Source organism: Cheilinus undulatus, linkage group 13, assembly GCF_018320785.1.
Source record: "Cheilinus undulatus linkage group 13, ASM1832078v1, whole genome shotgun sequence".
Classification (NCBI taxonomy): domain Eukaryota; kingdom Metazoa; phylum Chordata; class Actinopteri; order Labriformes; family Labridae; genus Cheilinus; species Cheilinus undulatus.
This window is the reverse complement of record NC_054877.1, coordinates 43,178,798-43,321,823: the sequence shown is the minus strand read 5'-3', so window position 1 is coordinate 43,321,823 and position 143,026 is coordinate 43,178,798. Positions and strand designations below refer to the sequence as shown.

Here is a 143,026-nt window from a genome sequence, read left to right as displayed (position 1 = left end):
GCTCTATTTGTGCCATTAGTCAAAGCTGTTCCTGTCTGCAGAGACACAGAGGGACACATCACAGGCTCTCTGTCTCTCTTTCTCTCCATTATGAGCTTTTCAGGCCGTCTCCTGATATGATGGATAGCATTAGACACTAACAATTATAAATGGTTTAAAAATGTATAAAAAGACGTTCAGTATCAGAGTTGCTGTTGTGGATTTCATCTATAAAGTCCCAGGTAAGTCTTTCAAGCTTCAGAGCTACAAAGGCATGGATGGTGTCACTGAAATGTTAAACCAGCAGGCTGCAAGAGGGGAGAAAAGTAAGAGGCAACTATTTATGATTCAAAAGTTATTTAACTTGTCTCTTCTCATCGTATACGACAATATTGGTCTGTCTTCAATCAGGGCAGTTAGAGGAAAATCACAGAGTTCTTGAAGATGTTAAAGAGGGCTGACACTGCAAGAGATTGACCTAACACCCAGTGACCTTGACCTCTGACCTACAGAAGAGTTTATCCATGTGTGGAGGTAAACATGGGCAACGTCCAAAGAAAATGCACGTTTGAGATACTGCATTCACAAGCAAGGGATGAACACAAGCCCCATGACCTTTGACCTTTGATTGCATGTGTAAAAGATGCTTTAGTGAACATGTGTGTAAAGTGAGACACTCTGTAGATATTACAGTCACAACCAGTCAGGACTCCATACAGTCATGTTGGAATAGAAACATTTTAGTTTGCACCATAAAGGATTTGAGTAAATGCCACTAACAACAGAAACCCTGAGTTTGAATCAAACATTTGAATCTTTTGGCAGCCCTCGTTCTAATCATCAGAGTTTGTGGTTCTTTCTGTTGTAGTGATGAGCTCAGTCTGTTCTCACATTCACACCTGTTTATGTGCTGCAGAGCTGTCAATCATCCGATCCATCAGAGGCGTCATCAGCGTGCAGCAGTGGTTGATGGGAGTTTAAGAGCTCCGTCTGATTGTCCTGGTTCGTCCTCACTTCTCGTCAGCTTCACCAGAGGAAACACAGAATGATTCTCCTGTCAGCTGTGGCTCTGTGCTGTGTGTGCTCAGGTCGGTGTTTTCAGCCAATCAGGAGCCGGCAAACTTCACATTAAAATAAGCCGCTGCATCATTGCCAGTTGAAATTAGTTTATCTGATAAAATGACAGCTTTATAAAGTTACCTCACTGAGCTGTTTAAAAGTCTGTGTCTAACCTCCATCTGTCTGTGTGTCCACAGCTCTGGTTACCACGGCAGCAAAGCTCCAACAGCCCCCTTTATCACTGACCAGGAACGTTGGAGAAGAAGTCTCCATCAGCTGTGAAGGCTTCAGCGAGTGTTATGACAATCGTGTGCTCTGGCTCCAGAAAACAGGCACAAAAACAACCAGAGTGATTCTGCAGATTGATAGAGGGGATGGTGCCATAAGTAAAAGTTCTTATAATCATCCTCAGAAAAATGATTTCACAGCTGTGAGGAAACAAAACAGTGTTGACCTGCAGATCCAGAGGGTTAAACTCTCTCATTCAGCCTCCTACTACTGCGCCTGTTATAAACGAGTCACCCACAGTGAGAAATGATCCCAGCAGGCTGAACAAAAACCAGCAGATGAACAGAGAGAGCAGGAAACCACAGCGATGAGTCGTCTGTTTCACCTCCTTCACAAACAAAATCAACTGAGAGATTTATTTTCACTGGTGTCAGGGTTTATTATTCTTCTCAGTTTTTCTGTAATGTTCATTTTGTTCAGTGAGTGGATTCAAAGGAGAAACATGATGAGAGTGTTTCTGTGCAGTGGTTGTGAGTCACACTGAGCAGGAGAAAGGAGAGAAGTCTGGCTGCAGACTGTTCATCTCTGATGACCACTCTCACAGACCGTTCATCTGAGACGCTGTATATTTAGACTTTTTCTTTTCCACATTCAACTTTATTCATAAACAAAGTATGGCAGTCACATTCATGAAATAACCACATTGCCAGTGTTGGGTAGTGTTACCTCTGAAACTAACTCTTTAGATTAATGTGTTAGAAACTGAGGAAAGTAATTTGTTATGTTCCTGCATTACCGTCTTTTAAAATAACATATTATTTTACTTTTGCATTACTAAATATTAAAACATTTTAACAACTCGTTCCACATGTCAGCTGTACAAACAACATAATGAAATTGAATGTGTAGACTAGTGTTACTCAACCAAACAGCCAAACTGTTGAAAAATGCCTTTGCAAGAGCCACAGTCTAAATGGTGAAAAGTGGCAAAATTGGTTTAAAGTGTCAATAAAAATAATTGGCAAAAACTGGTTGAAAAAAAGGGCAAAATAGGCATGCAAAGAACAAGTGAAAAGTGGCAAAAATGGGTGCAAAGTCACAAAATATTGTGTTACAGGTGGTCAAAAAGCATAAAAATTGGCAAAAAGTGGCTAAAAGAAGTGGTAACAATGGGCTAAAAACTGCAGAAATTTATTAAAAATGACAAAAATGTAAAAACAGGAGCATCAATTACAACAAAGGCAATGGAAATATACAGATTAAAAAATAAAGGTTGGCAATTAAGCCTGACCATTAAAACCTACTGCAAAAGTGTGGGAAACAAACTGATTAATGTGACTTGCAGTGGATCATTTCTGAGGTCAAAGTTTTCATTTTTAAGGTTTTCTGGGCAATAATATTTCAAATAAGACACAAAAGAGCCAAAAATCATTACAAAAGAGCCACATGTGGCTCAAGAGCCATGCAATGAGTATCAGTGGTGTAGACTCTGCTGTGATTGTACTGCCTAGTTTACGGCCCTTATTCTGTAACTCTGCAGCCTGATAACACCACTAGCAGATATGAAAACCTTTATAGCTCTTTAACATGCTCACAATCTGACAACAACCTGAGCAGAGACATACAGAATCACACAAACACTGATCATAAGTGGAACGGCTGTATCTACAGCTGATTCACTGAAAACAAAACATGAGTTTCTATACTGACGTTCCACCAGGATACTGATCTTACCCGTTTCATCCAAAAATCCAACATAATGGTGATAATTCTACAGTGTTACTCTGTCCTCTCTACCAGCACTAGCTCAATAAACTAGCAACATGTGTGTACTGGCACAGCTGTGCTTACCCTCTACTGGCACACAGCTACGTGCCAACATGCATACAGGAGAGAAAGAAGGACAAACAGAGCAGATGCTTTAGGATTTGGGGCCCCTTGAAAAAGAGATGATCCATCTCAAGGGGCTATTCCATCAATAAATAAATTTACTCTAAATTTACTTCACATTATGTTACTCATTACAAAAAAGTTATCTGAGTACTTTACCAGATTTCTTTATAGCACATTGACCTTGAAACTGCACATTGCAACATTTCATGAATAAAACAGAGGAAAAGGCCTGAGGTCTAAGCTGGGATTAAATGATGTGTAGACCTGTTTGAGTAGTAGTAGCAGAATGAGATTGACCATGTACTATGACATCTGCTTCTGGTCGCAACCTTGAAATTGCAGCTAAGGTGCCTCATGATGGTTGACTAGTTGAATCAGATTGGATGTCTTGAGGATCCAGACACTGCACAGATTTATGCTTCTGGGCTCGAGGCCACTCTTGAAACACCAGATGCCCCTCGAGATTCTCGAGGAGGGGTCTAATTTCTGAAGAAACCATTGATATCATTGAGGCGAGTCACAGGGCAAGACTTGATGGCAAAACTGAACTCTGCAGGAGAATGAGGCATGAGGCTGCAAGGGCAGTCTTGAGAGATGTGAAGGCCAGGGTTCAGGACCTGTTTGAGAAAGTAGAGGGCCAACTAGGCACAAGTAATGCCTGCCCAACTTACAAGCCGTACAGAGATTCAAGGCAGCTCCATCCTCTCCACGTTGCTCTGCAGGAAAGGTGGGGAAAGATATCAAGGACTGATGGTCTGACTACCTTGAGGAGTTGTATCAGAAAGATCTTTCCAGTCGTGAGCTCCAAATGGATGCCACAGATGCAGCGGTTGTGGACCCACCTGTAAGCTGTCATCCACCAACTGTGGAGGAGACTCGACAGGCAGTGAACAAGCTGTAGGCTGGGAGAGCACCAGGTGGATCCTGGCTGAGACGCTCACGGTGGTTGGTGAAACCTCCCTCCTGTGGTTAGATGCTCTCATCTGCTACATATGGAGAACAAGCATCATCCCTACCATCTGGAAGAGTTACATTTTTGTTTCAATCTGGAAGGGAAAGGGTGATGTACAAAAGTGTAACAACTCCAGGGGAAGTACACTTCTCTCATTGGCAAGGTCTTTGCAGTGACACTGCTAAACAGGATCAGTGGTCCTCTAGCAGCCTAAACAGTTGAGCTTACACCTAACAGGTCTACGGTAGACCTCATCCTGGCAGGGTGCTCACCGAGTGCCTTTGGAAATTCAGTAGAGAGTTGTTTACAGCCTATGTTGACACCCAGTAGGTGTTTGAGTCAATTCTGAAGAAACACTAGACTCTTGTGTCCTACAAAGAGGATCAGTGCTCAGACAAGAAATCCTTCATCCTTTACTATTCAATTCAACCACAGATCAATGGGTTGCAAGAAACCAGCACTTGCCAGGGTTGTCAAGTGGGAACCCTCCTTTGTCTGTGTTTTGTCGGTGAGTAGAGATGCCCTCTGGAGGATTCTGGAGTAGAGGACTGCATTGGGTCCCACCTGGTTCCACGGGACCCTACGCAAATCTTGCAGGAGCGGGCGGTTTGAACTTTGCTGCGGACGGGAACGGGCGGCTAAAAAAAAAACTGCAGGATCAGGATGTAGCCTAGTGACAGGATGACGGAGTCAAGAAATGATGTAGAAAAAAGCTCAAACAAGGTCTTTACAATAGAAAAAGAAAACGAGGAAAGTCTGACAAGTTTTGTTTCTGCAGACAATCTCTGATTGAAGAGCAGATTAATATCTGCTGAATACTTAATGACATGCCAAGGAAAGTTTCATAATTAATTATTTCAACAGAAAAAGCAGGTTTTTGTGTTGTTAAAGTTTAGTATTGTTTATGCTGAGTGGCTAAATGAGCTGTCCTTGGTGCTAAAATGCGGCAGATTGACTGACAGCTGTCGCTCAGAGAGAGAGTGAAGGAGAAAGATGCTCTCTGTCAATGGGCGATTGTACATGCTTTTCTGCAGCTGATTCTTTATTTAATCATTTAGATTAATTGGTTGTTTGTAATGGTCAGAAATTCAGCAGGAGTGGGATAAAGAAAGCAATCTCGCGCAGGGCTCTATTCTGGAGCTCTGGTATCCCTCTTGTGCTTGTCAGGCTGATGTTTCCCCTGTAGTCTGGTATAGAGAGTGCTGTGAAGTGTGGTGGCTACATCTCTGATTTCTTTCCAGTTGATTCTGGGGTGTGGCAGGCTTGCATATTATCCCCTATGCTTTTCTGTACCTGTGTGGACAGGAAAATGGTAACAGGGGTGGTGAGCTGTGGAGCCTCATTTGGTAATGTCCAGATCACTGATCTGGACTTTGCTGATGATGCTGTGATCCTCACAGAGACTGTAGATGTCCTTGTGGGGGCTCTGAACTTGCTGAGTGAAGATGGTGGAGTGTTGGGAATGCAGATCTCCAAGACCAGGACTCCATGGGAAACAGCCCTTTTCAAGTCCAGCGACACATTCTCAGTTGGACTGAGGTCTGGACTTTGACCCAGCCACTCCAGAAATTTCACCTTGTTGTCTTTAAACCATTTCTGTTCAGCTTTTGTTGTATGCTTCAGGTCTTGCTGGGAATAAATCGTCTCCCACGCCGTAGTTCTTTTAAAGTCTGAATAAGATATTCCTACAGGACTTTACTATGTTTCGAGTCTCCACATGCCTTTTGGTGAACTCTAGTCCCGATTTAATCTGAGTTTTCTTCTCTTTGCCACTCTCCCATAAAGCTTTGACTGGTGAAGAACCAGGGCAGCCGTTGTCTGCAGAGTCTCTCCCATCTCAGCTGATAAAGCCTGGAACTCCTTCAGAGTAGTCAGAGGTCCCTTGGTGGTCTCTCTCACTAGTCTCCTTCTTGCACAGTCACTCAGTTTGTAAGGACGGTCTGATCTAGACAGATTTACACATTTGCCATGATCATTCTATTTTTAAATGAAATATTTAACTGAACTCTGGGGGATATTCAGTGCCTCAGATTTTTGTTTTGTATCCATCCCCTGACTTATACTTTTCAATCACCTTTTCTCTGAGTTGCTTGGAGTGTTCTTTTGTCTTTATGGTGTAATGGTATCCAGAATTGCTGATGAACCAGTGGCTGGACCTTCCAGACACAGGTGTCTTTATACTGCAATGACTTGAGACACATTCAAAGCACTCAGGTGATCCTCATTTCACTCATTATGAGACTACAGGTGGAGTCAAAATTATTGTTACCCTTCTGTTAAAAAAAGAAAAACCCACAATGGTCCATGAAATAACTTGAAACTGACAAAAGTTATAATAAATATAAATTGACAGAAATTAACTCATGAAAAATGAGACATCGCTGTTGAATTGTTGTTCAACTGGATCAGTTGTGTTCTGGGTCATTATCCTGTTGGAGGACCCATGACCTGTGACTGAGACCAAGCTTTCTGACACTGGCAGCACATCTGGCTCCAGAATGCCTCGATAGTTTTAAGATTTCATTGTACCCTGCACAGATTCCGGACACCCTGTGCCAGATGCAGCAAAGCAGACCCACAACATAACTGAGCCTCCTCTCTTCAGTTTGTCATCAATTTTCCTCTTGCAGCCATTTCCTGGGAGGTTGGCTACAGTCCTGTGGACCTTAAACTTCTGAATAACATGGTCAGCTGTAGTCACAGGAACATCTAGCGGCTTGGAGATGGTCTTATAGCCTCTACCTTTAACATGCTTGTCTAACATTGTCTTTCTGATCTCCTGGGACAACTGTCTCCTTAGCTTTCTTTGCTCCATGTTCAGTGTGATACACAATTCAAGCAATGTCTGATTTCAGTAAATCTTTATTATCACTTTTGTCAGTTTCAAGTTATATCAGTGAACATTGTGGGTTTTTCTTTCCCTAACAGAAGGGTACCAACGATTTGGTCCACGTGTGTACTAGAACCAGTTGACTGGACCTCTTTTGGATTTGGTCAGTCACTTTAAAGGGGGTGAAGATTTATGCAGTCACTTAATTTATATCACATAATTTTATTTAATTGACATTACTTCATAGAGATTGAATCTCGCTTTGGTCTGAGAGAGCTCTTTGTCCTGTTTTTTAATCAAAAGGCCAAATTCTACTGATCATGATTGATTTTTAAAATCAGTAAAAGGGTAAAACATCCAGGGGTGTGGATCCTTTTTATAGTCACTGTAATCCTTCAGATTTAAACTTAATGCCAACATTTAAACATAAATCAGATTTTTCTATCAAGATGCTAGACATGACCAAAAATATCTGAATGAGTCTTTACACTAGTCTATTCCTGCCTCCTTCAGCTCCAGTTTAAACTTTGTGAACTAAAGAAATGGATCAACAGACATCACAACATTAAAAAAGTCAAACTACAATAAAGAGAAGAGGCTTTTATACTGAAATGAACATCAAAGAAGCATGCTGGAGCTGAAATCTGATCCTGAAGCATAAAATGCATTGTTCACCAGGAGCGAGGTTTTTGTCACGGAGTTTTTCACTGTGGGAGTATGGAACTACGACAGCTACTACCTGATCTTTGGCTCAGGAACCAGACTGTTTGTTTCTGGTAAGAATGAACTTTTATTTCCTTCAGTTGTCTAAAATGTGACTCTAGGAGCTTTTTCTTTCTCTGTTGAACACAGTAAATGGTTTTTTTCTTTTGATAAGAGGAGATTGTTCCAGACGTGCAGCTGTAGAGACAAAGGAAAGATTCATGTCCTCTAAAAATATGTTTAAAACTCAGGCAGACAGGTAAAAATATCAATATTTAAATAAAACGTGTAAATGTAATTTTAGTTCTTGAAAAAAACGGTAAATTCATATTTATCTGACACGCCGTATTCAGACGTCTTCTTGGTGAAGTGTTTTCCTTTGTTGCTGTGCTAGACAAACAAAGTTCTAGTTTTAAATGGAGCAACAGTCATACACTAAAAATCTGTTTCTTCAATGTTTTACATTTAAAAGACTGTTTCAAGATAAATCTTTGAAGTATAGATGCATATCATCATATCTGACATTTATAAATGTTTAATGACATAAAATATGAAATAACTGTTGTAGTTTCTGCTGTTTATAGCTCTGATCATCAAATATGATATTGTTAAATAAGCCTAATAGTACACAATTTTGTTAAATGTATTCCAAATTATAAAATGTGTCCTTGTAAGTCAGCATGTAATTATTACTCATTTTCAATTACTTACCCAGGGATTGATTATATTATTTACTTGTCTAATTAGAATAAATAAATGTTGATTGATCGTGTGTAGCTTTTGCTTAGCCAACATGATTTTTGCAAATACAGAAAAAATAAAAAACTGAAAAATCAAATTACAGTGAATAATATGTGTGAGAACCATTTGCAAAAACTCTTTAATTTCAGCTCAGGTTCCTCCCATTTCTCTCAATCTTTGCTGAGATGTTTCTTCACCGTAATTAGAGTCTACCCAAGGCTGTAGCCAGCTCAGAGGTCACCCAGGTCTGGACCTCTGCCATTGTTTTGCAAAATAAGACTGCAAAGGTTGGTACCAAATGGATGTATATATAGTTTGATGGCTTTTACTTTGAAAAGACTCATTCAGATATGTCATCATGTCACCACAGAGAGAGACAGGAATAATAAATAAAGACATTTTTCAGAGACGGAACTCGTTCGCGCGAAGACATGCAGTGAAATGACTGGAAAAAAAGACAAAAACACACCGACCATGGACTGGTGCTGCTGCTGTTGTTACAATATCACCTAAAAGAAATTATTATCATTCAAACTAACAAACTATGTTTGGAAGTAAATCACTGGTCAGGTATATCAAAGAGGAGTCACTCTAAATGACGATGTCATTAGTCTCTACAGTGTTCTTTACACTCTTTTACAGAGAGAGCAAATCAATCCAGAACTGATGTGTTTATTTTCATCCAATCTCTATGTGTAAACACAGTCCCTCCAACATCCTCTTGTGATCATGCTATTAAATTGCTATTGCTATTAAAAGAATAATCAAACACAACAAAATATTAGAGAGACATCTGCCTATCCTGCTCCTGCGAGCACAGCGGCCTCCTTAATTCTCAAATGGAGGAAGTTTAGCGGGACTAGGACTCTTCAAAGAGCTGGCAGCCCGGCCAAACTGAGCGATCAGAGGAGAAGGACTTTAGTAAGAGAGGAGACCAAAAGGGGGAACCATCAGTACAGCAAAATTGTTTCTATAGCAATGAAATAACTAGAATGGCCGTCTGAGGCTGCAGACTCATGCCTAAGCAGCGCCTCTGAGGAACTCACACTCCCATTGATTACTATGGTGTTCAAAATTTCGAAGTCCGAGAAAAACTGAACGGGTGTGCAGATCATCACCAAAATCTAATCGATTTTTCCCTGTCACTATCCCAACATTCCCTGAAAGTTTGGTGAAGATCTGACTTTCTGTTCTTGAGTTATCTTGTACACATTCAAACAAAGAAAGAAAGAAAGATACGGAACCCTTTACATAACCCCCTGCTGATTTCATCGACGTGGGTAACTAATATTTTCTTATAAACACTCACTCCAAGTGATCTAAATAAATGATTGAAACTATTTTTATGTTTTTCTATTCTAAAGCCAATCCGGTGGTTCAGCCTGAGGTGAGCATCTACCCTGCAGCATCCAGATCCCCACTGGAGGAGAAGCGCTTGCTGTGCGTGTCCTCGGCCATGTTTCCTCCTCTGGTCAGGTTCTCCTGGAGGAGACGACAAAAGAAGAGCGGACGTTCAGAGAACCTGCCCTCTTCTGATGAACGGCAGCTCAGAGAGTCTGGATGTACGGCCTCCATCTTAGCGGTGGATCAGAGAGAGAGCGACTCGTATGAATACAGCTGCTCCGTGCAGCACGAGGGAGGGGAAAAAGTGAAGACTCTGGCTCCAACAGGTGACGAAGGCTGGGAGACTCTGGGCAGTTCTGAAGGCTCATTTATGCTCCCTGTATGGATGGAGATAGATCTTTGATTGATGTAGAGTACCGACTGAAGGCTTTGTCCAGATCAGTACCAACATAGAGCATAAATGAGCCTTTACTCTGCTTCATTTAATGATTCTGTCAAAGAGAGAAACAAACTGATGACTGACGCGGTTTTACTTTTTCTGTTACAGAATTTCCAACGTCTCTAGAACCTCCAACATCTCCTCCAACATCTCCTCCAACATCTCCTCCAACATCTCCTCCAACATCCTCTCCTCCGTCACCTTCACCATCACTTTCACCAGCTCCTCCATCTCCATCACTTCCTCCATCCCCGTCTCCGTCTGTGTCTCCGTCTGTGTCTGTGTACAAGCTGAGGCTGCTCCTGCTGCTCTACACGCTGCTGATAGTGAAGAGTCTGGTCTACTGCTGTGGACTCTTCCTGATGACCGTCCTCAGGAACAAGAGACCGTCCACAGACTGCAGACAGGCTGGGTGACTGTAACCATCATCATCTCATCAGTTCATCTCATTGACTACTAATACTTATTGTCAATGATGACTTTATCTAATTAGAAGTAGTCTGACAACATTTAGTGGAAACATTTTACAACAAGGTTCACAAAACTTGGTACAGCTAACAGGAAACCAGTGATTAACTCCTCGCTGTGATGCTCAACTTTAGAGCAACAAACACAAAAATACATTTTAACACTTATTGAAAAAGTGTACAGGAAGACATTTAGATAAATAATAAAATATTAAAGCAGTATCAAACAGGTCATAAAAGATGAGTGAAAATAAATAAATTGATAAGTTCATTGTGTGTATTTTCCAGCAGGTTGTTCCTCTTCAACAGTGTTGATGTAAAGTTGTACGCCGATGATTCTCTTGTTTAAAACTGTAAAAATAAAAATGTTACACAGCAGCTTCATCAGAGGATGAACACTGAATGTTCACAATAATAGCCTGTGTTTCTATTATTTTATTTTATTTTATAGATCATGTTTGCTTTGGTTTCAGGTGTGATGTAAAATGTACTGTTTTTCTGCTTTTATTGAAACCATGTGTAAATATTTCTATACAGAATCAGAAACAGCAAAATAAAATGATTAAAGAAATTATTTTAAAAATGTAATATTATGAAGTAACATAGCTGCACTTTAGAATTAAATTTCTAATTTTAATTTTATTTGAAAAAATGAAGAAAAGCAACAATAAATATATATTTTAATGTTTATTTAGATACATGTTTAAGTGTCATCCTTTCAAAATAAAAGTCTGTTATAAAGTTAATGAGGGTAATGATAAAATCTGTGTAAATGTCATCTTACTCCTTTTCAAACATGTACCATTCATTTCATATTGGATAAGCTGATAGTGTGAATAGGTTTACTTTATTATTGTTTTGAATGAGTTTTTATGATCATTTTCATGACTCCAATATTTGGCTGAAATAAAGATGAATTTCAAAGTATCAGAGCAGACTGAAGGTGTTTGTCTCAGCTCAGAGCTCATCATTAAACAGTTTCTCTAAGAGGTTTAAAACTGAAGATCAAACCTGAGAAAGAAGTCAGAACAAACTCAACTTCCTGTTGATTCAAAGGCTGTAACTGTCACTGTGTGATGAAGGAGAAAAACCTCAGGTAACGGTGAGGAGGAGTCAGAGAGAGGAAACCACAGAGCTGCTGCAGACCACACGTGATGCTGAGAGTTTAATAAGTCCTAATAACCAAGCACAACATTAACAGGCCTGCTGAAGACATGATTTTATATACAGAATGATCATTATTTCAGCTGCACCGAGGACACAGAGGGCTGGAGTTAACCCTAGCTGTCATTGGATGAGAGGTGGGGTACAACATGGACTGTCACCAGCCAATCACAGGGCTTTCATGTAGAGATAAACAACCAGGCACTCTCACACCTATGGGCAATTTAGAGTCATGAGTTAACCCAACCTGGAGTACTCAGAGAGAAGTCATGCATGCACAGGGAGAAGATGCAAACTCTGTAGAGAAAGACCCTGTCCAACCAGGACTGGAACATTCCTGCTGTGAGGCAGCAGCACTAACCACTTGAGCACCATGCAGCCCTCAATGAGGGCCAGGGAGAGGAAAAGACGTGTTTGGAGCAGTTAGCTGTGCAGACACTTGAGGGCAGCAGAGGGAAGGTTGTCATCTACACTGAACACAACGTGGTACTGTTATATAAACCAGTGGTTCTCAACTTGTGGGTCGGGACCCAAGAGTGGGTCACTAAGCCATTTTTATTGGGTCACGGATGCGTGCCTGGGAAGAAAAATTGTGCCAAATCGTCTATGAGACTCTATAACATGCATGTTTTGTCCTGTTTCATTGTTTTGTTAACCCCTTTGTACTGTCTAAAGCCCAAGCTCTACTATTTTTTATTAAATCTGATTGAACCAAAAACAATTTCCAACATTTGGGTTGCAATTCTTCTTCAGGAGTTGATAGTGGTTCCAGTGACTCAACCAGTTGAAAACCACTGATAGAGTCTTTAATATGAGGAGGAACTGCAGCAAAAATCTTAAGAATATTTGAATTATACTGTTAATCAGATTAAACCAGAACTACTGCCTGGTGTTTGTACATTGCTGTGAAGTTTCCATTTACAGTGTAACCTCAGTAGTGGGTCGAGAAGTCTGTGGTGTTTTCTGTGGTAGAAATGTTATAACTAAGGGCTGACCATGAGGCCTGGAGAATTTTTACCTTTGACCATCAGAATCTAATCTGTTCACTCCTGACTGATAGTGAACATTTGTGCAAAGTTTGAACTAAATCACTCAAAACATTCAGGAGATATTGCATTCACAAGTGAGGGATGTACACAAGCTTTGACCTTCAAAATCTAATCAGTTCTTTCTGAACCCTTCAAGCCCTGAGCTGATTTATAACCATTCTGTCTCTCCTGGACTTTTTGTCTTTAAAAGCTTAAACACATCAACCCTGTGATGCACAGTCAAGCTCTAAACATCCTTGTTTTCAGGACAGCTGGGCTTTAAGAATATGTGTGCTGCAGTAATGACCATGAATTAAAGAAAAGTTCTGGGACTGTAAAGACAAAAGAAAAAGCTTAACGGAAATTAAAGCTGAAAGAGTTTTGAGTGTCACACAGAAAACAAAAATGATAAAGACTTTTTAAACAGTCTTGTTCTTCTTTGTATTGGCTCTATTTGTGCCATTACTCAAAGCTGTTCCTGTCTGCAGAGACACAGAGGGACACATCACAGGCTCTCTGTCTCTCTTTCTCTCCATTATGAGCTTTTCAGGTCGTCTCCTGATATGATGGATAGCATTAGCCACTAGCGGCAGAAACAGTTATAAATGGTTTAAAAATGTATAAAAAGACGTTCAGTATCAGAGTTATTGTTGTGGATTTCATCTATAAAGTCCCAGGTAAGTCTTTCAATCAATCAATCAATCAATCAAACTTTATTTATAAAGCGCTTTTCATACATGACATGTAACTCAAAGTGCTGTACATGGACAAATTAAAAACATTCCCTCAAACCCACCCACCCCCACCTTTTGCGTAATATAGACAATTAGAGTCATTCCCTCACACCCACACACCCGCAACCACCCTACAGACAACAGTTACATGTGCACCCACTTACACCCACTCACACACACTGTTTCACAAACACACACAAAAATAGTGGACATTAGGCTGAGTACAAGAGGCTGAGTACAGATGAACCAGTTGAGAGCTCCAGGCTGGCTAGAAAAGCCTCCATAAGAGCTACAAAGGCATGGATGGTGTCACTGAAACGTTAAACCAGCAGGCTGCAAGAGGGGAGAAAAGTGGCAACGATTTATGGTTCAAAAGTTATTTAACTTGTCTCTTCTCATCGTATACAACAATATTGGTCTGTCTTCAATCAGGGCAGTTAGAGGAAAATCACAGAGTTCTTGAAGATGTTAAAGAGGGCCGACACTGCAAGAGATTGACCTAACACCCAGTGACCTTGACCTTTGACCTACAGAAGAGTTCATCTATGTGTGGAGGTAAACGTGGGCAACGTTCAAAGAAAATGCACGTTTGAGATACTGCATTCACAAGCAAGGGATGAACACAAGCCCCATGACCTTTGACCTTTGATTGCATGTGTAAAAGATGCTTTAGTGAACATGTGTGTAAAGTGAGACACTCTGTAGATATTACAGTCACAACCAGTCAGGACTCCATACAGTCATGTTGGAATAGAAACATTTTAGTTTGCACCATAAAGGATTTGAGTAAATGCCACTAACAACAGAAATCCTGAGTTTGAATCAAACATTTGAATCTTTTGGCAGCCCTCGTTCTAATCATCAGAGTTTGTGGTTCTTTCTGTTGTAGTGATGAGCTCAGTCTGTTCTCACATTCACACCTGTTTATGTGCTGCAGAGCTGTCAATCATCCTCAGAGGCCTCATCAGCGTGCAGCAGTGGCTGATGGGAGTTTAAGAGCTCCGTCTGATCGTCCTGGTTCGTCCTCACTTCTCGTCAGCTTCACCAGAGGAAACACAGAATGATTCTCCTGTCTGCTGTGGCTCTGTGCTGTGTGTGCTCAGGTCTGTGTTTTCAGCCAATCAGGAGCCGGCCAACTTCACATTAAAATAAGCCGCTTCATCATTGCCAGTTGTATTTAGTTTATCTGATAAAATGACAGCCTTATAAAGTTACTTCACTGAGCTGTTTAAAAGTCTGTGTCTAACCTCCATCTGTCTGTGTGTCTACAGCTCTGGTTACCACAGCAGCAAAGCTCCAACAGCCCCCTTTATCACTGACCAGGAACGTTGGAGAAGAAGTCTCCATCAGCTGTGAAGGCTTCAGCGAGTGTTCTGACAATCGTGTGCTCTGGCTCCAGAAAACAGGCACAAAAACAACCAGAGTGATTCTGCAGATTGATAGAGGGGATGGTGCCATAAGTAAAAGTTCTTATAATCATCCTCAGAAAAATGATTTCACAGCTGTGAGGAAACAAAACAGTGTTGACCTGCAGATCCAGAGGGTTAAACGCTCTCATTCAGCCTCCTACTACTGCGCCTGTTGGAAATATGTCAGCCACAGTGAGAAATGATCCCAGCAGGCTGAACAAAAACCAGCAGATGAACAGAGAGAGCAGGAAACCACAGTGATGAGTCGTCTGTTTCACCTCCTTCACAAACAAAATCAACTGAGAGAATTATTTTCACTGGTGTCAGGGTTTATTATTCTTCTCAGTTTTTCTGTAATGTTCATTTTGTTCAATGAGTGGATTCAAAGGAGAAACATGATGAGAGTGTTTCTGTGCAGTGGTTGTGAGTCACACTGAGCAGGAGAAAGGAGAGAAGTCTGGCTGCAGACTGTTCATCTCTGATGACCACTCTCACAGACCGTTCATCTGAGACGCTGTATATTTAGACTTTTTCTTTTTCACATTCAACTTTGTTGATAAACAAAGTATGGCAAACACATTCATGAAATAACCACATTACCAGTGTTGGGTAGTGTTACCTCTGAAACTAACTCTTTAGATTAATGTGTTAAAAACTGAGGAAAGTAATTTGTTATGTTCCTGCATTACCGTCTTTTAAAATAACATATTATTTTACTTTTGCATTACTAAATATTAAAACATTTTAACAACTCGTTCCACATGTCAGCTGTACAAACAACATAATGAAATTGAATGTGTAGACTAGTGTTACTCAACCAAACAGCCAAACTGTTGAAAAATGCCTTTGCAAGAGCCACAGTCTAAATGGTGAAAAGTGGCAAAATTGGTTTAAAGTGTCAATAAAAATAATTGGCAAAAACTGGTTGAAAAAAAGGGCAAAATAGGCATGCAAAAAACAAGTGAAAAGTGGCAAAAATGGTTGCAAAGTCACAAAATATTGTGTTACAGGTGGTCAAAAAGCATAAAAATTGGCAAAAAGTGGCTAATAGAAGTGGTAACAATGGGCTAAAAACTGCAGAAATTTATTAAAAATGACAAAAATGTAAAAACAGGAGCATCAGTTAGCAAAAGCAAAAGAAATATACAGATTAAAAAATAAAGGTTGGCAATTAAGTCTGACCATTAAAACCTACTGCGAAAGTGTGGGAAACAAACTGATTAATGTGACTTGCAGTGGATCATTTCTGAGGTCAAAGTTTTCATTTTTAAGGTTTTCTGGGCAATAATATTTCAAATAAGACATAAAAGAGCCAAAAGTCATTACAAAAGAGCCACATGTGGCTCAAGAGCCATGCAATGAGTATCAGTGGTGTAGACTCTGCTGTGATTGTACTGCCTAGTTTACGGCCCTTATTCTGTAACTCTGCAGCCTGATAACACCACTAGCAGATATGAAAACCTTTATAGCTCTTTAACATGCTCACAATCTGACAACAACCTGAGCAGAGACATACAGAATCACACAAACACTGATCATAAGTGGAAGAGCTGTACAGCTGATTCAATGAAAACAAATCATGAGTTTCTATACTGACGTTCCACCAGGATACTGATCTTACCCGTTTCATCCAAAAATCCAACATAATGGTGATAATTCTACAGTGTTACTCTGTCCTCTCTACCAGCACTAGCTCAATAAACTAGCAACATGTGTGTACTGGCACAGCTGTGCTTACCCTCTACTGGCACACAGCTACGTGCCAACATGCATACAGGCGAGAAAGAAGGACAAACAGAGCAGATGCTTTAGGATTTGGGGCCCCCTTGAAAACGAGATGGTCCATCTCAAGGGGCTATTCCATCAATAAATAAATTTACTCTAAATTTACTTCACATTATGTTACTCATTACAAAAAAGTAATCTGAGTACTCTACCAGATTTTTTTATAACACATTGACCTTGAAACTGCACATTGCAACATTTAATGAATAAAACAGAGGAAAAGGCCTGAGGTCTAAGCTGGGATTAAATGATGTGTAGACCTGTTTGAGTAGTAGTAGCAGAATGAGATTGACCATGTACTATGACATCTGCTTCTGGTCGCAACCCTGAAATTGCGGCTAAGGTGCCTCATGATGGTTGACTAGTTGAATCAGATTGGATGCCTTGAGGATCCAGACACTGCACAGATTTATGCGTCTGGGCTCGAGGCCACTCTTGAAACACCAGATGCCCCTCGAGATTCTCGAGGAGGGGTCTAATTTCTGAGGAAACCATTGATATCACTGAGGCGAGTCACAGGGCAAGACTTGATGGCAAAACTGAACTCTGCAGGAGAGTGAGGCATGAGGCTGCAAGGGCAGTCTTGAGAGATGTGAAGGCCAGGGTTCAGGACCTGTTTGAGAAAGTAGAGGGCCAACTAGGCACAAGTAATGCCTGCCCAACTTACAAGCCGTACAGAGATTCAAGGCAGCTCCATCCTCTCCACGTTGCTCTGCAGGAAAGGCGGGGAAAGATATCTAGGACTGATGGTCTGACTACCTTGAGGAGTTGTATCAGAAAGATCTTTCCAGTCATGAGCTCCAAATGGATGCCACAGATGCAGCGGTTGTGGACCCACCTGTAAGCTGTCATCCACCAACTGTGGAGGAGACTCGACAGGCAGTGAACAAGCTGTAGGCTGGGAGAGCACCAGGTGGATCCTGGCTGAGATGCTCACGGTGGTTGGTGAAACCTCCCTCCTGTGGTTAGATGCTCTCATCTGCTACATATGGAGAACAAGCATCATCCCTACCATCTGGAAGAGTTACATTTTTGTTTCAATCTGGAAGGGAAAGGGTGATGTACAAAAGTGTAACAACTCCAGGGGAAGTACACTTCTCTCAGTGGCAAGGTCTTTGCAGTGACACTGCTAAACAGGATCAGTGGTCCTCTAGCAGCCTAAACAGTTGAGCTTACACCTAAAAGGTCTACGGTAGACCTCATCCTGGCAGAGTGCTCACCGAGCGCCTTTGGAAATTCAGTAGAGAGTTGTTTACAGCCTATGTTGACTCCCAGAAGGTGTTTGAGTCAATTCTGAAGAAACACTAGACTCTTGTGTCCTACAAAGAGGATCAGTGCTCAGACAAGAAATCCTTCATCCTTTACTATTCAATTCAACCACAGATCAATGGGTACGTAGAAACCAGCACTTGCCAGGGTTGTCAAGTGGGAGCCCTCCTTTGTCTGTGTTTTGTCGGCGAGTAGAGATGCCCTCTGGAGGATTCTGGAGTAGAGGACTGCATTGGGTCCCACCGGGTTCCACGGGACCCTACGCAAATCTTGCAGGAGCGGGCGGTTTGAACTTTGCTGCGGACGGGAACAGGCAGCTAAAAAAAAACTGCAGGATCAGGATGTAGCATAGCGACAGGATGACGGAGTCAAGAAATGATGTAGAAAAGAAGCCCAAACAAGGTCTTTACAACAGAAAAAGAAAACAAGGAAAGTCTGACAAGTTTTGATTCTGCAGACAATCTCTGATTGAAGAGCAGATTAATATCTGCTGAATACTCAATGACATGCCAAGGACAGTTTCATAATTAATTATTTCAACAGAAAAAGCAGGTTTTTGTGTTGTTAAAGTTTAGTATTGTTTATGCTGAGACTGGCTAAATGAGCTGTCCTTGGTGCTAAAACGCGGCAGATTAACTGACAGCTGTCGCTCAGAGAGAGAGTGAGGGAGAGAGATGCTCTCTGTCAATGGGTGATTGTACATGCTTCTCTTCAGCTGATTCTTTATTTAATCCTTTAGATTAATAGGTTGTTTGCAGTCACATGATCTTCTTGGCCTGATTTTGCACAAGGCACTATTATTCGTTTTTGATGTATTCTGTGACACTTTTGTTTCCTCTACCACTGGAACAACACCTGGTCTGCGTTATGGGACCTGAAGATTTACAAATTAGGCACTGCCCATCTCTCGGGACGGTTGAAGACACAAAATCAATGCATCTCTATTATTGTGCGGGCATGAATTCTCATGGTTTTGCGGGAGCGGACGGGAGTGTTACACACACGTTGCAGTTGCGCACAGTAATGGTCAAAAATTCAGCAGGAATGGGCAGGAGCGGGATAAAGAAAACAACCTCACGCAGGGCTCTATTCTGGAGCTCTGGTATCCCACTTGTGCTTGTCAGGCTGATGTTTCCCCTGTAGTCTGGTACAGAGAGTGCTGTGAAGTGTGGTGGCTCCATCTCTGATTTCTTTCCAGTTGATTCTGGGGTGTGGCAGGCTTGCGTATTATCCCCTATGCTTTTCTGTACCTGTGTGGACAGGAAAATGGTAACAGGGGCGGTGAGCTGTGGAGCCTCATTTGGCGATGTCCAGATCACTGATCTGGACTTTGCTGATGATGCTGTGATCCTCACAGAGACTATAGATGTCCTTGTGGGGGCTCTGAACTTGCTGAGTGAAGATGGTGCAGTGTTGGGAATGCACATCTCCAAGACCAGGACTCCATGGGAAACAGCCCTTTTCAAGTCCAGCGACAAATTCTCAGTTGGACTTCTCAAAAGTCTGGACTTTGACCCAGCCACTCCAGAAATTTCACCTTGTTGTCTTTAAACCATTTCTGTTCAGCTTTTGTTGTATGCTTCAGGTCTTGCTGGGAATAAATCGTCTCTCACGCCGTAGTTCTCTTAAAGTCTGAATAAGATTGTCCTACAGGACTTTACTATGTTTCGTCACATTCATTTTAGTCTCTACCTTTACAAGCCTTCCAGGGTGAGCTGCCAAGATGAATACCCACAGCATGATGCTGCCACCACTGTACTTCACAGTGGGGCAGGTTTGTGGTGATGTACAGGGTTTGGTGTCCATTAAACAAAGCGTTTTGACTAACTGCCAAAAAGCACCAATTTGGTCTCATCAGACCAAAGAACTTTCTTTCACTTGACCATGGAGTCTCCACATGCCTTTTGGTGAACTGTAGTCCAGATTTAATCTGAGTATTCTTCTCTTTGCCACTCTCCCATAAAGTTTTGACTGGTGAAGAACCAGGGCAGCCGTTGTCTGCAGAGTCTCTCCCATCTCAGCTGATAAAGCCTGGAACTCCTTCAGAGTAGTCACAGGTCCCTTGGTGGTCTCTCTCACTAGTCTCCTTCTTGCACAGTCACTCAGTTTGTGAGGACGGTCTGATCTAGACAGATTTACACATTTGCCATGATCATTCCATTTCTAAATGAAATATTTAACTGAACTCTGGGGGATATTCAGTGCCTCAGATTTTTGTTTTGTATCCATCCCCTGACTTATACTTTTCAATCACCTTTTCTCTGAGTTGCTTGGAGTGTTCCTTTGTCTTTATGGTGTAATGGTATCCAGAATTGCTGATGAACCAGTGACTGGACCTTCCAGACACAGGTGTCTTTATACTGCAATGACTTGAGACACATTCAAAGCACTCAGGTGATCCTCATTTCACTCATTATGAGACTACAGGTGGAGTCAAAATTATTGTTACCCTTCTGTTAAAAAAAGAAAAACCCACAATGGTCCATGAAATAACTTGAAACTGACAAAAGTAATAATAAATATAAATTGACAGAAATTAACTCATGAAAATCAGACATTGCTGTTGAATTGTTGTTCAACTGGATCAGTTGTGTTCTGGGTCATTATCCTGTTGGAGGACCCTTGACCTGTGACTGAGCCCAAGCTTTCTGACACTGGCAGCACATCTGGCTCCACAATGCCTCAATAGTTTTAAGATTTCATTGTACCCTGCACAGATTCCGGACACCCTGTGCCAGATGCAGCAAAGCAGACCCACAACATAACTGAGCCTCCTCTCTTCAGTTTGTCATCAATTTTCCTCTTGCAGCCATTTCCTGGGAAGTTGGCTACAGCCCTGTGGACCTTAAACTTCTGAATAACATGGTCAGCTGTAGTCACAGGAACATCTAGCGGCTTGGAGATGGTCTTATAGCCTTTACCTTTAACATGCTTGTCTACCATTGTCTTTCTGATCTCCTGGGACAACTGTCTCCTTAGCTTTCTGTGCTCCATGTTCAGTGTGGTACACAATTCAAGCAATGTCTGATTTCAGTAAATCTTTGTTTATTATCACTTTTGTCAGTTTCAAGTTATATCAGTGAACATTGTGGGTTTTTCTTTCCTTAACAGAAGGGTACCAACGATTTGGTCCACGTGTGTACTAGAACCAGTTGACTGGACCTCTTTTGGATTTGGTCAGTCACTTTAAAGGGGGTGAAGATTTATGCAGTCACTTAATTTATATCACATATTTTTATTTAACTGACATTACTTCATAGAGATTGAATCTCGCTTTGGTCTGAGAGAGCTCTTTGTCCCATTTTTTAATCAAAAGGCCAAATTCTACTGATCATGATTGATTTTTAAAATCAGTACAAGGGTAAAACATCCAGGGGTGTGGATCCTTTTTATAGTCACTGTAATCCTTCAGATTTAAACTTAATGCCAACATTTAAACATAAATCAGATTTTTCTATCAAGATGCTAGACATGACCAAAAATATCTGAATGAGTCTTTACACTAGTCTATTCCTGCCTCCTTCAGCTCCAGTTTAAACTTTGTGAACTAAAGAAATGGATCAACAGACATCACGACATTAAAAAAGTCAAACTACAATAAAGAGAAAAGACTTTTATACTGAAATGAACATCAAAGAAGCATGCTGGAGCTGAAATCTGATCCTGAAGCATAAAATGCATTGTTCACCAGGAGCGAGGTTTTTGTCACGGAGTTTTTCACTGTGGGAGTATGGAACTACGACAGCTACTACCTGATCTTTGGCTCAGGAACCAGACTGTTTGTTTCTGGTAAGAATGAACTTTTATTTCCTTCAGTTGTCTAAAATGTGACTCTAGAAGCTTTTTCTTTCTCTGTTGAACACAGTAAGTGTTTTTTTTTTTTTTCTGTTGATAAGAGGAGATTGTTCCAGACGTGCAGCTGTAGAGACAAAGGAAAGATTCATGTCCTCTAAAAAGATGTTTAAAACTCAGGCAGACAGGTAAAAATATCAATATTTAAATAAAACGTGTAAATGTAATTTTAGTTCTTGAAAAAAACGGTAAATTCATATTTATCTGACACGCCGTATTCAGACGTCTTCTTGGTGAAGTGTTTTCCTTTGTTGCTGTGCTAGACAAACAAAGTTCTAGTTTTAAATGGAGCAACAGTCATACACTAAAAATCTGTTTCTTCAATGTTTTACATTTAAAAGACTGTTTCAAGATAAATCTTTGAAGTATAGATGCATATCATCATATCTGACATTTATAAATGTTTAATGACATAAAATATGAAATAACTGTTGTAGTTTCTGCTGTTTATAGCTCTGATCATCAAATATGATATTGTTAAATAAGCCTAATAGTACACAATTTTGTTAAATGTATTCCAAATTATAAAATGTGTCCTTGTAAGTCAGCATGTAATTATTACTCATTTTCAATTACTTACCCAGGGATTGATTATATTATTTACTTGTCTAATTAGAATAAATAAATGTTGATTGATCTTGTGTAGCTTTTGCTTAGCCAACATGATTTTTGCAAATACAGAAAAAATAAAAAACTGAAAAATCAAATTACAGTGAATAATATGTGTGAGAACCATTTGCAAAAACTCTTTAATTTCAGCTCAGGTTCCTCCCATTTCTCTCAATCTTTGCTGAGATGTTTCTTCACCGTAATTAGAGTCTACCCAAGGCTGTAGCCAGCTCAGAGGTCACCCAGGTCTGGACCTCTGCCATTGTTTTGCAAAATAAGACTGCAAAGGTTGGTACCAAATGGATGTATATATAGTTTGATGGCTTTTACTTTGAAAAGACTCATTCAGATATGTCATCATGTCACCACAGAGAGAGACAGGAATAATAAATAAAGACATTTTTCAGAGACGGAACTCGTTCGCGCGAAGACATGCAGTGAAATGACTGGAAAAAAAGACAAAAACACACCGACCATGGACTGGTGCTGCTGCTGTTGTTACAATATCACCTAAAAGAAATTATTATCATTCAAACTAACAAACTATGTTTGGAAGTAAATCACTGGTCAGGTATATCAAAGAGGAGTCGCTCTAAATGACGATGTCATTAGTCTCTACAGTGTTCTTTACACTCTTTTACAGAGAGAGCAAATCAATCCAGAACTGATGTGTTTATTTTCATCCAATCTCTATGTGTAAACACAGTCCCTCCAACATCCTCTTGTGATCATGCTATTAAATTGCTATTGCTATTAAAAGAATAATCAAACACAACAAAATATTAGAGAGACATCTGCCTATCCTGCTCCTGCGAGCACAGCGGCCTCCTTAATTCTCAAACGGAGGAAGTTTAGCGGGACTAGGACTCTTCAAAGAGCTGGCAGCCCGGCCAAACTGAGCGATCAGAGGAGAAGGACTTTAGTAAGAGAGGAGACCAAAAGGGGGAACCATCAGTACAGCAAAATTGTTTCTATAGCAATGAAATAACTAGAATGGCCGTCTGAGGCTGCAGACTCATGCCTAAGCAGCGCCTCTGAGGAACTCACACTCCCATTGATTACTATGGTGTTCAAAATTTCGAAGTCCGAGAAAAACTGAACGGGTGTGCAGATCATCACCAAAATCTAATCGATTTTTCCCTGTCACTATCCCAACATTCCCTGAAAGTTTGGTGAAGATCTGACTTTCTGTTCTTGAGTTATCTTGTACACATTCAAACAAAGAAAGAAAGAAAGATACGGAACCCTTTACATAACCCCCTGCTGATTTCATCGACGTGGGTAACTAATATTTTCTTATAAACACTCACTCCAAGTGATCTAAATAAATGATTGAAACTATTTTTATGTTTTTCTATTCTAAAGCCAATCCGGTGGTTCAGCCTGAGGTGAGCATCTACCCTGCAGCATCCAGATCCCCTCTGGAGGAGAAGCGCTTGCTGTGCGTGTCCTCGGCCATGTTTCCTCCTCTGGTCAGGTTCTCCTGGAGGAGACGACAAAAGAAGAGCGGACGTTCAGAGAACCTGCCCTCTTCTGATGAACGGCAGCTCAGAGAGTCTGGATGTACGGCCTCCATCTTAGCGGTGGATCAGAGAGAGAGCGACTCGTATGAATACAGCTGCTCCGTGCAGCACGAGGGAGGGGAAAAAGTGACAACTCTGGCTCCAACAGGTGATGAAGGCTGGGAGACTCTGGGCAGTTCTGAAGGCTCATTTATGCTCCCTGTATGGATGGAGATAGATCTTTGATTGATGTAGAGTACTGACTGAAGGCTTTGTCCATATCAGTACCAACATAGAGCATAAATGAGCCTTTACTCTGCTTCATTTAATGATTCTGTCAAAGAGAGAAACAAACTGATGACTGACGCGGTTTTACTTTTTCTGTTACAGAATTTCCAACGTTTCTAGAACCTTCAACATCACTGCCAACATCTCCTCCAACATCCTCTCCACCGTCACCTTCACCATCACTTTCACCAGCTCCTCCATCTCCATCACTTCCTCCATCCCCGTCTCCGTCTGTGTCTGTGTACAAGCTGAGGCTGCTCCTGCTGCTCTACACGCTGCTGATAGTGAAGAGTCTGGTCTACTGCTGTGGACTCTTCCTGATGACCGTCCTCAGGAACAAGAGACTGTCCACAGACTGCAGACAGGCTGGGTGACTGTAACCATCATCATCTCATCAGTTCATCTCATTGACTACTAATACTTATTGTCAATGATGACTTTATCTAATTAGAAGTAGTCTGACAACATTTAGTGGAAACATTTTACAAGGTTCACAAAATTTGGTACAGCTAACAGGAAACCAGTGATTAACTCCTCGGTGTGATGCTCAACTTTAGAGCAACAAACACAAAAAAACATTTTAACACTTATTGAAAAAGTGTACAGGGAGATATTTAGATAAATAATAAAATATTAAAGCAGTATCAAACAGGTCATAAAAGATGAGAAAAATAAATAAATTGATAAGTTCATTGTGTGTATTTTCCAGCAGGTTGTTCCTCTTCAACAGTGTTGATGTAAAGTTGTACGCCGATGATTCTCTTGTTTAAAACTGTAAAAATAAAAATGTTACACAGCAGCTTCATCAGAGGAGATGAACACTGAATGTTCACAATAATAGCCTGTGTTTCTATTATTTTATTTTATTTTATTTTATTTTATTTTATAGATCATGTTTGCTTTGGTTTCAGGTGTGATGTAAAATGTACTGTTTTTCTGCTTTTATTGAAACCATGTGTAAATATTTCTATACAGAATCAGAAACAGCAAAATAAAATGATTATTATGGTCATTTAAATGACTCCAATATCTGGCTGAAATAAAGATGAATTTCAAAGTATCAGAGCAGACTGAAGGTGTTTGTCTCAGCTCAGAGCTCATCATTAAACAGTTTCTCTAAGAGGTTTAAAACTGAAGATCAAACCTGAGAAAGAAGTCAGAACAAACTCAACTTCCTGTTGATTCAAAGGCTGTAACTGTCACTGTGTGATGAAGGAGAAAAACCTCAGGTAACGGTGAGGAGGAGTCAGAGAGAGGAAACCACAGAGCTGCTGCAGACCACACGTGATGCTGAGAGTTTAATAAGTCCTAATAACCAAGCACAACATTAACAGGCCTGCTGAAGACATGATTTTATATACAGAATGATCATTATTTCAGCTGCACTCCACACCTGATCAGTTTAAAGACAGAATCAGACAAATATGTTTGTTTTATACATCACATGTGGAGGCAATTAGGAGTTAGCAATTAACCCAACCATCATGTTTTTGAAGTGTAGGAGGAAGCTGGAGTACTCAGAGAGAAGTCATGCATGCACAGGGAGAAGATGCAAACTCTGTAGAGAAAGACCCTGTCCAACCAGGACTGGAACATTCCTGCTGTGAGGCAGCAGCACTAACCACTTGAGCACCATGCAGCCCTCAATGAGGGCCAGGGAGAGGAAAAGATGTGTTTGGAGCAGTTAGCTGTGCAGACACTTGAGGGCAGCAGAGGGAAGGTTGATCAGAGAATGTCAACTGCTGCTGTACTTTCATGATTCCCTACACCATCCACTGTCCTGTCTTCTCCAAATAAAGGCAACAAGCCCTAAAATAAATATTTAAAAATATGAAATAACAACTTAAAATAATGATATACTATACATCAGGGGTCATCAAGTTCATTTGCACAAGGGCTGGATTTAGTCTTGACAGAGATTCTGGGGGCCAGACTTTCAAATAAACAAAAAATTAAATCAATATTTTGGTCTGATTAACATATTATTGTATCAGTATTAGTATTTTTTTCAAAACGCAGACATTTGTAGGCATTGCCAGTGAGATCTATCCCTGTTATCTATAACACAGCACAAGGAGAAAGTCCTGACTACAGAACTGGCCGGGCCCCTGAAAATCCCAGTGAATGGGGCCCTACACAGTTGTGATTTAGAGCCAATATTAAATGACACTTTTAACCCCTTTGTGATTCTTGTTGCCTCTTTAACCCAATTTTTCCATTCTTTAACTCTTTTAAACCACTTTTCCTGCATGTTTTATCCCCTTTGTGCCACTCTTTCATCAGTTCTTGTCCCGTCTCCTCTATTTTTGCCACTTTTCACCCATTTTGCCACTCTTAAACCCCTTTTAGCCACTTTCCTGTCAATTATTGCCCCTATGTTTCACTCTTTAACCCATTTTCACATCTTTGCCAGGTTATTTTTGCTATATTCCTGCAACTTTTACCCCATTTTGATACGTTTTGCCCCTTTTTGCCTCATTAACCAATTTCTGTCATTCTTTAACTCTTTTAAAACACCTTTCCTGCATGTTTTATCTCCTTTGTGACACTATTTAATCATTTCTGCCACTTTCCTTCTATTTTTGCCACTTTTTAACCCCTTTTCATTACTTTTTTAGACTCCTTTTTGGCATTTAGCCATTTTTGATACTTGTTGAACCTTTTTTCCTCTTTCACCATGTCACCAGGACTCCATACATGCCAGTCAAGTTCTTCCAAACCATGTCTTTATAGTCCTTGCTTTGAGCACTGAGGCACAGTCATGTTGGAATAGAAACATTTTAGTTTGCACCATAAAGGATTTGAGTAAATGCCACTAACAACAGAAATCCTGAGTTTGAATCAAACATTTGAATCTTTTGGCAGCCCTCGTTCTAATCATCAGAGTTTGTGGTTCTTTCTGTTGTAGTGATGAGCTCAGTCTGTTCTCACATTCACACCTGTTTATGTGCTGCAGAGCTGTCAATCATCCTCAGAGGCCTCATCAGCGTGCAGCAGTGGCTGATGGGAGTTTAAGAGCTCCGTCTGATCGTCCTGGTTCGTCCTCACTTCTCGTCAGCTTCACCAGAGGAAACACAGAATGAGTCTCCTGTCAGCTGTGGCTCTGTGCTGTGTGTGCTCAGGTCGGTGTTTTCAGCCAATCAGGAGCCGGCAAACTTGACATTAAAATAAGCCGCTGCAGCATTATAAGTTGAAATTAGTTTATCTGATAATATTACAGCTTTATAAAGTTACCTCACTGAGCTGTTTAAAAGTCTGTGTCTAACCTCCATCTGTCTGTGTGTCTACAGCTCTGGTTACCATGGCAGCAGATCTCCAACAGCCCCGTTTATCACTGACCAGGAACGTTGGAGAAAAAGTCCCCATTACCTGTCAAGGCTTCAGTCAGTGTTCTAATAATTATGTGTTCTGGCTCCAGAAAACAGACACCAAAACAATCAGAGTGATTCTGTGGATTAATAGGGAGAGTGGTGCCATAAATAAAGATTATTATAATCATCCTCAGAAAAATGATTTCACAGCTGTGAGCAAACAAAACCGCGTTGACCTGCAGATCCAGAGCGTTAAACTCTCTCATTCAGCCTCCTACTACTGCACCTGTTGGAAAGCAGCACCCACAGTGAGAAATGATCCCAGCAGGCTGAACAAAAACCAGCAGATGAACAGAGAGAGCAGGAAACCACAGTGATGAGTCGTCTGTTTCCCCTCCTTTAAAAACAAAATGAACTGAGAGATTTATTTTCACTGGTGTTAGGGTTTATATATATATATTTTTTTTTTTTTTCAGTATTTCTGTAATGTTCATTTTGTTCAGTGAGTGGATTTAAAGGAGAAACATGATGAGAGTGTTTCTGTGCAGTGGTTGTGAGTCACACTGAGCAGGAGAAAGGAGAGAAGTCTGGCTGCAGACTGTTCATCTCTGATGACCACTCTCACAGACCGTTCATCTGAGACGCTGTATATTTAGACTTTTTCTTTTTCAACTTTATTCATAAACAAAGTATGGCAGACACATTCATAGAATAACCACATTGCCAGTGTTGGGTAGCGTTACCTCTGAAACTAACTCATTAGATTAATGTGTTAAAAACTGAGGAAAGTAATTTGTTATGTTCCTGCATTACCGTCTTTTAAAATAAGACGTTATTGTACTTTTGCATTACTAAATATTGAAATACTTTAACAACTCGTTCCACATGTCAGTTGTACAAACAACATAATGAAATTGAATGTGTAGATTAGTGTTACTCAACCAAAGAGCCAAACTGTTGAAAAATGCCTTTGCAGAAGCCACAATCTAAATAGTGAAAAATGGCAAAAATGGGTTTAAAGTGGCAATAAAAATAAGTAAGAAGTGGCAAAAATGACCAAAATGCGGCAAAAAATTCACCAAAACTGGGTAAAAAGGGGCATAAAGCTATGCAATGAACAAAAGTAAGTGAAAGTGGCAAAAATTGTTGCAAAGTCACAAATAATTGAGTTAAAGGTGGTCAAAAAGCATCAAAAAGTGGCTAAAAGAAGTGGTAAAAATGGGCTTAAAGCAGCAGAAATTGATCAAAAGTGGCAACAATGTAAAAAAAGGAGCAACAAATTGCAGATAAGGGCAATGGAAATATACAGATAAAAATAAAGGTTGGCAATTAAGTCTGACCATTAAAACCTACTATATAAGTGTGGGAAACAAACTGATTAATGTGACTTGCAGTGGTTCATTTCTGAGGTCAAAGTTTTCATTTTTAAAGTTTTCTGGGCAATAATATTTCAAATAAGACATAAAAGAGCCACAAATCATTACAAAAGAGCCACGCCTTGACTATCACTGGTGGAGACTCTACTGTGATTGTACTGCCTAGTTTACGGCCCACATTCTGTAACTCTGCAGCCTGATAACACCACTAGCAGACATGAAAACCTTTACATCTCTTTAATATGCTCACAATCTGATAGCAACCTGAGCAGAGGCGTACAGATTCACACAATCGCTGTGTGTACTAACAGCACGGGATTGGAGCAGCTGCACAGCTGATTCGGTGAAAACAAACAAATCATTTATTTTAAAGGATTCATTAAAATCCATGCAGTCTTGTCTTTTGAGCTTTTTATTCCAGCTCTGCTAACTTGGCACACCAGATGGATTTCTTTTACACATCCATCTCGAAAACCACTCATAGACAGTGTTTGGGAAAGGGCAGAGCATTTGAAAATAACCCGGAGGGTGATTGGATGACCGTTCTGTCTGTCACATCTTTACGGGCCAATCAGAGCAACAAAACACGTGACGTAGCCGCTACCAAGCTGCACCACTACCACAGAAGTAAACTCCATCGATAACTGCATTACACGAATCATGGCGACTGTAGACATGTCAGTACATGACTTTTGTTATTTTAGACAATAAAACAACTCGCTGCTGTTCTTTGTTCTTCTTTAAACAAAGAAATGTCATCAAGTTCTGATAAGTTCTGGTTAGCAAAGTGCTTTAGCAGCATCCATGCTAACCACTTCTGCCATAATTGCACTGGCCTCTTGCTGCTCCTTGCTTTCGTCTCGACTCCGCTGCGCCCAAAAGTACTGCCCCTCGATGCTGATTTGTCGTGTCACTTTCTAACCGGGCCCAAACAGTTCAGATGGTAGCTGAAGATGGATTCGCCAGTGAGATGAACGAAACGGGCAAATCCATCTGCTTTGCAAGATTATGGCTCTGCAGCACGTCCTTCAGGACGTTTTGAACGAGTTGGACAGTGTGCCTTTGACGCAAATCTTTGTGCAGTGCACAGCCACCTATGGTGTCATCATTTAAAGTAAATTTGCTCACAGTTATATTTTGCTGTAGATATACATATATAATTTTGTCTATACTAGATTTCTGCACAGTTAAGTCAGAGCCAAATGACACCGTTCAAACATGCATTTGAAGTGTATATCTAGTGGCTTTTTTAAAAACACAGAATAAGCGCACAGTAACAGATGCACTGTTGGTTGGTGTCTTTAGTGGTTTTAGTTGTTAAAAATGTGTTTTACGGTATGAGTTATGAGGGACTTGCATGGACCTGAACACTGTGGCTGGTGTGTATGCAGTGTTCATGGAAAATGTCAGGGAACTGAGCTTTGGTTTTTGTGTAGTCTACTGATGCACATTATTTGTGTCTGCAGAAAAATTAAGGAATGATTATTTTGTTTGATTCACGTGTGTAAAGTTGAGAACATTTCTGGTATTGCAATGTAAACAGCATTTCAAAGATATTAAGGTGGCAAACGATTGCGTTTTGTTTTGGCAGTATCTGAAGTTGTCACCTTAATTGAATGAAGGCGTGCAAGCACCTGCATACAAACAGTAATGCATGCACGTTTCCCTTGCAGCACCCCTCAGCAGAAACATTTTCTTGTGCCCATGCCATCCAGGGGTGTGGATAATTTTTATGGGCACTGTAATCCTTCAGACTTAAACTTAATGATAACATCAAAACATATATCTTATTTTTCTTTAATTAAAGTAGACATGTACAAATAGCATGGAAATCACTGATGACCAGACAAATGAAATTGTAAAACTGAGTCAGTTATCAGATTCATCTCAAAGGACAAGATTTTCAGTATGAACAGTGGTGGACTAGCAATCTGGCATACCGAGGATTTTACCGATGGGCCGATGCACTTTGGGGCCGGTATGATTTATGTATTTATTTCCACTGAGCACCAGCACCATAGAGAACTGGCAGAGGCTCATTGGTTGTTTTATAATGACAGTTTACTGACCCAATCACATGTCCTAAAGGTCCATTTACACCCCTCCCTCCCCACTTTGCTCAGGCTTGAAAGTGAAAGTGTTTGGAGAAAGCTAAACTTAAGCACTCGTGATGGGAAGTTTTGCTCTTTTCAGAGAGCCGGCTCTTTCAACTCCCGAACGGCTCTTTATTTAGGATCTTTTGTAGGCCTATATTTTATCTTAACTTTGCAAAAAATAATGGTTAGTGTGTTGAAAACCCTTTTGCATACAGTGTTTTTATGAGAAGCCTTATAATTGCCTAATTTTGTGCATTTATTCTGTTACAAAACCATTGTTACTTTTGTTAAATATTTTAATCAAACTTTTTTATTGCTCAAATTAACAAAAAAACTGCAAACAAATCCATGGAACAAAACCAGAACCAAACTCAAGCAAACAGTATAAATGTCCTCAATGCAGGTTAGCATTCAGAAAAATCAGATGCCTCAGCTTGGATGGGCTGATCCGATTTTTTCTCTCTGTGAGTATCTGCCTGGTTAGATTTTGCGGTAACTCATTGGGGTAGGTGTATACTTTAATTAATTAGCTTCCTGGGGTTAGGTTTAGCATTGAAATTCCACTGGTTAGGGTTAGAATTAATGCAGAATGGATGTAGACGCATTTGCACATTTGCACTACAAATCAGGTTTCCGTGAAAGATCAGGTAGCGACACCCCCTCTCTGTTCTCACATAGCCTAATGGTATAATCCTTTATCCTCACATGTGATTGTCTGCATGGCCGCCATGCTGGCCAATCAAAACAAAGTTCTGACCAGAACTGGGGCTGAGCACTGTGAGAGCTAAGCAGCGTAAGGAAACAAAACTGGGAGCCGGCTCATCTGATTCACTACAAAGAATCGGCTCTCAGAGCCACAGCTTTTGAGCATGACCCAACACTATTAAGCACAAAAACAGTCAGGCAGATCTGTAAATACACATCAAATCATCACAAAAAAAATTCAGTCAGGATTTTAATAGCTCTACATATAAAGGTCGGCAAAGCAGTTGTGTCTACATTTATGTAACAGGGCCAAAATGCACCTCTGTAGATCAGTATTGTTTGTTATGATTACACAAAATGACCTGGCATTTAACCGTTCTGTATCAGCCTGAGAAAAACTCCTTAATCCATGATGCACTATGTTGTTGTTTTGAAGCCCCTCCTCCCTTTGTTTTCTTCTTCGTTGGTCATTTGTATATATTCTTTTTGCCCCCTCCCCTCTCTCCTTCTGAATGAATCCCTGTTGGAGAGGTGGGTGTCCTTTTTTTTGTCCAAGTTTGTATCTATTTCCATCCTTAAGTTCAACATTACATCTTGTACATAATTTTAGTCCTTATATATTTCCCACTGTTTACATGTTTATATCATTTAAATTTCTTGTATAATTACTTTTATGGAGGTCTGGATGTTCGTATGCTGTGCACGGCAGGTTGGGCTAGCTCACATGCAAACTGTACACAGCCAGCTTATGTGCATGTTGTTTCAAGCTAACATTGTGTACTGTATTTTTGGTTTGTGTAGGATCTGGAGCAGGCTGGGCAACTTACTGGAGTTTCTGTGTCTTATTGTATTTGCCAGAAATTAAACGTGATTAATGGGAGAATCCAGAGTCGCAGTCTCCTTCCCATCATCACAAACACAATGCAGATATTTCCACTGGTTACATTTACACCATTCAACCTGTTGTATGAGGCTGGTTTAAGCAAAAAATGCCAGTGCTGAATTTTCCTCCCAGTCTAGCACTGAGTTAACCTTGCAAAGCAGATAGAAACACCTGTTTCCTTGTTTCTCACTGGCAAATCCATCTTGCAAAGCTCCCGTTTGGGCTCAGTTGGAAAGTGACAGAAACAATCAGCAATGAGGGGCAGTACTTTAGGCACGGCGGAGTCGTGACGTTAGCAAGCAGCAACAAGAGGCTGGTTAGATTATGGTGGAAGACATTAGCATGGATGCTGCTAAAGCGCCAGTTTTATCGGAATTTGACAACATTTCTTCGTTGAGAGAGGAACAAAGAACAGCAGCGAGTTGTTTTCTTTTCAAAAATGACAAAAGATGTGTACTGACATGTCCACAGATGCCATGGTTCGCATTATTCCTCGGTAGCTGCACACGTGCACCTCAGTCGCGGCTACGTCACGTTTTGTTGCTCTGATTGGCCCATAAAGATGTGACAGACAGAACGTTCATCCAATCACCCTCCGAGTATTTTTTTTTTTTTTCCAAATCCTCTGCCTTTTCCCAAACACTTAGTATTGAAGGTCAGATGGATGTGTAAAACAAATCGATCTGTTGTGTCAGGTTAGCACTGAGTATGACTCTTTATATTAATCTGTGAACTAAAGAAATGGATCAACAGACATCACAACATTAAAAAAGTCAAACTACAATAAAGAGAAGAGACTTTTATACTGAAATGAACATCAAAGAAGCATGCTGGAGCTGAAATCTGATCCTGAAGCATAAAATGCATTGTTCACCAGGAGCAAGGTTTTTGTCACGGAGTTTTTCACTGTGTGAGGAGGGATCTACCTGATCTTTGGCTCAGGGACCAAACTGTTTGTTTCTGGTAAGAATGAACTTTTATTTCCTTCAGTTGTCTAAAATGTGACTCTAGAAGCTTTTTCTTTCTCTGTTGAACACAGTAAATGTTTTTTTTCTTTTGATAAGAGGAGATTGTTCCAGACGTGCAGCTGCAGAGACAAAGTACAGATTCATGTCAACTGAAAAGATGTTTAAAACTCAGGATACAAATAAAGTTATATTCTCTACAGAGTTTAAAATAAATAAAAATCTGTAGCAGAAAAGTTACAGCCAGCCAGTATTTGGTCTTCTCTGAAAATCAGTTAAAACCAGTCTAGTTTCAATAATAATTCTGACATTAAATTTTATTTTTAGGAAATAAATACAAATAATTTTTTGCTAAACATAAAACATCTTAAACCTGTAGAAATGGTACTACAATGATTGTTTTTATGTGTTTTATTTGGGGCAGTGCATTTCAAGTTTACAAGCAGTTAAAATTATCAATATTGAAATAAAACTTTTACATGTAATTTCAGTTCTTGACAAATAACAACAGTTTGATGTGCCATATTCAAATGCACTTTACACTTTGCTAGATAAATAAAGTTTTTTTTTTTTTTTATTAATGGAGCAGCAGTCATACTCTGTTAAAAGACTGTTTAAAGATAAATCTTATTCAGCCCCAAAAAACATGGATAAGAAAAATTCTTTGAGGACTAGACTCATACTGTCAGATCTGACATTTATAAACATTGACAAAACAATGACCAAAAAATAAATAAATAAATAAAAAAAATAACATATGAAAAAATGTTGTAGTTTTGCTGTTTATAGCCCTGGTAATCAAATATAATATTTTCAAATAAACCTCATAGTACACAATTTTGTGTCCTTACAGGTGAAAATATAATTAAAAATTATTTTAAATGGATTAATAAGCAATTGATTGTATTATTTATTGGTATGATTAATATAAATAAATGTTTATTGATCATATGTAGTGTTTACTTAGACAACATGATAACATACATTCAGAATGTTTTCAGAACTTCTTCCCTTTTTCAATTTTGTTATGTTCAAAAAAAAAAAAAATCCATTAATCTACACTGTAAACTAGTGGTTCTTAACTGCTCTAGCCTATGGACCCACCAATATCTTTGATGACAAATCGCGACAACAAATCATGTCAATGCACATTTAAATAAATACAAATATTGAACTTAAAATCTTGGATGGAACAGAACTTATGACAGGAACAAGAGACAGGACAAAATTCACATTTTACACCCCGCTTTCCCCATAGTAACGTATAAATTTTAGCCGATTTTCCAGAGATCTTCAGAAATTACTTAATAACATAGGAGAAGCAGCTTCTTAATTACAATAAAATGAGATAAATATGTTGTAATATCAGTAAAACATATAAATGTATCCATTATTACAATGAAACACAGTAAAATAAACAGTACAGTTGCATGTTCTTCATAGACTTTTGCCACCATTTTTTCCAGACACACATTCGCGACCCACTGAAGAATGCCCCGAGACCCACTTTTGGGTCCCGACCCACCAGTTGAGAAACACTCCTCTAAACCCCATCATGACAGAGTGAAAACAGAAATTTTGGCAATTTTTCCAAATTTAGTAAAAATTAAAAATCTGAAATATCACATTACACTGAATACACGTAAGTGTTCAAACCCTTGGCAAAAACCCTTTAATTTCAGTTCAGGCTCCTCCCATTTCTCTTAATATTTGCTGAGATGTTTCCAAACCTAAACTGGAGTCCATCCGAGGCCTGAGCCAGCTCTGAGGTCACCAAGGTCTGGACCTCCGCCATTTTTTCCAAAGTAAGACCGCAAAAGTTGGTGCCAAATGGATGTATATTTTGATGGCTTTTATTTTGAACAGACTCATTCAAATATGTCATTAAGTAAAATCCTGAACTTTATCATAATAGTGTGTACATATCTGTGTTATATTTTAATGAGACAGCGCCATGGAGCGCATTTAGCAGGAGTTTTGCTACAGGCCAAGTGGGACATCAGCAGCATTGCACTTAGATCACCAACACCACAATGACAGAGAGAGACAGGAATAAAAAAAAATTTAAATACAATTTTCAAAATGAGAACTCGTTCATGTGAAGACATGCAGCGAAACGCACGCATGTGGACTTATGACAAGATAGGGTGTGACTCAGAGACTAGAAATAAAGAAAGAAACGTACTGACCATACACTGGTGCTACTGCTGTTGTTACAATTTCACCTAAAAGAAATTATTATCACTCAAACTAAGATGTCTGATAATCAGTCACTGGTCAGTTAGAGCTGAGAGGAGTCACTCTGAATGGCGTTAAAGCTACTTCCTGCTACATTTATAAATATTTAATCAATTAATAAATTTGAGCATTCATGATTTTGTACTGTTAGCATTAACATCAGCTCAGACTGAAACAGACTACAAACTTCACAGCAGAAGTTCAAACAGACGGGAGTCAAGATTCTGCTCAGCAAGGAGACATTTATTTAACACAGAGATAAGGAGGACGGATATTATCAGCCAATATTCACATCACAGCTGTTTATATGAGACGGTATCAGTCTGTCATTAGTCTCTACAGTGTTCTTTACACTCTTTTACAGAAAGAGCAAATCAATCCAGAACTGATGTGTTTATTTTCACCCAATGGCTACGTGTAAACACAGTCCCTCCAACATCCTCATGTGATCGCGCTCTTGGTATTAAAAGAATAATCAAACACTACTAAATATTAGAGAGACATCTGCCTATCCTGCTCCTGCGAGCACAGTGGCCTCCTTAATTCTCAAACGGAGGAAGTTTAGCTCGACTAGGACTCTTCAAAGAGCTGGCAGCCCGGCCAAACTGAGCGATCAGAGGAGAAGGACTTTAGTAAGAGAGGAGACCAAAACAGGGAACCTTCAGTGCAGCAAAATTGTTTCTATAGCAATAAAATAACTAATGTACTCTTATAAATACTCAATCCAAGTAATCTAAGTAAATGATTCAAATTATTTTTTCATGTTGTTTTATTCTAAAGCAAATCCAGTGGTTCAGCCCGCGGTGAGCATCTACCCTGCAGCATCCAGATCCCCGCTGGAGGAGAAGCGCTCCTTGCTGTGCGTGTCCTCGGCCATGTTTCCTCCTCTGGTCAGATTTTTCTGGAGCAGACGACCAAAGAAGAGCGGACGTTCAGAGAACCTGCCCTCCTCTGATGGACAGCAGCTCAGAGAGTCTGGATGTATGGCCTCCATATTAGCGGTGGATCAGAGAGAGAGCGACTCGTATGAATACAGCTGCTCTGTGCAGCACGAAACAGGGGAAAAAGAGAAGACTCTGGCTCCAACAGGTGATGAAGGCTGGGAGACTCTGGGCAGTTCTGAAGGCTCATTTATGCTCCCTGTATGGATGGAGATAGATCTTTGATTGATGTAGAGTAACGACTGAAGGCTTTGTCCATATCAGTACCAACATAGAGCATAAATGAGCCTTTACTCTGCTTCATTTAATGATTCTGTCAAACAGAGAAACAAACTGATGACTGACACAGTTTTACTTTCTCTTACAGAATTTCCTACGTTTCCAGAACCGTCAACATCACTGCCAACATCTCCAACATCCTCTCCACCGTCACCTTCACCATCACTTTCACCAGCTCCTCCATCTCCATCACTTCCTCCATCCCCGTCTCCGTCTGTGTCTGTGTACAAGCTGAGGCTGCTCCTGCTGCTCTACACGCTGCTGATAGTGAAGAGTCTGGTCTACTGCTGTGGACTCTTCCTGATGACCGTCCTCAGGAACAAGAGACCGTCCACAGACTGCAGACAGGCTGGGTGACTGTAACCATCATCATCTCATCAGTTCATCTCATTGATCATTATCCTTTTATTTTTTATTGTTGATATTAAGATAAAAAAAATATATACAGCAACACCGTATTAAATAAATCATAAAAAATGAGAAAAAAAAAGGTAAATTGATAAGTTCATCTTGTGTATTTTCCAGCAGGTTGTTCCTCTTCAACAGTGTTGATGTAAAGTTTTACGCCGATGATTCTCTTGTTTAAAACTGTAAAAATGAAAATGTTACACAGCAGCTTCATCAGAGGAGATGAATGTTTGGAATAATAAACTGTGTTTTTCTCTTATTTTATTTTATTTAAGAGATTATGTTTGCTTTGGTTTCAGGTGTGATGTCAAATGTACTGCTTTTCTGCTTTTATTGAAACCATGTGTAAATATTTCTATACAGAATCAAGAACTGATTATAGAAGTTATTTTGAAAATGTGATTTTATGAAGTAACATATCAGTAATTTAGAACACACTTTTTATAAAAATGAACATATATTTTTATGTGTGTTAAAATGCATGTTTATGTGTCACCCTTTCAAAATAAAGGTATGTTGTAAAGTAAATAAGGGGAAGGATTTTTTAATCAGATATTGTGAATGGATTTACTTAATTGTTTTAATTTATGCTGCTTTTTTTTTGTCATTTTTTTTTCTTTGGTGTTTTGGTTACAGGATTGAAATAAAGATTTCAATCAATCAGGTCTGCATAGATTAGTCATAGTTCTTTGAATTTTATAAACAGTAGAAATATGAAGTATGCTTCTCTAAAGATCAGACAGTCAGATTTACCTTTATAACTGTAACTGTACTTAAACAGACAACTCTGAAACTTATGACTTACTTTCTTTTTTCTAACCAATGATATCCTGATCACCAAGCTAAAAGAGAAAAGTTCATGCAGATTTTTTTCTGATTTTTTAATCATTGAATGTGATAAACCACATATTCCTTAAATATAATATATTTCATGTAGTACATATAATTTATACTATATACACCGTATCATTGTCACATTTTTAGCAGGCCTGTTAATGTTGTCGTTGGTTTTTAGGACTTATTAAACTCTCAGCATCACGTGTGGTCTGCAGCAGCTCTGTGGTTTCCTCTCTCTGACTCCTCCTCACCGTTACCTGAGGTTTTTCTCCTTCATCACACAGTGACAGTTACAGCCTTTGAATCAACAGGAAGTTGAGTTTGTTCTGACTTCTTTCTCAGGTTTGATCTTCAGTTTTAAACCTCTTAGAGAAACTGTTTAATGATGAGCTCTGAGCTGAGACAAACACCTTCAGTCTGCTCTGATACTTTGAATTTCATCTTTATTTCAGTCAGATATTGGAGTCATGAAAATGATCATAATTATCATTCATTCAGGAACACTCGTCATACATTTAACTGTCTAACTATAAAGGAGGAGGTTAAGCTTTGTCAGCAGCAGCAGTGTGGTGCATCAGCATTAATGCAAGCAGAACTAGTGAGAAGCATGTCATATTTAAATGGAGCACTGTGTTGAGAGACAGAGCTGTTATTGGCTATAGGATTAGGGAACAAATACTGATAATAATGATGGATAAATATGTTGAAAAATAAAGAAATTACATTGCTGAAAATATCCCCTAACAACCCTCTGGAGTCTTATCCATTAATGTTGAGTCACAGTGGACATTTGTGTAAACTTTGATGAAAATCTCTTCAAACGTTTTGCACGGCTCTATAAACACTCTAGTATGCTGATAAACTTTTCTACTGTCATGTCTGAAACTTTCTGTGCTCCTCGTTTAAAGAGTTTCTATTAAGAGCCCAAGAAGTTCACTTCTCTACTGAGGAGGAATGCAGGAAAATAACTGTTGCTTTCATACAGTAAGAATATGTTTATAAAGTCTTTAGTTCCTTTGAAATCACAACTACAAAAATTTAACATTTTTTCACCTCACAGGTCTATCATTTATTTCTATTTTTTTATCCTGAATCAGACAATAACAAAATAATAAACATTCTGTTTATTTCACCCTAAAAATGTAGAAAAATTGCAAAAAAATTTTCGTCCTTCATCCAATGATCAAGTTGTACTATTGAAAAATATTTAAAAGGTGAGCGATATTCATGAAGACAGTGTGCTTTATATTTCTACTACTGTGTATAAAACATTTATTGATCTAAGCAGACTGGATTGATTGATATCTTTATTTTGAACACATCAACAGAACACATTAGATAAAAAAAGTTAGCACAGAAAAAAACAGAATCAAAAACAATAATAAACATATGCACCTCTATCAGATTATCCAATATTAAATAACTGGTAGAAGTTACGAAATCACACTTATTTTATTATTACCCTAATTAACCTTACAACATACTTTTATTCTGAAAGGATGACACATAAACATGCATTTAACATCATTTATATATATTTTCACCATTTCATTTTCTCAATTTTTTTTAACATCAATTTAGAAATTCAAGTCCTAAGTACTGGTATGTTACTTCCTAATATTACATTTTCAAAATATCTCTGTGTTGCAGTTCATGTCTCTGTTTAGAAATACTAACATGTGGTTTCAATAAAAGCAGAAAAGCAGTGCATTGTACATCACACCTGAAACCAAAGCAAACATGGTCCATAAAATTAAATAAAGTAAGAGAAAGACAAGATATTATTCCGAGCATTTAAGCATTCATATCGGATAACGCTGCTGTGTAACATTTTTATTTTCACAGTTTTACACAAGAGAATCATCGGCGTACAACTTTACATCAACACTGTTGAAGAGGAACAACCTGCTGGAAAATACACACAATAACTTCTTATCAAATTTATTTATTATTCTCATATTTATTGACCTATTTTATCCTCTTTTAATATGTTATTATTTTAATATCTTCCTGTACACTTTTCTTTGTAATGTGTTAAAAGCCTTTAATGATAGCTTTGTTTAAAGGAACAGAAGATCATAATAACAGTACTTAATAATGAATATATATCAATCCGAATGTTATCAAATTATTAACATCAATAGAGAAACTACACATGATCCATTTAACATTTCTACATGATCAGTAACAGATGAATGAATTGATGAGCTGATGATGGTTACAGTCACCCGGCCTGTCTGCTGTCTGTGGACGGTTTCTTGTTCCTGAGGACGGTCATCAGGAAGAGTCCACAGCAGTAGACCAGACTCTTCACTATCAGCAGCGTGTAGAGCAGTAGGAGCAGCCTCAGCTTGTACACAGACACAGACGGTGGAGGCAAGGATGGAGGAACCGGAAGCACAGAAAACCCTAAAATTTAAAAGAGTAAAAACACTGTCAGCCGTCTGCTTTTCTCTGTTTGACAGAATCATTAAATGAAGCAGAGTAAAGGCTCATTTATGCTCTATGTTGGTACTGATATGGACAAAGCCTTCAGTCGGTACTCTACATCTATCAAAGATCTATCTCCATCCATACAGGGAGCATAAATGAGCCTTCAGAACTGCCCAGAGTCTCCCAGCCTTCATGACCTGTTGGAGCCAGAGTCTTCACTTTTTTCTCCTCGTGCTGCACGGAGCAGCTGTATTCATACGAGTCGCTCTCTCTCTGATCCACCGCTAAGATGGAGGCCGTACATCCAGACTCTCTGAGCTTCAGCTGCCGTCCGTCAGCAGAGAGCAGCTCCTCTGGATGTCCGCTCTTCTTTGGTCGTCTACTCCAGGAGAATCTGACCAGAGGAGGAAACATGGCCGAGGACACGCACAGTAGGGAGCGCTTCTCCTCAGGCGGGGATCTGGATGCTGCAGGGTAGACCCTCACCACGGGCTTAACCACCTGATCATCTTTAAGACGACAACATGGAGCACAGAGATGAACTCTGAAACACTCTGAGACAGATCCAGAGTCAGCAGTAACATCAGCAAAGACACAATCTCATAAATCATTTTATCTCATTCATGGTGAAAATATAAACATCATCTGATGAGCACTAGGTTTAATTTTGTTGACTTAAACTATATTGAAGACTAGACAAAGACTGGGTAAACATGCTGCATTTTCATTAGTGTATTTTAAAAATGTTAAAACATTAATAGTGCATCAGTTTAAGTGCTTAACAATTATTTTCCTGCAAATATGCAATTTGGCTCAATAAATGAGTTCACTGTAAATAAACGCCTCACACAGAGTAAAAAGCTAAATGTTTTTGACTTTTCCCTGAATTAAATTACAACGGTTAAAACTGACAACATGGCATTTTTTAAAGATTTATTTTTGTGCTTTTTGTGAGGACAGTGGAGCCAGAAACAGGGACGAGAGCGCGGGAAGAGACATGCTGTAAAGGGCCACAGACCGGATTTGAACATGGGGCGCCCCTTTAACCACTAGGCCACCTGTGCCCCAAATGTGGCATTTTAATCTGAAAAATAGGACTTAATTTTAAAAAGCTGCCAAGATTAAAAATGTTGCATATGTGGAAATATATTATAAATCAGTTATCTGCTATATTTTCTATTAGATCAAAACATCAACACAGAATCTATTCATAGAAATATACAAGGTTAAAAAATTACAAGATTTTTGATTTAAAAATCTGACTATTTAGAAATGAGAACATAATATCAAAATAAGATGTGAAGGAAAAATATTTGATTTTTGGAAAACAAGATATTTACACTTTTTGTAATAACATGTTATGTTATTCTATTTTTTAAATTATAAATACATGAATACACTTTTTGTAACATCATGTTATGTTAAATACAATATTAAATTATAGAAAAAATAAAAATGTATTAGATTCAGTTTCCACTGTGTCATGATGGGATACTGAGTGCACATTAATAAGAGAATTTTTCATTTGTCTTTGACTGTAGCAACAGGCTACAAACAATATAAGTGAAAGGGGTCTGAATACTTTCTGAATGCACTGTATATTTATATGATGTATAAACAGGGCTTGACGTTTACTAGCTCCAACTAGCCAAATTTGGGTATTTTTCAGCCTAGCGGGTAACAGAGTAACTCTTAACAGTCACTTTGGCTGATATAATTTATCAGTGTCATGACCTCTGTGTCGCTCTAACCCTGCTTATCTGTTAGCGGATGCTTGTTGCCGTGAGGCTGATCCGCACATACAAGGCTTAAATTTCCCCCACAATAACTACTAAGGGGTTCAGTCTTTTTAGGGTGTCTTTATGCAGCCACAGTCATTCTGTATAATGTGACACTCATTTCAATAAATATTAGACTTTATGGTGGGACAAATAAATTAAATTATTAAAACCACTGTATATGCATGCATTAATAATTAGTTACTGACATGTTTGAGGCGTATATTTTTGCAGGGAATATTATGAATTCGCTTTTTATTGATAATGAGTATATAAGACGATAAAAACCCATAATTTCTAATGGTTAATCAAGGCTGATAAAAGTCTGTAACTGATAGCGTGGGAGTCAAAGAATACAGTTGAGGAAGTTAAAATTTTAGTTTCTATGATTTGATTTATTTCAATGATATTAAACTACAAACTAAATCCTTTTCTCTTGTGAACTTCATGCAGCAAATCTAAGTCATCTGTTATTTTAGCAGATAATTTCATAAATATTGAAGCTTTATTTCACAGACACACCAAAAAGAATGACAGAAGTTTAAAGGAGAATAAAGGAGAGGATTGGTTTGACAGTCAGCTTTCTCTAGTGGAGATTTGTATGGCACTGTGTATAGAACACAACACCATAATTTGGTACCAGATTTAGGCAAGAAAATAAATTTGGACTAAAAGTAAAGACTAAAATGTTTTGGACTTGTTATGGACTAAAACTAGACTAAAATGTTTTGAGTTTTCGTCAACTAAAACTAAAAAGGGTAGAAATGACTAAAATGTGACTCAAATTAAGGCATTTCATCAAAGGACTAAGTCTGAGACTAACATTAAAAAATAGTGGCCAAAATTAACCCCTTAACGCACGTTGTCGCATATTTGATGCACACTTTTATGATACCTGTATCTAATCAGTATGCTCAGTAAATTACTCAAAGAAACCTTCTGAATACAATCTGATAAATGATTAAAATGCCCTCAAGTGGATTATCAGTTACCAAAAACACCTAATGAATAAAATGAAATACTAAAAATATAATTGTTACATTTTATGGAAATTTGGATTTTTTTTAAATTTCAGAGAAAAGTTAAATGAACATTTCAGTTCCAAAAAATTAGAATTTTCTGGCTATTATTTGTGTTTTCAGGCATTAAGGGGTTAACAGAAGTGCGTCGGCCATGTTGATGAGGTAAAGTGGAGCATTTGTTTCATCTTCTACTAGACGTACAGGATCAGGCATTTAACACTGTTGTCCTACATCAAAATTGAGGCTAGTGGAAACGCTGAGTGGCTAGTAACTTAGTAAAACCACCAGCCACAGTGACTGGTGAGCAACAATGTTAATGTCAAGCCCTGGATATAACACAGTATACAACATATAATAGCAAAATACATTTGTGTGAGGATATTTGTATACCTACAGATTAATTTAACATTTTATACATTTATCTTAATGTATAGCTATGATCAATTTCACTTGACTTGGTTTTTGATAATTAACACTTCTTGGTGAATATTTGAGCAGATCAAATACTGGATGTTAGTACATTTGCTAAAATAAAATTTATACATGAACGTACATTTAAATCTGGATTTGTATTATGTATTTGAATACATTTCTTGTTTTGCAGATAACGCAATTACTTTTTATGTCAGTGTTGGGATTTTTTACATCTTTTAGACACCAGTCTTTCTGATGTCTCTACAGCTGCATGATTGGAAAAATCTAATTTAAAATAGTTTTCACATTTACTGTCCTAAGCAGCAGAAAATAAAGCCACATTAATCAAGTCACAGGTGAAGGAAATAAATGTTGATTCTTACCTGAAACAAACAGTCTGGTACCTGAGCCGAATATCATGAAGTACTCCCTCACAGTGAAAACCACCAATACCAAAACCCTTCTGCTGGAGAACGCTGAACTTTATGAACTCCCACACCACGAAAACCTGCATGGTTCAGTTAGTGAAGCAGGACCTGACAGCTGTTTCTTCTCCTCTTTCCTGAAGAGAGAATTAAGAGGTCATCGTCAAAATAAAACAGAATGAAGAAAGAACGGCAGCTTTGGATACAAACAGACTCATCAGTGTTGTAAATCAGCCACAATTAAGACTCTTAGATTTTTGGTCAGCCCTACACATGGCAATGTCTGTGTCTGAGTAAGTAAGTAAGTAAATAAGTAACTGTCTGAGTGACACTAATTTATGAGACAGAATACAGAGTTGAGTTTGCGTGTACTGAATGCTGACAGTGATGGCTGCCTCCACTGTGTTAACTAGAGCCATACATACAGAGGTGCTCTATGGGCGGGGTTTACTTGTGCTGAAAACCCTCTAATGGCTGCCTCCACTGCTCAAAATACTCAGATAGAGCTTTAGCCTCTGTTTGACCAGAACCGGTCCACATTTCTGTATGACAAAGAATAAAAACAACCCTATCAGCTTTTCATGTTGGGAAAGATGTTTTCACTTTCCTGCTGACCTGCTTCGGCATGATTATGTGATAGTCGAGGGGGAAAATGTAACTTCTTGAGTACGCTGGCTGCTTGTGTAGCGATTAGCTCTGAATTAGTCACAGCAGCACTTTGTCAAAACTGGAAATTTCTTTATTAATACAAGCAAAGACAGCAACATTAAAAGCTTTCTGTAACAGAAAGGGTGTTTTTGCTCTTCTGCCAACCTGCTTCAGCGTGAGTCTGTGATAGTTAAAGGGGGAAAGGGCTACTTGTGCTTGTGTTTACGGCCTGCTAGCCGAATGTTAGCTCGGACTTAGATGTTGTCGCTCTTCTGACGCCCCGCTTGTGTCCCAGCTGATGACTCTAGCAGGCCTGTCATTAACTGGGACTGAGCCACAGCTGCGCTTTTGTCTGAACCAGACGTGTCTAAATCCAAACAAGTGCACAGAGAACACTGACAGCTTTCTTAGGAGTGTAACAGTTTTTGTATTCATCCTGAACCATCTCGGTTTGGGGGTCACGGTTCGGTGCACATACTCCTATGACGAATACTTCCAAACCATAAAAACAAAGGGTGGAAAGTAATACAAATATCACCATATTTACTGTCAATCCAAGTGACAGCAATGCTGGTGTTTGCAAACTGCTATTAAACCACTTACGAAGGGGAAGTAGCCAGCCTGGCATATGAAAACATACTAAAGAAAATAATGCCTCTTCCCGTGTTTGCATGAGTTAGTCTGTGATCCTTCACTGACCAACAGGAGTCAGGATTGAGCACGGGTAGCTACTGCACCAACGTTTTATTAAAAACATAGGGACAGCACACTTTATAATTTTCATTTTATGTTGTGTTCATTTTTATTTCTATTTTTATTTTTTAATCAGAAGATATTAGGTTGTTTTCTGTGTTGATTTAATTTTGCGTGTGTTTTTCTTCAGTGTCTAATTATTGTTTGATTAATATTCCCTTTTCCCTATTATTGTTTAGGGCTGCCTAAATGATCAAACCTCCGCAGATGTGCACAATTTCAAATGCCTCACATATATAAATGTGTCAAAGAAAACCTTTGACATAGTTATATATTAAAGATTTGACTTATATCAATAATTAACAGATATAAAAGACGATATAAACTCTGAAACTTTAAAAAAGTTCACTGAGGCAGTGAGAAATAGAGGCAGAAAGAAAATATTTAACTAACTTAGGAGTCAAAGAGAATTCAGCTGAACAGTATTTTTTTTGCTTCTAATATCAAACAGACAGTAAAATTGTTTATTGTTTTCCAAATGCGAGCTTCATGCACCAAATGTAGGTCATCTATCATTTAAACAGATAATGTAATCAATTTTAGACCTTTACTTCACACATAAAGACATCTCCATCATAAAGTTTAAAAAAGAATAAAGGTGAGGAGAGGGGAAGTTTGACAGTCAACATTCTCTGGTGGAGATCTGTCAGAATGAAAATTAGAGATCTTCTTGTAATCTGCTGTAGCTTTTAATGATAGTATAAACTTTACATTAGAGAAAAAAACTAAGAGTCATTGAGTCCTAGATGACCATCTCTGACAGAGAAGTATGACATATCTCTGTAGTGTGCTGTTTCATATTACAGGGAGAAGTTCTTTACTATTTATTATCTATTTCTTTCTTTATTCAGAGGAGAGCTGATATTGATCATATTGATGAGGGGAAATAGAGCATGTGTGTGATGTCTTACCATATATACCATATTTGGCATATAGCACAAAGTTTCCAAACACCAAAATTGTGGTTAGTGGAAACACCAAGTGGCTAGTAAGTTTGCAAAACCACTGACGTGTTACTCTTATTTTGTTTCCTTTTGCCCTTGTCAGCCACCGTATTCACCCCCCTGTAAAGTGACCCACCTAATTCAGAGGTGGGGATTACCTGAGTGCAGTGAATGTGTCTCAAGTGATAATGGTATAAAGACACCTGTGTCTGGAGGATCCAGTCACTGGTTATTTAGTATTCCTGGCTACCATTACACCATGAAGACAAAAGAACATTGCGAGCAACTCAAAGAAAAGGTTATTGAAAAGTATAAGTATAATCTTAAGAACCATCTGATAATCTGGCTGTTGCAGACTTCCAGAAGGGGGGATTGACTAAAACATTAGCTCGATAACCTTTTCTAAATGTAGTTGAAACAGACGGCCTGTCACTGTGGTTTCCTGCTCTCGTTTCTTGCCTATCTGTTTATCTGGTGTTTTTTGCTCAGCCTGCTGGGATCATTTCTCACTGTGCGGAGCTCCACTCCCAACAGGAGCAGTAGTAGGTGGCTGAATGAGAGGGTTTAACTTTTAGGATCTGAAGTTCACAGCTGTTTGGTTTAATCACGGCTGATAAATCAGGATCAGCCTGATGATGTTTGTACACGCTGCCGTTTTTCCTGTCGATCTGCAGAACCGCCCTGAAGGTTACAGCGTCTTTTTTCTGGAACCAGAGCACAGGATTTGTATCACACTGGTCGATGCCTCCACAGCTGATGGAGACTTCTTCTCCAACTCTTCTGGTCAGTGATAAACTGGGCTGTTGGAGCTTTGCTGCTGTGGTAACCAGAGCTGTAGAGACACAGATATAGACATACATAAATCTCTGTGGGGGAACATATAAAGTTTGTTCAAAACAACTAAAGTCAATTGACAGAGACGTAGCAGCTTTATTACAGGTCAAGTTTGCTCCTGATTGGCTGAAAACACTGACCTGAGCACACACAGCACAGAGCCACAGCTGACAGGAGAATCATTTTGTTTCCTCTGGTGAAGCTGACGAGAAGTGAGGACGAACTACAATGTTTAGACAGAACTATAAACTCCCATCAGCCACTGCTGCACCCTTACAAGGCCTCTGAGGATGACTGACAGCTTGGCGGTGGTTTTCCACCGAGTCTGAGGTTTAACGAAGAGAAGGGCGGAGCTAAGGAAACTTCCTGTCTGTTAATAAACAGGTGCTAATGTTAGAATAGACTGAGCTCCACATTTAAACTCACTAATCCAGAATGAACCACAAATTATGATGATGTTAAAGAGTGAAAATATTCTGTTAAGAGCAGAAACATTTTAGGTGTCTGTTAAGTAGAAAGTTTAAATTTTATCTTCCATCCTTAAAGCTACAAACACCTAGAATTTTGCACTGAAACATCCATATTAATCAAATAATGACTAATTCTGAAAACCATGTAAAAGCAAGCTAAAATGATTCATTTCACTCATTTATTTAAAAAAAGATAAGCTATAAAAGTACAACCCAGTTGCCAGGGGAAAAGTTTACATTGTACGTTTCTGAGCCAAAATTTTGTAACAAGGCTACGTTTCAAAAAAGTACATATGCACATTTCAGATTCATCCAATCACTGTGCTGTAAGCATTTTTTAATAAGGAATAATGTAAATGGGGTTTTAAAATGTGCTTTTTGGCTGTAAATCAATTGAAATAAACCACTGGGCAGTGTATTTTGACCCTTTTACAATATATCTTAATTTCTGTTTGAGGAGCCACTTTTAGTACATCGCTTATGTTGATTTAAGTTAAGAATTAATTGTTTGATGGCTTTCAATTGTTATCTTCAACAATAGTCTTGGAATTAAGCATTTATATCCTACATTACCCCGAGATTATGATGAATGGACTAGATACGATATGCTTTTATTAATTTTTGTTTCTTCAGAAGAGTTTGGTTTCCATTCAAAGTTGAATTACCATGAATAAATAAATAAATACCACCACTTCCCTTTCAAGTGCCTGGTACTAATAGATTGATTCCAATGGTTTTACATATACAATCTAACTATATTATCAGAGCCAGAGTCGTGTTTACTGCTGATGTTTCATATTAAAGAGAAAGAGCACCATCGTCCGGTCAGTTAGTGTACGTGCAGGAAAAACACAATGATGCTCAGATCTCACTGTTTAAACCAGTGCTTCTCAACTGCTCAGGCATCAGGAACTATCGCAAACTCCTTAAAATAGAGGCTCAAGTTTAAAAAAAATATTCAACCACACAAATGTTTTAAGGATGAATGTTGCAGCTGGGACCTTATATGGAAAAACATACGAATAATCAGAGACAGGACTTGTATATACTCCTGCAGTCCCAAAGTTGCTGCAGCCGCCTTCCCATGTGTATTTTATTCCATCTTCAAACTGTACATTAAACAATTTGTTAGTATTTCTCTGATGTGTAATGTTACTGGAATTTTTAGTCCCTCTTTCACATTATACCGTACACACTGTGTGTGTTTTCTTTCTTAATCTGGTCTTGTCCTTCCACAAGAGAAGTGTACACATGTTACTATTATTATTATTTTTATTATTGCTAATTTTTGGTGACATTGTACTTAAGTATTGTTTTTCCACATTTTATTTCTACTTTGTTAAATATTTCTAATTTCTTTCTCTTGTTGAGCTGCTGTAATAATCAAATTTCCCCCAATGGGGATCAGTGAAAGTTTATCTTATCTTAGAGCAAAATAATAAACATGTCTGTAAAGACAAACTGCATACATTTAATTTTGACATCATTTACCTGAGATGAAATGAAAATGTTGGTACTTTCTGGAGGAACTGTCTCATTATCTTCTGAAAAACAGCTTTGTTTTCCGTCAAAATATTACTTAAATAACTGGAATCTACTGTTATCACGGAAAACACTAAGATAAATGTATGGATTGATGTCCACTTTAAGGTTTCTGTACGTCCTTTCCTTCAAGGGACACAATCATGACCCACTTTTGAGTCCTGACCCACCAGTTGAGAACCACTGGTGTAATCTACAGTGACATCTAGTGGAAAAAAAAACACAAAACAGTCAATGACAGCAGATCCTGCAGATCCGAAAATTGTTGGTAGAAAACTACAATGTTCAACCACAATGATGTGATCAATTGAGACTTTAGACCTACATAAATACAATTATGGATTTTTAAAACTGGCAGTGGTTGTTTGGTTTCACGCAGGGAACGAGCCACTCTTAAATTCATCAGTCAAATCAGTGTGACATTTAATAATCGATATAGTCAAGATAATTTAATGAACTATTCACACACAGGCTTGTTTTGTCTTTAAGTTCTTCGAACAATACAAATCATGGATGCATCATCAGCTGTTTCAGAAAAAGTCTGATTGAGGCTGTGGTTATTAAAAAGAGAAATACCCTGAGTACACGTGAGTCCAATTCCTTTGATCGTATGTACTGGAGATCGGTACATGGGAGATGTAGAGGCAGTTGTGCTCGAGTACGGGGTATTTGTCTGCAAGTACAGTTGTAAATTGTCTCCCATCTTTTCAAAAACCATTGTGTTCATGCAGTACAGGCCTATTTCATCCTCTGAGCTGCATGGTAGCTGTAAGTAGGAAGAGATTTGTTGTTGGCATTTTTAAAATAATAAAAACATCCTGAGTAGCAGGATGGACTTCATTATCTGCAAGAAGCATAAACAAGTGCTGGCCTGAATGGCTGCCTCTTTCTCTTTCTTTTTCTTGGTGGATTCACAACCCAACTACTGTATCAGACTGTTACTAATGTGGAAGCAGAGCAGCAGCGGAGAGGACAAGGGGGAGCAATCATGCTCAGGATCGGTAAGAAACAGTCAAACCTAATGTGAAAACACTAGGGGGTCACAGTTTTTGTATTGTACGTGTGAATATATCAAACATTCAGGTGGTCAACATAACATCATGTTGGACACATAACAGGCTATGTCTTTCATTTTTTAATGCCAAACGTTTGCTTTTTTGTAATTAGCATGACTAAGGTCCTATACCTAAAAGGTCACATATTATGCAAAATACACATTTTTATGATTTTTTAACAAACATATGTGCACCTACCCTGTCCACAATCCCCCCCAAGAATCAGAATAATCCATTCCTTCGCCCTCTTTCATGCTCCAACTTTTAGAAAATTTGGAAGAAAGCTCAGCCCTCTGAATCCTCCTCTCAGCTGCCTCGACCTGTGTCATCATAGAGGGGTTTACAGAAATGCAAAAATCCAATATTGGAGTGTGTTTTTTTCGGCAACAAATTTCACAGGCATGTTTTGGAGACCCCTGAGACCAAAATAAACATGTCTTAGAAGTGTAAAATATGAGTTCTTTAAATATCAGGAATATTTACTGGACCTGAAACATATCCAGCAGCATTTTCCAGCAGGGATTTAAAACACTTTTGCCATCATCTGCTCTGGAAAGTTTTTCTTGAGTCTATAAAGCAAAGCAGGATTTGAAATTAGTCTGGTAATTTCAGTATAAACCTGAGCTTTTCAGGGTTAAACACTAATAAAGGGGTTATATCTGAGCTGAGTGATCCACCAGCGGCTCTCAGGCAACTCCAGAGATGCCTGTGAGGACAAAAGTTGTAAAACCACCATTTTGGCTGTTAAAGGTGGTTTTTATCTGCCCAGTATTCATCAGGCAGTCACAGCAATGCTGTCAGGGAGGAAACAGAGCAGGAGCATTGTCAGTCTGGAGAGGCCGCAGGATGGAGCGAGGTGCAGTACTTCAGAGGAACCTCCAGGCCGACTAGAGGAGCCACCACACTGAGCCAGGACAGCACGTAGTTCACCGCTCTGCAATGAAGAAACGCATCTGTACTCAGAACTGTGACTTTGATAGATGTTTATCAGTAATAGGAAGGGCTCTGGAAGAAGTGCATCCAGCTGTGACTCTACCGTTGCTGTTGGTGAGCGGCCTGCAGCACAGGCTTCATAAACTCTTCAGTTCTGCAGGGATGGAGCATGAAGAACGGCTGACCCAGCAGAGGATGCTCCTGATGCACAAACACAGAGGGTTAATACTTGGCTCCAAGATTCCCCCTCATTATCTGATAACAAGTGGTTAGTCTGAATGCTTGGCATGAACAAACTAAACTCTCTGGGCCAGACCCCATCCTGAGCTAACATAGTCTGCCAAAAACCAGCTAAAGACCCGGGTTAACAACTCTCTCCAGGTGAAGATGGCATGCATTAGGTCTGTAAAGTTTAGTGCAGGCTCTTGTTTGCATAAAAGGAAATTGAGCTCTGAGTGCTTTCAAGAGTACATTTATCCATGAACACAAACCTCTTTGACATAAACATTTGCTGCTGTGAGGAACATGCTGGAAAGAAGAATGTTTGCTAATACTGATAGCGTTACCTGCAGAGTGATTGCATTCAGAGGACTCGTCTGAAGTCGAAGTCTGAAGTTTGGATGGACTGAGCTCCACACCTCCTCTAACGACAGGCTCCGCCCCTCTGACATGGTGACAGACAACACAGAACACACTAAAATCATACACTTTATACTTGTATAATAATGATGACAGGTGTTCACACTCTCTCTCAATGCAGCATTTTAGAGGCCAAAGGAACTAATTATTATCTCATACAGCACCTATGAAAAGTATTCACCCACTTGGATGTTTTACACTTTAACTGATTTTTATAAATCAATCATGGTCAATATGATTTGACTTTTTTGACAAAATAATCTTTAATGTCAAAGTGAAAACAGATTTCTTTAATAAAAATCTGCAATGTAATATAAGTGAGTGTATAAATATTCACCCCCTTCAAGTCAGTATTTAGTAGATGCTCCTTTGGCTGCAATCACAGCTCTGATTCTGTGTGGATAGGTCTCAATCAGGCTCAAACACCTGGACTCTGCAGTTTTACTCCATTCTTCTCTGCATAACTGCTCAGGCTGTCAGGTTGCACAGGAATCAGGCATGAAAAGCCCTTTTCAAATCCAGCCACAAATTCTCTATTGGATCTGGGTCTGGGATTTGAGTCGGCCAGAATGTTGACCTTGTTGTTTCTGAACCATTTCTGTGTAGCTTTTATTGTATGCCTCAGGTCAATCTCTTACTGGAAAATAAATCCTCTCCCAAGCTGTAGTCCTCTTGCAGACTTAATAAGATTGTACTCCAGGATTTTTCTATATCATGCAACAATCATTTTACATTCTACCTTTGTAAGCCTTCCCAGGCCACCTGCTGAGAAGCATCCCCTCAGCATGATGCTGCCACCACTGTGTGTCTTGTCTGATGGCCAAAAAGCTCCATTTTGGTCTACATGGACCAAAATCACATGTATTTTAATTAACTCTCGTCCAGATTTAATCTGAGTTTTCTTCAACAGCGGCTTTCTCTTTGCCACTCTCCCATCAATCAAGAGAGGAAGGACGAGGGGGAGTACAATATTCTTGTACGGCCAATGCGAGAGATAGATGAGGAAGTACACGGCAGTCTCTGTGATCTTTCAAAGAACAATCATACAGGTGTTTATATTTTCTGACTTCTGTCACCAAAAACTCCTCAAAATCGGCCATTCTGACGTGTGCTGCGTCCGCATCTGTAAAAATTTCAGGGATGTGCAGATGAAAATTGGCCACGCGGAACCCCCATGAAGGGGCGTGTCTTATTATTTGACCTATTATTTGTTTTATTGTTTGACGCGCGGACACTTGCAACCTTGCGGGTGCGTCAAGCATAAAACAGGCTTTAGGTCAGTCACTTTAAAGAAGGTGAATATTTATGCAGTCACTTATTACTCTGAAGAAAATCTGTTTTCAATTTGAAAACAATGAGGGGGTTTTGTAACTTTTTGTCAAAAACCCGAACTATATGAATGATTTCTAAAATAAATAAAAGGGTAAAACATCCAAGTGGGGTGAATATTTTTTATTTGCTCTGTAAGTCTAATTTTGAATGCAGATACAAGCAATCGAAATGAGAGATGATCCCAATGATCTGGGCATAAATGGGGGCAGGAATGTCTTTGCGGACTTGCCTAGCCTGCTGTTACTGCAACCCGGCCGTGGATAAGGAAAAGACGGATAGATGGGACAGTGTGTGAGTAGAGTGAGAGTCTAGCACATAAATTACCCAGAGTGGTGGCTCTGAAATAGAGAACAGGAGTGCCGTAACTGCAGGAGAACAGGATGTGATACTCGTACTGAAGCACCACGCTGCTACCTGCAGACTGCACACAGACTCCATCGTCATCTTCATCCTCCATGTCACCTGTAACCTCATCGTCTTCATCACCTGGAGCAGCAGCTGACTGTGGATGAAGAGAGACTCTTTTAACAGTACATAAGATATATTATCATCAGTTTTATTTCTAAGTGTAGTTCAGTCCCTTACCTGGTCCTCCTCTTTCACCAGACAGCAGGTGTGTGTGTTTAAGGCTGGGTTTGATCCTTCCAGGTCCCACTCAGTGCTCGAGTCGATAAGGACAGACCTGACAGCAGTTTTCTTCAGGTATCCCTCCTTTGAACCCTGAGCCCACATCATAAAAACATCATGAACCACATTTATGGAGCACAGCATGCTGTCAGAGTCTCACAGCTGCAGTACGAACCTCCTCACCTGCACCTCCTCCCAGCTCCAGCCGTCGTTCAGCGTCTCAGACTGCTGCAGGAGGAGACGACAGCAGCGGAGGAAACTCTGCTCGTCCAGCACGCTGAAACTCATCGCTGCAAAGACACATGGAGGGAGAGATGGTCTCTATTTTAAATAAGAATATCTATCTTAAATCTACCATCTAGTCAGACTTAATAGCTAAGTCATGATGTGAAAAAATGTCAGGACGTCAGAAAACAAAGAAAACCTGAGATAGCTTTGAAGGAAAAATATCAAATAATTGTAACAAAAATAAGTCAAAAGTGGCAAAAATGGGTTAACAGAGGCTAAAATAGGCAGCAGGTGGAAAAAATAGTAATAAGTGGTGAAAAGGGTTTTAAAAAGTGAAAAATAAAATGTGTTAGAAGTGGGAGAAATAGATAAAAAAGTTGATGACATTTAATAATTTATTCATCAGTTTATGTCAGGCACTGCTGCATTTAATTACAGCGCTTGCTCTAATTCTCATTAACGCGAGACTGGATAGTAATGTCAGTGTCTGTTGTAACGGTCCTCCATCCAATAACTTCACTTAGTCTCACTTCGCTCTACTAGAACGGGTGTTCTGGTTTGAAGAGAGACCGTGTTAACAGGTGGCTTTCAGACGACAGTTTGTCGTAGGCAGCACCACAAATAAGGAGTAAAAAATAAAATTTACATGGTTTCTACTTTTATACATGTCTGATAATTATAAGAATATATATAATGACAAGAAATAGCGGTTAACCAGGACACGGTAGTTTCCAACGGCTGCTGTAACCACGACAACAACGTCCAGCTTGGGCTCAGAGTCACCAGTTAACACGGTCACTCGTTTGCCCATACCACCGACAAACGAAGCTACATTTTCCTGGAGGATTCAATCTAAAACAAGCTAAACTTTGCACATAATATTCAAGAAAAGCGTTTTCTTTATTCAACGGTCGAGTTTTACTTACTGTTGATGGTCTGCTGCTGAGAGAGCTGATCAAACAGAGGTAACTGTTTCTGTTCCGCGTCGGGCGATGACATCATATCTACGCGCCGTCAGCTTTTTTTTTTTTTTTTTTTTTAATTCAACTTTATTAGACGTTATCAAAAACATCAGATATGACTGCAAGGTTTAGGCTCAAGGTGTTGTACAAAAACGAAACATCAAATACAACAGAATACAAAAAAGACTACCAGATTCAATCTAAATAAAATAGGATATTAATTATGAATTCAGAACTTCACTTAAAACCTTTAGTCTTAAATATTTTGGCATTTGTGCAATAACTAATTTATTCTAGATAGGAATTTACAGAAGGGGAAAAACATTTGGGTCAGGTTTGGAATAAGGAATTTTGTCAATAAAAGGAAAGGATTACTGATATCTTTTTTCACTGATGGTATTTTATGTATTTTATCAATGAAAGGAAATCACCCATAAACATTGATTGAATAATCAAGAAAGGGATCCACTGGAAAGGTTTTATGTAGGCATAAAATCAAACCAACTGTTTACTACAAGTAGGATCTATCTTAGATCTCTAGAGATGGGGCTTATATTGGACTCAAATGGGCTCATCTACACTTGCAGACCACATGGGCAATCACAGGTGGGGCCACCATGGAGCCCATGGACAAACCCACACAGGACCCATACTGTAGCCTGCATATAACCCATATGGGGCCCGCACGCTGGCTGGGGACTTCAATCAAATGATTCTGACTGTAATAATTCTGACTCTAATCTTAACATTTTGGCTTTCATCTACAAATTTTTAAGAAAATGGGTAGGAACATTCGAATTTGACCTTAAATTCTGACTTTAATTCTAGAATTCTGACTTTAATCTCATAATTCTGACTTTAATCCCAGAATTATGACATCCATCTAAGAATTTTGCCTTTAATCTTAGAATTCTAGAAAAAGGGAAATAATTCTGAATCTAATCTAAGAATTCTGGTTTAATTTTTTTTTTTCAAGATTTATTTTTGGGCTTTTTCGTGCCTTTATTAGAGAGAGGACAGTGGATAGAGTTGGAAACAGGGAAGAGAGCGGGGAGAGACATGCAGGAAATAGTGCCACTGGCTGGATTTGAACCTGGGTTGCCTGTGTACATGGTGCGTGCCTTAGCCACTCGACTACCGGCGTGCCCCAGGTTAAATTTTTTAATACTGTCTTTAATATTTGACTTTTGTCTTTAATTTTAACATTTTGAGATAAGTCAGATTTCTAAGTTAAAAGTCAGAATTCTGAGATTGTCTCGATATGAGGGTTGATTCTCTCTGCTTGGACCAACCTTGCCACCAATTTTTAAGAGTTACTACTACTTTGTCATTTTGTAAAATATTTAACACTTTCAAATGTGAGTTTATCGATAGAGAAATGTAACACTGGTGCAAGGTGGGTTGAAGCAAAGAGAGTCAACTCCATAGCAAGAAAATCTAGTTTTATTTATTATTTGAAGGAATATCCATACAGGAGTTAATGCTGTAGAAATCTAGTTTTATTGACGATTTGAAGGAATATCAACACAAGTTAATGCTGCAGAGATCTAGTTTTATTGAGGATTTGAAGGAATATCAACACAGGAGTTAATGCTGCAGAGATCTAGTTTTATTGAGGATTTGAAGGAATATCCATACAGGAGTTAATGCTGCAGAAATTTAGTTTTATTGATGATTTGAAGGAAGAAGGTTTACATCACAATAGCCATCTGTGATAATTAAAAAGAAGAGCACAAGTTGGCCTGAAAAATGAAACCTAACAAGAATAAGAAGGTCTGAGGTTACATGTTGCCTCATATCTCAAAGGTTATATCCGGTACTAGGAGTGATCAGCGTCTCCTGCGGCGTTTCACTGGTACCAGTGTTGTTCCTCCCACACACTCAGCTCTGCTGCACACACACATATCCACGTTGGTGTATGTATGGAGAATCTTTGAGCCGTCGTCACATTTGAGCTCCACCTTAGCCTCACTGGTGGAAGCTTCTAAGCAACACTCACAACGATGCATCATCGAGTTAGCTGCAGCAGAGTACCTGCAAACACAGAGACAGTTCGTTACTCTATCAGTGACTACAGTAGGTCAGAGCACCTCTGCAGCTACTCTTCTACATGTCCCTTGTGCACATAGATTTCTTTTGATTCACTGAATCTTTTGATGATATTACAGACTGTTGATGGTGGGATATACAAGGTCTTTGCAATTTTACGTTAAGGAATTTTTTTCTGAGGTTTCTCCACAATTTTTTGACACTGATTTTTGCAGATTGGTGAACCTCTGCCCATCTTTTCTTCTGAGAAACTCTGCCTCTCAATTTTCAATTTCAGTTTGATTTATTGGCATGAACAGATCAGTTACTGCCAAAGCAGTGTAAAAAAAAAATAAAAATGCATTAAATACACATAATATAAATTTACATATTAATTATTTCCACAAATAATCAATAATGAAATATATCTGATTAATAAGATAAAACAATAAGACTAAAAAATAATAGAAATAAAAATAAAGAATAAAAAAAGAACAAGAAGAAATAAATCAAATTCAGTGTGTTTTTTGGGAAGAGACTGATTGGCATCTCTATATAATCTCTATATACCTCTACCTCTACCTGTCTATAATGTTGATTTTATACTCAGTCATGTCTCTGACTTGTTTCCAGTTAACCTAATTGTGCTCCTTCTGCTGTTTTTTTCATTCATACCACTGACTTTTGCAGCCTTTTGTTGCCCTGTCCCTACTTTTTTGAGATGTGTTTCTGCCATGAAAATCAAAATGAGCTAATAGTGTTGATGAAATGGTAAAATGTTCCAGTTTCAACATCGGATGTGCTGTTTAAGTTCTGTCATGAATAAAAACATGAGTTTGTGAGACTTGACAATCATTTCATGATGTTTTGTTTACACTATACATGATGCCCCAACTTTTTTGAAATTGAGGTTGCTGTAGCTATGCTTCAAGATTTAGGTATCAAATTAAGTCTGAATCCCAATTGTACCCTTAACCTCAATCTTAACCCTCAGTCTCAAAATGCCTGTTCCTGCGAGTGTTGAGTTGGGGGACGAGTTTGAAGGCTCCCTCAGTTTTGAGATGTTCCTGGAGCTCCCTTGGTATTGAGGGTTATCACTTAAAGAAAGATTGCAGCGAATGCGGTGAAGAAATAGAGCTACAAATGTAAATGTCTTAGTTAATAGAAATCTAATAAATACAAAAAACACTCCAATATCTTAGTTTAATTTTATTTTATGGATTATTTGCCTTTTTGTAGGTAATACTTACTTTTATTTTTACGATCGTAAGCCAGTAACTGTGCCGTCATGGACAAGCCTGCGAGTTACAACTAGTGTTTGACGTTAGCTAATGGCCGTGTTATACAGTGACTTTCAGCTGAATATGTCTGTGGTTGTGGTGTTTATGCATGTTATTTGGTTGAATATTAACACGTTCTCGCTCTTCTTCTTCTTCCTCTGAATCGACAGACTACGCAGTTTTGGCACATTACTGCCCTCTACCGTCTGAAATCATAACTGCTATTAAGGGGTGTCCCATTTCTAAGTCACGAGATGGCTCTTACACTTTATTTTTAGGGGTGAGTTAAGACTGAGGGTTGAGCTTGAGGGTCAAGGGGAGAATTGGGATTCAGCCTTAGGACATTTTTTACTTGCAGTGAGGGTGAGGAGCTACCACTACAAAGCACAGCCTTAAGTATGCATGAAGGATTCAGACAATGTTAATATTATAAAGAGTAGAGTCTGTCATTAGGACAGTGCTAATGTGGTTATGTTTGGCGCATGTCTTCCCCCCACTCTCTCCCCGTGCTTCCTGTAGCCCTGAAATACATTCGTCACATTGAGTAGATAGATATGGATGGACTTACATGGACATGCTTCCACACTGCCCAGCACAGTAGGTAACGTTGACCGGCTTCAGGGCCTTACAGTCGTTCACCTTGATGATCTCCTGCTTAGTGTGGACTTCACAGACAGCTTTCAGCTTGCCTGTAAGAAAAAGCAGTCGGTCAAAGTTTGTAACGCTATGATGCAGTGGTGGAGAGGAACTAATTACGCTCGCTGAAACTACAGGACTTGAGTAGCTTTTTCTTGCACCTTTTCTTGTAAAATCAGCAATTTTGCTTTTAAGTTTATTTTAAGGGGAGGTATTACACTTAACTACATCAATAATGCGATTAATTAAGCTCCACAATTAGTTTGTAACCAAAGTCCCCTTTAGCTCTCTCTGACTGTAAGAAACAAAATTCTCTTGTCTGATGAAACCAAGGTTAAACTTTTCAGCCTAAATTCTAAATGTTATGTCCAGGGGAAACCAGGCTCAACTCAATACCATCCCAACAGTAAAGCATGGGGGTGGCAGCATCATGCTGTGGGGGGTGTTTTTTTAGCAGCAAAGCTAGGGACACTGGTGGAGCAAAAAACAAAAATATCCTCAATGAAAACCTGTTCTGCAGCGCTAAGGACTTCAGATGGGGACAAAGATTCACATTCCAACATGACAATGACCCTAAGCATGCAGCCAAGACCACACAGGAGTGGCTTAGGCCGGGTGTACACTGTGTGATTTTCCTAAGATTCAGCCACAGATTTGGAGTCGTACGACTCTCAGTCGGGCGTCGTTTCTCGTGCTGTGTACAGGGGCATACAACGGCCAACCACAGCCCACCATGTGACTATGACCTGCTCCTGACTACTCCTGACTGTCATGAGGATTTCTGGCATGTTTGATATTTTGGTCGTACAACTCAGAAATGCGAGTAGAATAAACAACTTTGGGGGAATATTTTTTTTTCCTTTGTTAACTGTCAGTCAGCGTCCTACATTACCAGCTACAGCTAGAATGACTTTCTGATGCCCCTCCACCCCCTCTTTGATAAAGGAAATAAACAAGCAGGAAATATTCCTATCCGCGGACCTGCAGCTGACACAGACATGGTGCTGCTTGTGTGTGTGAGACAGAGAGAGAGAGAAAGTGGTAGAGATAGAGGGGGGAGAGAGAGAATATGACTGGAAACACTTCACCCTCAGACCCTGAGACTTTTCAAAAAGGAAACTCCACGGGTTTCTGTCACAGTCCGTCCCGACTTCAGTCGTACAGTTTGAGCACATAACTCGTGCACGCTGGTCGTGCATCGTAAACGATTCAGTCGCACAGTATGAGATGACATTCTGCCACGACCATCGCACAGTCAGCTTGAAATTGCACAGTGTACACCTGACTTTAGGGACGACTCTTGATTGGCAAAGCCAGAGCCCTGACCTGAACATCTCTGGAGAGACCTGAAAATGACTGTCCACAGATGGTTCACATCCAACCTGACTGAGTTTGAGAGGATTTGCAAAGAAGAATGGCAGAAAATCTCCCAATCCAGGTGTGCAAAACTTGTTATGTCATGTTTAAAAAGACTTGAGGCTATAATTGCTTTTAAAAGTGCTTCAACTATGTACTAAGTATAAACGTACTGTATACTTATGTAGATGTGGTGTTTCCTCTTTTTTATAAACTTGCAGACATTTTTAAAATTATGTTTTCTCTTTGTCATGATAGGGTACTGAGTGTAGATTAATGAGATTAAAAAAAATCATATGACTGTTACATCTGGCTGCAACATAACAGAACTGAAATAAGATGACGTTCTGAATGCTCTGTATGTGTTGGTGATAGCCTCCTAGATAGCATTCCCGTCCTTTTGTTGCTGATAAAATATCTTAACAGTATTAATAAATCACGTCTGCAGCCTGTCAGCAGCCATTGTTTACATACAGTGACTCCTCTAACTTACAGGTTTGGCAGCATCCAGTTGGATCAGTCGTCACTGTACCCTGAAAGAGGAAGACATGGTTGAAGCTGTTTGTCAGAAATGTATAACAATCATAGCTGCAAGGTGCATATTTTTAGGTTCAGTTGCAGGAAAAAGTATGTATTCTCTGCTTAAATTGGTCATCAAACGTGATGTGATCTGCTTCTAAGTCAAAAGTACAGACAAACACAATGTGCTTAACCCAATACCACACAAATAATTAGAATATGTCATGTCTTTGTTGAGCACAGCCATGAAACATTCACAGTGCTGCTGGAAAAATTAAGTGAACCCTTAGGCTAATGACTTTAATAAGAGCTAACCTGAGTCAGGTGTTAGCACACCTGAAGTCCAACCAGTTAAAGGAGATTCTAGCCAGGTGAAAAGCTACTGGGACTTATTAAAACACTTTTGAGTTTTCTCTTCACAAGAAGCATCTGCTGATGTGAACCATGCCTTGCAGATCTCCTCAGACCTTTGATCAAGAATTGCTGAATTGCATAAGACTGGAAGGGCTTATAAAGTCATCTCAAAGACTTTAGGTATTCATCAGTCCACAGTGTCTTTGACCCTATCTGTCCTTCTAAAAACAGAGCAGGGAAGTTTATGAGATTGAGAGGAAAGCCCCGGCATGTATTCCTGCTGGTGTCTACTGCAAAAAAGTTTTATTCCTTTGGTGTTTTGTTATGCCCGCTTTTCTTTATCTTTTGCACCCTTAATGGATAACATGGTATTGTGAGTGATATGGATAATTTGTGATAATGATGTGAATGAATCAGATAGTATCTTTAACTGAAGAGATAAGGTATGAGCTGCAGCAGTTTGTTTAACTTACAGGTTCACAGTCCAAGAGGTTAAAGGCAGGACAAAGAGACAGGACCTCCTTTGCCTTGAGCTCTCCGTTGATATTCTCACAGACATAGTGCAAACAGTTATCCCCAGGAATGATTAAAGTTTCATTTTCCTAGATCATCAGAAAGAGAAGAAGATAAGGCAACAGTGTGATCATAATTAGCAATTTAGCTCATGGACTAACCTAACCTGACTGAAGACAAACAAAGGTTAGCAATACTTGCTCTAAAATGGCAAAGTCAAGATTAAAAATTTATAAGAATGTTTTGTATTAGTTCATATTTCAACATAAAAAATCTCATCCTAAAAGTAGACATACACTATACAGACAAAAGCATTTGGCCACATCTGTTTATTATTGAATTCAGGTGTTGTAATCAGAGCTGTTGCCACAGATGTATAAAATCAAGCACCTAGCCGTGCAGCCAACATTGTCAAACACTTATGAAACAAAACGGGTCGTTCAGAGTACTCCGTGACTTTGTGATGGATGCTACCTTAGCAATAAGAAGGCCTGTGATAATAACCTTGCGAAGCAGATGGATACGCCCATTTCCGTGTTTCCCACGGGCGAATCCATCTTGCAAAGCTCCCGTCTGAACTGTTTGGACCCAGTTAGAAAGTGACAGGACCAATCAGCAACGAGGAGCAGTACTTTCGGGCGCGCCGGAGTCATGATGTAGGCAAGCAGCAAGAAGAGGCCGGTGCAATCATGGCGGAAGAGCTTAGCGTGGATGCTGTTAAAGCGCCAGTTTTATCAGAACTTGACAACATTTCTTTGTTAAAAGAAGAACAGCAGTGAGTTGTTTTCTTTTCAAAAATGACAAAAGTCTTGTACTGACATGTCTACAGTCGCCATTGTTCGCGTTATGCAGTTCTGTATGGAGTTCACTCCTTCGGTTCGGGAGCAGCTTGGTAGTGGCTACTTCACGTGTTTTTTTGCTCTGATTGGCCCGGATAGTTGTGACAGACAAAACGCCCATCCAGTCACCCTCCAAGTTTTTTTAAATGCTCTGCCCTTTCCCAATCGCTGTCTACAAGTAGTTTTCCAGATGGATCTAACATGCCAGGTTACTGTAATAATTCATCCCTGTCTGGATATTCCACAAGTCAACTGTGATAATATTAGAAAGTGGAAGCGTTTAGGAACAACAGCAACTTAGCCACGAAGCAGAAGACCATGTAAAATCACAAAGTCAGGTCAAAGACTGCAAAGGGGCATGGTGCCCTCTGCTGAAGAGCTCTGAACATCTACTGGCATTAATGTATGCACAAAAACCGTCTGACTGGAGCTTCATGGCATGGATTCCCATGGCCCACAAAAACACTCCAAAATCTTGTGGAGAGCCTTCCAAGAAGAGTGGAGGCTGTTACAGCAGCAAAACGGGGCGAACTACTTATAAAAGGGGACATATTTTACCCTTTTAAGACAAGTTTATGTTGGTCTCAGAGGTCCCCAAAACATGCCTGTGAAGTTTATTGCTGAAAAACACTCTAGTATAGGATTTTTGCATGTCTAAAAACCCCTCTGTTTCAGCCCTTCTCAGAACGAGCCATTTCTGTGTCTGTGGCTTTAAACGATAATTAGCTGTCTGATCCGCCCCTGACCACACCCCCTCTCAGGAAATGGATGTGATACTCCTGATGTTACAGACACTTTTATCCAAAATTTAGGACCTGACTGGGATTCAAACCATCAAGCTCCCAGATCATAGTCAGCAGGGTAACCCACTGAGCTATCCAACATCTCAGCTGGTAGCATGGTAGGTGGAGAAAGACAGGGGGGAGAGGAGATGGATTTTTCTGGTACTTGAGGGGATTGTGGACAGGCCAGGGGCACATATTTGTGTTGTTAACGCCTGAAAAAGTGATTTTTGCATAATATGTCCCCTTTAAAGTACATGTATTTGAATACAGTGTCATTACAATACCTGTTAGTTTAATTGTCAGGTGGCTGAACATTTTGTCCATATAGTGTTACTGTAACAGTGAATTACTGTAAAAGTGTTAAGTGTCAAGTTTCACACTTTGACATGACTGACCTTTATATATATCTTGATGTTGTTAGGTGTGATGACGACACATCTCTTCTGGAAACACTTCCCACAACACTTGTTTGGTAGTTCCTCATATTCAAAACCCTTGACACAGAGGAAAAGGAGAGAATAAATAATGATCAATTATTGTTGCTTTTATTTACAGTCGTTGACATCATGTGTTTTGTAGTACATTTAGAAGCAGCAGACATATTTTTTTTACCTCCTGCAGACAAAGAAAAAGCTTTAAAACTTATTTATGGCGTCTCTTTCAAATTGAAATTTTAACATTAGTCAAAGATAACCTGAGTCAATACAAAATGCAGTTATGAACTAATTTATTAAGGAAAAAAGCCATCCAAACCTACATGGCCCAATGAAAAAATTTATCCAACCTAATAATTGGCTGCACACCCTTAGTGGCAAACAAGCTTGTGTGATTACTCACAATCACTGTGGAGAGATTTTGGCCCATTCTGCTTTGCAAATTTGTTTTAATTCAGCCACATTGGAGGGTTTGCCAGTAAGTATGGTCTATTTAAGGCCATGCCACAGTATCTCAGTCAGATTTAAGTCCAGACTTTGACTTGGCCACTCCAAAACCCTCATTTTTGTTTCAAGCCATTCAGTGGTGGACTTGCTGGTGTGTTTGGTGTTTTCATTGACCTGCTGTATAACCCAAGTGTGTCTAAGCTTGAGGTCATGAACTGGTGGCCGGACATCCCCCTTTTTCTGGTAGAGAGCACAGTTCATGGTTCCATCAGTACCATCAGTGGTCCAGGTCCTGAAGCAGCAAAACAGCCCCAAGCCATCACATCAGGAATTTTTAGCCTGCATATACTGGTGGATGTCCAGCTGATAAAGATATTAAAAACCAAATGTCTAGCTTAAAAATATGCCCATTACCAAGTAAGTAAAAAGTGAATAATTACATACATATTGTGTTACCTAAAATATATGTTGCAAGACTCCTTTAATATAAACACAAAGTAATTTTTTCTACTTCCAGTTTGGCGCTGGGGTTGTTTATCTACATGGGCAGCACATGGCTATGGTGACATCAAACAAAGCTTAACTCCAGAGGAGTTTTGAGGAACTAAAATCTATGTAGGGAATTTGATGATATGCAGGGATTTTGAGTTAGTCATCGCTGCAGCTAATACAGAAGCTGAAATAAAGGGAACTGGAGATAGCTGAGCAGCTTAAACGCCTATGCAGCAATTGGGACGATGACGGGCCTGGACCGGCCAGAGAGCTGTAGTGGACTTCCAAGACTGGGTAAATCTTCCTTTGACCAATTCTCAGATGAAATGGAACTGTATACAGCCCAGCTGATGACAAACTGATGGTGATTGCTGGGGCGACTGTGGCTTGGTAGGTAGAGTCAGCCATCTAGCAATTCTTAGTATGTCCTTTCACTAGTGAAGAACCTGGGCAATAGTTGTTGTATGCAGAGTCTCTCCCATCTCAGCTGCTGAAGCTTGTAACACCTTCAGAGTCATAGGTGTTTTGGGGGCCTCTCTTACTAGTCTCCTTGCACAGTCACTCTGTTTGTGAGGATGGCCCTATCTAGGCAAATCTGCACATGTGCCAGGCCTGTACCAGCCCTTAGTTATGCTGCTCCTTTCTACCATTTTTTTTTGTTTCATCAACATTTGAAAAGCTCAACTGGGACCAGATGAGGCCAACTTGGCCTCATGTCTTAATACTGCGCTGAGCCAAATGATCCAGATTGCTAAAAAGGGACTGATTTCCCATCACAATGAGCAAGGCTGGACATATAGCAGTTGGGGAAACACAAGCATGATTAGGGTTTTATGGCTCAACTGTGACAAATTGTACTGAGCCAAACCAGACTGCTTGGTGGGAAAGACCATATGTAAACCTTGCCTGGCACCTCTTCTTTAGACTTAAGACAGAGGCTTTTAACCCATGTCTTCTGCCATTTATGAGCTCTAGCCAAACATGTAACCACTTTTGGGACTCAGTAGCTCAAGATGACTTTTTTCAGAATTTGAGTAAAAGGCACAGCCATAAAAAGCACAAAACTTTGTCCTTTTGATAGTGCTTCTATTTGCAGAAAGAATTTATCACACTCCACCCAAGCTGGATGTATGCATGAATATAAATATAAGGTCAATTACCTCTCTGGCCTTAAAGGAAATGACAGCACTTCATTAGTTTCATTAATGTAATTCCCAAATTGCATCCTTGCATAATCTTGGGACAAAAAACCCTTTTTTAGATAAAGTGTTCCTTTGCATAAAAAAAACTGAAGTTGTTTACATTTTGTACAACATTTAGGTGAGCTTACTTCTGGGCAGGTGGTGTTGCAAACAATGGGTTTGCAATTTATGATGTTAACCTGGGTGACTGGATCCATATATGGGCCGCACACACATTCCATGCAGGGTCCTGGGGCATAAGTCATGCCTGTTCCTGTGGTTGTTGGTCCTGATGACTGACCCATTCCTGCAGTTGTTGGTCCTGATGACTGACCCATTCCTGCAGTTGTTGGTCCTGATGGCTGACCCATTCCTGTGGTTGTTGGTCCTGATGACTGACCCATTCCTGCTGTTGTTGGTCCCGATGGCTGACCCATTCCTGCAGTTGTTGGTCCCGATGGCTGACCCATTCCTGCTGTTGTTGGTCCCGATGGCTGACCCATTCCTGCAGTTGTTGGTCCCGATGGCTGACCCATTCCTGCAGTTGTTGGTCCCGATGGCTGACCCATTCCTGCAGTTGTTGGTCCCGATGGCTGACCCATTCCTGCTGTTGTTGGTCCCGATGGCTGACCCATTCCTGCAGTTGTTGGTCCCGATGGCTGACCCATTCCTGCAGTTGTTGGTCCCGATGGCTGACCCATTCCTGCAGTTGTTGGTCCCGATGGCTGACCCATTCCTGCAGTTGTTGGTCCCGATGGCTGACCCATTCCTGCTGTTGTTGGTCCCGATGGCTGACCCATTCCTGCAGTTGTTGGTCCCGATGGCTGGCCCATGCCTGCTGTTGTTGGTCCCGATGGCTGGCCCATTCCTGCAGTTGTTGGTCCCGATGGCTGACCCATTCCTGCAGTTGTTGGTCCCGATGGCTGGCCCATTCCTGCTGTTGTTGGTCCCGATGGCTGGCCCATTCCTGCTGTTGTTGGTCCCGATGGCTGACCCATTCCTGCTGTTGTTGGTCCCGATGGCTGACCCATTCCTGCAGTTGTTGGTCCCGATGGCTGGCCCATGCCTGCTGTTGTTGGTCCCGATGGCTGACCCATTCCTGCAGTTGTTGGTCCCGATGGCTGACCCATTCCTGCAGTTGTTGGTCCCGATGGCTGACCCATTCCTGCTGTTGTTGGTCCCGATGGCTGGCCCATTCCTGCTGTTGTTGGTCCCGATGGCTGACCCATTCCTGCTGTTGTTGGTCCCGATGGCTGGCCCATTCCTGCAGTTGTTGGTCCCGATGGCTGACCCATTCCTGCTGTTGTTGGTCCCGATGGCTGACCCATTCCTGCAGTTGTTGGTCCCGATGGCTGACCCATTCCTGCTGTTGTTGGTCCCGATGGCTGACCCATTCCTGCAGTTGTTGGTCCCGATGGATGACCCATTCCTGCTGTTGTTGGTCCCGATGGCTGACCCATTCCTGTAGTTGTTGGTCCCGATGGCTGACCCATTCCTGCTGTTGTTGGTCCCGATGGCTGACCCATTCCTGCAGTTGTTGGTCCCGATGGCTGGCCCATGCCTGCTGTTGTTGGTCCTGATGGCTGGCCCATTCCTGCAGTTGTTGGTCCCGATGGCTGACCCATTCCTGCTGTTGTTGGTCCCGATGGCTGACCCATTCCTGCAGTTGTTGGTCCCGATGGCTGGCCCATGCCTGCTGTTGTTGGTCCTGATGGCTGGCCCATTCCTGCAGTTGTTGGTCCTGATGGCTGGCCCATTCTTGTTGTTGTTGGTCCCGATGGCTGGCCCATTCCTGCTGTTGTTGATCCCGATGGCTGGCCCATGCCTGCAGTTGTTGGCCCTGATGGCTGGCCAATTGTTGTTGTTGTTGGTCCAGATGGCTGGCCTGTTCCTGCTGATGGACCAGGTGTTCCTCCTGATTGACCAGGAGCTCCAGGTGTTCCTGCTGATTGACCAGGTGTTCCAGGTGTTCCACCTGATTGGCCAGGTGTTCCAGGTGGTCCTCCTGATGGACCAGGCGCCTTAGTTGTTCCTGCTGATTGACCAGGTGTTCCAGGTGGTCCTCCTGATGGACCAGGTGCCTTAGTTGTTCCTGCTGATTGGCCAGGTGTTCCAGGTGTTCCTGCTGATTGGCCAGGTATTCCAGGTGTTCCTCCTGATTGACCAGGTGCCTTAGTTGTTCCTGCTGATTGACCAGGTGTTCCAGGTGTTCCTGCTGATTGGCCAGGTATTCCAGGTGTTCCTCCTGATTGACCAGGTGTTCCAGGGGTTCCTCCTGATTGACCAGGTGCTCTAGTTGTTCCTGCTGATTGACCAGGTGTTCCAGGTGGTCCTCCTGATTGACCAGGTGTTCCAGGTGTTCCTGCGGATTGACCAGGTATTCCAGGTGTTCCTCCTGATTGACCAGGTGTTCCTGCTGATTGACCAGGTGCTCTAGTTGTTCCTGCTGATTGACCAGGTGTTCCAGGTGTTCCTGCTGATGGACCAGGTGCCTTAGTTGTTCCTGCTGATTGACCAGGTATTCCAGGTGTTCCTCCTGATTGACCAGGTGTTCCTGCTGATTGACCAGGTGTTCCAGGTGTTCCTGCTGATTGACCAGGTGCCCTAGTTGTACCTGCTGATTGGCCAGGTGTTCCAGGTGTTCCTGCTGATTGGCCAGGTGTTCCAGGTGTTCCTGCTGATTGACCAGGTGTTCCAGGTGTTCCTGCTGATTGACCAGGTGTTCCTGCTGATTGGCCAGGTGTTCCAGGTGTTCCTCTTGATTGACCAGGTGCTCCACTTGTTGGTCCTGTTGGGTGTCCGGTTGTTGTTGTTGGTGGTGATGGAGAATCTGGTGTTGGTATTTTTTCACCAGGCTAAAAAACATAAATGGACTTTTGTTACTTTTCTGTGAAAGTTTTTTTTTTAGTTACCATGTTTCCTACCAATTGTGTCTTTAAGTTTCGCCAAAAACAGTGATAAAACAAATATTCCTTGGATTTTGCTGTATTTTTCTTGTCTTTAGTCATAATAAAGATACAACTGTTTTTTTATGACAAAAGCTAGACTTTCTGCATACAATAGAAATACAAAACTAAGCTGACAGCTTCTGTGCTGACATTCAGTGTAGTCAAAGTAATTAGACCCCCTCAACTTCTTCCATTTGTTATGTTGCAGTTGTTTGAATTCATTTTTACATTAAATCTACAATGGGTACCCCATAATGATGAAGGGGAAACAGAATTTATCAAATCTTTGCACATTTATGACAAACAAAACAACTGAAATACCACACTGACACCAGCCTTCAGACTCTTTGAAATGACTACATAGATATAGCTCAGGTTCCTTCAGTTTCTCTGGATCTTTGCTGAGATGTTTCTACACCTTGATTGGAGTCTACCTGTGGTAAACCAAATTGATTTGACATGATATGTAGAGGCAAACATCTCTTCTATAGAAGGCAGAGTGGCTGTGCAAATTTTAACCAATTCAGCCCTGAATTTTGAGTCATACCATTCGCTTGAAGTCAATGTGATATTTCTTTTTTTTAATTTTTGTTTCAAATTTGCAAATCTTTCTAAAATTCTCTTTTCACTTTGTCAACATGGGGAACTGAGTTTAGAATATCCTCCTACTCCTACCCTGCATGTACATATGAGGATATGACATTCTGGTTTTCCTATAACAAAGTAATAATTTCTGCTATCAGAATTTTTGAGGTAATTGTCCAGAATGTCCGCTGAAGTTCAACTAACTTGCTTGAAATGTTGGAAAATCTGCAATCAAATTTTCAGGAATTTTCAAGGGTATTTTTCAGCTTTTTTTTTTTTTTTTTTTTTTTTTTAGAAAATGTCAAGTATTTTCCTAGAATTTCGGGGAAATGTTGGTATATTTTAGGAATTTTTATTTGAGGTTTAACAGGAAAAAATCTTTTGAATTGTTTAAGATTGTTTGCAGATTTTTTTCAAGGCATTTTATGTAAATTTAGGGAAATATAATTATTAGGAATCAGATTTGAAATTTTAAATTATTTTCATGTAAATTTGGGGCAGGTGTTATCTGAAATTGGTAAGAATTTTTATGGACATTTCAGGGAATGTATTTGTACATTTTTGAGATTTGGATAAGAAATTCTAGGGAGATTTTTCTTGAAAATTTCCAAGAATTTAAATGGAATTTTTGAGGAAATGTTTAGTTACATATTAACTGAAACATTTTGGGAATATTTCTCTGAGATATGTTAAAATTATGTTTACATATTTACACAGAAATTTTCTACATTTATTTTTGAATTTTAGGGAATTTGTGTGGATTTTGAAAAGGACAATTTCTAATAAATTCAGAACTTTTATTGGAATTTTTTTTATGCTTGGCCTTAACAAGTCCCTGTGGTCCAACATCAAAACAACCCCCCATCCCTTTTTTAATGACTGACACCATTCCTGACTGACTGAAGACCAACAACAACTGTCCACTCAGAAAAAACATCTGTTCTAAAGCCGATCCAGGGATGGTTTTCTCTGCAGAATCAGGACCTTTAGGATATTTGTGGATAAACCTGTTTTTGTGAAAACAAATTGCTGTACGAAGACAAGACCGAGATTTTAAACTAATCAGGTCCTACTGATCCAAAATAAATGAGAGAAAATAAAAAATGTATTCAAACAAAAGCTCAGGTGTCAGCAGGTTAGTGAGAAAAAAAATGAACTTAAACAACTGTAGCATCAGGTTGCAACACTCAAAATTGGAAAAAAGTGAAGAGGGTCTGTATACTTTCTGAATAAACTGTATATCTGGATGTTGAACTGTATACCTACCATGTACTCAGTGCCCATGAAGACACACACACCTTTAGGCGCTGCAAAACAAACAAAAAAGGTAAGAATGAGGTGTATAGTTCTTTCAAAAACTTAAAAGTATAAAACACTACTCTTATTTTGAAAACCTTAACAGGATTTCTGAGGCATATCTGGTTAATAAACAAACTCTTCATGGCGTTTACCAGAAAAAAAGGCCATCAGTGAAGATGGATTTTTCTTGTTTAGTCAGAAACTGATTTCAAAACCACAGAGGGTCAGTGTTTCCATATTCAGACTGACAGAGTCACATACCACACACGTAAGTCTTGCAGCAGATGCCATTAACGTGGTGCAGTTCAAAACCCAGCGGGCAGGTCATTGGAGGGTCACACAAGGAAACATCGCATTCTGTTGAAGTACATGAGGAATCGATTATCACTTTATATTGAAGATTTACTGAATTTTAGGCTTTGTTTACAAAAGTTTGCACTTACATCACACAGCATGACTAGTCTGATATTCATTTCAGTGAAGACAATTCATCCTAAAAATATAGTTGAAATCACCAACAGCTAAATAACTGAACAACAGCACTACTGGTGTAGCGTCAGGACTCACCACCGCCTCCTTCCAGTCCAAATAAAAGCATTCCCCAGGTAAGTCAATTAATTTATTACAGATGATGTGCCATGATTGGGTATAAAAGGAGCATTCCTGAAAGTCTCATTCGTTCATTATCAACGATGGTGTAAGGTTCTCCACTCAATCAAAGACTGCATGGGAAGATAGTCCAATAAACAACTTTCCTCAACATGCAACAGCAAAGAATTTAGAGTTAACCTTCTACCAGGATTTGGCAGTTCCAGTTTTTAAAAATGCAAGGTGTTTAAAAGCCACACAGCAGAAGATGCAGGTGGACCATGCACTTGCCTGTGTGCTTTCCCAAGCACAGAAAGCACAGCACTCTCTTCTATTGCTGTTTCATTCAATCCTTTTACAAAATGCTTTAAGTCTATAAACAACAGAAAGGATGTTTATTACAGGGATGCTGGAGGTGATTTATAGTTGCAGCATCATTTTCACACTTAACATATGAACTAAGTTACATCAGGACAGAGGATCAAATGGAAATTTGTCTCTTTTTTCCTTTATTGCATTTTCTCTCTGCATAATGGCACATATGCTCTCCCTATCTATGATGAGACAGGATCTAGGACTCTGAAGAAATGTTATGTGTGCTTTAAAACAGATAAAGATTGGCTGTAAATATGTATTTCACATTGCACATCAGTAGGGACCAACAAAATCCTTGTAACTTCATTTACATATCACATAAAAAGAGATAAAGATAGGTTTAAATGTTTTAAAAACAATCCGTGGTTTTATTGTTGCACCTGATGTTGTTGCTGCAGAATGTATGGTTATTAATTAACTTCAAATTATCTCCCATTACTGACTCACCCCCAGAAAGAAGATCTTAAGTGTTTCTGAACTCACATTGCTGTGAATTACATTGTAGTGTGTGTTTGACTTTATGAATTTATGAGACCAGACTGCTGTGCTGTAGTGTTGTAGCATAGGTAGCTTTGCCATACGGTGATGCACGGGTATATATGCATATGAAAACCTCTAAGCCCACTTGGCTTTCTGAGGAGAGGCTTCTTTCTAGCCACTCTGCAATAAATCCTGGATCAGTTGAGGGCTGCAGTGATTGTTGACCTTCTGGAACTTTGACCCATCTCCACACAGGATCTCTGGAGTTACTCTTTGCAGGTCCCCTCTTACTAAGGCCCATATCACCTGATTGCTCAGTCTGGCCAGATGATCAGTTCTTGGAAGAGTCCTGGTTGTGCCAAACTTCTTCAATTTCAGAATAATGGAAGCCACTGCAATCTGTGCCTTCTAACAATCCTGTCTCTGAGCTCTGCAGGCAGTTCCTTTGACCTCATGGCTTGGTTTTTCCTCTGATATGCATTGTCAGCTTGGAGGCCTTCTATAGAGAGGTGTGTGCCTTTACAAATAATGTCCATTCATTTTAGTTTACCACAGGTGGACTCCAATTAAGGTGTAGAAACATCTCAGTAAAGGGGGTCTGAATACTTTCTGAATATACTGTAAGATAAGACTCTACCATGCAAAGCCAAAGCTGTATAGCAACACAATCCAGAACCCTGGCCCACTTCTCAGGACCTGAGCTCATCTGAGATAAACTGACCTGTGACATGTATCAGTACCCATGGCATGAACCACCTGCACATCTGTGAAGGCAGCATTGGAGCAACATATGCTTCCATCTTGACAGCGTCTTTTTCAGGGATGTCCCTGCTTATTTCAGTGAGACAATGCCAAGACACATTCTGAACAAGTTACAACAGCATGGCTTCACAGTGAAAGAGGACCAGAGAGGTTTTTTTTCAGAACGTGTTGCAGGGAACAAAATGAAGAATGTTCATATTTCCTAAGTAGCAATAAAGTTTATGATTTTGAACATTAAATACCTTGTATTTGAGTTGTATTTAGTTGAATATAGGTTGAAAAGGATTTGTAAATTGCTGTTTGCAACTTTATTGGGATTGAGATTTGTAGATTCAGATCTTTCTTGTATGAAATCTCAAATGTGCCTATTTAAACAGAGACTCTGGTCAGGATTTTTTATACTGATAGTTCTGAAAGTAGCTTTAAAGTCATGTTTTTAGGTTTAGTTTAGCACGGACCAGGAGCCACGGTGTAACAGCTGAGCAAATAATGGGCCCCTAGTACTGACCACATTTCAGTGTTGAGCAGCAGCCATCGCTCTCATTGACTTGCTTCTGGCCGGGCTCACTGCAGTTGGGGATCTGCGGGGTCGGGCATGGTATTGGCTGACACTGGACGCCATTGGTGATGTCACAGACACACTCTTTACAGCCAACTGTCCATTTCTCTCCAGGCTGATTAACAGACAAATAGGTTATGATCACAGTTTGTTTAAATATCCAACAACACGATTCACGTCCAGGGCAGAGTTCTCACCAGTTTGGGTTTTCCATCTGGTCCTGTGCAATCTGAAATTCAAACAGAGACTCCTCAATACTAATGGAGAGCATCTGTGGGAAATATTCCAGAAACCCACATTTCCAAAAGGATCTGCTCTTACCACATGATGGGACACATATGTCGTGGACTTTGTTGAACAGGATAGTGCCTTCAGGACAGAAACAACCCTCCCTCCTGATACCAGCAAGCGACCCTGCATTGTGCTGTTGGTTATATCTGGTGTCAGAAATTACATTTGTGGTTATTACAGCGCTGTGAAAATCTTTCTGAGGGTTGCTAACAAAAGTGCGTTAAGAGTTTTAATCTTCCTTTATGATGAAGAATAGTCCTGTCAACAGCTTTCACTGCAGGAGTCTGAATACCAGACGCAGACTTCACAAGGTTTAATCCTTTAAATCTGACTGTATCATATCTGATTCACAATTTTATGAGACCTCTGTCTAATAAATATGATCTATAATTTCCTGAAAAACCTTTTGTATGCAATCAGATCAACAATAAAATTCCTTCCAGTGGATTATCAGTTGTAAAAAAAAAGCTTAAATGTCTCAAATGTGGTACCAAAAAAAATGTGTATATAAAATTTTATGGCAGTTCTTTTAATTTCAGTAGAAGGTTACAAAAAAATTCCATTCCAAAAAATAGAATTTTCTGGCCATTATTTAAGGTATCAGGCTGTAAAGGGTTCCACTTCTTTCATAGCAAGCTTTACATTCCTGAGTCACCATAAAAGTTGAATCATTGATGTGGTGTATGGCATGTGACGGATACATCACCTGTCACTACATGTTGGCTCCACTGCAGGGCCACAGGGCTTGTACACTTTGTTGCCCGGGCACTTGTGATCTGGAAAATTGAAATACATTATTAAAAAGAAAACAAAAAACAAAAAACAGGACAACGCTTGCTAAACAAACCAACACAAAGAGAGATTATTTCCCAAGGCTGTTATTTTTATTTTTTATTAATGTTGCTTCATGCATGCTTCTTTAATGATGTCACGTCTCCCGGCTAGTTAGTTAAGTTACCTTTTTTTCCTCATGTTTCTAGTTTCTCATTTCCTGTTTTATTTTGGTTACTTACCTTGTGTCTCTTTTCTAGATCACTCCTTCCTGCCCATCCCTACCTGTTTCCCTACGTCCTGATCATCCTCATGTGTCTTACTTGTGTTGAGACACATTCACTCCCTGTCTGCTGTGCGAGATCGTCTTGTTTCCTTTGTGTACAATTCCCTCGAGCCTTATTTCTGATTGACCTTCGTGATTTATTTGACCCAGTTTCTAGTCCTAGTTCCCGAGTTACCCTGCCGTTTTCGTACCTCTGCCTGCTTGTTTTGACCTCCTGTGTGACGAACCTATTTTCTGATTAGACGGACTAGAACGTGCTTGTATCCTGTGTCTGCTTTTGGGTCCTTTGGTCTGGCATTTCATTACAGTACGATCTCGCCCAGCAGACAGGGAGTGAATGAGCTAAATACACGAGGAGGGGAACACTCAGCCGGGGATCACCAGGTGCAGCCACTCAGACAATCAACACAGGTGAGACACATGAGGATGATCAGGACGTAGGGAAACAGGTAGGGATGGGCAGGAAGGAGTGATCTGGAAAAGAGACACAAGGTAAGTAACCAAAATAAAACAGGAAATGAGAAACTAGAAACATGAGGGAAAAAGGTAACTTAACTAACTTGCCAGGAGACGTGACAAATGAACACTCAACAGTCACTCTGATGCCCACTCAACGGTCAAAGACTAACACTGATGACCAATAAACAGTCACAGAGTCACTCTGATGACCTCTCAACAGTCAAAGACTAACACTGATGACAAATAAACAGTCACAGAGTCACTCTGATGACCTCTCAACAGTCAAAGACTAACACTGATGACCAATAAACAGTCACAGAGTCACTCTGATGACCTCTCAACAGTCAAAGACTAACACTGATGACCAATAAACAGTCACAGAGTCACTCTGATGACCTCTCAACAGTCAAAGACTAACACTGATGACAAATAAACAGTCACAGAGTCACTCTGATGACCACTCAACGGTCAAAGACTAACACTGATGACCAATAAACAGTCACAGAGTCACTCTCATGACCACTCAACAGTCACACAGTCACTCTTAAGACCAGTCAACAGTCACAAAATCACTCTGATGACCACTCAACAGTCACAGAGTCAAGCTAACAGGAAATTCTCAAAGTCCTTGTTGCATGAGCATACTAGTTCAATAAAGCTGATTCTTATTCTGATTTTTAACCACTAAATCTGCCTGCAGTATTTGTAGTGTATGGATTTTTATAGACTCACCACAAGTTCCATTGGTTTTACTCCTCCAGTCAACACAGACTCCTTTTATGCTACATTCAGCAGCAAACGCCTCCAGAATGACGCATGGATAAGGCCCAGTATCTGGTACTGTTGGTGGTTTATATTCATCATCAATACAGTTGAAAACCTCACAGGCTATTGTGAATGCGAGTGGGGGTACCAGGTCAATGCAGGGCTCAAATATACTAGAAACAAACACAAACAGATCAAAACTTAGTCAGAAACAGCATTATTCATAAAATCTACACACCACCATCAGAATGTTGTGATCCCCATATTGTATGATCCATTTCATCAGGATAAAAATTCCAATAGTCTGCAGAGTGAAAGATATATTTGGATAATATCAATATTTAAAAATTAAATTAATATCCACCCTGTGAAAAGTTCCCTTTCTTTTTTAATTAACCAAGTGCTGATTAACAGAGCAAAGAATTTTTAACATCGCTTTTCCAAAATTCTTCTTTTATTTTTGATGCCTACATAAGTTTACTTTGTGTACACAGACAAAATTAGTTTCACAGAAATTACCTGGGTCTAAATTATTAGCCCCCTGATGCTAATAGTCAGTCACGTCTCAACCATCAAGTCTCAGGTACGTCTCCTGAGGAATCCCAGCCCATTCTTTTTTCAGCCAATCTCTCAGGCTTCTCCAGATTTTATGGTCTTCTGGCACTGACCTTGGTCTTTAGTTCACCCCACAGATTTTCAGTGGTATTAAAGTCAATAACGCTCACTTTGGTCTTCTGGAGGTAGTTCTTCACCAGCAGCTACACTATATTGCCAAAAGTATTCACTCACCCATCCAAATAATTGAAATCAGGTGTTCCGATCACTTCCATAGCCACAGGTGTATAAAATCAAGCATCTAGCATGCAGACTGTTTCTACAAACATTTGTGAAAGAATGGGTCGCTCTCAGAAGCTCAGTGAATTCCAGCGTGGTACTGTGATAGGATGCCACCTGTGTAACAAGTCCAGTGGTGAAATTTCCTTGCTCCTAAATATTCCACAGTCAACTGTCAGTGGTATTATAACAAAGTGGAAGCGATTGGGAACGACAGCAACTCAGCTGAGGCGCATAGTGTGCAGAGGTCGCCAACTTTCTGCAGAGTCAATGGCTACAGACCTCCAAACTTCATGTGGCCTTCAGATTAGTTCAAGAACAGTGTGTAGTGAGCTTCATGGAATGGGTTTCCATGGCCGAGCAGCTGCATCCAAGTCATACATCACCAAGTGCAATGCAAAGCTTTGGATGCAGTGGTGTAAAGCACGCCGCCACTGGACTCTAGAGTGACGAATCGCACTTTTCCATCTGGCAATCTGATGAACGAGTCTGGGTTTGGCGGTTGCCAGGAGAACGGTACTTGTCTGACTGCACTGTGCTAAGTGTAAAGTTTGGTGGAGGGGTGATTATGGTGTGGGGTTGTCTTTCAGGAGCTGGGCTTGGCCCGTTGGTTCCAGTGAAAGGGATTTTGGACAATTCCATGCTCCCAACTTTGTGGGAACAGTTTGGGGATGGCCTCTTCCTGTTCCAACATGACTGTGCACCAGTGCACAAAGCAAGGTCCATAAAGACATGGATGAGAGAGTTTGGTGTGGATGAACTTGACCGGCCTGCACAGAGTCCTGACCTCAACCTGATAGAACACCTTTGGGATGAATTAGAGCGGAGACTGAGAGCCAGGCCTTCTCATCCAACATCAGTGTGGGACCTCACAAATGCGCTTCTGGAAGAATGGTCAAAAATTCCCATAAACACACTCCTAAACCTTGTGGAAAGCCTTCCCAGAAGAGTTGAAGCTGTTAAAGCTGCAAAGGGTGGACCGACGTCATATTAAACCCTATGGATTAAGAATGGGATGTCACTTAAGGTCATATGCAAGTCAAGGCAGGTGAGCAAATACTTTTGGCAATATAGTGTATAGGTAAAGCACAAGTTCAGTTAAAAACATGTCTCAATTATCCACCCTAAATACACAAATACTCCTGTTAATGTAACCAATATTATCGATGAAGTGTGTGATCATTTAGGAGTATTATTAAGAGTATCAATATAAATAAAAATTAATGATCCTCATCCTGGACAGGAATGTTTTTGAGTTTTCATCGACTAAAACTAGACTAAAACTATGAATGATGATCAGGACTAAAATGTGACTAAAACCAAATGTATTTTTGTCTAAAGACTAAAACTAAAAACAGCTGCCAAAATTGCTGCTCTGCCACCGGGTCGTAGATGTTTAGTTTTGTTCGTGCACAACTGCTGTAAACAGCTGCTCCAAACCTTAAAAAATAAAAAGCTGAAGAAATTCACACAATTATAAAAAACATCAACGTAGCCCTCCTGGAAAGCTGAAATATCTTAACAAACATTAATAATTTTATTTAATTTGTCTCACAGTTTTAGCGACTGGGGACTTGACTTGGACTAGACTTGGATTTTTCTTTGGTGACTTGGACTTGACTCAGACTTGAATACTAGGGACTTTTTAAAATATTAAACTCGGACTAGAGGTTTGGTGACTCCACTACACTAAATCGGTATACACTAAAAATGGATAAATACACCAAAGTTGTATACATTAGAATTAAACTTAGCACAGTGAATACTGTAGCGCAGGGGTGTCAAACTCAAGGCCTTGGGGCCAAACCCCACCGTGGCACAGTTATACCCGGCCTACAAGATCACAGCCTATTCTCATTATAATAATAGATATATTATATACCTGGCCCTTAAAATATGAGGTCTGCAGATTTCCTCCAGTATAAAAATGTAAACTTAACCCTGATGATATCAAATATCCTTTAGTCATAAAATGTGAAAAACATAAAGAGTAAAAATAATTAGATAAAAAGAAATGTGGGAAAACAAATTCATTTGTGTTTTTATTTCATATTTTCAATTTTGCATTGCATAATTATGACTTCAGTCTATTATTTGGACTATTATTCAACTTTATTATTACGGCTTTTTCAATTTATAATTTTGATTTTTTTATCTCATATTTTGATTTTGTCAATTTATTATTTTCACTTTATTTCAATTGATTATTTAGATTTTTTATTTTATTTAGACCTTTTTAATTTATTATTTCAACCTTTATATCACATTTTGGCCTTTCAGGTGCACTATTTTCTATTTAAAGCCATATTTTTTGCCTTAAAACATGATTGTGACTTCTTTTTTATACTTGCCTTTGCCTTTTAAAGAATAATTTCAACATCTAATTTTGTGTTTTGACCTTTTGAACAAACAAGTTTGACTTTTTATCTCAGATTTTGTGCCTTAACTTATCACTCTGACTTTTTAAATCTCAAAATCATTTATCATAATTGCTCATTTTTCCCCATAATTTATTACTGGTGAAAAAAAGAGGTCGACAGTTTGGTTAAATGTGGACCTTGTCAGTCCCCCAGGTTAGACCTTGATTCAGAATCCGGCCCCTTCTGTGATTGAGTTTGATACCACTGCTGTATTGGATACCAGTTAAGTCCTCTTACGGTGTGGCAATGAGTTTGCATTCTGGGGGTCTGCAGGGGAGAAGCGATGTTTTGACAAGAGGAGTTGTGGTGGTTCCGTTGGTGACAGCAGATGTTGTTGGGGGGGGTGTTGTGCTTGTACAGGAACCTGGGACCACCCAGGATGGTGCACATTGTGGGCAAGGTCCCTTCGTACCATCTGGAAATCGGCACTCAAATTCCTGGGTGTTGTCACACGTTCCTGAAAACAGAGAGTAGTATTAGTTAATGTATAAGAAGTGCCCAGGGATAACTTACAGTGTCTCTGTATCATGTTGTGATTAAAAGATGTATGGAGTCATTATTGTTGCAAAATTTCAGAGCACATTTTAATGTTTTGAGAGCATGGCATTGATTTTGGGCTCCTCCAACTTACCATTCAAACCTGTCTTGAGCTCAAAACTGCCTGTTTATGTTTAGATTCCTCCAATTTCCAAATACAGTGATCCGCCAGCGAATCAAACTGTGGAGCACATCGCTCCCTCTCTAGTCTATCATTCCAATATCAAACTTGCTGGTGTGGATTTCAGAAGACTCTGCAAAGTCACCAGAGTTTCAGAGAAGCATGTACAAGGGCTATGACATCGTGGATAGCGTCATTAGAACAGATGGCTTTCAGGGGGGTAAAGTAAGTTGCTATGATTTATGGTTCAAAAGTTATTCAATTTTTGTGACCTGTGTCTCTTCTTGTCTTGTACCAGAATTTGATTAACTACTGTTTAATCTGGTTCAGTACGCTAAACCCCAAAATAGTTTCCAAAGACACCTGTACCCTCACTGGTTGAGTGGACTGTAGAGGGTGGTCATATAACGTCAAGGCAGTGCTAGTTTCTGTCATCCCAGCTGCTGAATTGAAGAAAGTTTGTACATGAAATCAGGAAGTTGTGAGGAATGAGCAGTTAACGGGTCTATTTCAGCTAAAAAAGTACAAATTTTGCAACAATAATGACTCCAACAGGATGCAGAAACTCTGTGTTTTCTCACCACACAGTCCCAGTGTTTTCCCGCTGAACTGTGAAAAACCGACGTAAATGCTGAATGAGTCTAATCTGTAGACGACCCTTGTCTGGATGAAGGGAATTTCCACTGTGACCGTCATATCCGTGCCAGTGATGAACACTTCGGACACAAAGTGGGCAGGATAGACTCGTTTGTCATTGAAGTACACCTGAAGGAGAGGGAGATGAAACACGTGAACTCCACCTGTACAACACATCACAGCCCTTTGACGGACAGATGAACATCACGTCTCAAAAATAAGGATTTTAAATACGTTGGACATCTTACCACAATGCCATCACTCAGTGTCTGAGTTAAAACAATCTTGTAGGCCCTGTACAAAATAGTGATCGTCTGGGGACAGAAGGTGCCATTGGTTTCATCGCACTGTTCATTAGTCAATAAGATATTCAGGTCTAACTGAAACTCAGTCTCCTTGACCAGGTAGAAATCGCAGAACTGATGGTAACTGTAAGCTACTCCATCAAAAGTGGTGATTATGTCTTTAGACCAGACCGTGCATACGCCTGCGGGGAAGAACACAAAGAAAAGTTAGGTAAAAACTGGAACAGAAAGATCATAGACACTTTCACAGAGACCATTTTTGGCTAAATAGTAAAACCAGAATCTCTCTAGGTGAGACCGTAGTTGGTCACTTATGTGACTGCTGCTAAAACTCTAAATCACTAAAATCTGGGCGGGCTCCCAATGAGTTATGATGTCTGGGAATGCTCCCAGTGAGTTCTGATAAAGTCTCACAATGCTTCCGATGACTGGATAACTCCGGGTATGCTATAGATGAGTCCCGAGAACCTCTGGACAGATGTTGTCTCGACTCCTGCTGAATCCTGACAACATTTGGCCAAGCTCCACAGCAATTACTTATTATTAGTCTTTTATTAAAATATTAATGATTAATGCTGGTCTTTAACAGGCCACAACAGAGAGTATGGTCTAGATCTTCCCCTACTTGTAAAGTGTTGTAAGGTAAGTAAGGGTTAATGCCCGCTGAGGTGTCCAATTATCAGGGATTAATGGACGACATGGAGGCCTGGACCATCAAACGCACAGCAGAGGACGGTTGCCTCAATGAAGTCCATTAATCCCTGATAACTGGACACCTCGAAGGGCATTAACTCGCTTGTACCATGGTCACTTGCCAAGGAAAATAATTAATAAAACTACTAATTTATCATTTTATATGTTTTGTAATCAAAATAGAAAGTTTTACTCAAACAACATTTTCTTTCCCCTAGTAATGCCTGAGGGCTTGACTAATAACTGGAATAGCCATTCCAATCCCATAACGTTCTTAGGGAATGTAAACATTATTCAGTACTCCAGTAAATAGGGCATGCTATAGATAAGAAGACCCAACAGAACAAAAAAAATAGTCCGCTCAGCGCACTTTCTGAACGGATTAATCAATCAGAGTTGAAACCAAAGTTCTACCAAAGTCTTGGTGAATACTCGATTCTGATTCTGGTATAACACCTCGGGACACCTCGTCGGGCATTAATCCTTTCTTATGAATTGGTGCAATACAAACAATGATTGAGTAATAGTCTTTAAAACTCTTTGTCATACTGCTAATGAGTCCTGATAAAGTCTTGGCTTGATCCTGATGAGTCCTGGCATTATTTGGGCATGCTCATAACCAGGGGCTTAGCTGAGGATTTTGGGCCCCAGAAAGAAAATTACACAGGGCCCCCCTTAACTGGCCAGCCAAACAACTGCTGTGTTGTTTTATGAATACTGATGAGTTTTAATGAATTTTTGAACTAACATTTCTCTATATCAGTGAACAACATTTTTGCCATGGCTAAATTAAATGTATTTGAAATATTTCCTTCACATTAGTTAATGTGTTTATTAGCCTATTCCCAAATTATAAAACAGTAGCCTCCACTTTAGAAAAATGCTTAAAATACTGCATAGTGTCTTTGTTCACCACTAACTTTATGCACCTTATACTGATGAACTTTATTAAAAAAAAACAACACGTTGGATTAAACATTTTGAAAACAAAAGAATGAAAACAAACTTTTTATCCCATGTTTCTCAAGGGCCCACCCAGAGTAATCATTACCCTTTTCCCCCCTGTGCTACGCCCATACTCAAAACACACATATTATAGTTCCCCAAACGAGTCCTGACCATAACTGGGAGGGCTCCTGACAAGACCAGACAACATCTGGGCATGCTAATGACAGCGCTTGAAAATATCTTAACATGTTCCTTATTAGTCCTGGCAATGCCTAGACATGTTCCTGCCAAGTTGTGACATTTCCTGGGCTTGGCCTGATGAGTCCTGACGGCATCTGAGCATGTTCTACATGAGTCCTGACAAGTTCTGGACATACTCCTAATGAGTACGAACTACAACTGGGAATGCTTCTGATGAGGCTTGATAACATCTGACCATTTTCCTGAGTTGTCTTGTCAAGGCCCAGACATTTTTCTAAAACTTCTACTTCTAGACACATCCTGATGAGGTCAGACAATGCATGGGCATGTTCCTGCCAAGTTCTAACAACTTATGGACATGCTCCTGATGAGTCCTGACAATGTCATTATGTGCACTGATTAACCCTGGCCATAACTGGGCGTGCCTTTGGTGAATCCTTCATATATCAGTGCATGCTCCTGGTGAGTTCTGATAACATCCTGGCATGTTCCTGGTAAGTCTTGAAAACATCAGAGTATGTTTTTTTTCTGATAGGTCCCAACAACTTATAGACTTGCTCCTGATGAGCCACGACCACAACTAGGATTGCTCCTGATGAATCCTGCTGCTGCTGATAACCTGATGAGTCCTAAGTCTTGACATGCCCCTAACGGGTCCTGATGAGTCCTGACCACAATGGGACATCTGGGATAGCTACTGACAAGTCTTGACAATGTCTGAACATGTTTCTAATCAGTCCTGACAACGTCTGGCATATCCCTGCCAAGTCCTGACATTATCAGGGCATGATCCTGATGAGTTGTGACTACATCTGAGCAGGTTCCTGATTAGTCTTGTCTAAGAGTGGGAATGCTCCCGATGGGTCCTGGCTATATCTAGGCATGCTCCTGGTTAGTCCAGATATCATTCTGACATGTCCTAAAAACATCTGGATGGTAACTGATGAGTCATGACTAACATCTGGACATGCCCCTAATGGGTCCAACAATGTTTAAACTTGTTCCTGATGAGTCCTGGTAACATCTGGGTATTATCCTAGTCATGCATTATGTGGGCATACCCCTAATTAGTCTTTACAGCATCTGAGCACGCTCCTGATCAGTCCTCACTAGTCTAAACATGTTCTGGATTATTCCTGACAACATGTGCATAAGCTCCAGATGAGTCAATAACTGGGTGAGGTAACTCCAGTCCAAATTGCTGAGACATTGGCAATATAAGAATAAAATGACATGACTGGTGTTAACAGATAATCGACTCACTATATGGCTAGATTCAAAATCAAACTGTCCTTCTACAGCCTTCACTAGCTCTCTTTGTTTGACTGCTGCTCAGCCTTAAATTAACATGCTTTAATTGACACTGCAGAAAAAAGACTGATTGATGGATTTCCACTTAAATTCACCAGAATATTTGACCTCCGAGTCTAAAATCGAGGCAGAGACTGCTGCTGGACCTTCCCAGAAGCTCAGACAGATGAACCCCTGCCCAAAAACGATCATTTAAATTATTTTTTACTAAACATTGTCTACTTACATTCACATTCATAGTGGAAACAGCATCCGTTTTCATCATAGACCTTGACAGGCTCATGGTTATTGACACAATCAGGTTTGACTGGTACGGCACATGTCACAGCTTGCTTTATTATCTTGCCATCTTCACAGATACCATGGGTGCAGTTGTCAATCTTAAAGGTCTCATTATGCTGGACAGGGGACAGGAAGCACAAAGTTATGTTGGACACAAGTGTGAAGTCTTTGAAAGAATAGATTTAATTCATCAAACATTGCAGCGTTCCATTCTTTCAATGAATAACACAGGCTACATTACTCTATGATCTATAGCAGGGGTCATCAACTACATTTGTACAAAGGTCAGCTTTTTCCTAATCAGGCACTTTGGAGAGTTGAACTCTCAAATAAACAACTAAATTTTAAAAATGGTCTAGTAAACATATTTTTGTTTGAATATCTTTAATGCATTTTGAATGGATGTAATTGTTAGGATCTCTAACAGTGAAATCAGTCCCTATATCCAACCAGCCACAAGGGGGCGACTGAGATATTTAGTTGAATATTTCTGTATATGCTGTGTATGGTACATGAAAACAACCCAAACAGGAAAATTGCTCTCCCAAAATACCTGTTTCCGGAGGAAACTGCAGTCTTTATTGAGAAAGAATGAACTGATAAGCATTATATTTGCTAATAATGGCTGTCAGGTGGATTTCTGAAACATGGATGAGTTGTTTTAGAGTTGCACATTTTAATTTGACAATGTTATGGGGGCCAGATGGGGCAATATAGGGGGCCTGATGTGGCCTTCGGGCCACCAGTTGATTATCTCTGATTTATAGGTTGTTTGCAGATGATATGAAGTCATAGAAAGGAACTCCAGATGGGGAACTGAAATGATTTCTGCATAGAGAAGCACTATCGAAATGCCAAAGTTTCCTGCTGTCTACAGCTGTGCCAACCATTTAAATGGGTGAAAAAACAATCTTGAGCTATTTTTGAGTCCCTAATGTAGAGACACACTCAGGCAAAGATGTTTAAACAGCTCACAGAAAACTTGCATTATCACCAAGTGGTCAGGTTTGGCACAGTTATCCCTGATCTTGCTTGTGATTCCACAGCTGATGTTCATTGAGCCTCGCCTGTTGTGATATAAAATCTGTCTCTTTGGAGTGATCTGGATCATTTGACTCAACTATATCATAAGAGCAATTCTTTGGCTCCCAAGTGGCTCTGCATTTGGTGCCATTTGTCTCTAAACGGTAGTCAACTCCTGTTGTGGTCGTCTTAAAAAGCCGGTTTGGAGAAGCAGCTACCCACAAGGCTTATATTTAGTATATTAGCATTTCTATTACAGCATGTTTATGATAAATAAGTCAGGAAAAGCTGTCAAAGGGGCAGCTTGGTTGTTTTGAATCTACTGTATTCCCTTTTTTCCAACTACAACAGTTGGCAGCACAGCACAAATGAGCATTTTGATAGAACTTCTCTATGCAGAATGAGTTCCTATCCCATTTATGGAGTCCTTCACTGTAATTTGATCTAAGTCTAAAGCAACCTAAACAGTAATGTGAAGCCTATAGCTTTCATCACTTTCGATGTTTTACCCTTTTTCAATTTTATAAATCAATCATGGCCACTATGATTCAGCCTTTCTGACAAAAATGACATAAAACCCCTGAAATGTCAGAGTGAAATCAGATTTCTACAAAGTAATGCCAATTAAACAAAAATATGCACGATCAAATAAGCCATTGATTCCCAACCTGGGGTCCATAACCCCCGGGGATGAGTGCCAAAGATCTTGGGGGGGCCGTTAGGCTTTGTCTGCTCTGATGCTGCTAAAATTTTATGCGCCTCCTTCATAGTCCGATGTGCCATTTTGCAACTGAATGCAGTGCATGGTGGGAAATTTATCATCAGGGGTGCAACGATACACAAAATTCACGGTTCGGTTCGGTTCGATACGTTTTGTTCACAGTTCAATACATATTCGATACAGAAAATAGAGAAATTTCCATGCCTTTTTTCACTTGTTTATTGAAAATTAAATGTATCTGGTGCAGCTATGCCTGACACATTCTGCTGTGCATACTTAGCACCATATAAAACAAAAACAGCACCATGTAAAATTAAGAATAATATTACAAAAATAAATTTATCTGATGGAGAAATCACCCATCTTATGTGGTGCATTCTTAGCAGCAGAGTATATATTACAAATAAATTGCTCCCTGAATACTTTTTTAAACATTTGAAACATTCTAACAACACAGTATCAACCAAATACAGTACTGTATCATTTGGGGTTCCCTGATGGTGTATTTTCTATTTTTGGCAGAATATAAAACAAACACACCCAATACCTGACATGAAAACAATTTTAGAACCACTGTTCTATGGTGTACAATTCTATAAGAATATTTTAAAAAACATCAAATGAAAAATTAAATGTATCTGGTGCAGCTAAACCTGACACATGTTCTGCTGTGCAGATTATATCCACTGAGCTTTCAGCACAGAGCGCCTTATCAGAAGTTGATCAAATAAATATAAAACTGCGTATTTTTCGATTTAGTGGTCTCGGTTCAGTCCACCACTGTATTGAACAGTTCACTACAGATACATGTATTGTTGCACCCCTATTTATCATACCCCTTGGTTTCAAGTGTGGTCCTCAAGTGTAGCCCTTAGCCTTAGCCCTTGATTCAAAAGAGAGTAGATGCACTAGTGGGCTGATCCTCCAGCAACATAGCACATGGTTGTACTAGAAGCTAACAATGCAGGTACATTAACTTCAGTTCCATTCATAATCGATGTAGAAAGTATAAAAAGAACTAATTTTGTTTCTAGGGTCCCCAAGTTGGAATTATTCTGCATAAAAATGGTTCGCTCAGCATTGAGTGTGGCTACTGGTGAACTGTTGTTGAACTCTTTTGAACCTAAAACCCCAAAATAAGAAAAAAATTACCTCCATTCTTTGACCCTTGTAGATGCAGTGCTTTGGTGGTGATGGGGTTGTGGTTGCAGTCGTAGCAGTGGAAGTGGTTGATTGTGGTGTTGTTGTTATTGTTATTGGACACGAAATATTTTGTCTGTAAACTTGACAATGTAAACCACAGTATGCAAGAAAACAGGTCCCCAGGCCATCAGAAATATTGTACATCAATTCCCCTGTGAAATCAGAATTCAGATCAAAGATTAGCAAGGGTAACTATTTAGAAAGAGATAACAAAGTTCACCAACAGACCAGAGACCGAATGAAAAAGCTACAGTGCTTTTCCAGATAAAGTTAAAATTCCAGATATTCTAGATTTATCTCATACAAAGTGAAAAATTTCAAGCTTCAGTTTTTTAATCTTGATGACTATGGCTTACAGCTCACAAAAATCAAAATCCACTATCTCAGAATTTTAGCTGACTTAAAGGAAAAAGTGTGCTTAGAAAAGGAGCACAAGCTACAGTGATGAGCTCTGCCCTCAGAGGATTGTCAAACAAAGCAGATTCAAGAAGTTAGGGGAGCTTCACAAGCAGTGGACTGAAACTGGAGTCAGTGGATCAAGAGCCACCACACAGATGGGTCCAGGAAATGGACTACAAGTGTTGTGTTCTTAGTGTCAAGCCAGTCTTGAACCACAGACATTATCAGCGTCTCACTTGGACTAGGAGAAAAAGAGCTGGACCATAGCTAAGTGGTCCAAAACCCTGTTTTCAGATGAAAGTGAGTTTGAATTTTATTTGGCAATCAAGCTCCCAGGGTCTGGAGGAAGATCAGAGAGGCATGGAATCCAAGATGCTTTGAGACCATTTTTGTCAGATTCCACAGTCAGTGATGGTTTGAGGTGCCATGTCATCTGTGCTGTTGGTCTACTGCAGGGATGTCAAACTCAGTACCAGCGGGGGCCAGAATCTGGATTAAGGTCTAACCTGAGGGCCGAACAGGGTCAACATTTAACCAAAAACCGTCAACCTCATTTTCACTAGTGATGAATTATGGGAAGTAAAAAACAACTTAGCTCTAAATCTGATGATAAATACCATAAACATCAACATAAAAAAGTTAAAAGGTCAAAACACAAAATTAAAAGAAAAATAGAATAGAAAAAAAATTCATAAGACAGAAATATGAGACTGAAAGTCAAAATCATGAATGTAAAAGATCAAAATATGAGACAAAATTCACAGCTGTGGATTTAAAAGGATTTTATAGCTCTATATGAGAATATGAAATTAAAGGTTGTGAGTTTAGAAGGCCAAAATATGAGATAAAATTCAAAATCATGAGTTTTAAAGGCCAAAATATGAGGTAAAACTAGTATTTGTGAATTTAAAATGCAAAATATGTGATGAAATTTAAAAAACTGTGTTTAAAAGGCCAAAATTATTTCTTGAAAAGGTCAAAATTTGAAATAAAAATGTGAAATGGCAAGTTTAGGTTGTAATTTTAAGATGCAAAATTGAAAATGAAAACACAAATTAATTTTATTTGACATTTTTATACTCTTAACTCTAAATTTGATGACTTAAGGATTTTTTTTAATCATCGAGGTTTAGTTTACATTTTTATACTGGAGTAAATCTGCAGACCTCATACCGGTGGGCCAGTTATAGTTAAAATAAGATATGAGCTTGGGGGCTGGGTATAACTTGTACCATGGGCCGGATTTGGGCCCCGGGCCTTGAGTTTGACACCCCTGGTCTACTGTGCTTTATCAAGTGCAGAGTCAATGCTGTCAGCCATCTACCAGGAAATTCTAGAGACCTTCCCGTTTCCATCTGAGAAGCTTTATAGAGATACTGGTTTCCTTTTCCAGCAAGACTATAAGCACCTGTCCACAGTGAAGCCAAAACTACCAGAAACTAGTTTACTGACCATGTTGTTACTGTGTTTGATTGGTCAGCCAACTGGTCTGACCTGAACCCACAAGAGAATTTCTAGGGAAATGTCAAGAGAAAGATGAGAGACAACAAGCCTCAACAATACAAATGAGCTGAACACCACAGTAGTGCCACAGACAGATTGCCTCCATGCCATGTTGCAAAATTTGTGCAAAAGGAGTTTCGACCAATCACTGCGTGCATAAATGAGAGTATATGGAAGTGACACTTCTTGAGTTAAATGACAGGAAAAAAAAAAAAACATTTGAATGCTTTTCTATTTTTTTCAGATGTACCACTATTTCAGCAAGCAGTGCCTGCAGTGTCTACCACAGATCCCTGTTGTAAGAGTGGAAAGAAGTTAAAATAGAGGATCACTTACCAGGTTTAAATAAGGTTCCATTAAACGTGCAATAACATGGTGTGGTAGTGATTTTAGTAGTAGTTGTCGGTGTTGTAGTTGTTGGTGCTGTTGTTGTAGTAGGAGAGGGACTTGTTGTCTTAGTGGTGGTTGTTGTGGTTTCTGCTGGTGTTGTGGTCTCAGTGGTAGTAGTAGGAGGCGGAGGTGTTGTGGTTGTTGTGGTCTCAGTGGTAGTAGTAAGAGGGGGAGGTGTTGTGGTCTCAGTAGTATTAGTAGTAGGGGGAGGTGTTGTGGTTGTTGTAGTTTCAGTGGTAGTAGTAGGAGGGGGAGGTGTTGTGGTTGTTGTGGTCTCAGTGGTAGTAGTAGTAGTAGGGGGAGGTGTTGTGGTTGTTGTGGTCTCAGTGGTAGTAGTAGTAGGGGGAGGTGTTGTGGTTTCTGTGGTTGTTGTAGTTTCAGTGGTAGTAGTAGTAGGGGGAGGTGTTGTGGTTGTTGTGGTCTCAGTAGTAGTAGTAGTAGTAGGGGGAGGTGTTGTGGTTGTTGTGGTTGTTGTAGTTTCAGTGGTAGTATGAGTAGTAGGGGGTGGTGTTGTGGTTGTTGTGGTCTCAGTGGTAGTAGTAGGAGGGGGAGGTGTTGTGGTTGTTGTAGTTTCAGTGGTAGTAGTAGGAGGGGGAGGTGTTGTGGTTGTTGTGGTCTCAGTGGTAGTAGTAGTAGGGGGAGGTGTTGTGGTTGTTGTGGTCTCAGTGGTAGTAGTAGTAGGGGGAGGTGTTGTGGTTACTGTGGTTGTTGTAGTTTCAGTGGTAGTAGTAGTAGGGGGAGGTGTTGTGGTTGTTGTGGTCTCAGTGGTAGTAGTAAGAGGGGGAGATGTTGTGGTTGTTGTGGTTTCAGTGGTGGTAGTAGTAGTAGGGGGAGATGTTGTGGTTGTTGTGGTCTCAGTGGTACTAGTAGTAGGGGGAGGTGTTGTGGTTGTAGTTTCATTGGTAGTAGTAGGAGGGGGAGGTGTTGTGGTTGTTGTGGTCTCAGTGGTAGTAGTAGTAGTAGGGGGAGGTGTTGTGGTTTCTGTGGTTGTTGTAGTTTCAGTGGTAGTAGTAGTAGGGGGAGGTGTTGTGGTTGTTGTGGTCTCAGTAGTAGTAGTAGTAGTAGGGGGAGGTGTTGTGGTTGTTGTGGTTGTTGTAGTTTCAGTGGTAGTAGTAGTAGTAGGGGGAGGTGTTGTGGTTGTAGTTTCAGTGGTAGTAGTAGGAGGGGGAGGTGTTGTGGTTGTTGTGGTCTCAGTGGTAGTAGTAGTAGGGGGAGGTGTTGTGGTTTCTGTTGTTGTTGTAGTTTCAGTGGTAGTAGTAGTAGGGGGAGGTGTTGTGGTTGTTGTGGTCTCAGTAGTAGTAGTAGTAGTAGGGGGAGGTGTTGTGGTTGTTGTGGTTGTTGTAGTTTCAGTGGTAGTAGTAGTAGTAGGGGGAGGTGTTGTGGTTGTAGTTTCAGTGGTAGTAGTAGTAGGGGGAGGTGTTGTGGTTTCTGTGGTTGTTGTAGTTTCAGTGGTAGTAGTTGTAGGGGGAGGTGTTGTGGTTGTTGTGGTCTCAGTGGTAGGAGTAGTAGGAGGAGGAGATGTTGTGGTTGTTGTGGTCTCAGTGGTAGTAGTAGTAGTAGGGGGAAGTGTTGTGGTTTCTGTGGTTGTTGTAGTTTCAGTGGTAGTAGTAGGAGGGGGAGGTGTTGTGGTTGTTGTGGTCTCAGTGGTAGGAGTAGTAGGAGGAGGAGATGTTGTGGTTGTTGTGGTCTCAGTGGTAGAAGTAGTAGGGGGAGGTGTTGTGGTTGTTGTGGTCTCAGTGGTAGTAGTAGTAGGAGGGGGAGGTGTTGTGGTTGTTGTGGTCTCAGTGGTAGTAGTTGTAGGGGGAGGTGTTGTAATTGTTGTGGTCTCAGTGGTAGAAGTAGGAGGGGGAGATGTTGTGGTTGTTGTGGTCTCAGTGGTAGTAGTAGTAGGAGGAGGAGATGTTGTGGTTGTTGTGGTCTCAGTGGTAGTAGTTGTAGGGGGAGGTGTTGTAATTGTTGTGGTCTCAGTGGTTGAAGTAGTAGGGGGAGATGTTGTGGTTGTTGTGGTTTCAGTGGTGGTAGTAGTAGGGGGAGATGTTGTTGTTGTTGTGGTTTCAGTGGTAGAAGTAGTAGTAGGGGGAGGTGTTGTGGTTGTTGTGGTTTCAGTGGTTGTAGTAGTAGGGGGAGATGTTGTGGTTGTTGTGGTTTCAGTGGTAGTAGTTGTAGGGGGAGGTGTTGTGGTTGTGGTTTCAGTGGTGGTAGTAGTAGTAGGGGGAGGTGTTGTGGTTGTTGTGGTTTCAGTGGTAGTAGTTGTAGGGGGAGGTGTTGTGGTTGTTGTGGTTTCAGTGGTGGTAGTAGTAGTAGGGGGAGGTGTTGTGGTTGTTGTGGTCTCAGTGGTAGTAGTAGTAGGGGGAGGTGTTGTGGTTGTTGTGGTTTCAGTGGTAGTAGTTGTAGGGGGAGATGTTGTGGTTGTTGTGGTTTCAGTGGTGGTAGTAGTAGTAGGGGGGGGTGTTGTGGTTGTTGTGGTTTCAGTGGTGGTAGTTGTAGGAGGGGGAGGTGTTGTGATTTTTGTGGTTGTTGTGGTCTCAGTGGTAGTAGTAGTAGTAGGGGGAGGTGTTGTGGTTGTTGTGGTCTCAGTGGTAGTAGTTGTAGGGGGAGGTGTTGTGGTTGTTGTGGTTTCAGTGGTGGTAGTAGTAGTAGGGGGAGGTGTTGTGGTTGTTGTGGTCTCAGTGGTAGTAGTAGTAGGGGGAGGTGTTGTGATTTGTGTGGTTGTTGTGGTCTCAGTGGTAGAAGTTGTAGGGGGAGGTGTTGTGGTTGTTGTGGTCTCAGAGGTAGTAGTAGGGGGAGGAGGTGTTGTGGTTGTTGTGGTTTCAATGGTTGTAGTAGTAGGGGGAGATGTGGTTGTTGTGGTCTCAGTGGTAGAAGTAGTAGTAGGGGGAGGTGTTGTGGTTGTTGTGGTTTCAGTGGTGGTAGTAGTAGGGGGAGATGTTGTGGTTGTTGTGGTCTCAGTGGTGGTAGTAGTAGGAGGGGGAGGTGTTGTGATTTGTGTGGTTGTTGTGGTCTCAGTGGTAGTAGTGGTAGGGGGAGGTGTTGTTGTTGTTGTGGTCTCAGTGGTAGTAGTAGTAGGGGGAGGTGTTGTGGTTTCAGTGGTTGTTGTGGTCTCAGTGGTGGTAGTAGTAGGAGGGGGAGGTGTTGTGATTTGTATGGTTGTTGTGGTCTCAGTGGTAGTAGTGGTAGGGGGAGGTGTTGTGGTTGTTGTGGTTTCAGTGGTAGTAGAAGTAGGGGGAGGTGTTGTGGTCTCAGTGGTTGTTGTGGTCTCAGTGGTGGTAGTAGTCGGAGGGGGAGGTGTTGTGATTTGTGTGGTTGTTGTGGTCTCAGTGGTAGTAGTAGTAGTAGGGGGAGGTGTTGTGGTCTCAGTGGTTGTTGTGGTCTCAGTGGTGGTAGTAGTAGGAGGGGGAGGTGTTGTGATTTGTATGGTTGTTGTGGTCTCAGTGGTAGTAGTGGTAGGGGGAGGTGTTGTGATTTGTGTGGTTGTTGTGGTTTCAGTGGTAGTAGTAGTAGGGGGAGGTGTTGTGGTTGTTGTGGTCTCAGTGGTAGTAGTAGTAGGGGGAGGTGTTGTGGTTTCAGTGGTTGTTGTGGTCTCAGTGGTGGTAGTAGTAGGAGGGGGAGGTGTTGTGATTTGTATGGTTGTTGTGGTCTCAGTGGTAGTAGTGGTAGGGGGAGGTGTTGTGGTTGTTGTGGTTTCAGTGGTAGTAGAAGTAGGGGGAGGTGTTGTGGTCTCAGTGGTTGTTGTGGTCTCAGTGGTGGTAGTAGTAGGAGGGGGAGGTGTTGTGATTTGTGTGGTTGTTGTGGTCTCAGTGGTAGTAGTAGTAGTAGGGGGAGGTGTTGTGGTCTCAGTGGTTGTTGTGGTCTCAGTGGTAGTAGTGGTAGGGGGAGGTGTTGTGGTTTCTGTGGTTTCAGTGGTAGTAGAAGTAGGGGGAGGTGTTGTGGTCTCAGTGGTTGTTGTGGTCTCAGTGGTGGTAGTAGTAGGAGGGGGAGGTGTTGTGATTTGTGTGGTTGTAGTGGTCTCAGTGGTAGTAGTAGTAGTAGGGGGAGGTGTTGTGGTCTCAGTGGTTGTTGTGGTCTCAGTGGTGGTAGTAGTAGGAGGGGGAGGTGTTGTGATTTTTGTGGTTGTTGTGGTCTCAGTGGTAGTAGTTGTAGGGGGAGGTGTTGTGGTTGTTGTGGTTTCAGTGGTAGTAGTTGTAGGGGGAGGTGTTGTGGTTGTTGTGGTTTCAGTGGTGGTAGTAGTAGTAGGGGGAGGTGTTGTGGTTGTTGTGGTCTCAGTGGTAGAAGTAGTAGTAGTAGGGAGAGGTGTTGTTGTTGTGGTCTCAGTGGTAGTAGTTGTTGGGGGAGGGGTTGTTGTTGTGGTTTCTGTCGTTTCTGTTGTTTCTGTTGATTCAGTTGGCTCTTCTGATGTGGTGGTTTCAGTTGTTGTTGTCTCTGGAGTTGTAGAAGGGGGTGTTGTGGTTTCAGTGGTTGTTGTGGTCTCAGTGGTAGTAGTTGGAGATGTGGTTGTTTCAGTTGTGGTTGTGGTCTCTGGAGTAGTAGTAGGGGGAGGTGTTGTGGTTGTTGTGGTCTCAGTGGTAGTAGTAGGAGGGGGAGGTGTTGTGGTTGTTGTGGTCTCAGTGGTAGTAGTTGTAGGGGGAGGTGTTGTGGTTGTTGTGGTTTCAGTGGTGGTAGTAGTAGTAGGGGGAGGTGTTGTGGTTGTTGTGGTCTCAGTGGTGGTAGTAGTAGGAGGGGGAGGTGTTGTGATTTGTATGGTTGTTGTGGTCTCAGTGGTAGTAGTGGTAGGGGGAGGTGTTGTGGTTTCTGTGGTTTCAGTGGTAGTAGAAGTAGGGGGAGGTGTTGTGGTCTCAGTGGTTGTTGTGGTCTCAGTGGTGGTAGTAGTAGGAGGGGGAGGTGTTGTGATTTGTGTGGTTGTAGTGGTCTCAGTGGTAGTAGTAGTAGTAGGGGGAGGTGTTGTGGTCTCAGTGGTTGTTGTGGTCTCAGTGGTGGTAGTAGTAGGAGGGGGAGGTGTTGTGATTTTTGTGGTTGTTGTGGTCTCAGTGGTAGTAGTTGTAGGGGGAGGTGTTGTGGTTGTTGTGGTTTCAGTGGTAGTAGTTGTAGGGGGAGGTGTTGTGGTTGTTGTGGTTTCAGTGGTGGTAGTAGTAGTAGGGGGAGGTGTTGTGGTTGTTGTGGTCTCAGTGGTAGAAGTAGTAGTAGGGAGAGGTGTTGTTGTTGTGGTCTCAGTGGTAGTAGTTGTTGGGGGAGGGGTTGTTGTTGTGGTTTCTGTCGTTTCTGTTGTTTCTGTTGATTCAGTTGGCTCTTCTGATGTGGTGGTTTCAGTTGTTGTCTCTGGAGTTGTAGAAGGGGGTGTTGTGGTTTCAGTGGTTGTTGTGGTCTCAGTGGTAGTAGTTGGAGATGTGGTTGTTTCAGTTGTGGTTGTGGTCTCTGGAGTAGTAGTAGGGGGAGGTGTTGTGGTTGTTGTGGTCTCAGTGGTAGTAGTAGGAGGGGGAGGTTTTGTGGTTGTTGTGGTCTCAGTGGTAGTAGTAGTAGGAGATGTGGTTGTTTCAGTTGTAGTTGTCGGTGTTTGTGAAGTTGTTGGCGGAGTTGTGGTCCTTGTAGTGGTTGTTTTGGTTGTTGTTGTTGGGGAGGTCGTGGTTTCTTTGGTTGTTGTTGATTGTGTTGTTGTTACTGTGCTAGTAGAAATTGAGGTGCTGAATGTGAACGGGGTTGTTGTAGGTATAGCAGTTGTGGTTGTTTTACATGGGGAGAGGGTCCTTTTGATTGTTCCGTTGACACCACACACAATCTCAAAGCAGTATCCCAAGCCATCGGGATAACTGTCGATTACCTCCCCATATTTGTAGAAATGTCCATCATAATAGCAACGACAATCTGCAAATGAAATGACATTTTTACAGTGGATGACTTTTTCACAATGTTGATTAATTGTAGTTTATTTAGTTGTGTGCTTCTGTGATATAGAGAGACCAACAATTTTTTGATGGATGGACATAAATACCGTGTACTTACAGTGAACGTCGTAGTCACACTTTATTCCAGAGCTTTTACAGAGACTATGAAACAGAAGAAATTATTGAAGTTATCACTCAATGGTCTCAAAATGTTTGGACATAAATGATCATATTTTACAGGTCTAACAAAATACACAATCCAAAGACATTTAAGTTGTACTCAAATATCTAGATATCCAGCTTAAACACCCAGACTTTGTATAATTTCAGAGGAATACAACAACTGTTGCCTGGGTTCTTCACCAGCCAAAGCTTCATGGGAGTGGCAAAGTGAAAGCCACTGTTGGAGGCATGAGGGAGACTCCATGGTTAAGTTGAAGAAAGTTCTTTGGTCATTTTGAGGGTATCTTTCAAAATGAGCAAATCTCCATTATTTTAGTAATTGATGTTGTCAAAAAGTAGAAAAAACTTTAGGATCTTCAGTCATATTTTTAACCAAACAAGAAATACAGATGTCTGAATTGCAGAAATAAGTTCGCAACATTTGCGAAAGTGGTTGGACATGGTGGGAAGAAAGGGTTTTAGACAGTGTTCAGGAAAATATCTGCAATTTTTGGCATTATAGAATTAAACACTGCCCAATATGTAGTTTGAAGAGATACTGATATTTCTTAAAAGTGTGATGAATTGCCCAGCTCTTCCTCTGATGAAAACACGCTCAGGCCCCTCAGAGTATTCAGCCCCACACAGTGTTCCAAATTATTATGCCAATGATATTTTTCTCTGATTTTCCTGAATAGTCGCCCTAAGTTCATTAAACATTTTTACGTTATATTGTGATATTTGTTTTTTACTATGATATGAACAATCATTCAACCCCAATTACCAAAAAGTTGGGTCACTGTTTAAAATGTTAATAAAAACATACGTCAATGATTATCAAATCTTATAAACCCATATTTTATTTACAATAGAATATAAACAATGTAACAGATGTGGAAATTAAGAAATTTTACTTTACATGAGAAACACTAGCTCATTTCAAATTTGATGGCAGCAACATATTTTTGGCTGATCACCGAGGGCAGTCCTACAGATGGCTCTGTCCGTATACTGACTGAGGCTACTTCCAAGGGCCTACAATAACAGAGCTGGGTTTGCTTGGACTGAATGCTGTCTGTAATGGCTGCCTCCACTGCTCAAAATACTCAGATATAGCTTTAGCCTCTGTTTCACCAGAACTGGGCCACATTGCTGTATGACAAAAAATAAAACAACCCTATAAGCTTTTCATGTTGGGAAAGATGTTTTCACTTCTCTGCTGAGCTGCTTTGGCATGACTGTGATAGTTGAGGGGGAAAAGGGAACTTGCTTTGTAAATGCTTGTGGACTAGCCGAATGTTAGCTCGGCCTTAGCCAGACCTGCGAAAGAAAACGATGATGTCGCTCTTCTGCCCCCCCACTTTGGCATGACAATGTGATCATGACGGGGGAAGGGTCAGTTGTTGTATACAGCTAATGAGTTGTTGTGTCCCAGCAAATGACCGCATTAGCAGGCCTGTCATTAGTGGGGACTGAGCCGCAGCGAAGCTTCTATCTCAACGTTCTGTCTCAACATATCTAAATCCAAACAAGTGCAGAAAGCAACACTCAAAGCGTTCTGTGACAGAAAAATAAACACTCCCAGTCTGTTTCGGCATGCCTTTCCGATCATGGCAGTGGGCTAGTCCCGTCTTACTCTGGCGTTAGCTGTTAGCTTGGATGTCACAGTAGGAACCACTGCTCTCTACTCCAACCTAGGCGCTGATCCTGTCGAAATCAGGGCACAGCCACACCGACAGCTTGTCTTGTGCAAGGGAGAGCTTTTTGCTCTTTTCCTGTGGTGTTGTCTTCCATTTGCGCAGTAATAGCAGAGAATACAGAGAGCTTCAGCTGAGTTGATGTGTGTCTGTGTTTAACCAATCAGATGCGGTAGAACAAAAGCAGGAGGGGAGGGGGGGATGCTCAGGTTTCATCTCCTCACACACAGAAGGAGCCAGAGAAAGAGAGAGGACAACTTGTAGCTTTTTACATTTCAGTAACCACTTACTATAACCTTGGCTAAAAATAATAAACTACTAACAATCATGACAACATCACTCTGCCAGAACACACATTTCAGTCAGGCATTTCAACAGGCATCCCAGATAGTTGCAGTCAGCTATATACTAGGTTTTTCCCTAGTCTTGTTTAAAAAGTAGGGACAGAGCCAGGTTTACCTGTAAACACCTCGGAAGTGAGGAGACCAATTGCTGGAGTTTGAGGGAAGCAATTTCGTCCCATTCTTGTCTGATGAACTGCTCAACAGTTCTAGATCTTCTTTGCTGGAGTTTTCTTTTTATGATGCTTCAAATCTTTTCTATTGGTGAAAGATCTGGACTGCAGGCAGGCCATTTCAGGACCCAGAGTCTTCTACTGTGAAGCCATGCTGTTGGGATGGATGTGGTTTAGCACTGTCTTGCAGAAATAGTCGAGGCCTTCCCTGAAGAGACGTCTGGATGGGGGCACATGTTGATCTAAAGCCTCTGCTTTCCAGCATTGATAGTGCCTTTCCGGATGTGAAAGCTGCCCATGCCATAGGCACGAATGCAACCCAATACCATCAAAGACGAAGGCTTTTGAGCTATGCACTGATAACTGATAGCCAGATTGTCCTTCTCCTTTTTAATCTGCAGGACACGGCATCCAGGGTTTCCAAATAGAATTTCAAATTTTGATTCATCTGAGCACATAACAAATTTCCATTTTCCTTCAATCCATTTTAAATGAGCTTTAGCCAAGAGAAGACGGCAGCCTTTCTAGATCGTGTTCACATATGGCTTCTTCTTTGCCTAAGACAGCTCTAACTTAGGGCACATTCACATCAGAGCTGTTTGGTCCGCTTTAAACGAACTCTGGTCCGTTTTCCTGGATAGCTCGGAGTGGTGTGAAAGCTCAAACGAACTCTGGTGCGGACCAAACAAGCGGACTCTGGTCTGCTTGAAAACAGGGGGTCTCAGTCCGCTTCCAAACAAACCTTGGTGCGGTTTGTTTGAGGTGTGAAAGCAAAGCGGACCAACTTGCGAACCAAAGGCAGGAAGTGGCATAAAGTGTAACGATATATGGATTTATATGTGATTTAATACACTCAAACACATGTCGGGACTTCGCTTGCCATCTGTGTAGCCATAACAACACGTCATACTCGGTGCTGATTTATTCATCTCATGTAAAGAACGACATGCAGGACAGCTCACCACCTTGCTGCCTGCTCATGATTCCCCAATGCAAGAGCAGAAACCCCAAGACGGCGTAAATTCTGTTTTTTCATTGTTTATGTGGAAGAAAAGACCAGCAGGAGGATCTGTTGCCCTGTCCCTACTTTTTTGAGATGTGTTGCCGCTATCAAATTCAAAGTAGCAAATACTTTTTTTTAAATAGCAAAATGTCAAAAGGTCGAATATAAAAAGAATAAGAAATGCCTGTGTCTAATAATAAGCCTACTTTACGTAAAGAGATGTACCAAGTGTAGCAGTTCTCCGATGGAAGCTGTTCTCCAATATGATAATGGTTGCCCTTGTCATCGTAGCAGCCACACTGATCCCAAGCAACACACTTCATGGAGTCTTCGTCAAAGTAGGGACGGGTGAAAGGACACTCTGGATAGCAGCCTGCAAAACCATTACTGGATGATTAATCCTCAAGATAAAAAAAAAAAAGAATGAATTTCACATTCAAATATAAAAAGGATCAAAGCACTTTACTGTCTGTCAGCCTTGCACACATTAACTTCACAGGTGTTGTTCAGTGTGAATCCTCCATGATGGAGGATATCTACAGGTGCTTTCAAATGTGAATCCTGTTTGACACAAGATCTGTACAGGTGCTGATTTAATCTTCTTTGTAATCATACAGTCTGTAGCCTGTCAGTGTAAATCCACTATAAGCTATAGGCATTTCAAAGAAATAGCAGCCTATTAACCTTGCAAAGCAAATGGATATGCCTGTTTCCCTGTTTCTCACTAGCGAATCCATCTTGCAAAAGCTGACGTCTGAACTGTTTAGGCCTGTTAGAAAGTGACAGGACCAATCAGCATCGACGGGCAGTACTTTCGGGCATGGTGGAGTCATGACGTAAGCAAGCAGCAACAAGAGGCTGGTGCAGTAATGGCGGAAGAGATTAGCGTGAATGCTGCTAAAGCACCAGTTTTATCAGTGTTTGACGACCTTTTTTTGTTGACAGAAGAACAAAGAAAAGCATTGAGCTTTTTTCTTTTCAAAGTCATGTATTGACATGTCAAAAGTAGCTATGGTTCGTGGCATTATGCAGTTCTCTATGGAGCTTACTCCTTCAGTAGGGGTGGCTACGTCACGTTTTTTTGCTCTGATTGGCCCGTAAAGATGTGACAGACAGAACGTTCATCCAATCACTCTCCAAGTTTTTTTTTTTTTCAAAGGCTCTGCCCTTTCCCAAACACTGTCTATGAGTGGTTTTCCAGATGGATATGTGAAACAAATCCATCTGGCGTGCCAGGTTAGCAGCCTATAAATTTAATCTTGTTTACATGTATGTGCTGGTGTCGGTGGTGGGGGCCCTCTATGATTTTTGGGGCATAATTGTTACCCCAGGACCCTTCAGTCTTTGAGGGACATTAATGTAACTCTGTTGCTGTTAACGGAGATTGCAAATAGACCGTGTTTTTCTGTAAATATGGTTGATGTACAAAGTTGTGTCTTCGCCATGACCATAGCTAATATTCCAGTAGCTTGTGGTAAGTCAACATCAAATGGTTATGATTTTATGGCTAACAGTCAAATCAAAAAAGCAGCATAGACTGAATGATGCTGTGGCTGATAGGGACAGTAGAAAGGTAGGAACTTGGCTTGTCTTATGCCCCCTCTGTTTTGAAATTCCAGGGTAGATGCACCTCAAACTCTGGGCTTTAGTTACTCTTTGAGCACATTCACCAGATCAAAACAGTAGAGTATGGAGAAGCATCAAATCCCGTAATATGGATTGGAAGTACCTTCCAGTGCGCTGATGAGATTGGAACAGTTTCCTGATGGATTTCTACATGTCTTCATGCACTGAACTCCACAAGGCTTGTAGTGCCACTCACAGTCATCAGGGGCGTTGAAGTAGTCACAGAATATAGCTGCAAAAGAGAAACATAAAGTACATCTGTGTTCTTGTTCTCTAAATTTAGGATGCAGTCTGCTATGACTCCAGTGTGAAGGTAGCCAAACTCACGGCATATGTTCGGAGTTCTCCATCTCACACAGACCCCAGCATCACTACAAGCTTTAGCATAGGCGGCCACAACTGTGCAGAAACACTCGCAGTCTCCACCACTGTCACAAGCACAAGAGTCTTTAACACAGTTGTCATAGAAAGGAGTAGGATCCACCTGGAACACAAGGAGAAAAGTGTACTTGAAGCTGTGGAGGTTCCTACTGATGTTGCCCTGTGCTGATGGGAGCAGATGAAGAAATCACCCACGCTGTTTTATTGCTACAGTGGACAGGGTTGGTAAACACTTTTAAAAAAATTGAATTTAACATTTTTAATGATCTTTTAGAGACCTGAACTGAGAGAACAATACTTTTTTTGTGCAGAAAACAGTAAAAACCTAAAAGTAACCAAGATTCTTCAGTACACATGACCAGGGCTGAATTTTGTTATGGTGCTAAAGATAGCCTCCAGTGTAAATAAATGGGACTTAACCCTTACTGCATAGCCGTCATGTTGCTGCCACCAATTATATCCAGACTTTTCTGGGGCAATCTTTAACTCACTGAGTGCCATTTTGCAGCTTTTTCCGTCACTTTTTTTTTTTAATCATCATGACTGTGTCAATGCTATCAAAATAAATTTTGGAGGGTGATTTTTACAATAGAATTTTGAAATTTTAAGACTAAGTCATTAATAAGATCTTCACACTTTTTGTGAACACTCAGTATGTTGGTTTTATGATGTAAAGCTTTCATTCTGGATTCATTGTTTAAAATTTGCAGTTTTTCCTTTTCGTCTACAAATGTCAGCCATTTTCACATATTTTGCATGAGGCAGAATTAAATTTTGAATTCCCAAACACACGGTTTCCTAATTCTAGTGACTTATTAAGATCTTAAAATAAAAACAGCATAAAAAATTCAAAGTCGTTGTTTATGATCAACATATTCAAGGCTGTGATGATCACTCTCAAAAAAATTAAATGTGCATGTAGTATAAAACACATTTCACCTTTTTTTTTTGTTACAAAAATCTTTTTGCACTTAGTGTTGCACAGTGTAATTTCCTGGGTTGCACTTAAAATTGCAGTCAATAATAATGAAATAAAAAATAAGGCATAAAATCAAAGTTGTTGCTCATGTCGTGGTTGACCTCCTGTGCTCTAGAGCTTTTTGTGTTGAAGAGGAGGCTCTCTGTTTTTTTCTCTCTGCAGGTGGGTTGAGCGGCGCAGAAGCAATGGCAGTCACAGCTGCAGCTAATCTCTGGGCAACCAGGATCTCCTTTTTACACCTCGTGTTGAAACTTCAGACATCAGAGTATTTGTAATAGTTGCACAGGATTTCTGTGTTTTTAATCCCATCAAACATGTCTGTGAATTTCCAACCGTTGCATTATTATTCTAATTACTGCTTCTCATTTAGTTAATTTTGGTTTATGTGTAAAAATGGCTTTATTCGACTTATTTATTAGAACTCTGAGGTCCAAATGTGCACGTGCACTGCTGCTCTACTTCCCCCAGTTTCTCTTTGCAAATGCCTGACCTCAGATCAGTATCATTTTACTGCACATTTCATGCTTTGATGATTTGTGTTGCTCAATATTCAGAGGTTAGGCTGCAACAGCTGATCAGCGTGAGGAGGATTGTTGTGGATGCGTTACAATCCTAAAATTACACAGCGCAGAATATCATCAACAGCGTTAAAGGGGACATATTATGCAAAAATCACTTTTCAGGCTTTTCCAATAAAAATATCTGCCCCTGGTCTGACCACAATCCTCTCAAGTACCAGAAAAATCCATTTCCTCCTCCCCTCTCTTTCACCACTTTTCAGAAAATGTGTGCTGAAACAATCCGTTCTCAGATTTTCCTCTCATGACCTCATGTGGAGAGTTAGCTCCACCCCCAGGTTTGGTTGGTCCTCCCTGCTTGGAAGAAAGCTCTGCCCTCCTCTCCCGATCTTACTCTAAGCTGCAAGGAAATAGATGTGGCACTCCTGATGTTATGTTACAGATGCTTTTATCCAAAGTTCAGGACCTGACCAGGATTTAAACCTTCAGTCTCCCAGACCAGAATCAGCAGGGTAACCCACTGAGCTATCCAGCATCTCAGCTGGCAGCTAAGAATTTTCCTCCAAGCGGGGAGGGTCAGCTAAACCTGGGGGCGGGGCTTACTCCCCACATGGCATCATGAGGGGAAAATCTGTGAATGGCTTGTTTCAGCACACATTTTCTGAAACGTGGACAAAGAGGAGGGGGATTGTTGACAGGCCAGGGGCATATATTTTTGTAAGAAAAGCCTTGAAAAGTGATTTTTGCATAATTTGTCTCCTTTACAAGACATATTGAGGAGGGTAGAAATACTTTTTTGTTGTGTTTTGGAGACTGTGGTTAACAGTCTGTATAGGTGACATGACGGAAACCTGCAAAACTTGAAGCGCGTAACATTGCATATTTTATATGATCTTTAGAAATGAAATTCACTGTGCATTTTCATTGTTGCAGCCATGCAGCACCTTCATGTCTTTCTTCAGAAAAGTCTGTAAATTTGAGTAAATTACAGACATTGCTTATCCCATGTGAAAGCACAATGCCAAACACTGACATCAGGGACTAATTCATAAATTATCAGAGGTCAACAGGTCACTGTGTGAACAGTACTTTGGTGTACTTTTCCTAGTGAATTTCTCAATGACTTTTTGACTCCGCTAATTCCTTTTATCCTCTTCTCATACAACGTCTCCAACTTCCTGCCAGTGCTTCAGCCTGCCACCAGCCAGCTCACTTACTATCGTTTCTGCACCATTGCCTTCTATGTAATAAACTCCTTTTCCCCTTCAGCCTTGACTCATTTTCTTCTTCTGGGTCCTAGTTTGCTAATTGTCACACAGTATAAACATATTCAAGGCTGTGATAGTCTCCTTGAAGGAAACTGAATTTGCATGCAGGATACAAAATACATTATTATTTGTGGGGTTTTTACATAAAAAATTGGACTTATTCTTCTTAAACTTTCATTGAAAGGGGTAAATTCCCAAAAATAATTCAATATTTGATATTAATGATCAGGTCTAATCTTGTTTAAAAATAAATGGAAAAAAAGGTGAATTTTTTTAAAGTGTGTTTTTTACTCCTATTGATGTATGACATCCAATTGGACCACTTAGAACCCAAGAATAGAATTTTTTATTAAAATCTAAAAATAAAAAAGGCACAAAGCTCATAATAGCTGTTTATTAAAAATATATTAAAGGAAATTTAAATGTCCTTTAAGGAAATTCAATTTGTATTTAGTACATAAAAAACATGCGTTGTGTTTTTTGCATTGTAAAAATCAAGGTGTATTTACACTTAAACCGGCATTAAAATTCCTGAAAATAATCAATATTTGATATTTGTGATTGGTCTACACTTGATAAAAATTCATTCATAAAAAGTGAAGCTTCTTTTTTTAAATCCTGTTCATGTATGCTGTCATTTCTGGCCATTTACACCCAGAGTGTAACTATTTCTTAAAATCTTACATTAGAAAATAATGCAAAAAAATCAAAGTGGTTGTTCATTATTAACAAATACAAGGCTGTGATAACATCCTTCAATAAAATTCAATTTACATGTAATATATTAAAATATGACATTTTTGTGCTTTTTTTAAAGGTATTTTATGCACTTTAACTGGCATGTATAGGCTTAAATTCCTAAAAATTATTTTATATTCAACATTTATTATCAGGTCTGATCTAGATTAAGAAATCAATGCATAAAGAAGTTGTAAAATTATATTAAAGTATATTGTTTTAATTTATATTTGCGTCTTCTGTCATTTTTGGTCACTTCCAGCGTATTTACCTTAGAATGGCACTTGCCGAAGGCGGCACTGATGACGATGGTGCAGTGTTTCTTGGCCCAGGGTGCTCTGTAGACATTGGCTAGACAGGGATCAGTGATCGGCGGGGGCTGAGGGCAGCTAGGTAAAACCTTCCAGCTGCTTGCAAACTCAATACTGTCTGCTGTGATGTCCATGAATGAAGTCATGAAGTCATTCTCACTGTCACCATCAAAGTTTCCACATAAACCGCAGACTTGCCGCTGAGAGGGAGGAGGAAGAAGACAGCAGTGTTAACATGGTTTTTGCTCCTCAGGAGGTCTAGTCTAAGACTAGCTAAAAAAAAAAAGATCTTTTATGATAAAAGCTTTGATTAAAAGTACAATGCAAATTCCAAAAAAGCTAAGGTGCTGTGTAAAATGTAAAAAAAAAAAAAAAATGCAATGATTGTCACATCTCATAAACCCAAATTTTATACACAAAAGAATATAAACAACATATCAGATGTGAAACTAAGACATTTTACCAATTCTTGAAAATATTAGCTCATTTGAATTTGATGGCAGCAACATAGCATATCACATCAACAGTAAAAGACAGAAGAAATATAGTCTGGGATAGTAGAAACAGAGTCTGAGACAGTAGAAACCTAGTCTGAGACAGTAGAAACCTAGTCTGAGACAATAGAAACCTAGTCTGAGACAACAGAAACCTAGTCTGAGACAGAAGAAACCTAGTCTGAGACAGTAGGAATTGAGTCTGAGACAATAGAAACCTAGTCTGAGACAACAGAAACCTAGTCTGAGACAGAAGAAACCTAGTCTGAGACAACAGAAGCCTATTCTAACACAGTAGGAACTGAGTCTGAGACAGTAGGAACTGAGTCTGAGACAGTAGAAACCTAGTCTGAGACAGAAGAAACCTAGTCTGAGACAACAGAAGCCTATTCTAACACAGTAGGAACTGAGTCTGAGACAATAGAAACCTAGTCTGAGACAACAGAAACCTAGTCTGAGACAGAAGAAACCTAGTCTGAGACAGTAGGAACTGAGTCTGAGACAATAGAAACCTAGTCTGAGACAACAGAAACCTAGTCTGAGACAACAGAAACCTAGTCTGAGACAGAAGAAACCTAGTCTGAGACAGAAGAAACCTAGTCTGAGACAATAGAAACCTAGTCTGAGACAGAAGAATCCTAGTCTGAGACAATAGAAACCTAGTCTGAGACAGTAGAAACCTAGTCTGAGACAACAGAAACCTATTCTAACACAGTAGGAACTGAGTCTGAGACAGTAGAAACCTAGTCTGAGACAATAGAAACCTAGTCTGAGACAACAGAAACCTAGTCTGAGACAGAAGAAACCTAGTCTGAGACAGTAGAAACCTAGTCTGAGACAACAGAAACCTATTCTAACACAGTAGGAACTGAGTCTGAGACAGTAGAAACCTAGTCTGAGACAATAGAAACCTAGTCTGAGACAACAGAAACCTAGTCTGAGACAGAAGAAACCTAGTCTGAGACAGTAGGAACTGAGTCTGAGACAATAGAAACCTAGTCTGAGACAACAGAAACCTAGTCTGAGACAACAGAAACCTAGTCTGAGACAGAAGAAACCTAGTCTGAGACAGAAGAAACCTAGTCTGAGACAGAAGAAACCTAGTCTGAGACAATAGAAACCTAGTCTGAGACAGAAGAATCCTAGTCTGAGACAATAGAAACCTAGTCTGAGACAGTAGAAACCTAGTCTGAGACAGTAGAAACCTAGTCTGAGACAGTAGAAACCTAGTCTGAGACAACAGAAACCTAGTCTGAGACAGTAGAAACCTAGTCTGAGACAGTAGAAACCTAGTCTGAGACAGTAGAAACCTAGTCTGAGACAGTAGAAACCTAGTCTGAGACAATAGAAACCTAGTCTGAGACAGTAGAAACCTAGTCTGAGACAGTAGAAACCTAGTCTGAGACAGTAGAAACCTAGTCTGAGACAATAGAAACCTAGTCTGAGACAGAAGAAACCTAGTCTGAGACACAGGAACCTGAATTTGAGACAGTAGAATCCAAATCTGGGACAGTAGAAACTAAGAGAACAATACTTTTTTTGCACAGAAAACAGTAAAAACCTAAAAGTAACCAAGATTTTTCAGTACACATGACCAGGGCTGAATTTTGTTATGGTGCTAAAGATAGCCTCCAGTGTAAATAAATGGGACTTAACCCTTACTGCATAGCCGTCATGTTGCTGCCACCAATTATATCCAGACTTTTCTGGGGCAATCTTTAACTCACTGAGTGCCATTTTGCAGCTTTTTCCGTCACTTTTTTTTTTATCATCATGACTGTGTCAATGCTATCAAAATAAATTTTGGAGGGTGATTTTTACAATAGAATTTTGAAATTTCAAGACTAAGTCATTAATAAGATCTTCACACTTTTTGTGAACACTCAGTATGTTGGTTTTATGATGTAAAGCTTTCATTCTGGATTCATTGTTTAAAATTTGCAGTTTTTCCTTTTCGTCTACAAATGTCAGCCATTTTCACATATTTTGCATGAGGCAGAATTAAATTTTGAATTCCCAAACACACGGTTTCCTAATTCTAGTGACTTATTAAGATCTTAAAATAAAAACAGCATAAAAAATTCAAAGTCGTTGTTTATGATCAACATATTCAAGGCTGTGATGATCACTCTCAAAAAAATTTAATGTGCATGTAGTATAAAACACATTTCACCTTTTTTTTTGTTACAAAAATCTTTTTGCACTTAGTGTTGCACAGTGTAATTTCCTGGGTTGCACTTAAAATTGCAGTCAATAATAATGAAATAAAAAATAAGGCATAAAATCAAAGTTGTTGCTCATGTCGTGGTTGACCTCCTGTGCTCTAGAGCTTTTTGTGTTGAAGAGGAGGCTCTCTGTTTTTTTCTCTCTGCAGGTGGGTTGAGCGGCGCAGAAGCAATGGCAGTCACAGCTGCAGCTAATCTCTGGGCAACCAGGATCTCCTTTTTACACCTCGTGTTGAAACTTCAGACATCAGAGTATTTGTAATAGTTGCACAGGATTTCTGTGTTTTTAATCCCATCAAACATGTCTGTGAATTTCTGTGAAGTAGAAACCTAGTCTGAGACAGAAGAAACCTAGTCTGAGACAGTAGGAACTGAGTCTGAGACAATAGAAACCTAGTCTGAGACAACAGAAACCTAGTCTGAGACAACAGAAACCTAGTCTGAGACAGAAGAAACCTAGTCTGAGACAGAAGAAACCTAGTCTGAGACAATAGAAACCTAGTCTGAGACAGAAGAATCCTAGTCTGAGACAATAGAAACCTAGTCTGAGACAGTAGAAACCTAGTCTGAGACAGTAGAAACCTAGTCTGAGACAATAGAAACCTAGTCTGAGACAGAAGAAACCTAGTCTGAGACACAGGAACCTGAATTTGAGACAGTAGAATCCAAATCTGGGACAGTAGAAACTGTGTCTGAGACAGCAGAAACCTAGTCTGAGACAGTAGAAACCTTATCTGAGACAGTAGAAACTCAGTCTGAGACATAAGAACCTGAATTTGAGACAGTAGAATCCAAATCTGGGACAGTAGAAACTGTGTCTGAGACAGCAGAAACCTAGTCTGAGACAATAGAAACCTAGTCTGAGACAGTAGAAACCTTATCTGAGACAGTAGAAACTCAGTCTGAGACATAAGAACCTGAATTTGAGACAGTAGAATCCAAATCTGGGACAGTAGAAACTGTGTCTGAGACAGCAGAAACCTAGTCTAAGACAATAGAAACCTAGTCTGAGACAGTAGAGACCTAATGAGACACTGCAAACTGTGTCTGAGACAGTAGAAACTGAGCCTGGCACAACAGAAACCTAGTCTTAGAAAGTACAAACTGTTTCTGAGACAGAAGGAACTGAGTCTGAGATAGTAAAACTGTGGAAGAGACAGTAGGAAACAAGTCTGAGACAGTAGAAACAGAGTCTGAGACAACAGAGACCTAGTCTGAGAAAGAAGAAACCTAGTTTGAGGCAGTACAAACAGACTCTGGGATAGTAGAAGCCTAGTCTGAGTTAATAGAATCCTAATGAAACAATAGAAACGGTGTCTGGGACAGTAGAAACTTTGTCTGACAGTAAAAAGTGATTTTAAGACAGTAATTCTCTACTGAGAGAGCAGAGAAGTCTGAGACTGTAAAAACTAAGTCAGAGACAATAGGAAACAGCGACAAAGGCAGTAAAAGGCACGTCTGAGACAGTAGAAACTGACTCTGAGACAGTATAGACCCATTCTGGGATGGTAGAAACCACTTCTGAGACAGCAGAAACCAAGTAAGAGACAGTTGAAACAGAGTCAGACAAAGTAGAAAGTGAATCTGACACAGTAGAAACTGACTCTGACACAGTAGAAACCCCTTCTGATACAATAGAAACTCTTTTTGACAGTTAAAACCGAGTCTGAAAGAGTAGAAACCTGGTCTAAGACAGTAAAAACAGTCTTCGGCAGTACATATAGAATCTGAAACAGTAGAAACCTGGACAGGGACAGTAGAATCTGAGTCTGCAAGCATTATTGTTGTCTCCTGATCAGCTGTTTGGATCAACGAGCTTCAACAGAGACAGCACACTAAACTTAAACTCATTACCTATTATCAGAGAAGGTCTGACAGCAGGAGGTAAAATTAGAGAGCAGCTGACTAAAAGAGGAGATTCTAGTGATGAGAAGGACAAATTCCCCCGGTCTAACCAGTTTTAAGAGATATGACAGTTATGGGTTGAACAAAAGCCAGGACTGAATCATGACACACATGCTGGTGGAATCACCTGGAAATTTGGGTGAACTTTGATGTACAGGCTTGTCTTCTGGTCCCACATGAGCACCAGTCCGATCTTGATGGTTATCACCCTGTAAATACCCATCCAACGTGGCGGAGAAGCAAGCATCTTCATGCTGCCTTTAACCACCTGTATATCATTGTTTCTGAGTTGGAATTCATTATTCTGTGGACGTAAACATCACATAAACATACATTAAATTCGGCACCAGTTCATGGAGACTGCATTTCATTGGAACACATGCCCTCATTCACCGTTATCCTCTGATCTATGTCCTAAACTTGGTTTTTAAGAAGGCAGTACAAGTCAGATTGTTTGTGAGTATATAGGATGTCTGCAGTCATGTGATCCTGATTAAGCATGACTGTCAGTGGATGAAGCAGGTAGGTAACAGCTAGCCACATTGCGCTTGTTTACTCTAAAGTGGTGTTTGATCTTGTGAGATCTGTAGATTAAAGAGAGAGTACTCTGGTTGTTGCTGAAGAATCTATTAGTATATGGTGCACTGTGTTGTCATCTCGTTGCACATTAAAAACTGCAGAAGAAAACAGTTAAATCTGTCATTATATACCACCATGTGTGGGCTCTTGCACAGTTTCAAAACTGGTGAAGGTATGGAGCCATTTTTGCAAAACTCAGCACATTTTAATGCTTTGAAAGCAAATTTTTTTCTTCAAACTTTCCAGCCAAGCAGGGGGACCATGGAGGTCAGCAAAACCATGGTCCTTCTGTAAAGTTAATATTTGATTTCCATATTTTATTCTATTTCAACCTGAATAATAGCCATTCTAATCAAAGCAATAAAAATGATTTATCTATGCTGTAGTATAATTTCACATTGTTAAAAATGTAAAAACCCTTTCCCAAAATTGAATTAACTTTATTTTGGTAACACTAAAAGCCTGGATGGGCACATTGGCTAAACTATTTGGAAAGTAATGTCAGACTTTACACCTAAACTGTGATGTGCACAAACATCTGGATGCTAGAGAATAAGGTAGAAGAAACTGAAATTACTTTAAGATGAAATTACTTGAATATTTTTGAAGAGGCAAAAAAGGTGACAACTGGCTAAAATGGGTTAAAATTGGAAAAAAAGATTGCAAAAAAGAAGTGGTGAAAAGTGGTTAGAGTGGCAAGAATTGGCCAAAAGCTAGCAAGCTAGCCAGCTTAGAAACGTATTCCTGTTTTCTTGAATAGAATGGTTACTGACTGAAGCCCACTTTAAACGAAACATTCTGATAGGACAGCTAAACGTTCTCTGTCCCTTTACGCTCCCTTTAGTCACTGACAGACGAATCATTACATGAGGTAATTGATTATCAAGTCAGAGTTCAGCTCTGAACTCTGACTCTTTGACCATCAAACAGTGATGTGTTTACCCCCAGGATGATCTTGATGATCTTGGAACATGCTCCAAAAGTTCCACACTGTTCGTTCTCCGTGATGATCTGGAAACTTCCTTTGCCCCCACTGCAGGCATCCTAAAACACAGGCATACAAGGTATTGGTTATTATCATCTTTATTTCAACCACTGCTGAAGTGTCTTTACCTCTGCCAAGAGAAATAATCTGATCTGACAAGATTTTTATTTAAAACAGTTCTCCTGCCACCATTCATGAATCCTGTTTACATTCATCAGAGATGCTGGAATATCGCGGAAAAAAGTTAACTTCTTTTCCTGTGATGTAATTCAAGAAGGGAAACTTTCATAAATTCTCGATTCATCTCATACACAGTGACATTTTTCAAGACTTTCCTGTTGTAATTTTTGCAGCTTACAGCTCTCAAAAATAAAAAATCCACTATCTCAAAATATTAATATATATCATTAAAAATCAGTCCAACAGAGGATTTAAAATACATAAATGTTAACCTTCTGGGAAATCATACTCATTTATGCACTTAGTACTTGGTTGGGGCTCCTTTTGCAGAAATGACTGCAACAATACAACATAGCATGGGGGCGATCAGTCCGTAGTACTGCTGGGGTGTTATGAAGCCCAAGTTGCTCTGATAGCAGCCTTCATCTCTCCTGGAGTGTTGAGTCTGCTGTCTCTCATCTTCCTCTAAACATTTCCCCAGAGATTTGCGAATTTGACTTTTCCACTGTACTGTATATGGGATATATCCCAAATTTATGGCATTTAACTTTCTGAATCAAATCACAGGAAAAAAAGTTTTACATGATACTCTGAGTACTGCCAGACCAGTTGAATCCAGAAATCCCTTAAATAAAACCTGTATGACAAAGGCTGAAAGATCTCAAAAAGCAACACATCATGGTGCCATCTAAAGAAATCCAAGAACCGATGAGAAACAAAGTCATTAACATCTATCAGTCTGGAAAGGGTTACAAACACATTTCTAAGGCTTTGGGACTCCTGCCAACCATGGCGAGAGCCATTATCCCCAAATGGAGAAAACTTGGAACAGCGGTGAACCTTCTCAGGAGTGGCTGGCCAACCAGAATGACTCCAAGAGCGCACTGACGACTCATCCAGAGGTCACAAAAGAACCCAGAACATCTAATGACCTGCAGGCCTCACTTGACTCAGTTAAGGTCAGAGTTCATGATTCAACTACAAGAAAGAGACTGGGCAAAAACGGCACCCATGGGAGAGTTCCAAGGCCAAAACCACTGCTGACCAAAAGAAACACAAAGGCTCATCTCACATTTCACAAAAAACATCCTGATGATGCCCAAGATTTTTCGAGAGGATCTGGCTGCAGACCTTTTGGTGGGGCCATCTCAGCCGTGGGGTGGGAAGTGACCAAAGCTAGACTAGGAGGATGTACTGAATGATGTATATTTTCCACTCACTGTCAGAGGTTACATGGGTATTTGTCACAACAGCAGAATTTTATGAATAAAAATAAAAAATTAGTGAGGGGTTAAAGGTAAGGGTAAGGAGTAGGGGGGTAAAATTACAAATAATACACCACAAACTACGGAAAAACCCAACAAGAGTTAGTCTGTCACTTCCTGCCCCAAGGTTGAGGTCACCCCATGATAGAGGTCTGCAACAGATGAGCTTCGACCCTCTCTGCTTTTACATCCAGAGGCTTTTAAAAAACAGAGAAGTTAAGGAGGGGGAGAAGAGGGGTCTCGTAGCTCTGCTGCTCTTACTGAATCGAACTTTTAATCTTCAAGGGTTTTTTGGGGCCTGCTTCTTCCTCTTCTTCATTCTTTGTTTAATAGCAATGAACTTATGAGCATTACAGGCACCTAGATTGATGGGTAAATGAGTATTTTTATCTCTGTTAACATGTACTTTGTCGGTGAATACAGGCAGTAATCTGTGATCCTCAAATCACGATGAACTGGGACAAATACAGATACCCCCCTAGTTAAAAGAGCCTTTCTCCTTGCTAAAATGCCTCTTCATTTGCCATTTAACATCTTTAAAACAGTGTTACTCAACGCTGCTCAACCAAAGAGCCAAATTGTTGAAAAATACCTTTGTAAGAGCCACAATGTAAGTGGTGAAAAGTGACAAAAACGGCTTGAAGTAGCAATAAGAATAACTTAAAGTGGCAAAAATGGTCAAAATGCAGCAAAAATGGGTGAAAATGGGGAGAAAACATGAACAAATGGTCAGAAGGCAGCAAAAATGGGTGAGAAGTGACAAAAAATGAGTTACAGATGGCAACTAGAAAAGCACTTGGAGAGCGCAGAGCTCTGCCATTAGCCCTATGTCCCAATAGTGAAGAATCCTTTACAAAATACCTGGATCCAGATGGTGATACGAATCACTCCCAAAATCTAATCATTTCTTCCTTATGCCATTTTTGACATTTCCTGAAGATTTCATCAAAATCTGTCCATAACTTTTTGAGTTATGTAGCTAACAGACTAACTAACAAAAAAACTAACTAACTAACTAACAAACCCTCCCGATCTCCTTGGCAGAGGTTTAAAAAAAAAAAAAAAAAAAAGATCCATAAGTGGCAAAAATTTGGCTAAAAAATGAGTGAAAAGTGAGTGAAAGGGGCAAAAAGCAGTCAAGATTGGCAAAAATTGGCAAAAAAAATCAGAAACAAGTGGTATTTATTGGCAAAAGGTAGCTTATTTGGACAAAAAGTGGCAAAAAATGGTAAAAACAAAAAAAAAAGGGTGGGCAAAACTGGGATAAAAGTGGCAAAAATGGGCAAAAGTGGTCAATAAGAAGATACAAAAATGGGAATAACATAGGAAAAAAGGGGCATATAATGGCAAAAGGTAGCCTAAATGGTCAAAAAGTTGCAAAAAAAAAAATGGTTAAAAGGGCAAAAAATGGTATAAAAGTGGAAAACTAGGGAAAATATGGCAAAAAAGTTGCAAAATTGCCAAAAAAAAAAAAGGATAGGTTAAATAGGTGAAAAGTGGAAAAACGTTTCCCCTTTTAAGGTTTTCTGTGGGAATAATATTTAAAATTAAGACACTAAAGAGCCACATGTGGCTCCAGAGCCACATGTTGAGTGTCACTGCTTTGAAACAACAAAAATATTGAAAGTTAAAGTAAACATTTTCTCAAATGGGAGGTGGCTCCCATCATTCACTAAAGGAGTCAGCTTCTAGAACCTGCTCGTCCATGAACAGCACATCACAACTCTCTCATAACTTCTTATCTTGGCTGAGTTGACATGTTTTAGTGTTAGAAGGATGCAGCAGCAGCTGACGCAGTTGTAAACGATTGCCTTTTTACCGTGAGCAAGGTGTATTCACAGCGTCCATTGAAGTCATAGCTTTTGCCATCAAACGTGATGTGGTGCCCGTCACCAAAGGTACTACAAATGGAATCGCAGAGTTTTTCGGTACATGCGAACTTCCCTTCATGGCAGACACTGTGGGACAAACAAAGACAAATGTCAATTCTTGTGTTCAGAAATGGACTGTAGTTACGATTCTGTCACTGCTCAGATAAGTCAACCTGCATCTTATTACATGACAAACACAATGTAAGCCCAGGATTCATATCTAATTGAAAATTTAATTACAATGTCAATGTTCATAAATCTTGTAGTTGTATTTCATTACTAAAGAAAATCAAGTATATTTATTGAGTCCCCCAGTACGACTGTTAAAAAAAGGCCAAACTTCATCAACTTCTGCCTGTGAGCACCTGACCAATCAGAGTCAGGCTGGTAGGTCTCCGCCCTCCTGATTTCTCATACATACTTTGGAAGATGAGCAGGAAAATCAAAGTTATAAAAAAAAAAAATTGCGAAAAAGTTATAGAGACTATTGCTCTGTGTTGTTCATTCTGGATCACCTGGCGATTCATGTGACAGAAAAACAACCACACATTGACATCTTCATGTACAACAATACAGACAATAAAACTTCTGGGAAGTGAAGAAGACATCTTTGGTCAAATTCTTACTGGACACCAAGCGGCAGGTGTATTATTTGCAAACCAGAGTGCAAAAAAATGTTATAAGCTTCTTCAAGCTGGACACAGGGCCTACAGCTGGGCGAGATGTCAACTGATCAAGAACAAGTCAAGGAATTGGATGCACAACCAAAGTGGCGTACGACGGTTGCTGCCCACCTGCTTGACTTCAACCCAAGTAGCTCGAGGTCATTATCCAGACCCGTGACTCATGTTACTGAGGATGTACCTCCCATGGTTGTTCACAGCACATAAAAAAAGCAGCAAAAACTCATCAGGGATATTTGTGTGTGCAACTTTTTTCTCTTCTGTGCAAAGAGGTGGAGAGCAGTAAAAAAAAGTAGTATTTCATTTTATTTTTTTAGATAGAAACTTTATTTTCACTGGATTTGTTTACTGTATCTGGGAGCCTATACAGAAAATAAACTGGATTATTGTTTGACATCAATCAAAGTGGACAAAGTAGGAAACTGGGGGCATTATAAAGGAATGATGATTGTGATCTACAGTAACCTGACACGCGAGATGGATGTGTTTCACACATCCATCTGGGAGACCTTCAATAGGAGACATTTGGGAAAAGGCAGAGGCTTTGAAAAAAAAACTCTCTGTGTGACCGGATAAACGTTCTGTCACGTCTCTATCGGCCAATCAGAGCAAGAAAACATGTGACGTAACCGCTATTGAGCTGCACATGCGCAGCTACCGGGGAATAACGTGAAACATGGCAACTAAAGACATGTAAGTACTTGACTTTTTTCTTTTTTTAAAAAGAAAACTCACTGCTGTTCTTTGTTCTTCCTTTAACGAAGACATGTCGTCAAGTTCTGATAAAACTGGTGCTTTAGCAGCATCCACGCTAACCTCTTCCGCCATAACTGCACCGGCCTCTTGCTGCCGCCTGTTTGTGACACTACTCTGCAGCGTCTGAAAGTACTGCCCCAAGATGGATTCACCAATGAGGAACAAGGAAATGGGCGTATCCATCTGCTTTGCAAGATTAGATCTACAGTATATTTAATTCTTTCATTTTCTGTTTCGTTCTGCAGGTCCCAGGATGTGCTGGAAGAGTAAGAACTGCTCCTCTAACTAGGAAAAAATAAGAGAGCTGTTAAAGCACTACTGGCTCAAGCATGGGAGTTATGCTAGAGCCCAGCCATTTCTATGTTTACACCAAGAAAGCCTATTTATGTTTAAATCACTCAGTGCCCTTAAAGAGGGGGTATTATACTTTTCCGATTTTTAAAACATAAATATAAAGTCACAATGTTGGGTGTCCATACTCCACGTATGCAAATTTTCCTACCACAAGATAAACGTATGCAGCAGTAATCTTGGAATTAGCGTGTAAACAGATGAAAACGGTTCACTGAAAATCTCTCTGAGATTCTCCCGAGATGAGATTTCGATAGAGCAAACTGATGAGGTCATCGCAATAGGATCTCCTGACTGGTTCGTGGTTCGTCCGTGCTGCCGGCAAAGCGGAACAGATCGTCCCCACAAGGCCTCCTAGCCATTGAGTAACACAGTAATTAAACACTTACCAAACAGATACATTCTGCTCTATCCTTCGCTGCTGCTGGTTTTCTTCCCCCCTCTCTCCAAACTATCAGGATCAGACTGTGGGTCTAACACATACGGACGTATATCAAAATTCGGCATATTTTACTCAGTCGGACCGGTTCATTCAAAGTTTTCAACTACTAGCATAACAACACTAGCCACATTGGGGGGGGGGGGCAAAACATTGAGTCCTGCCGCCGGCCAGCCTCCAGAAAATTGGCCAGTCGGAGGAAAGCAGGTCCGTGGAGCAAGGGGTGTTAAAGAGACAGCAGCGAAAACAAAGCGTTTCAGACGGAGGTTAAAATAAGGGTTTCTCAGGATGCCAGTGTGAGAAACATGAGGAGTTGCTGTAAGGAGGAGGAGCTGTAAGCCATCTAAAGCTCCTACGTGGGTATCAGAGAGATGGTGCAAAGCCTTGAAAAAAGGCATAATACCTCCACTTTAAAGTACGCTTAACCTGTATTCATTCCAAATCATTGGACCAACAACAAGGTAAAATGAAACATTTAAGCCTTGCTGTCAGTGACGTGGGTTTGTCAGACTACTTACCTCACCTTTATAATGCTCACTTAAAAGTGACCAATAAAGTCATGTGCCCTTACAAAGACTGCAAGTTTGAAAGCAGCATTTATTGTACTTTCAAGGTGCATGAGAGCAAGGAACACAATGGACAGAGTTGGAAGAGGTTCAAGCCAGAAATCTTTGGCAGTAATCACGCTAGCCATGACATTAATGCTGCAGAGCAGGCACACACTAAAGCTATTGGTTGAGTTAAACGAGGCTAGAGGCCAGCAAAAGTTTCTAGAAGTTTTTCCTCTTTTTTTTCTGTTTCTCTGTTTCCTTCAGTGAGTTTGTGAAACTCCGATGCACACCAAGCACGGTGCCTTTGGTGCTACTTTTCAACACTTCTTACAGCTTCCGCAACTTTCTTCTTTGCGTCATTGTTTACAGCAGGGACTAGCTGTTGGCCCTACGTAACAGCTGTGCGGCTGGAGAAGGGACCTGATGTCCCCTGCAAGTTTAGGAGGAAGATACAGGGGTGCTGTGCCTGGATTAAACGCCGTAACAGGAGGAGAGTTTCTCAACCGACTTTCTCATCTGTCATCATGGGGAACATCAGATCTCTCCTTAATAAGATGGACGAGCTGGAGGCGTTAAACCCGGCATCATCAGGAGTTCTGGCGGTGCAGCATGCTGTTATTTACAGAGACATGGCTGAGCACGCAGCGCACAGACGCGACCTTAGCGCTGGATGGATTCTCTCTCATACGGGCAGACCGGACAGAGAGGAGCAGTAAGAGGAGAGGAGGAGGGCTGGCAGTGTTTGTGAATGATAGATGGTGTAACTACAGGCACATCACTATCAAAGAACAGCACTGCTGCCGGGACATTGAGCTGTTGGCTGTTAGCTTGAGGCCATACTATCTGCTACGGGATTTCTCACACGCCATAGTGGTGGCTGTGTTTATTCCTCCCTCTGCTAACGCCAGTGCAGCCTGTGACGTCATCAACACTGCAGTCCACAGGCTGCACACTCATTTGACTCATCTCCTGCCTGTGTACAAGCCCCTTGTTAACAGTCTACCAGCTGTGTCCCGCACTGTGAAGAAGTGCTCTGAAAGACTGTTTCGAAACAACATCATGGTAAACATTTAGCGACTCTCATGAGGAGGACACTGACAGTTTAACAGACAGCATCACAGACTACATAAACTTATGTGTGGAGAACACCATACCCACCAGGACGGTATGGTGTTTCTCCAATAACAAACCCTGGATTAATCCTGACATTAAGGCTCTTTTAAAGGAGAAGAAGAGGGCCTTCAAGTCAAGAAACAAAGAGGAGCTGAAGACTGTTCAGAAGAAGCTGAGGAGAAAAATCAGGGAGCGGAAGGACAGATATGGGAAGAAGATGGAGGAACAGCTGCAGGAGAACAACACCAGGGGAGTCTGGAGAGGCCTGAAAACCATCTCAAGCTACACAGCCCCCCTCCTCCAACCTGCCCCCCATACCTCCCCAGGTGAGGAATCAGCTCAGGAGGATAAAGACCAAGAGAGAGTTTTCATTGGTGAACCCTACTGAGTATGTTGAAAGGGGCACAAAAACACTTGCGTATGTCTCCAAGTTTTAGACAAGCCATGACAGAAAAAGTCCATGTTCCAAGTGAAGACAGATCATATGAAGATGGGCAGTATGTTAAAGAAAATGCTTTGCTTGCAGGAGATGAATTCACAATCGCTATTGGTCTGTATGTAGACAGCCCCTAAGGGACATCAAGGCTGAAGCATAAAATATCCACAGTCTACTGGGTCATTGAAACCTACCAGCAAAATACAAGTCCACCCGCAACTCGCAACCTCTTATTTTTGATCTGAAGTTGTTGGAGCAAAATGGTGTGTACCTGGAGCAACTTGGTGCAGATGTGAACAGCACTGTTTTATCTGTATCTGCTGATAATCTTGGTGCCCACTCCCTTGCAGGATTCCTGAAAAGCTTTACTGTTGACAAGTTCTGTAGATTCTGTTTGGCAAGCAGTTTTGAAAGCCAACAACAACGGAGACAAAGACTTCCACGGTAACAGGTGCAAGAGGTCAAAGACACCCCTGGAATGAGTCAGAGGTATGGTGTGAAAAGGGCTTGACCATTAACTGAGAATCTTGAGCACATTCATGTAGTCAGATATACTGGAAGTCATTGTTCCAACTGCACTGTCCTGTGTCTGAAACACCTAAAAGACAAGAAGTACTTCACTCTCGAAATGCAGTATTTCCCCTATATGCATCGCAGCTGCTGGAATCTCACCACCGCTGCTGCATTTAAATGCAGCGTCTTGTATTGAGTCAATACAGGACGCCACTTGTTCTGTATTTCGTCCCTCACGTCCTTATCGGCCACTGATTGACTAATACATGTTGCATTTGTTGGTTGGATTGGTCAGATAAAACATAGAGCCAATCAGAATTCGAGTAAGGCGAGTCTTCACTTCGCAAAAGAAAGCAGGAGGGAAAAGTGACAGCTTCGACACTTGCGGTGCAAAAGTGTTTACACAGATGTAAGCGGGAGAACGTGCCTTCGGCACACGCACACATGGAGCTCAGCAAGACGTTAAAAAAAGTTGTCATTTTCCTCGTTCACACAGCACTGAACTGAATGGACAGGACATAGCGATAGAGACCTGCGTCGGACAGCTAACATCCTACCTGACCATTCCTGCTGATTTCCTGGCCATTAACACCTGCCTGTGCAGTGTGTCATATCTCCCTCCCGTGCAACATGCGCGTCCAGTTCCTCCTACAGTCTGACCTGACACGTAATGCATGGAATGACAGAAGCTGCGTTCATTTTAAAAAATTATAATATTGTATTCACTCTTCACCATGAAGAGTGTGAAAGCTTCTGAACACATTTATGGAATTATAGTGTGCCTTGTTTATGAACGTAAACAGTTTTAGTGCAAACAAAAATTAAATTCAGACCTGATCACAACTCAGCCCTCTAACTAGGTTCTTTTAGTGGATCTACCAGCACGCACTTCACCTCTGCTGCTACAACTCCATCCTAGGGGAAACACTGTATTGATATGTGAATCCAAGTTGAGTTGAGAATCAAAATAATACAGAGGTTTCTACCTATAGGTTTTATATTGGGTGCTAGTGGACCAAGGGACAACTGTATTTTACTAGTTAAGTGATCATGGCCAAAGAATATTACGTATGTCTTTCTTGTTTTCAGCTGCAAAAAATTACAGCTCATCCATTTTTCTATAGTCGTAAGACACTCCAGTAGGGTATCAACACAGCTGATGTTATCGGTCCTAAGTGGCATGTATATTTGTGTGTCATCAGCAATTGTATTTCAACTTAATTCTCGAAATTTTCGACCTTTATCATCATTTCGACTTAAATTTCGAAATTGTGTTTCGACTTAATTCTCGAAATTGTGTTTCTACTTTATTCTTAAAATTTCGCCTTTTTATTGTCATTTTGACTTTAATCTCAAAATTGTGTATCAACTTTATGCTCAAAATTTAGTCTTTTTTCGCATCATTTCGACTTTAATTTCAAAACTGTTTCAACTTTATTCTCAAAAATTCAACTTTATTCTCTAAATTACGATTTTATTCTCAAAATTTCAACTTTATTCTCGACTTGCTCAAAATTATTTTCTCCTTCGAAAATGGCCCTAATCCCCTTCCGTAACTTTGAGCTGTCCTCGTTTTCACGTGCTTTTGTTTAAGTTGTTCCCAGGACACTTATTTAGTGAAGTAAGTCAACTTCAAGTTGCTTTGCTCTTTCTTCGTGTCTCTGCCAAAATTTCATAGTGTTTAACAATAATAATTATAATCCCCTAATAGTCATAATAATTTGAAATATCAAAATATATTATATTTAAGCTTGTTTTTTTTTAGCTCTCTCTTTCACTCCTTGCCATCCTCCCTGTCTCTCCTTTTCTACTGATTATTCCCTGTAAGCAAACGTTTCTAATATAAACAAGATTTATTTTGTTTTCTCCCGTTGTTTGAACAAGCTGGGTACCATTTCTGCAACGTGATGCTGGCATTTAATTATATTAAATCCCAAAATAAAGGACAGTGACCTAATTTTTCTCAAATTTCAAACTTACCTTGTTTTTGTTGTAAAATAACATCACAGATGTCTGTGCAAATATGATTCAGTGATCAGCCTTATAACTCCAGCTCAGTTCCACCTACAGACTTCATTTTTGATTTAAAAAGTACAGAAATCATTCAGCTTTTAATGTCGGATTCACCCTGTTGCTATCTTTAACAGATTTTAAATAAATATTGTCAAAGTTTTATGATGATTTTTGGCTCTAAAACTTTTACAGTGTGTGTGTGATAGAATGTTGGGACCCTCTCAGTGAGATCCAAGCAAAATGTCTCCATGAGAACAGCATAGCAACAACGGGCAGAGCAAACATGATTGGTCCATCTTCTACCTGTTTCTTATTGGTTGGTTCATCAGAGAAATCCAAGAGCAGTAATAGGGTTTTTAGTGTGCAGAGAAAGTTACACAAACGCATACTATTAGTGTTCCTGTTATTAACCCCTTAAAGTCTGTTGTGTCATATTGGACATACTTTTATGATACCGCTATCCAATCAATATGAACAATAAATTACAAAAAAAAAAAACTCAGAATGCAATCTGATAAATGATAAAAATGCCCTCAAGTGGATTATCAGTAACCAAAAAACACCTAATGTATCAAATGAGTTACAAAAAATATACATCTGTAAAATTTTATGAAAATTTTGATTTTTTTTGGATTTCAGTAAGAGTTAAATAATCATTTCGGTCCAAAAAAATTTGAATTCTCTGGCTATAATTTGTGTTTTCAGGCTTTAATGGGTTAAAGTGTGTTGGTTAATTTTTGCACTCACCATGTGTTGCAGTCCACTTTAACAGTTTCACCTGCATGGTACACCTCTCCATTGTGCACGCATGGACACATGTTCTCTTTGACACAGTGGCCAGCGCCGTCAGACACCAGACCTGCCGGACACATACAGCCTGAGACACAGGCTGAACTCACCTGCAGACATACAGCAGAGGGTTACAGCAGGGTCTGTGAGTCTGTGCTTGTGTTTTTGTGTGTTACACTTACACAGGCACTGCCAAGGGTGCTGCAGCTTCTCTCACACTCTGTCCCATTAGCTCCAGGTCCAGCTGTGGAGCAGTTGAAGTAAACCATGGGAGGGTGGCATTTCATTGGGCCTGTGAGGACGGAAACACATCAGCAAGATGTAACCCATGAAGACAGGTCACGAGTGTGAAAAAATGTGGGGTGACAATGGTGTTTTTAATTCTTAAAACTAACATACCAAAGACTTTTAGGACCTGTATGATCTAAAAATAAATGCACATTGCTGGGAAAAGTCTTTGCCCCCTTCCTGATGTCTTTTCTTGCATATTTGTCCCACTTAAATGTTTCAGATCACCAAAACATTTTAATATCAGACAAAGATAACCAGAGTTAATACAAAATGCAGTTTTTAAATGATGATTTAATTGATAAAAGGGAAAAGAGATCCAGGGTTGCCAGGTCCGCGGTTTTACCGCGGAATTGGGCTACTTTTAACGTACTGCCGCGGGTAGATTTTGTTGTCCGCGGGTTTTATGTTTTGTCAGTGGCGCAAAAAGTGGGTATGCACTATATGTGGCGCACAGGAGTGCCAAAGTGATGGGGGTAAAATTATTTCGCGTCGGCATTTGCTGTAATTAGCTGCTGTTTGTGCATGTGTAAACGATATGATCAATAAGGAGACACGTCTCTGATTAGGCGCCCCTCCGTTCCTTCACCTCCCCTCCTCTCACCCCCCCCACACACACTATAGGCACTCCAGTGTGCGCAGGTAGCGGGTACTTTTATTTGAATCATGGCTCTTATAAGGCTTACTTTACAAAAAAAAAAATTCTCCCGAAATCCTCTATAAAGGTGAAAACTGTCAGCAGTAGCCTAAAGACTGCAACAAGTCATATCAAGAAATGTAAGTCCACACAAAGAAGACAGACTTTAACTGCCAAATTCAAATGAAAACTTGTGTATTATTACCATCGGGTGTGCCCAGAACGGAGGAATGTGTGTAAAAGGGTGTAGAGGAAGTCCGCTGACGGAGCATCTCTTCAGTAAGTCCATAATACCTTCATAAAGGTGTGCTGTCATGTGTTGAAGCTTCTAATGCCCTCGTTTTAACACATTTCTTCAGTCAGTTCCTCCCGATGCTCTCCCATACTCGTATTTGATGATGACTTTTGTGATGCGCATCATCATCAATGAGCCAAACACACACTGATCACATCTTAAAATAATGTAAAATTGAGTAAAACTTGTCCAATCGTGGGTGTGTTATATGATCTTAAACGTACCAATGATAAATACTGTCAAAAGAGCAGAAACAGAAAAATGAAAGCAACAAACTGGCAGAACGATTTGTGAGGGGAAGCTGCAGGTGTGAAGCAGGGCCGGTTTAAGCCATTTGGAGGCCCAGGGCAAAGAAAAAACATGGGGACCCTCCCCCTTTAGCTAAAAGTATCAAAAATTAGAGGGAAAAATAGAAAGCATCCCTTTAAGTTAACAGAGTCACATAACTACAGTAAATGTCCAAATATGAAATATAAATATCCAGACACCCATAATTCATCAGCTCTTTGAAAAGCTTCTCACAGCTCTAAGCGGGGGGCTGTGATGTATCCGCATACCCCTCAGAAAGTAGGTAGTTGCGCCCCTGTGTCTTGTGTATGAGTATTTAATATCTGTAGCAGAGAAACTACTCTATTTACACTCAAGTACAACTAAAACAACCTGCAGAGAGGCAGGAAAACATGAAACATGGCACCCAGACATACACGCCACCCACGGAAAAACAGAATGTCTGCGGGCACTCAAGCAATATATGCAGTATGGCAGAGGTTTTAACTGTATTATTTTGAATTTCAGCACTGGGCTTGTTTTTGGGCTAGTTTTATCGGTCATTGGGCTGGTTTTGGGCTAGTTTTTATCGACCACTGGGCTGGTTTTGTCACACAGACCTGGCAACCCTGAAGGGATCCAAACCTACCTGGCCTTAGGGGCAAAATAAATGCACCCTAAACCTCATAATTGGTTTTTCTATCTTTGGTGGCAACAACTGCAAGAAAGGGTTTGTGTTTACTGGTTGCGGGTCTTTTAAAACACTGTGAAGGAATGTTGGCCCACCTTTCTCTGTAGAATTGTTTTTATTCAGCCACATTGGAGGTTTTTCAGCATGAACGCCATGTTTAAGGCCATGCCACATCATTCCAATAAGATGTCAGTCCAGTCTTTGTATTTTTCGTGACCTCCTGGATGAGTCATCAGTGCACTCTTTGACTTATTTTGGTTGGCCAGCTACGACTGGGAAGGTTCACCACTGTTTCAAGTTTTCCCCATTTGTGGATAATAGCTCTCAACATGGTTCTCTGGAGTCCCAAAGCTTTAGAAATGTGGTTATAACCCTTTCCAGACTGTTACATGTCAGTGATTTTGTTTCATGCTGTTCTTGAATATCTTTAGATGGCGCCATGATGTGCTGCTTTTTGAGATCTTTTAGTCAACTCTGCTTTGTCAGACAGGTTCTATTTAAGGGATTCCTGGATTCAACAGGTCTGGCATTAATCAGGCCTGGGTCTGGCTAGTGAAATTTGACCCAGCTTTCCAAAAACGTTTAGTTAAACACAGTTAAGTCATAATTTAACAAGGGGGGGCAATTACTTTTTTACATAGAACCAGGTAGATTTCCCTCAGTAAATGCAATTATCCTTTTAAAAACTGCATTTTGTATTTACTCGGGGAATTTTTGTCTAATGTTGCAATGTATTTGATGATCTGAAACATTTATGTGTGAAAAAATGCAAAAATATGATTTTTGTTGCTTTTTCCTAACCTGAAACTGAAATTAAAAGGTCGGTGCGGTAAATCCTGTGGTTTTTCACCTAAATAGTTAACTTTTCTTAGTCTGTAATATCATGTCACCTCTGGGACCCTCTGACTGACTGATTACCTGAGGCTTGTGCCACCAGTTGTGTCGTATTACTGATAGTGATGAAATTTACTCTCAGGAGTGTGAACATTATGTTATATTTTAAAACTTGACTGCTTTGTGCATTCTCGTTCCTGTAGGTTGATGTGCTCTCCGTGATCTGATGCATTTGGCAGCCGCGTCCACTGGGAATAGATTCGGCACGTATCTTGAGTGTAGTGGTGCTTGGGCAGAGAACAATTTCCTCTGGAGTGCAAATTGTGTGTAGATCTCTGCACGGATGGAGTATGTGGAATTTGAGGGTAAGCATGAGTGTAGGGCAGGGTACTGTATATGCAGTTACACATAGTCCCACTTATTTTCATGTCACCATAAAGTATTCCCACTTCTAAATGCCCTCTCCACGGATGGCAAAGACTACGGAAAGTAGCTGGAGTACACTAGTGAATAGCTTAGTACCACATTACCCCCAATGCTGCTTAGGAATATGAAATCATTGTCTCAAAAATGCATAATCATGTAGTCAGCTCAGCCTATGGGACAACGGTAATTGTAAAATCTGCGCTTCTTCGGCTGCAAGCTTTATAATGTTCCTTTTTACCTGAAGTGGGAGAAAGTGAGAGATGTGCACATGTTAATGGCAAATTTTGTGGTGGACTCGTCTCTGTTTATAGCAGTTATCCTTAGCTAACTTACCACTTATGAAATAAAAATATGGATGATAAATTCAGGGTATACCTACTTCTGAGGGCACCACTGAGGGTAAGATATGTCACATTGATATTGCTCGTATGCTGCTGACTCTGCCACTTTTATGTGAGTATGCTCATTTAAACTCTAGGTTTTCTAGCCTATTTTTGTTGCGAGTTTCCTCAGTACAGGCATGAACAACCTTCAATATTTTTATCGAACCCTAATGCACCCTAAAACTACAGTTTTCTTATATTCAGGATCTGAAAAAGGACTCAACACTTTAAAAACACTTCTGTAGATACATTAGGATTACACATTAATTCAGTACAAGCTTATAAATGAAAAACACCATGAAACAGTTTTTCAAACATTTTGGCGAATAAATTCATGATGATTGTATGTAATATTAGTGAACCTGTGGAGACAAACCTTCTTGATCTCCTGGACACCTGAGAACTCCATGTCTGCAGGTACTGTGGCACAAAGACACCCAAAGTTAAAAACATCATCAGGAATCATTCTTACATTAGATACATGGCTCTCCCAGATTGAAAGCTCTATTTCCAACCTTAAATCCCTGTGCCCCATCTCTAGATTGGATTATATACTGATGACTCCCTGATGTACATGATAGAAAAAGGTCAATCCATCTTTCCTTTCATCCATCTATGTATCCATTTAACTGTCCACCCAAACATCAAAACATGCATTCTTCTAAACATATACATTCTTCTAAATAGCCATCCATTCATCCATCCATCCATCCATCCATCTATCGATCTGTCCAAGCATCCATCCATGCAACTAAACATTCTTCGATCCAAACATCCTGTCCTCTAAACTTCCATGCAGGCATCCATCTGCCAATCCCTAAATCATTCATCCATCCATCATCCACACATCCTTTCTTCTAAACATCCATCCATGCATACTTCCATCTAAACATCTGGTTTGGTATACATACATACATACATCCATCCATCCATCTATGCTTTTGTCCAACCATGAATCATTCCATCCATCCATTCCCTCGACTTATTCAGGAACAGCAAACTAAGCAAGTCAAACCAAGAAACCCCTCCCCTTAGCAACATTTTCCAACTCTTTTTTGGGGGCGGGTTCTTGGATCTTCTAAGGCCGGATGGGATATATAATCCCCCCACAGAGCTCTGGGTATACCAGGGTCTCTTGCCTTGAGGCAGTTGCACTTGCCTTGACATCTTAAAGGATCCACAGTGATTATTAACACTTGTTTTGGTAAAAAGTGGCAGACTGAATGTCTGACAGCGTAGGCAGTAACTCCTGCAGCATCAGTGTACCACAGAAGTTAGAGATGATGAAAGGAGAAAATAGCAGCACCTCTGATCACCCTTTTTCCAAGCACCTCTAGTAGTCATTTTTGCTTACTTGATCAATGCATTTACTTTGTGTACTTGTCCTTCCATCGCTTTCAGTGTCCTAACAGAAAATGACTCCTTTAACATTATAACTTCACTTCATATTTACCAAGTGTGGCCCTTTTTGACCACGGTTTGTCTGGCAGGAATAATGCTGTCGCTATGGTAGCAGGGGCAGTCTTTCATGGGCACACATTTGCCCTTGTCGTTCATGTAGGTTCCCTCGACACAGCCGCAGCCATCCACTGGAACAAAGCCGGACTGGCACGAGGCGTCTGGTTGGCTAAGAGATCGGCAGGATCGTCCGCAGCTGGTCATATTGAAACTGTAGGTCATTGTCTCTGGACAGGTGGTGAGATGGTCTGGAAGAGAAGATAGGAGACAGTCAATGCAATATATGTAAGACTTCTTGCCATGACTGATTTGGAGTCCATGTCCCTGATTCGGCTTTTTAGGGCTTTTCAGACACAAGTTCTTGTCACTCATTCAGATTTGTTGGAGAAGATCAAATCTGTAAGTGTTTTGCTTGTTTGTCAGAGTTGTGCCGGGCCTTTTATCATTTGATGCAGTTTATATTTAGATGGTATTGTTTTAAGTTTCTGTTTATTGCTTTTATCGAACCAATTTGTATTAAAATAATAGTAAATGCAATGATTTCATGTCTCACAAATCCCTATTTTATTGACAATAGAACATTAACACCATATTGGATTCTTAAACTGAGACATTTTACCATTTCATGAAAAATATTAGCTCATTTAGAACTTGATGGCACCAACATATTTTTAAAAAGTAGGGGTAGACACACAGCCCCCCTGCTCCAATCTGTCCTTCACACCTCTCCAGGTGAGGAACCAGCTGAGGAGGTTTAAGACCAGGAAGGCTTCAGGACTGGACGGCCTCAGGTCCAGGCTCCTCAGGTCCTGCTCAGACCAACTGAGTGGGATCATTGGACATCTGTTCAACCCGAGCCTGAAACTGGGAAGGGTGCCACGCCTCTGGAAGATGTCCTGCATGGTACCTGTGCCAAAGACCCCGCATCCCAAGGACCCTAGCTGCTACAGGCCGGTGGCCTTAACATCCCACCTCATGAAGGCCCTGGAGCGGCTGGTCCTTGACCACCTGCGCCCCCTGGTGAGCTCGTCCATGGACCCGCTGCAGTTTGCGTACCAGCCTGGCATCGGAGTGGACAACGCCATCATCTTCCTCCTCCATCGAGCTCTTTCTCACCTGGAGTCACCTGGGAGCTCTGTTCGGGTCCTCTTCCTGGACCTCAGCAGTGCTTTCAACACCATCAGGCCGGACATCCTGAGGGACAAGCTGGAGGTGTCTGGAGTGGACCTACACCTCACATGCTGGATGGTGGACTACCTCACCAACCACCTACAGTATGTGAGGACCCGGGACTGTGTGTCAGAGACTGTCCTCTGCAGTGTAGGGGCCACCCAGGGAACGGTGCTGGCGCCGTTCCTCTTCACCCTCTACACTGCTGACTTTTCCCACCTGCCACCTGCAGAAGTTCTCTGATGACTCTGCCATCATGGGCCTCATCACAGATGGGGACGACCGGTCGTACAGAGGACTCATCCAGGACTTTGTGGACTGGTGCCAGTGGAACCACTTCCAGATTAACGCTGGTAAAACCAAGGAGCTGGTTGTGGACTTCCGTCTGCGTCCCCACTCCCCACCATCACCAGTAAACATCCAGGGAAGGGACATTGAGATGATGACATCCTATAAGTACCTGGGTGTTCATCTGAACCATAAACTGGACTGGACTGATAACACCACTGCACTTTATATAAAAGGACAGAGCAGACTCTATCTGCCCAGGAGGCTGAGGTCTTTTGGGATGCAGGGGGCACTCCTGAAGACCTTCTATGACTCTGTTGTGGCCTTGGCCATCTTCTACGACGCTGGGGGAGCAGCATCACAGCAGCTGACAGGAAGAGGCTGGACAAACTGATAAAGAAGGCCAGCTCTGTCCTGGGATGCCCTCTAGAACCTGTGGAGGAGGTGGGGGAGAGGAGGCCGAAATATACAACAACGCCAGCAAAGAACAGCTTTCAACTTACTCTGGTAGCCAGCAGAACTGCGAACGTTGGCGTTGTTGTATATTTCGGCCATCAAATATTGATGACGTCATGTGTACTTCCGCTTCCTCCAAAGTAAAATATCCTTATGTGTTTTATGGCCTGAGGCCGTTTTATTTGAGTTCGTTTTTTTCTGATGTCGTTTTGTCTGATGACTTTAATTTTCAGGCAATTTAGTCTGAGGCTGTTTTGGCTGAAGTAGTTTTATCTGACGCCGTTTTGCCTGATGACTTTTTATTTTGAAACCTTAGGCCGTTTCATGTGACGGCGTTTTATTTGACAAGTGACGCTGTTTAATCTGACGGCGTTTGGTTTGACAAATGACGCCATTTAATCTGACGGCGTTTGGTTTGACAAATGACGCCGTTTAATCTGACGGCATTTGGTTTGACAAATGAAAATTGGAATTTTCCCTTGTGGGACTAATAAAGGAATATCTTATCTTATGGCAACAAAATTTTAAAAAATAAAGCGGTACTGATGGAAAACAGCTGATTAGGTTAGTTGACAACAGGTCAGTAACATGACTGGGTATAAAAGGGGCAAAATAGAGAGGCAGAGTCTCTCAGAAGGAAAAATTGGGCAGAAGTCCCCCAGTCTGTGAACAACTGTCTCCAAAATTGTGGAACAAATTCAGAAAAATGTTCCTTAACTTAAAATTGCAGAGACTCTGAATAGCCTACCATCTGTAGTCCATTATACCATTGAAAGATTCAGAGAATCTGGAGAAATCTATATAATGAGACAAGGCGGGGGTCAGTATCGGCTGCTGGTGATTTTGGGAACCCCAGGGGCCACTGCATTAAATATAGGCATGGTTCTGTACTGGAGGTCACAGCATTGGCTTAGGAACACTTCCAGAAATTATTTTCTGTCAACACAGTTGGCCGTGCACAAATTCAATTTAAAGTTGTGTCATACAAAAAAGAAGCCATATATCTACAATGACAGTTCTCTCAATTGTCTACAAGGACAATCTAGAAATGCCACCATCCTCTCTGAGCCAAAGCTCATTCAAAATGAACTGAGGCAAAATGGAAAACTGTTCTGTGTTCAGCCTAAAGTATTCAGATTTAGATTCAGACAACTTTATTGATCCCAAAAGGGCAATTCATTTGAAGCTCACTGATATCCTGAACACACAACATACGGCTGAAACATGTCAACACTGACAAACCAACAAACAGAGGTCTGTGAAAGTTCACTAAGCCACGTCATGCTCGAGTGTTGCCCAAGCCTCTAGCTCATGCAAATCGTTAACTATTAGGATGGCAGGGAGCTTACAGCGGTCATTCAGGCCTGTGTTTTTGGGCCTCCAATGTATTCCACCTTTTCTCCCTCTTTTATGACATTGCAGTTCTCCCAAATGGTTTACAAAGCTCTGGTGGAATATTCCCTGGCACTGCACCATGTAAACTGGATTGACAAAAGAAACTCCCGGGTAAAGGTGATTCTCCAGGGCAGTGTCATGAACACCCACGTCACCAACTCAAGTAAAATTACAGTTACTCTGGTTAAAATTTGCAACTTAAAATTTTACTCAAGTAAAAGTAAAAAGTAAGTCATTTAGAATTTACTCACAGTGCTAGGTAGATACTTCTGATACCTAAGCAGTGAAATATGACCTATCCTTGATGTGCAATAACAAAAAGTAAATATGGAGCTCCAACTTGGTTATTTGATCTAACCTAAAGTACAATGCAACAGCTGTTTTGGGAAGCAATATGGAATCATTCTCTTGTTTATGTGCGTTTACGGACTGTCATGTGTTGTGAAAGCCAAACGAGTGGTCGTTTTCATGTTAGCAGGAAGCTTGGACCTCCTTGTTGTGGCTGTTAGTTTTTTTAATTTTTTGCTCAGACCTTGATGTTTTTTAAAAATGTAATTAAGTGCAATACTTCACCAAAAAATATACTTAAGTAAAAGTAAAAGTGGTGATTTTGAAAACTGCTCAAGAAAGTAAAAGAACACAAAAAAGCTACCTGATTACAGTAGTTTGAGTGAATGTAGTTACTTTCCACCCCTGCAATACACACAGAAGGAAGGAAAGATCCATAAATGACCTCATTATCTGTTGACTTGATTGAATGTGAACTACCCAAGTTGAACTCTGCAGTGCCTCAGAACCAGAATGAGACAATATCAATACTGAAAAGTAGACAGACGTTTTAGAGCAACATTTGCTCCCATCTAGACAATGTCTCTGTCAGGGAAGGCCTTGACTATTTCAGCAAGATGATGCTAAACAACCTACCACATTCATCACAACAGCATGGCTTCACAGAGGAAGTATTCTTTAGTAGAAGAGATAGAAGAGCTATCAAATACAAAATGAGCTAATAATTTTAATGAAATGGTAAAATGTCTCTGGTTTAACGTCTGATATGTTGTTTATGTTCTAATGTGAATAAAAAATAGATTTATAAGATTTGACAATCATCGCATTATGTTTTCAGTTGCATTGTACACAGCGACCCAACCTTTTTGGAATCAGCGTTGTAAATAAACAAACAAAAACAGAAAACTTAGAAATATAAATATTGCATGTGTGAGAATATAGAGAAATTGTAAGCTACACATGAGGGCAAGTCTCTGCAATATTATTGGCTGAAAAAATACTTAGGTTGTTGATATATTTGAATTCTTTTTACAACCCCAGCCTTTGAGAACAGTGAATGAAGATTTTCTTACCACAGATGTTTTTATTCCACCTCCTCAGTTGGATTCCTGCCGCTGAGCATGCTAGCACATAGGCAGAGGCAACAGCACACATGCAGTCCTTTCTTCTGTCACAGTTGCAGCTATCATACATGCATTTCTGGAAGGAACACAGGCATGGCCATATTAAAGATTACTCATTCATGTCATCTGTCATTATTGGCTGTTTGTGTGGACTCACTTTTTTGTAATAGCTAGGGCTGATGATGTGATGACATGGTGCAAACACTCCTTGGGGATCCTCCAGTATGTCGCACAAGTGCCTTGCAAATTGCTCTAAGATCCAAAAACAGAAGCAGAAATTATGTGGTTAGCGAACAAACAGGCATGCTTACTCTGAGCTGTAGCATTATCATGCCATTATGTACAGAAAATGAAGGGGAGATTGGCGTTACCTGTGTTGATGCCAACGTAACAGGGGTTTATCAAAACTGGAGGGACGTCAGGACAGGTAGCTTTGCTTTTCCAACCATTAACAAAAGATGCAGGGTTGCCCTCCACCAGATTAGAAAGCATTTTCAAGTCATCTTTCATTTTGTTGTTGTAGTTTCCACACAAACCTGTTGGAGCGATGTCCAGTTTTATTTGTTGTGCATACATGGAAACATAAGATTAAGCTGTAGGTTCAGGGAGGTTGTGTGTGATGTCTGTACAAGTAATGTGGAAGCATACCAAGAAGGCTTCCCTGAAGGGATAAATCTGCCCAGATGAAGACCTGCATTGGCTGGTCCAGCTGGATAATAATTTTAAAACCCATCTTGAGCTTTATAAATATGTAGAGGTTGGACTGTTGAAAAGTCACAATGTCAGCTGCAGAAATAAGAAAACATTTCAAAAAGTTAGTAAGGCAAAAAGAGAAGTCCCAGGCATCATGTACTGGCTAATTTCTCATTTTTGATGATCAAAAAATTTGCACACTGTCTAAACTCACAAATAGGCTGTTAAGTGGGTGGAAAAGTTAAGCTGAAATGTTCCAGTCACTTTTCTAAACGTTACCAATGTGGGTAATTTAGGGAAACTGTTACTCCACGAGAGTTCCACTAACAGAGATGATGGGAGTGTTGGCCATTTCAACCCTGAAATATGTTGGTAATGTTGGCAGTCCCATCCTTAAGTATGATGGCAATGATGGCCAATTCAATCATCAGAAACACCAGCAACATTGGCCAGTTCCACCCACAAATATATGCAAACATTTGATGGTGTCGCTCACAACTGTGATGGTAATGTTGGTCATTACCACCCTCGAAAACATTGGCAACTCTGGTTAATTCCAACCACAAATATGATGGTAATGTTGGCTGTTTCCACCCCAAAAGACACTGACAACTTGGGCCAAATCAACACACAAATATGATGGTGACGTTAGCCATTTTTACCCACGAAAGTATTGGCAGTAATGTTCAGTTCTGCAAAAAAAAAAATGTTTACAGCTTTAGCCAGATTTAACCCACAAATGTGATGACAAAGTGGCACTCACAGATATGTTGGCAGTATTTGCCAGTAACCTCTGGGTCACCTTAGTAACCTATAAAATGCCCTTTAAAGAACGTTGACGACATTTGCCATAGCTACCCACAAATATGATGTGGTCATTTTTTCCCCACAAAAGCATTGACATTAAAAGAAGTTTCCCACATTGGCCTGTTCACCCCACTAATGTAAAGGCAGTGTCAGTCATAACCATCCACAAGTCCATTGAAATTGCTGTTACAACCTCAACTATGTTACAACCTTAAATATGATGGCAATGTTGCCCACAGTTATGATGGCAGTTTTGTCTTTTGCCATCCCCAAGAACGTTGGCAACACTGGTCAGATTGACCCACAGATATGATGGTGAAGTTGGCTTTTGCAAACCCAAAGAACATTGGCAAATTTGGTCAGATCAACCCACAGATATGAGGGGCAATGTTGGCTCTTGCCATTTGCAAGAACGTAAGCATCAGTGGTCAGACAAAGCCACAGATATGGTGGCGATGTTGGCTCTTGCCATTTGCAAGAATGTAAGCATCAGTGGTCAGATCAACCCACAGATATAATGGCAATGTTGGGTCTTGCCATTTCCAAGAACATCGGCAAAAATGATCAGATGGACCAACAGATCTGATGGCGATGTTGGCTGTTTCTACTAATAAAAGCATTGGTAACTAGATCAGTTACACCCACAAAGAACTGGCATTTATCTCCAGTTACTGATAGCAGCGTCTATCATTACCCTTCACAAACCCACCAGTAGTATTGATGTGTTACAACCACAAATATGATGGCAATGTTGGTTATTACTACCCACAAAAGCATTGGCAACACTAGCTAATTCGACCCACAATTATCATAGCTGTGTTGGTTGTTTTCACCCCCAAGAATGTTGACAACGTTAGCTAAATGGACCCACAAATATATTGGCAATGTTGGCCACTTACACTGACAAATACAATGGCAACATTGGCTTGCATGATCAAAAATTTCTTAATAACACTGGCCAGCTCTACCCACAAAGTCACTGGCAATGGTGGCCAGTATGTGTCCACAATTTGCCTGCAATGTTATCCAGGTCTTCCCGAAAAAATGAAGCAGAAGTTGTCCGGTTCCACTCACAGATATGATGGCAAGTAATTTCCATAAACAAAAACATTGTCAATTTTGGCAACTTCCAACAACAGCTGTTTGCAATATTTGACAGTTCTACCCACAAACACATTGGCAACATTTTCCTGTTCCACCTGCTTTTACAACAATGAGGAGTGAGGGTTTCCTAGGTTATGGGGTATATCATCAATATCTTTACGATTCTGAAATAAAAATTGGAGTTACTCACATGTGATCACTGGAAGCACTGACGAAAGCTTGTTCACGTGTACTTTCCCTGAAGAATGGATTTTCATCACCTGTAGTCATGTAGAGAACTATTTTACATTTCATTAACTCATCTATCTGTCTGTCTGTCTGTCTACATTTGTTTAACTTTGCACTCATCAGCATTCAAATGCGCTGGATTAAGAATGAAAAATGAAACATAACTTTAATTCTGTTTTACTGCATTTTTATCATTAAGCACTTTTGTGCAATATAATGATATGCACAAATACATTACCTAGATAAAGTCAAGTATTTATTTAAACCACAATGTCTGATCTTGGCTGCAAAATGGACATGTTTTGGAAGCTTTTTTATCATTTAAAACAATAAAAATCTATCTTAAAAATGCCATGCTATCCCTTTTAAATGATGATAAATTATTAAAACACATTTAAAATCATGTGTTAAGCATTATCATCCAGTGATATCAGTGAGCACTGCCCCTTTACATGCTTGGGGAAGCTCAGGTACAGTGGCTCCATGTTATTTAGCAAGTTTAAGGTAAAAATGGGCCAAAACACAATGTTGGCTCAAATGGACGCCAAATTGAAATGTTTTAGGTATTTTAATTGTCACCCAAATAAACATGACACTATTTTGCAATGCTAGCATCTGCTACTGGTCGCTATGTGCTCCACCACCTGAGCATGTCTGAACAGCTGTTTGGATCTGATGGCTTCATCAGAGAAACAACATTAGAATTAGACTTAAACTAGTTACTTCAGCTCCATTTTTCTCTTCAACAGCTGACCCAGTGTTTTCATAAAGTAAACATATTGTGCCGACTGTAGCTTGTCTAATTATCAGCTACTTGAAGAATAATGCCACAGACATTAACTTGCCTGGATGACATTATTGCCATGCAGCTATTCTTATTGGGATCGGTTTTTCAATTTATCCTCAGAAAGTTGGAGGAGGTCAGTAAAACGTGCATTCAGTAAAGCAGGGAACTCTGGATGGGGAGTGATGCAGGATGCAGGCTTCTGTGAGTCGCTATCCTTGATCAGAAATGTCCTGAAGAAGTGTTGTGAAGGCCCGTTCCTGACAACAGTAGCTCTCGTAGACATGGGCTCACAGTTTATGCACCTACACCACCAGGTAAGTCAGGATGTCTCCTAACAACCAGTCTCCACGAATCTCCTTCTTCTCGCTGAGTATCCACCTGTATAACTTGTTCCTCATGTACTTGAGCTAATTACAGTAAACCGCACAACATCCCCATTCAAGTCAAAATTTGCTCATTTTAGTTTTGTTTCAACGCTGAGGCAGAAGAGCATGGAGCTGGTAGCTTGTTTTGCAAAATAGTGGCTAACACAGGTTTTCTATGTGAAAAATAAACGCTTGTACAACTGGGTCAACCTTGGCGTCCAAGGGCAAAGCACACTTAAATCACTGGAGGATAATGGCACTACTATCACCAAGTACTTGATACAACGCAACTTCAAAAATCCCCAAATATCCCTGTCATGATTCTGAGATATTTTCATGGGTAACTGATCACACAGCAAAGATTGTAAGAAACACTTTATATGAATATCATTGACATTGAATTGATCTTTCTATGAGAGAATATGGTATTAGTGTTGAGCTTACAAAACGAGGGCCTGTGGAAACAGTCACTGCTCTGAGGCATGTCTTGGTGTTAGCTCGTCCACAGCTTTCCAGGTTCACTTTTATCATAAAGGGAGAGCCGCTTTGCTGCAACAAAATGAAAGATATGATTAGTGAAAAACAGATAATATGCTGATATATATCCAGAATAAAGTTCTTCACACACTTAGGATTGTGATTTCCGGAACAGAACCAAGTCTATTTTTAAGGAGTGGTCCCTTAGGGTCCAAAGATCCCCAGCATCCAATACTGACCTTCAGCCTCATCCCTGGAGAGATTTCTCCAGATTCTCTGAATCTTTTGAAGATAATTTGGACTGTAGATTGTGGGATATTTAAAGTCTTCGTAATTTTACAATATGGAGCATTTTTCTGAAATTCCTCTGTAAGTTCTGGATGTAGTTTTTCTCAGATTGGTGAAGCTCTGTCCATCTTTACCTCTGAAGCTCTGCCTCTCAAAAATGTTCATTTAATACCCAGTCATATTACTTGCCTGATGCCAATTAACCTACTTAGCTGTTTTCCATTAGTACCACTTAATTTTCCCTTCTTTTGTTGCCCTGTCCCCACTTTTTTGAGATGTGTTGCTGCCATTTCAAATTCAAAATGAACTATTATTTTATCAGGAAACAATAAAATGTCTCAGTTCCAACATCTGATATGTTGTTTATGTTCTATTGTGAATAGAATATGGGTTTATGAGATTTGAAAATCATTGCATTCTGTTATTATTTACATTTTATACAGTGTCCCAACTTTGTGGGAATTGGGGTTGTAAAAGAAAGAAACAAAAATAAACGAAACAAACAACTCAGCTTCCTGGTGGCAGTACACTGAGTTGGGAAACATTTGAGCATCATAATAGGAGAAATCTAGCAAAGAAGACTAAGGACTGTAGAGCAGCTATAATCCTACATCAGACAAGAATGGGACAGCAGTCCTCTCCCAGAACTCAAGCAACTGGTCTCCTCACTTTGCAGATGTTTACCAACTGTTGTTAAAAGAAGGGGGGTGCTACACAATGATAACATGGCCCTGTCCCTACTTTTTTGAGATGTGTTGCTGCCATTAAATTCAAAAATAGCTAAATGTTTCACGAAATGGTAAAAAGTCTGAGTTTCTGGTCAAAACTGAGTGGGAGGAATGCATGTCAAACAAAAGCTCAGGTTTTAGGAGGTTAAGTATATCATGCTCCCTGAAGAGATGTATGACCTGTCAGCCATGTTTCTGCTGTGTAGGCGGTGTCGATGATATCTACCTTGACCAGGTAGTAGGAGCAGTCGCCATGGAAGGTGTATTTATGGCCATCAAAGGTGTTGACGTGAGCTCCTCCCATTAATGAGCAGCTTCCTGGACATTTCCCTGTCTTGCAATGCCACTTTCCTTTCTTACATGTACTGTCAGCGCATGCACATAAAACACACAAATACACACATTAAAGGCGTCAATTATAGAATTAAAAAAAATCCATTTAGTATTAATACTATAATAATAATATAAATTAAAAACATGTCAGCCTGACTAAAATTGTGCTAAAATGCACTTCTCAAAGTTGGACTAACACACCGAGATAATGTGGCCTACTCTGAATGTACACAACTCAATCAGGCCCAAACTGGACTACGCAGTAGGGTACAACCATTCATAATTAATGGGAGTGGAGGAAAGTTGGTACTTTACTGTTTTAAATGGACCTGTATGCTGCAATTATCATTTAAAAAGTTATGCATTCCTAGAATACGATCCCTATCCCCTTGATTTTTTTTTTCAACAGTTTGACTGATTTACCTGGCTTGGAGGTGATTAATATCACAGACCTCCTAGCTTCTAGTGTTGGCTATCTAGATTAGTGGTTCTCAAATGGTGTGGCAAGTCTTGAGTCAAGTCTAGGTGTGCCTTGGGAATTTGTACAACCATGCACGATTACTATGGCTATAAAAAATTGGAAACAATTTGAGAAAACTAAAAATTCCTGTAGAATTTCTTGTATTTTCTTGATGCACCTTTGTTTCATATGCAAGGGTTTTATTTTAGAAAATTTGGTGCAGGAATGGCCTATAACAGGTACAAAAATTTTTGGATTTGATAAATCAGATTGGATTTGGCTGAAATGCATGTTGCAGACGTATACATTTTAGAATGTATTTTTGTAAGTCAGTTGTTCCCAAATGGTGTAGCATTGCGAATTTGAACAACCATACGTTCTTACTACAACTGTACATCAAATAAAAATACTGCAATACAACAACTTTGCACTGATATGAGGATTGTGTGCCTCGAGGTTTTGGCTTGATCTCAGGTGTGCCTTTGGCAAAAAATATTTGAAAATCACTGATCTAGATGAAGGGAGTCTTGAGGAGTTTTGTACTGAGCTTAGAGGCTAGCTGACCCCCTTTAACATGTTAAACAAAAATCATTCTGTCATAAACACGCTTCTAACTGAAGCGTTGATGTACTGTCAACCAAATAAACTGAGTTCTCACAAATGAGCCTGTTCTACAAAACAGCTCTTTGTGTTGTGAACAACCGGAGCTAGCTCCTGTTTGAGTGCCAGTTTCCTTTCCTCTACCTTTTGTTGTTATTTAACCAACATTTAAAAACTCAAACTGCTACTACATGCAGAGCCATTTGGGAGCCAAACAACCAGCTGAGCTGAGCCAAATGATCTAGATCGCTTAAAAGAGACGGGTTTCCCGTCACAAAGAGCGAGGCTGGTGGTAAGGTACAGGTTTAATGAGCTGAACCATGACAAAACCATACTGAACCAAACCAGTCCACTTCAAGCTCAGCTTATGCGGCTAAAGAAATGCACATAGGGAAAGATATGTCATGAATGAGACATCTGCTCACAGTATGGGCTAATTAGTCCAGTTAAATGGCGAGACACTGAAAAGACACCCAGATTGTTTTCTCACACACTCATGCAACTACTTAGCTGTAAAATATTAAGACCAGCAACCATGGCATGTTCAACAAGTCTCCCTTCTCCTCATTCTAAATGCTCAAGGTGATGAGCACATTTTCTCCATGCCTTGATGGCTGAACTGATATACCTAATAAAATGGTCAGTGAGTAGTAGCTACAAAGCTAACTGTGCAAAAATGACTTTGCACAGAGTTAACTAGCATTTAGCAAGATACTGAACACTGTCAAGCTGTGTATCAGGACATTATTTAGAAATCCACATCAACTTTTAATGCACAACACATTCCTATGAATTCTTTTGGCTGCAGCCTGAAGCAGAGAGCTGACTGGTTAATCACTGCTGGTGTCAGTCTTACCAGGATCTGCAGTGATGATGGTAGGACTCTCCTGCCATGTAGACCTTGTTATTGTGCATACATGGACACTCATCCTTTTTGACACAGCCACTTTTACTGATATCATCAAAAACAGTTCCTGGGAAAGCATGGATGCATGATAATCATTCCTGTCATGTTTTGAACATCCAGATTATTGCAATGCGATCAGATGCTAAACATGTACCTTTTGGACAGCTGCAGCCGCTTAGACAGTGGTGGTCACATGATTCACTTGCCGTAGGTGTGGTGCACGTGTTGGGACATGAACTGCCACACTCTAGAAACTTCATGTTGTATGGGCACGATTTGTCTGGGGAAACAAACACTTTACTGTGACTCTGAAGCTAAAGATGAGCTTAGAAACACTAAAATCACATCCATATGAACTCTGGTCATCTTTACGTAACAGTCTTACAGCAGAAGTCTGGCTTCCTCCATTGTTTTGGCATGCCACCTCCATGGACACACTGTCTGGAGTATTCAGAGATGGTCTGGCAGAGCCTGGGAAATGTGCCGTTCACGTTGTAGCATAAATCAGCTTGACATTCTTTAATGAAGGCGTTGTTATCCAGAAGACCATGGCATTCACTAAACGGAGAGTGACTGAAGATCTTCTTACAGCGCTCCTGAAGGAAATAAAAATATAAAAATTATTTAAAAATAAATCCTGTTGGGAGGCCCTCATTTTTGGAGAGTCAAGATAATAGGACTCAGTGAAGCAATAACAAAGGGCAATCCAATGATGAACAATTCTAATTGCAATTGCTCTGAATTTTTGTTTTCAGTTGCAAATAATCACTTCCTTTTGAAAACATGTAAAAATGCCAACACTTCACTTTCAAATTTCTTTTTTGTGTAATTTTTGATTTTTTAAACTGTCTAAAAGTAAGAATAACTGACTTCCTGTGTGACATTTGTACTTAAAGGTAGACTGAATATAATTAAAGGATAGTGTTATGGATTAAAAAGGAAATGAAGGAACTGAATGATGATGATGATGATAATGTTGATGATGATGATGATGATGGTGATTATGATAATCTCATTTTGGATTTTTCTACTGGCTGAAAGTCAGAGTAATTGACTTCCTGTTTGGGGACAGAATGGCTTAAAAATAAAGGAACTGTATGGTGATGATGATGATAATGAGTATACTGATGATGATGATAATCTTGGTGATGATGAAAATCTTGATTATGATAATGATAATCATGGCGATGATAACGGTGATAATGATGATAAAGTCAATACTGATGATGATGATAATAATAATAATAACAATAATAATAAAAATAATAACAATAATAATTACAATAATTGTAATAATGATAATAATAGTAGTAGCCTAATGATAATCGTAACAATAAAAATAATAATAATAAAAATAATGATAATTAGAATGATAGTAATAATGATAGTAACAATATCTATAATAATGAATTTTAAAAATAACAATACTAACAATAATCAATTGTTATATTAATAATAATAATGAAATCAATTTTAATAATAATGATAATAACAATAATAATGATGTGTAATAATAACAATAATTAATTGTATTATTCTTATTATTCTTATTATTACTATATTATTATTTTTTATTATTATTACTTTTATTATTATTATTATTATTATTATTATTTGGGCTGCAAGGCGGTGCAGGAGAAGCTGCACAAGAAGGTCCCTGGTTCGCTCCATGGTCAGGGCCTTTCTGTGTGGAGTTTGAGTGTTCTCTGGCTTCCTCCCACCACCGAAAACATGCTCATTAGGTTAACTTGTGACTCTAAATTGGCCGTAGGTGTGAATATGAGTGTGCCTGGTTGTCTGTCCAGGGTGTACCCCGCCCCTCGCCCAATGACAGCTGGGATAGGCTCCAGATCCCCCGCAACCCCGAACAGGATAAGGGGTATAGAAAATGGATGGATGGATGTATTATTATTATTATTATTATTACTATTATTATTATTATTATTATAGTGGTGGCAATGAAGGGTTTTAACTTACCACAGACCCACAGGTTGGTGGTTCGGTCTGCTCTGGCACATCACAGTTGAAGTTGACTTTACTGTTTTCACTGTATTCCAACGGGGTTTGTTCGTACCCTGTAGGACGACCAACCATAAGAACCAATCATTATTAAGCTCAAAATTCTACCTATAGGAAATAAACCTTTTTTTCTGTTTAAAAAATATCTGTGGTTGTTTGGAAGGCTTCAAGTCCACGGTGTTCTGTTCCACAATCCTGAAGCTACTAACCGAAAATTGTTGGAAGGTGTAGCATTTGAAAAGAAACCCTGTCAAAGTAGTCTCAACTTCTCAGTAGTAAATAAATAAAAATATGAAAGCTAATGTGGATTTACTCTGATCAGGTCATGCCATGTGGAGCTGTGGTTCTCAGTTGGTCTAGTGTGGGAACCCACTTCCACCTCCCTAACGACAAAGTGTACATTTCTTAAATTTGGCAATAATAACCAAAAGTTTTCAATGTAAAATTGAGAAGTTTGGACTTGAGATTGAACAAAAGGTGTGATGGAACGAAGAGATGTAAATAAAAGCACATCATAAAGTTTTTGCCACGCATTCATCTTTCCAGATAACATTCATTTTTCTACCAGCCGGACTCACTGGAGGTGTTGTGAATGAAAGAATGTTACATCCCCAGTGCACCATTCTTTGATCTTCCCGTTTTGATCAGAACACAAAAACAATGAGATGCAAAAAACAAACCTTTTTTTTTTTTTTTTTTCAATTCGTTATAGAAGAAAAAAAACTTGAAAAAATTAAATGGTTTTTTTTTTTGGTTTGTTTTTCCATTTTTGATACCTACTTTAACATGACCTTCCTGAGGCAAATGGCATGTATTTCTATGTCTTGTTTTTCTTTTTCTAAACTTATATTGGGAATGAGCTTGCTTTAGGATTTTGAATTTCTTATTTCAAATTCAAAACATGTTGGTTGTAAAATACAATAATCAGTTTGACCTCTGAACTTTTTGTAACTGTTGGTTTTCTTGACCCTAATAATGGCCTAAAAAGTGTTCAACTGTACATATCTCACAATTCCCCATGAGGGGGATTTCACAAGTTAAATATAAAAAAGCCCTTTCTATGACTACGGTAAAATATCTCTTCATTCATTGGTCACT

General features: G+C 40.2%; 7 protein-coding genes across 9 annotated transcripts; 3 read left to right on the top strand and 4 right to left on the bottom strand.

Moving 5' to 3' along the window:
• The first annotated feature begins 1,004 nt into the window (after positions 1–1,004).
• Positions 1,005–10,754, top strand: LOC121520256 (immunoglobulin lambda-1 light chain-like). Its single transcript, XM_041803631.1, has 6 exons — positions 1,005–1,067; positions 1,236–1,565; positions 5,417–5,423; positions 7,620–7,717; positions 9,749–10,054; positions 10,276–10,754. Exons 1-6 carry the CDS (start codon positions 1,025–1,027, stop codon positions 10,581–10,583), a joined length of 1,092 nt encoding a protein of 363 aa, XP_041659565.1. The 5' UTR covers positions 1,005–1,024; the 3' UTR covers positions 10,584–10,754.
• Positions 10,755–17,558: 6,804 nt separating this feature from the next.
• On the top strand, positions 17,559–24,920 carry LOC121520255. The gene is made up of 4 exons (XM_041803630.1): positions 17,559–17,647; positions 21,715–21,812; positions 23,850–24,155; positions 24,377–24,920. The coding sequence occupies exons 1-4, from the start codon at positions 17,559–17,561 to the stop codon at positions 24,646–24,648; spliced, it is 765 nt and encodes a 254-aa protein (XP_041659564.1). The 3' UTR covers positions 24,649–24,920.
• Positions 24,921–27,575: 2,655 nt separating this feature from the next.
• On the top strand, positions 27,576–37,514 carry LOC121520254 (immunoglobulin lambda-1 light chain-like). Its single transcript, XM_041803629.1, has 5 exons — positions 27,576–27,893; positions 30,677–30,680; positions 33,564–33,608; positions 36,629–36,937; positions 37,157–37,514. The coding sequence occupies exons 1-5, from the start codon at positions 27,576–27,578 to the stop codon at positions 37,423–37,425; spliced, it is 945 nt and encodes a 314-aa protein (XP_041659563.1). The 3' UTR covers positions 37,426–37,514.
• Positions 37,515–39,625: 2,111 nt separating this feature from the next.
• Positions 39,626–47,747, bottom strand: LOC121520253. The gene is made up of 5 exons (XM_041803627.1): positions 47,705–47,747; positions 47,241–47,562; positions 44,344–44,441; positions 40,944–41,255; positions 39,626–40,722 (listed from the first exon to the last, which is right to left on the bottom strand). The coding sequence occupies exons 1-5, from the start codon at positions 47,745–47,747 to the stop codon at positions 40,538–40,540; spliced, it is 960 nt and encodes a 319-aa protein (XP_041659561.1). The 3' UTR covers positions 39,626–40,537.
• atg10 (ATG10 autophagy related 10 homolog (S. cerevisiae)) lies at positions 47,430–55,397 on the bottom strand. 3 transcript variants are annotated; one of them, XR_005992787.1, is made up of 8 exons: positions 55,317–55,397; positions 54,346–54,452; positions 54,121–54,255; positions 53,860–54,037; positions 52,131–52,228; positions 51,668–51,765; positions 50,830–51,565; positions 47,430–47,562 (listed from the first exon to the last, which is right to left on the bottom strand). XR_005992787.1 is itself a non-coding variant. In XM_041804117.1 (7 exons), the coding sequence occupies exons 1-7, from the start codon at positions 55,390–55,392 to the stop codon at positions 51,457–51,459; spliced, it is 801 nt and encodes a 266-aa protein (XP_041660051.1). In that variant the 5' UTR covers positions 55,393–55,397; the 3' UTR covers positions 49,832–51,456. The 3 variants fall into 3 exon arrangements, 1 of the variants encoding a protein (XP_041660051.1); XR_005992788.1 differs by lacking the exon at positions 47,430–47,562 and having other exon boundaries at positions 49,832–50,951; positions 51,365–51,565; XM_041804117.1 differs by lacking the exon at positions 47,430–47,562 and having other exon boundaries at positions 49,832–51,565.
• Positions 55,398–64,067: 8,670 nt separating this feature from the next.
• On the bottom strand, positions 64,068–74,190 carry LOC121520252 (probable cyclin-dependent serine/threonine-protein kinase DDB_G0292550). Its single transcript, XM_041803626.1, has 9 exons — positions 74,134–74,190; positions 74,010–74,041; positions 73,762–73,927; positions 71,310–71,405; positions 71,016–71,056; positions 68,775–69,071; positions 68,112–68,689; positions 66,366–68,056; positions 64,068–64,156 (listed from the first exon to the last, which is right to left on the bottom strand). The coding sequence occupies exons 4-8, from the start codon at positions 71,374–71,376 to the stop codon at positions 66,412–66,414; spliced, it is 2,628 nt and encodes an 875-aa protein (XP_041659560.1). The 5' UTR covers positions 71,377–71,405; positions 73,762–73,927; positions 74,010–74,041; positions 74,134–74,190; the 3' UTR covers positions 64,068–64,156; positions 66,366–66,411.
• Positions 74,191–80,379: 6,189 nt separating this feature from the next.
• Positions 80,380–128,247, bottom strand: LOC121520251 (mucin-2-like). The gene is made up of 18 exons (XM_041803625.1): positions 128,136–128,247; positions 127,407–127,659; positions 126,330–126,373; positions 122,315–122,424; positions 122,091–122,242; positions 114,437–114,575; positions 111,130–111,231; positions 109,736–109,912; positions 104,945–105,184; positions 101,117–101,273; positions 100,893–101,021; positions 99,389–99,536; positions 91,341–92,307; positions 90,198–91,295; positions 84,617–84,788; positions 81,181–81,419; positions 80,878–81,061; positions 80,380–80,429 (listed from the first exon to the last, which is right to left on the bottom strand). Exons 1-18 carry the CDS (start codon positions 128,245–128,247, stop codon positions 80,380–80,382), a joined length of 4,473 nt encoding a protein of 1,490 aa, XP_041659559.1.
• Between the last annotated feature and the right edge of the window lie 14,779 nt (positions 128,248–143,026).

What these genes read in the sequence shown, in the direction of transcription:
- LOC121520256 (XM_041803631.1), top strand. Translation starts at nt 1,025, where the DNA reads ATGATTCTCCTGTCAGCTGTGGCTCTGTGCTGTGTGTGCTCAG. An exon ending in AACCAGACTGTTTGTTTCTG is followed by an intron (nt 7,718 to 9,748) that starts GTAAGAATGAAC and finishes TCTATTCTAAAG; the next exon opens with CCAATCCGGTGGTTCAGCCT. An exon ending in GAAGACTCTGGCTCCAACAG is followed by an intron (nt 10,055 to 10,275) that starts GTGACGAAGGCT and finishes TTTCTGTTACAG; the next exon opens with AATTTCCAACGTCTCTAGAA.
- LOC121520255 (XM_041803630.1), top strand. Translation starts at nt 17,559, where the DNA reads ATGGATGCCACAGATGCAGCGGTTGTGGACCCACCTGTAAGCTGTCAT. An exon ending in CGACAGGCAGTGAACAAGCT is followed by an intron (nt 17,648 to 21,714) that starts GTAGGCTGGGAG and finishes ATTGTTCACCAG; the next exon opens with GAGCGAGGTTTTTGTCACGG. An exon ending in GACAACTCTGGCTCCAACAG is followed by an intron (nt 24,156 to 24,376) that starts GTGATGAAGGCT and finishes TTTCTGTTACAG; the next exon opens with AATTTCCAACGTTTCTAGAA.
- LOC121520254 (XM_041803629.1), top strand. Translation starts at nt 27,576, where the DNA reads ATGGCAGCAGATCTCCAACAGCCCCGTTTATCACTGACCAGGAACGTT. An exon ending in GACCAAACTGTTTGTTTCTG is followed by an intron (nt 33,609 to 36,628) that starts GTAAGAATGAAC and finishes TTTATTCTAAAG; the next exon opens with CAAATCCAGTGGTTCAGCCC. An exon ending in GAAGACTCTGGCTCCAACAG is followed by an intron (nt 36,938 to 37,156) that starts GTGATGAAGGCT and finishes TTTCTCTTACAG; the next exon opens with AATTTCCTACGTTTCCAGAA.
- LOC121520253 (XM_041803627.1), bottom strand. Translation starts at nt 47,747, where the DNA reads ATGATTCTCCTGTCAGCTGTGGCTCTGTGCTGTGTGTGCTCAG. An exon ending in TCTGTGCTGTGTGTGCTCAG is followed by an intron (nt 47,563 to 47,704) that starts GTCAGTGTTTTC and finishes GTGTCTCTACAG; the next exon opens with CTCTGGTTACCACAGCAGCA. An exon ending in TACCAGACTGTTTGTTTCAG is followed by an intron (nt 41,256 to 44,343) that starts GTAAGAATCAAC and finishes GTCGTCTTAAAG; the next exon opens with ATGATCAGGTGGTTAAGCCC.
- atg10 (XM_041804117.1), bottom strand. Translation starts at nt 55,392, where the DNA reads ATGATGTCATCGCCCGACGCGGAACAGAAACAGTTACCTCTGTTTGAT. An exon ending in GGAGCTGGGAGGAGGTGCAG is followed by an intron (nt 54,256 to 54,345) that starts GTGAGGAGGTTC and finishes ATGTGGGCTCAG; the next exon opens with GGTTCAAAGGAGGGATACCT. An exon ending in TGGTGAAAGAGGAGGACCAG is followed by an intron (nt 54,038 to 54,120) that starts GTAAGGGACTGA and finishes CTTCATCCACAG; the next exon opens with TCAGCTGCTGCTCCAGGTGA.
- LOC121520252 (XM_041803626.1), bottom strand. Translation starts at nt 71,376, where the DNA reads ATGACCTGCCCGCTGGGTTTTGAACTGCACCACGTTAATGGCATCTGC. An exon ending in CTGGAACACCTGGTCAATCA is followed by an intron (nt 68,690 to 68,774) that starts GCAGGAACACCT and finishes GTCCATCAGCAG; the next exon opens with GAACACCTGGAACACCTGGT. An exon ending in GAGGAACACCTGGTCCATCA is followed by an intron (nt 68,057 to 68,111) that starts GCAGGAACAGGC and finishes GCCAGCCATCAG; the next exon opens with GGCCAACAACTGCAGGCATG.
- LOC121520251 (XM_041803625.1), bottom strand. Translation starts at nt 128,247, where the DNA reads ATGATCCCACTCAGTTGGTCTGAGCAGGACCTGAGGAGCCTGGACCTG. An exon ending in GTGAATACACCTTGCTCACG is followed by an intron (nt 111,232 to 114,436) that starts GTAAAAAGGCAA and finishes CCTGTGTTTTAG; the next exon opens with GATGCCTGCAGTGGGGGCAA. An exon ending in GAGAACTCCGAACATATGCC is followed by an intron (nt 101,022 to 101,116) that starts GTGAGTTTGGCT and finishes TCTCTTTTGCAG; the next exon opens with CTATATTCTGTGACTACTTC.